Consider the following 144,179-nt stretch of genomic DNA (forward strand, 5'->3'; position numbering starts at 1 on the left):
GTTCTAAATAAATATACTTTATTTTCATAACAACTTGTGTGGTGTCCTTTCACTTGGTGTTCAAGGGGTATATGTGATGGTATAACAGCTGGCTTAACACGCCCTCTAGAGTTTAGCCTAAAGACTGCTCTTGTCCATGCTACTAGGATAGCTGGTCTAACGTTTTGACTTACAACCAATCATCAATAAGGGTCGTTTGGAATGATACACAGTGATCACTAGAATAGTGAGCACTACATATCAGGCCAACTTCTCACATAGAGCAGCTCTACTGACCCGGTCCTATGGCTCTAAAGCAGCTCTGCTGACCTGATTGCTCTGGCTTTACAGCAGCTCTGCTGACCTGGTTCTATGGCTCTAAAGCAGCTCTGCTAACCTGGTTCTCTGGCTCTAGAGCAGCTCTCCTGACATTGTTCTTAGGCTCTAAGCAGCTCTGCTAACCTGGTTCTCTGGCTCTAGAGCAGCTCTGCTGACCTGCTTCTTAGGCTCTAGAGCAGGTCTGCTGACCTGCTTCTTAGGCTCTAGAGCAACTCTGCTGACCTGGTTCTCTGGCTCTAAAGAAGCTCTGCTGACCTGGTTCTATGGCTCTAGATCAGCTCTGCTGACCTGGTTCTCTCATTCTAGAGCAGATCTGCTGCCCTGTTTCTATGGCTCTGAAGCAGCTCTGCTGACCTGGTTCTCTGCCTCTAGAGCAGCTCTGCTGACCTGGTTCTCTGGATCTAAAGCAACTCTGTTGACCTAGTTCTCCAGCTCTAAAGGCTCTGACCATTCAAACATACCTCTGTAGTACAACACTGCCTCACATGAAATATACTCGTCAGCCCATCATAATGTGCAAATGAATGCATGAATAGATTACTTTGAAAAGCTGAACACCAGAGAGATAAGGTGGGTTGATGATGCAGCAGAATTCCATATTTTGCAAGGGTGGGGGCCTGAAGCAGTGGCCGTTACAAGCGTGTGGACGGCGCTGCAAATTAGAAAAAAAAGTGCTTTGAGTTCTTTAAAGGAGTGTAAATCCGCCTGTAAACGATCCAATCCCAATGGGCGTGCCTAAAAGGAGAAAGGGTGGCAACAAGGAATGATTGGCATGCCTTCAGTGCAATCATTGCACTGCTCATGGCATAATTTGTGACGCCAAACGAAGCTCACAAATGAAAGCTGAAGGCAGAGCTGGGACGAGGCTTCTGGAATCGTATTGATTCCAAGAAGTCTCATATGACGAGAGCAGCACATGCGCTGCTGACGTAAGGCCGAGACCTGAAAATTACCCCCCATCTATACATGACGCAGCAATTTAACATAGCCTTCATAAATAATCAAGGACGGAACTTGCCAATGAAAAGTAAGGCGCTTCTAAAATAGCCTCACACTAAAGAGGTAGACATAGGCATGATTCAAGAGACACACCTCCTCTCACCAGACACCAAGAGGCTTTGTTCCTATTAGTTTCCACTCCAATTCAAAGCGACAAGGTCTACCAAGCCCAAAGGAGTAGCCCTCATGTTCACGCTGGTTCTGCCCGTAACCACAGACCAGACATCCATACTAATAATATAAAGAGAGAGCCCAAACCGTTGAGGCGGGTAAGCTCCGGAACCACAGCGCCAACCGGAACACCGCATACAGATTCGGAACGGCGAGTATAAGCAGATGGACATAGGCTATGCACCAGCTCAACATAATTACAAGGGAAAAAGACCGTTAGGGACAAAGTAGTCCGTTGTGGGTGTGGGCGTTGTGCTGTAAAGCGATGGGCGTGTGCTTGAAGTGGGCGTGTCGTGCGGGGGGATAGCGTTCTGGGACGTAGACGTGCTGTGTGGCTTCTAAGTGCACAACGCCGTGTTTGTGGAGTGCGTATTGTGCATGCCAGGGCCGATCAGGGGCGTCAGCAGCAGCGGACACACACGTTCGCCTCCCGCGGCAAGGACACAAAACCGCAGAGCACACGCTCACCTTCAGCGCCTTCAGCGCAAACGATTGACGGATTCTGAGCGCCCACACAGACGGAACTTCTGTGCATTCATCTGCGGGTGCAGAGGCGCTTGAGCATCGCTGGGGCGCTATTAAAAAAGTCACTGACTGTTGGTGACACGCACAGCATCGCGTGACCGCTGTTGGACACTGTGAGGCCAAGGGGCAAAACTGCATCCACACTCGCTAAACGTTGCGCTGCAGAGGCACCTATCACTGTGGCGCTTCCTCACACTGGCTGGACAAGCGGAGGCACATGATCGGCTGCAATGGACACCTAGCGTTACCGTGTATGCACTGCTCGACTACACAGGTAAAAAAGAACTTTCTAGAATTTCATTTTCATCCCCGGACAACGTCGGGACGGGCCGCTAGTACAAATATAAAGAGGGTAGGGTGGTGGGGCTGAAAGTCCGATGAGGTACACATGCTATTACACTCTACTCTATATATGGCCCTAATGACAACAAGGAAGAGTTATATGGCTCACTGCTTACACGGATAGCAGACTTCACCAGCGTTGATCTGATTATTGGAGAGACTTCAATACAGTCCTGAACTCAATGATCGATCACTCAGTAGCACGCTACAGTACATACCCAGTCCCCTCAACACTGACCACAGGGTTAAGCGACCCAAACTTAATAGACATTTGGAGGTAAACGGACTATACATTTTATTCCAACGTTCATTAGCCCCATAAGAGGATCGATTTTTTTCCTAATATCCTGTTCTCTCCAAACACTAATCACAACGGCCTCTGTGTGCACCCCAGATATTATCGGACCATGCCCCGGTGTCTCTCTTGCTCGACAAAAGCCATCTTCATCAGCGCTTTGCCCCTATGTTTTACATTATTGAGATCGCCTTTCAGGATTCAGCTCTACAGGACCTGATATGCGAATCCTTAGAACATTATTTTAAACACAAGGTCACCAGAGACATTTCTTGCGCTACCCTGTGGGATGTGGCCAAGTCCATTCTGAGAGGCGAACTAATAGCGCATTCGTCAACCTACACTAAACTAGCTAAAACCAAGAAGACAGGCCTGACTTGCTCATCTAGAAGCCCAACATCAAGCCACGGACTCGAACAGCGTTTATGGGGAGCTATGACGAGTTAGGGGAGAGCTAGAACAGCTTTATATGACTGATGCAGCACAGAAGCCTCTGTACTTTAACCAACAAGACTATGAGAAAGGAGATAAAGCGAACACACTATTAGCATATCAATTGAGACATTAAGGATGATATGGGTATGTCCTATATGGAGGTGACTGATATCCTCATCAAGGCCTACTACTCCGCATTATATCAGGTGTAACCCGAACTACTGATACCCAAGATCAATACCTACAGGGGTTTGACTTCCCACACATAGATCCCATGCTAATTAGAGAGTTGCAAGACCTCCATCACATCAGATGATGTAAAGTCAGCCACCCAACTAAAAGGCAATAAAATCCCAGGGCCGGATGTGTTCTCTGTGTCTTTTTATAAATCCTATTGTGACCTGCTAGTGGAGCCCCTAACCAAGTTCTTCAACTTGTTTGTGTTTACTAAAACTCTAACTGAGACCATGACAGAGTCTGCAGTCATGTTTTTCATGAAGCCTGGCAAAGACCCCACAGCATGTCCCACATACAGGCCCATAGTACTTCTGAATTTTGATGTAAAAATATTCACTTCCCTCTTAGTCTCCCGCCTTCACTCAATCGGGCCATTGTTGTTGTCCAGCTGCCAATCAGGTTTCATAAAGAATGGACAGGCTCAGGGCAACGTGCAACTGGCGGTGAACGTTGTTGATGTGGGGGAACAAACCAATAAAAAGGACTATCCATCTCTTAATAGATGCAGAGAAAATGCGGAGAAGGCCTTTGATGGGGTGGATTGGAAATCTCCAAGTTGTCTTCTTGAGGATGAACCTAGGTCCCCACGACAGCATACATGTTGGGCAGCGATACTGTAACTTATTTGCGAATCTCTATGTTGCACACATACTGAAGATTGAGTGACCCTCCTCCAAATTGCACACCAACTTTCATGTGGGATCGCCATTTTTAAGTCTCTTTCCGAGTAGACTATATATTTAAGTTTGGCCTGGGTGCACAATTATTGGATGCAACAGTTAATCCAAGTAATGCCCTTGAGGCGTACTTTAATTGCAAAAAGATTTTAGTTGGTTCAGTACCCTATTTCTTTAGTTGCATGGTTGTTGACCCAATGTAATAATATGGTGATTCAGAATTCATATGTTCTGGGTAGAAAACTCTTATTTTGCTGTGGTCAGGAGGAACCCATATTAGGAAAATAATCTCCTAGCACGGGAGGGTGGGGTTTATTCCCTCTATGGAAACCTGGATCTTTTGGAGTTTGTGGTGTTGGATTTGAGTAAGTACTTCTCTTCGCACTACATGCTGCCAGTAATTTAGTAGGGTTAAGGTAGCGTTCAATAATGTGCAGTTTGGGGCTATGATTGGGGAGGAGGGGACAAGGAAGCCACTTGAGAGAGCCCTTTGAACATTCTTGTTCTGCTTGTACCCAGAGATTATTATCCGGGTCATGGTTCCAATCCAGTGCTGGATGTTTCTCACATGCTTTCATGCAGCCATCTACAGCAGGAAAGCCCAACTATCCGTCCCCCGCCAGGTCTCCGAGGGTTATTAAGGCAACCCTATACAGACTGATACAAAAGGGGATGATGGACAGAGCGTTTGAGCAAATAAAACACTCACCCCCAGTCAACTGATCTGGGTTTAATCCATCACCATTCTTTAGCTCACTCAGCCAACCCAATTCCGACATGGCCATATGCAAATCAGTCTGACCTTGTACCTCATGGGAACAGTCCAGCCCGAACTGCCAAGCCATGTCTTCCCTGGACCGGAAACAAGCATCCTGGGACCGGTTTCGGATTCATAATCCTCATCAGCCAGGCTATCTTGAATCCAGTGGCCAAGTGAGCAAGGGACTCACGTCTGAGCTTATCCTGCCAACTTAGGGCGAACAAAGCGATACAAAAGGGGATGATGGACGGAGCGTTTTAGCAAATCAAGCACTCACCCCCAGTCAACTGATCTGGGTTTAATCCAACACCATTCTTTAGCTCACTCAGCCACCCCAGTTCAGACATGGCCATATGCAAATCAGTCTGACCCCGTGCCTCATGGGAACAGTCCAGCCCAAACTGCCAAGCCATGTCTTCCCTGGACCGGAAACAAGCATCCTGGGACCAGTTTCGGATTCATAATCCTCATCAGCCAGGCTATCTTGAATCCAGTGTCCCAGTGAGCAAGGGACTCACGTCTGAGCATACCCTGCCAATTTAGGGCGAACAAAGCAATACAAAAGGGGATGATGGACGGAGCGTTTGAGCGAATCAAACACTCACCCCCAGTCAACTGATCTGGGTTTAATCCATCACCATTCTTTAGCTCACTCAGCCACCCCAGTTCAGACATGGCCATGACCCTATACAGACTGTCTTCCCAGAAGAAGTTCAGCATTGTTTTTTAAATCAGAGAAATGCCTAGGTTAAACACTCTTCGGTGTAGAACCTGGGTCACATATAAGAGACAGGGTATAAAGTTAATTTTGAGGCTTATTATCCTTTCTACCCAGCAAATCTCTAATTTGCCCCAGTGATGCACATTTTTATATAATGTTTGTAGCATAGCAAGGAGGGTATGTTACATTCAAATGAATCTTTTGACATGAAAGGAAGTTTTAAATACGTAACTGAGGATCCACTCCAGATGAAGCCATGCTACCTTAGGGAGTTCTTGTGCTTCATGCTCTGGTTCAGCAACGCCTGTCTTGGGATTTTGCATAGTTTATTTTGAATCCCAAGATCTTTGCGAAAAGATCAAGGTCAGCTTGTAGCGCTTCCAGTGACTGTCTTGGGCTGGTGAGCAAATATCATCTGTACTAGGGCTAGTATGTGTTTCGCACACCTCACAATGATGCCTTTGATATCATGGTGTAAAATAAAGCCGATGGCTAGAATGCTGGAATTAATCTCAGCCACTTGTAATTACATGGGCGGCATCCTAATACACCGTTACTTTGCACACCATGCCACCTCAGTTTGGACCAAGCTATAGCCTATATGCAAATCAGTATTGCTGCAGCTCCAATGGAACAGTCCAGTCTGAACTGCCAAGGCAGGTCCTCCCCGAACCAGAACTCAAGATCAAGGACTGGCTTTGCCATACTTAGGGCTCATCAGCCAGGTGTAGCTTGGTGACAGTGTGCATGGGAGGCCCGTGCATACCTGTCCTACTTAGGGCGACATCCTAAAGTTGATATAATGGTGAGCATAGGTATTAAAAGGGGGCATCCCGGTGGTACTCCCAATGTTATTGGGATGTTAATAGAGTGCTGATCTGGAGTTTGGTGGAGGGATGTTTAGAATGTGTCTGAATACATGTTTTAATTTTTAGGGTCAATTGTATCTTCTCTCATATTTTAATTAGGTATGGCCAATCCACCATGTTGAAGGCTGTCTCTACATCGAGTGAGAGAAGGACAAATTGGTTGTTTAGTTGGCTTCCATTAGGGTGATCGCCAATCTTGTGTTGTCGCCCGCCCGTCTATTTTTAATGAACGCAGATTGCTGCATCATGATTAGCTTAGGCCACAGTGAGTGCAGCCTCCCCACAAAGATGGAAGCAAATAACTTCACAAAACAATGTTATAGTGCGATGAGCAATATGAGCCACAAGACTTCGGGTTCTTGTCTGGTTTTAGTAACAGGTTGAGATGAGACGCAAGCATGGTCTCAGTTACAGTTTTCGGCATGAACGACTATACGGTCAAAATTACCGCTTACGCCGATGACGTTCTAGTGGTTTCTGAAGAGGCTGATAAGGCTATTCCTGCTCTCATGTCCCCAATTGAAAGCTTCTCTAGTGTATCTGGGTATAAGCTAAACAAAGATAAGACTGAAGTAAAACTCCTAAATAACCTCAGTAACAAAGAGATTATGGGAGACTCCGGCCTGTCATAGCAACCAAAATATTTTAACTTTCTAGGGCTTGACTTTGATAAAGACTTGATCTCTACCCTTCACACTAACGAAACTTTAGTCTTCAAAAAGATCTCCACATTACTGGAAGTGTTGGTCTCCTAAATATCTTTCATGGTGGGGTAGAGCCGAAACTCTGAAAATGATGGTGACTCCTTTGGTGAATTATCTAGCTAGCATGCTACCAATGACTTTCTCCTCTGATTTTTTTTTAACAAGATTTATAAACTCTTCAATACATTCCTGTGGCAGGGGAAGAAACCCAGAATATCACTGAATAAGCTACAGCTATCTAAAGATAGCTCCTCCTACGAATAGACCTCATTCATAAATTAAGAGTAAGTAAGTCTAACATAGCCTCTTTATGGCGAAATCACTCTCTGAGAATTGAAGGCAACATGCTCTATTGGGAGCTCTGGTCTCAGAAAGGTATAAACTTACCCGTTACCTTTCTCAACCCTTCAGAGCCAACACAATTTAACCCCCATGGACTTTTACGACTTCTTAAATTTGAAAGCTCTCCTCTCTGCACGTTCCATTAAACCCTATGACCCATCGCTATCTTCTCAATTATCACGAATATTGAAAGCAGGCCACACCGTCTCCAGAATCTACAAACTCCTATTACCTAACCCTAGGAAGGCACATAAACGTAATGAGGCCCAATGGGAATCCGAACTCAACTCCACCAATATCTCGTTTGAATGAAATAAAATATATAGCACAGCCTTCTCGAATAAAATATCCCCTATTCGGTCTCAGACTAAATATATGTTACTCAATAGGTCATACTAGACTCCTGAAAAACTTATTAAACTCCACCTAAAAGATAATCCGACATGCAGGAACTGTACCTCTGCTGTTGGAGACCTCGCTCATATGCTCTTCACCTGCCCCACCTTACAGCTTTATTGGGATAACATTTATAATTGTATAGAACACATCCTCAACATTAACCCTCCAAGGGAATTTTCCTATATTTTATTAGGCATCCTGGACCCAGCACTAGTAAACGATAACAACCGACACCTAATGGACCTCTTGCTCACCTTAACCTGTAAAGTGATACTATGCAAATCGAAGAATGCTAAGGAGGTATCCTTTAGAATTTGGCAAGAGTAGCTGTCCTTCTTAAGTGGTGCGGACAACCCGGCACTCCATACCTCTTCATGGCGTAACTCTAACCGGAAACTCTGGAAATCCCTAGAGGCCTCATCATTCTCATTTGACCCTCTGTGATTCCATCCTATCGTGGTAATATATGTAACTTCGTATAACCTCATTGTATTGTATGTAACACTCTGCTTATATATATGGTCACTTGTAACATATATATATTCGTTCACTGCTGTTTTCTCATCATGTAGCCTTCATGTAGACATTGGATGTATCAATAGGCACTTGAGCACATCAACATGTATGCAATGAATAACTTGTATGTATTATTTGAGTCGGACCCATTACTATTGTCATTTCATTTCATTTCCTTTCTTTTCATTCTTATCTCCTTTATTTCGTGTATGTATGCTTTTTTTTCTTTGTATTAGTGTGTTTTTCAATAAAAATTATTTGAATTAAAAAAAAGAAACCACTGAATACTTTTGTGAGCGTGATCAACAAGCAGATTCATAGAAATTGTACGGAATGAGGCAGTGAATCCTCCAAGCCCAGGGACAATATTTTTAATGGCTTCACAAACCTTATCTGTTACAATATCTTCCCCTAGCTCTTCAAAGTCAAGTCTAAGGTCTAGAGGAGTATAACTAAGGAGGCAATCATTTTGGTGGTGTGAGTTTAGCTCTTGGTGGTGGAAAAGGTACGAATATTAGGCTGTGAATACTGAGATTATTATTGTAGGGGTTAATAAATATTTATTACCTCAGTTGCTTTGATATGGTTACACGTTTAGGCATGCCTTCATTTATACAGAAACATTTGATCAGCCTTATTCCCCTTTTTTGTAATACGATAGCTTCACATAAAGAAGCTTCTTTTAACAATTGTTGATCAAATTTCCATCTTAAACTGTGTTGCTCCTCGAGGATTCTTACAGAACAGTTTTGTTTATGCGGGGCGTTTGCTGGTGAAAGTTATTTTTGCAAGCCTAGTTTTTTTTGGCAACTCAAACTTTCAAAGGTAGCAGTGTGAGAGAAACTAACCCCTGATGACCACCATTGCTGTTCCCAAAGTGTTGATTGGTTTACTTCCCCATGATCAATCTCATTGATATCAGTCTATAGTTTCTCTAACGTCCTCTCAGAAGGCTGGATCTCTTAGACCTTTTACATTTATTAATTTTGGGGGTGGGGGGAGCTTTGTGTTGGGAAGGGGCTCATTTGTAGCCACACAAAGGCATGGTCAGATGGCGTTTTTATGCCAACAGTCTAATCTAGAACTCTAGGTTGTAAACTTCTAAAGACAAGGAAGAAGTACAATTGGGAAGAAGTTTAATGGATATTTGATTAGGATGTACTGTACCGATTGCCTTCGTGCTTGTAATGCCAAATCTTTAACAAGTTAAAATCTTGTAGTCCTTGGGCCACAGAAGTTGGGGGTGGGCCCCAAGTCTATGCATGTGCACATCCAAGCATGTGGGATCATGCAAAACTATATTAAAGTCACATCCAATAAGCAGCTCTCCTGGCGAGTACTGGGCTGCTAGGAGGAAAATGTTGGCATGAAAGTTTTCCCAATTGTCATTGGGCGCATGGATTGAGAATCAGGAGAGGGCCACTTGGCCTACTTTGTCCCCCAATAACTTACCCTGGGCGGTACACTTCGCTCCATTCGCTGAGATTTCTGCACTCCGGAGCTTGCGGAATGCAGGAAACTCCGCTTCACGATGTGCAGCAGAGTTTTTTTCCCAGCTCGCGATCGGTAAGTTTACGAGCTGCTGCTCGGGTAGAATTTCTAGCCGAGAGGCAGGAATACCAGCACAAACTGCAGTTCGCACTGCACTGGTGGAACTTCGCAGAGTTTTTTGGGAACTTCGTGGAGTTCCGCGTACCAAAACTCCACAAACTATGCCCAGGCCTGCCAATAACCATCACCTTTCCCTCTCTATGTGCTTGTTTTCTACCAAAAAAATCAAATCATCATCTAAACAAAATTGCTACGCCTCTCATTTCTGAGGTCGAGGTGGAGTGGAATTGGAGGGAAACCAATAGTAGAGTCTTTTGACATAGTTTGTTAGGAAATTAGTTTCCGGAGGATGATATATCCACCTCCAAGTTTGACCCACAGGAGCAGCACCCACCGGAGAACTAAGACACTGTACATTCAAGGAGACCCAACACTAATGCGGTTATTATGTACTAGTGAACTTTTGCTGATGCTTGACTAGATTTAATGTTATGAATAAACAAAGCTACCCAGAAAAAAATGTATATTCAAACATGATCCCACATGGTGCACCCACCCAAATCATGCCCTCTCACAACTGTGCCTCACCCCACAAGGCCAGACTACGCATGTCTCGTGAAATTGTTTTTCCTGCACCCGGATGTTGGTACTATGTAACCAAAACTCCGTTCTAAGACTATTTGATATAGTACTTTTTTTTAAATATAAGTTTATGAAAATGTCTTATCTTGATAAGCATTTTATATGATTCCATATGATATAAAATGTTATAAATTGCCTTTACACATTCCTTATTTTGCTAGTTTTTCCACTATCAGCTTCAAACCTGGAATATTATTCAGCTCAAAGTTGTTTTCATTTGAAAGCCTTTTAGTAATCAGTGCCAGGGTCTATGATATCAGATTCCTAGATTTATGCCAATAGGACCCAACTTAGAAGGTTTTTTTGAGCTTTCATTTCTATAAGATTTAAATACTGTTGCCTAAAGGAACACAGTCCAGTCTTATTCCCTTACAAGTAAATTTTCTTCTATCCATTATTCGTCTCTATTCTTAAAATAAAAATTGTGGACAAAGCAAGACTTAAGTATGAAAAAGTTGAATTTGTTGTCTCAAATGCCAAACCCAATTTTCAGAAGGAGAATTTGGAGTTTTCCCCCCCAAAAAACACAAATTACATTTTGTTACTGTAGAACATGTGCAAGTAGTGGAGGTTACAGGAGTTTGGGGGTGAGTTGGCCATGCAATATGCTTGGAATATGCACACTTGTAGAATTCTGTGCTAATTCACAAATGTATTGTCCCATCCGACCCTGAAAATGCATGTGCACGTCTTTCTGGGAATCCTGGGGCGTGATTCCAAGGTGGAAAAAAAGTGTGAAACACTAATGTTCCTTTGGTTTGTAGGGTGTGAAGGGATTTCTTTATCTGGAAATATCTTCTATATTCAGAACATAAGAAATAAATTACAAGTGCTAATGTACTTAAATCAAATACCTATCTCTCTGGATGTTCCACCCTACAGTATATACAAACATTTGAGAAACAATAAGCATGGAAATCTGCAATTTGTGCAGATTACCATGAAAACTTTTTTTAAAACTCCTTTAGTGTCACACTTTGTCTGGCTTTTTTTGTGGAATGGTCCCACTAATAAAAGTACCAAAGTCAAAATCATGCATCAGCAGCAGAAAGCTAAAAGACCTAGAGAAGCCCAAGTCTATCAGCCCTCGTAAAGGAAAGCATTAAATAGTAGAGAGGAAGCAAGCTGTGAGGCACAGCAGGAAGCATGTCAAAGTAAGCACAGATCAAAATTAAACATGCTTTTATAATAAGAACCATGTTAGTAAAACAATCAAATAGTGAGGCTATAAATACAAGATGTATACAGGTATTGGAAATTTTAACAACAGATTGTGCTCTTTGGAGCTATTTGTATATCAAAGAACAAGACTTGCATCTTTTCCTTAAAGCATATTTAAATTCACACGCTTATTTTAATATAGAAACTTGTTTTATTAAATATAAGACCACTTTTTCCACCAGGGACATGTCTCCCACATAATAACATTCTATTCCAATTATGGACTACAGCCCGATAGATAATGTATTTCCTCCTCTTACAGAAGGAAAATGAACTATTATGACACAACAAGTTTCAGTTTAATTGGATAAGTGAAACTGAGGGCTAACAGTGGAGTATGTCATCATCAAGCTACAAGCATTTCACAAGTGTAAATGTGGAAAAATAGCTTTTCAGAAAATACAGAAGAAAACATTGAAGATATCGTAAGATAATCTTTAGACTGAGAGAAATAGTTTATTTGAACAACAGTGTTTACTACATAATTAGAGTGTATAGTCTAAGTGAAAAATTGTGTCACACAATAAGTTAGATTCAGCTATACTCTGATAGGTAGTGCAAATATAGACATACATTCTTTGGATTACTGTTTTAAACTCTATCCTCTGACATAAAATCTCTTTGCCAAGTACCAAAATATAATATTAACAAAGTATACATTTTTCTAGTAACAATATTTTGTAATAGAAGTTAAAATGAATAACTTGTCAGCACAGTGTTTAACGTACCTGAAATATTATTTTAACTTCAATAAACTTCATCTGTAGATGATAACCTAGTACATTTATATTTAAATAGTAATTTTTGAAGGCTGAATTAGAAGCTTACATTTTAGTGTGATGAATATTACAATTTACATCACGAGATTACAAATTACAGCACTCCATTTACTAGAAGACATTAAAATACATGATTGTTCTCATACAATACCTGACTGGTACAAACTACCAATCAAAACCAGTACATACATAATGCATAAACTTGCAGCGGGAACTCTTGAACAAAAAAGTATTTCTTTCTGGAGGGCCATGTGATAAAAACAAAGCCTGAAATGAAATCTACAGTAATGGTTTCTCTGAAAATCCATTCACTGCTATCTCATATTACTAGCTGCTTGTATGCGTTTACTTGTTGTGGCTGACAGTACATTCCCACTGGTGCTGTTGGTTGTGTTAGTAGAAGAGCCATTTACAACATAGTCAACTTTGTTTTCCAGTTTCACAAGGCGTAGTAAAATATCATCCAGGAGAACAGCTATTGTTCTTTTCAAATCAGCTGCAATGAGGAAAAAAAGGTTAATTTAATCACTGAAAATAAAACTAAGTCATCGTGGGCACAATTACACTTTCAAAATAAAGAAGGATGTTATACAGTACAATGAAATAAAAGGGGGTAAATGGTCAACTGTCTTGTGTTTAGAGCTCAAGCAAACCTTTAATGTTTTACTTTTCCTATATATCTTTCTCAAACAGTTGCATTGTTGTCTGTTCTAACATGTATGTATTCACACAATACATACAACTTTATTTTGCTATGGAGAGCTACAAAAGGTGTCAAGTCCTCTTGTACAGTGGAACACTTCACAACTAGAAAAAAGAAAATGCCCAGTTGCATGGTAGTTCCACACACAACCTCCCTGGTATTCAGTGACATTCCTGGTAGCACAGTGGAACGTGTGAACTCGAATTGTAATAGGCTATGAAGATAATGTTTAGGCAGTATGCTTCCTTTTTAGAGCTTGGCCTAACAGTTTCTACTTCAGATGTCAAGACTTAATGAGAAGAACACTTTCTCTTGAACTCCTCTCCCTGCCAAGAGCTCTAGAATTTGCTGTGACAATTAGAAATGTGAAAAGTTCTTCTACACACTCTGCAGTCCTTCTCCCCGCTGATATGGTATGCTAAGACATTGACTCTTGTTGCCCCAACTGTATGTGAAACACTAATCAGCAGTCATTGACAGTTTTGGGGGGCATTCACTGTGCAAATTATCCAGCTCCTGCCACAGCTAAACTTAGCTAATAATCTCAAAATAAGCAAAAGATATAGCAGTCTTCCAGAAGCTGTTGACTTCTTTCTAGTCATCCATCCTCTCTTATGCTCTGTGCTCTATCCATTCGTGAGAACTCATTGCTTTCTCGCACACACTTTAAATTCTTCACATACTTTGATAAGAGAGGGTGAAAAGCCAATCCAAACAGGTTTTCAATTGCAACGGTCATACATACCTCTTGTACCTCATCTTTCAGTTTTGTAATAGCTTGCTGGAGGAACAAACAACTTAGTAAAGAATATGCTTTCTTATTCCCTGTAAGCCTCTGGCATGCCAAATTCCAATTCAGATACATTTAGCCACACACCACATGAGTACAAAAAAGTATTGCTGAAGTTCCTTGGGGAAGAGAGGGCTAGAACGTAAACTCTAGCTTGCATTACTTTTCCAACTGGTGTTGTAGTTAGTGCTCCCAATTTGAACTCTATAATTTTCACGTTGCTTGCAAGCTCCCCCCCTCCCATTTTAGCTGCCTGTACCCAGAATCCGTTACTCACTTATGTTATGCTATGTGAAAGTTCTTATAGAGCGCACTAATACCAAACGGTTTCTTGGCGCTATGGGTAAGAGGGAGACAGATGAGGAGAGGTGAGAACAGGGAGGAGAAAAAGGGACGGGGACGGGAGGGAGACCTAGTTATGTGCTTTGCAGAACAAGTGGGATTTCAGGAGAGACCTGAAGTGGGTGTAAGAGGTAGAGAGCCTAAACTCTAAAGGGACTGCGTTCCAAAAAGAAGGGGCAAGAAGAGAGAATCTGAGCCCTCCATGTTTCTTGCGTTTGAAGGTGGATATCTTAAGTAAGGCAAGATGGGAGGTTCGGAGGTTACGAGAAGGGGCATAGTGGTAGAGGACAGAGGAGATGAAGGCTGGGCCGAGGCCGGCCAGCGCTTTAAAGATGGCGCAGCCTAATTTGAAGTTAAAAAGTTCGGCTACAGGGAGCCAGTGAAGGGTTTTTAACAGGGGACGAACATGCTGGTGCCTGGGCTGTTTGAAAATCAATCGTGCAGCCTGGTTCTGAACCAGCTGCAATCGATTCAACTGGTAGGCAGGAATGCCAACATAGAGGGAGTTGGCATAATCTAACCTGGAAATTACCAGTGCCAATAAAGCCAGGGTGAGAGCCTCTGTAGTGAGGAATAGGGATATCTTGCGGATTTTACGTAAGTAAAAAAAAGTAGAGGAGACCATCGTATTAATCTGGGGTTTCATCGAAAGATCTTTACAGATGACCACCCCAAGGCTTTTAGCGGAGTCAGCAGGGCGGGGGGGAGACCCAAGCGAATAGGCCAAAAGTTAGAGCTCCACAGGTTGGAGGCTCCCCCGATAAGAACCAATTCGGTCTTATCGGGGTTGAGTTTCAGATGATTTGCCCCCATCCAATCGCTGATGTGGCACAGAGTGGACTGGAAGTTGTGGATGGATTGGTCCGAGGGGTCGATATCGAGGATCAATTGAATGTCATCTGCATATTTAAATGCAGTGACATTGCTGCCTCGTAAAGACCGGATAAGGGGGGTAAGATACAAGTTGAAAAGGAGGGGGGGGAAGGGAGGAACCCTGCGGGACACCGCATGTCAACCCAACCTTGTCAGCAGAGAACTGGGAGAGACTGACAGCCTGGTGACGGTTACTCACGAATGAGCGAACCTAGTCCAGGGCTAGTCCCCGGATGCCGGCCGACCAGGATATCATGGTCGACCGTGTCGAAGGCAGCCGACAAATCCAGAAGCACCAAAGCCTGACTGAGGTTAAAGTCCGCGCCCCTCCGCAGCTCCTCCACCACTGAGATAATGACCAACTCAGTTGAATGGGCGGGTCGAAAACCGGCCTGTTGAGGGTCGAGGAACTGCGAGTGCTCAATAAATGAGCTCAGGAAGTGGGTGACATGGGCCTCAAGTACTATACTGAGGAAGGGAGTAGGGAAATGGGGCGAAAGTTGTTCATAAGGGACGGGTCAGCATTGGGCTTCTTGAGAATGGGCACAACCGCAGCGGTTTTAAAAGAGCTAGGGACTGATGAAGCGAACTTTTAAAATGAATTGCATTTTTGTTCGCCGATTTGAACTTCCATAATAAATAATAATATTAATGAGTTTTGCATGTTTTTTTATTACTTCAACCTAGAATAATGTGCACTTACATAAACACGCAGGTCTAACATTATGTGCTCTTGTTGCATTTGCCAGTACGTTCAAATAATATATTAACTTTGTCTTTTCGTTTTGTCAATGTTAACTGCGGCTGATTAAATGATAGCATGTGCTTATTTTTAAATGTGCTTTTGTTTATGTCGTGTCTTTAATATGACAAAGGTTTGTGCATTCTTGTGCTCAAAGCAAGGTAACATAAACTAATGGGTTAACATTAGTGAAGGGGGTGGGTAACAGAATGGTTTTCATTACTCAAATTAATTGATGTCTTGTGTTTACTTGCATACTAGAGTTTCGGTAAAGAGGCCTAACTTAAAATGGATGTTTCTGAAGTCCTGTCATGACGAGACGAGCCGTGCACAGCAAAGATTGAATGAAAAAGTTTATTGTTCATAATCTTCGAAAGACAAATACGTGGAACTGATCTGTGCAGGATGTGCCTCGTGTTGTAGAATTTTGCCAAGGACAGGACATGGTGGAAAAGCCTAAGCTGAGGAAGCAACAAACTGTTATTCAATAAAATGTTGCGAAGATCCTCGGAAGCTAATGTCACCCGTAGACAATGGACAAGGCCGCTTTTGAAAAAATATGATTTTGAATGAAAAGGCGATAACTTCATGGACTGACGGCTGTCAGCCTATCAATTCACTGGATGGTTCTCTAAATGTATTCTTTTAGCTAGTTTTAGATAGAGAAAAGGTATAGAACTTGGCCCCTTGGGAGGAGCCTTGTTGGCTCGTTCCTGTGATCGTGAGATGCTGACGGACTTTTGACTCACGTAAGAGAACTCTGAACTTTGCTTTTTCCCTTTAGGTTCCATTTAGTTTAGTCAGAGAAATAGGTATTAGGGAATGAGATTCTTTTGCTTAAATACCGTTCATGCTGATTAGAACTGACAGTCTAATGTGCCTTTACTAAAAATAAATGATGCTTAATAATTGCAAATAAAAGAATTAATATTCTGAAAATGCTCTTTATTTGAAAATAAAGTTAATAAAATAGATTTTGAAATGACAAGCTGGTCTTAGTTATTTTGAGTCTAGTTACCATTAGTTAATCCATTGCTAGGGTGGCTTAATTAAAGTTCATTTATTTAAAATGACAAAGATAAACTGCAGATGTATATAAATATAAATATAAATAGTTTTGTGAATAGTTTGATTAATTAGGTCAAATGATTCAGTTGGTCAATTAAATATAAATAGTTTTGTGAATAGTTTAATTAATTAGGTCACATGATTCAGTTGGTCAATTCTTGTCTCAGTCATTTATGGGCCTGGTGTTGAATTTATGATTAATGGTGAGTATCGTGGTATAGAGTTGTGCCTATGAGACAGAATTTCTTTATGCCCGCTGGATCAGGACCAAGCCCACTTTGAGTGAGTTGTTGAGAAGAGTCAGAGGGGGGGTGGGGCAGGCAGTAAAGGCCTCACGCAGGACATGGGGGAGCAGCAGTCAGTGGGGGAGCCAGAGGTCACCTTATTTAGCAGGGCTAAAAACTTGTCCTCCGAAATAGGGGGTATCTGTGTAATTTGCTGAGAATTATGAGCAGCAGATGTGGTGGCTGGAGTGGATGAGTCGGGGGGGGGGGGCAAGACAAGAAAAACTGTTTTTAATTTTAACGATTTTTTCAATGAAAAACAAATTAAGGGAGTCACAAAGTTCCTGGGAGGGGGAGGTTTAATAGTAATCCTATCTGTGGGCGAGAGTTCTTCCACAATGGAGAAAATGTATTTTGCCTTAGAGGCTGAGTCTACAATTTTCTTGGAGAAATAAGAAGTTTTTGCTTGCAGGATAGCAAGCTTATAGTCTTTGAGCAGGGTCGTGAATACCAACTTCTTGTCAGGGGCATAGTCTCGTCGCCAACAACGCTCAGCCTGTCTAAGTTTAAGTTTCTTTACTTTAAGTTCCTCTGAGAACCATCTTTGCGCGTCATGGGGGCGCTTTAGCCTGACGTATTTGAAGGGGGCTACGATATTACTAGCTGATTCGAGCCAGCGCTGCAGGCCTAACGCTTGAGTGTCTAAAGAATCACACTCAGGTGGGGGAGAGGCTCTAAGTAAAGTGACAAAATTGCCCAAATCAGCCCTATTCCAATTCCTAGCTGGAAGATTGCCCTCAAGGGTAAGACTAGCATGGGTGGTAACGGCAAAGGAGAAGGTAATAATGGAATGGTCCGACCAAGCACAGGGGAGAACAAGGGGAGAGGAAATATCCAGGTTAGAGGTCCAGACCTGGTCGAGGATGTGGCCCTTGACATGAGTCGCTAAGTGAATATGTTGAGAGCAGTTCATGCCGAATAAAAAGTCGGAAAAGATGGTTGACCAGACACTCTCTCTGTCATCAGAGGGCCAGTAGTTGAAGCCCCTAGAATCAGGATTTTTTAGTTATTAATGACCAGCTGGGAGAGCATGTCACCGAACATTTATGGGAAGTTGGGCAAAGGCTGAAGGGGCCGATAAACCAGGACACAGATAAGGGGGGCCACTGGGGATTCCAATCTAAGAATAAGGCAGTCAACCAAAGGGATATTGGCAATAGCTAGTGAAGAAAATCTAATAGGATGTTTAATAATGGCTGCCACCCCGCCACCCGGCTTACCCGAGGATCTATTGGCTTGGAGAATGTGGTAACCCAGCGGGACAGCCGCGAGGATGTCCGGAGAAGACTCCTCATTAAGTCAAGTCTCGGTGACAAAAAGCATGTCAGGTTTATCAGAGTCCAGGAGCTGGAAAATCTCCAGCTGGTGCTGGACCAGCGAGCGGGTGTTTAAGTAGCTCACTGTGAAGTTGGAACGGACAGCTCTTTTGGCGGGAGGGGGAGGGACGGCCAAGGGGGATCTGCATAGCAGGTGGTGGAGCCATGGCCAAAAGGGGATCAAACTCCGGGAAAGCCCTTCCGGGGCAGAACAGTCCCAGTGAGTCTAATCTGGAAAGCATGGTCAGGCGGAGGGGCCACTGGGAGTGCAGGCATGTCAAGTCAGAGGCAGTATAGGTAATAAGTTGGGCAGAATAACATGCCCCTCGCCCCGGCCAGCCGCAGACTGGCTTACCTTAGGCGCACCTTCGGCGCGCCATCAACGCGCCCGCTGCGCGTCCGGTAGGCCATTGCAATTTATGGCCTAACCCCACCCCCAGCTAGACCGCAGCGAGCGGCACCGCCGGGATCCAGGTCCTCACCCAAGATGGCGCCTGCCCCCCACAACAATCGGCACGTCAGCCGCGGTGGACCGGGGCAGGGAGGTACACCCTGGAGAGGAAGCAGGTATTTAATCACCCGCGATGTAACCTGGAATAAGTCAGGCACAATAAGATGAGGGGAATTAATAAGTTGTTAAAAAGGTGCAAAGCGCTGAGAAATTCAATTTAAAACAATCAAGAGATGCAATGGTAAAACAGGTGACAGAGGAGCTCCGCGCTGCTCACAACTCGCAGTCTGTCCCCAAATGCGCAAGCGGACCCTCGTGAGTGCTGCCACCACCCTTCAGGCACCTTACATTCCCATTACTTGCTTGCCTTGTCCTCAATCAACCTTGAGTTACTCCCTCTGTTCCTTGTGCACCTCACACATTTATAGATTAATAACATGAAAATAAGTTGAATACATAGATACAATATAAAGCTTCACTAACAATTTCTGTACACACAAGCATTGCATTATTAGTACATAACTACATTAGCTTTTCCAGTCAATACTATAATATATACTACACAAAGTGTCTGATATCCTAAATAGCTGTAAATTTTTGTCAGAATAGAGTGTAATCTCAACATCTGGAATACCCACAGGGACATATGCCTAAAAAATCTGGCAAATATCCAGGCAAGAGTTCAAAATGTTGATTTATTGCATTTTCAAAAAATTCATTTCCACAGTACGTTATTTATACTTATTTAGATGGGGGCGTTCAGGACGACTTACAGTAACCATTGCCAACAATCCTAGATCATTGGTTTCATTGGCTCAGGTTTCAGTTAGTCCCATCTAAGAATTACAGGTATCACTGAAGTTATTAATGGAAATCCATTTCAACGAACATTTGAAATAAAATGTACGGCATGTTATTTGTGTCTGTTGTGCCTTAGGATTTCAATCTAGGGTTTTTAGGTAAAACCAGTTCAAGGCAGCATGTCTTCATAGTTAAAAAGATGGCAGGGCTTCTTGCGCGAAAACCCGAATTTGTAGTTATGTGCAAGACTAAAATTCACGAACTGTCCATGAAATAAATTAACTAAACGTTAATTACTGAATTAACGCAGCATTTCTCATGTTATTGACTTCTATAAAATCCAAGCTACACAGTGATTTCATCAACCAGGCAGATTCATCACTGGAGGTCTATTACAAATAGAAGTGAAACAATCCTCTACACAGGATATTGCAACATCATGAGATCACAACTGGAGATCAGAGTGGGTTTGACTCTCTTTAAAGACATCCAAGTTATATGCTAGTAACTGTCAAGAGCGAGAGGTATTGGGAAAACAGCCTTACCCGATCCTCCAATTTAACACAACCCCAGTAAACAGTCATTACTGCCAAGTCTGTCTGATGGAGAAGTGTATCAAAGGAATTTTCATCATCCAGGGTCACAAATAGTAAGTTTAAGCTTTGATCAGCTGGATGAAGATTTACAAAACCACTCTACAGATATGAGGTGAACGCCCTTACATAAATCCTCCCTGATCCAGAAGGAGTAGGGAGAAATGAGGGGTAATAAATATTTTACAAAAATTTTAACTCGTACATTTTATCCAGGTTAATGAGCAATAATAGCCTATAAGACAAGTACATGTAAAGCTATTTCCTTGGCTTCAATAGAAGGAAGTTCATTGCTGCCCCTAAACGGTTGGTGGCCAAACTTCCTTGCTGAAAATCCTCATGTACTATCATTAGTTGTCGTACTAAGAAATACAAAATGCTCAATGGAAGTCCTCAGTAAAGCAGTCAGTCACTGTGGCCTTGCTCCAAGCAAGTCTTTCAAGGCACATGCTAATATTTACTCCAGGGTGGGTATAAAGAAATGTATCTCCATTTGCTGGGCTAGCCAGGCCAGAGAGCTTTAGCTCTAATATTGTTTAATTTCCCAAAATGCATATGCTAGCAGAGTGAGCTATTTTGTATTACTCCATAAAGAATACGTTTTAATCTCGATTCACTACATCATCATTCACATAGAACCCTCTGACAGAATGTGATCCTCTCCTCATCACACTACCATCCCCCCTGCAGCAAATTCTTTTTATTGCACCATCTGCAGCTGGTCTGAAAGCATCCAAACTCTCAATTTCATGTGTCAACAGTTAACAAGGAACAACGTTGAGATGGCTCCTACTTATTCTCCATTTCATACAATTGTCTCTCAAGACTGTCTATGTCTTGATGCAAAGTAGTCAAAATGCCGGCCTCTTGTGATCCTCTAAATGATCACTCTAAAGATATGTCTACAAACAACCTAGTACTCTGGAGTTTTGCCCTGTATGGCAAATCAAATGGCAGCACTGAATATGGAGTAATTTTAAAACCCCCATATGATTGGTGTGACTGTTTAGTTGACAGATCTATGCACTGCCACAGTAGCCAGAGCCTTGGCATTACATTAGTATATGCAGCTCATATGTATATACCTTGCAATATGAACAGATTGTCTCCTTCGGACAATGCATTGTGGACAGAAGGGTATTCCGCTCACAGATGTTAAATAATTCTTTAGAAGGATTTGCTGCGGATTTCCAGAAAGTAGCATTTTGTGGCCTTCTTAGATTGTGGCTTACATTCTGTGAATTTTATCATGTATGCTGCTTTTGAATTTGAGGAGTATGCCAGATTTCATGATGCTCAGGTCTTTGAATGTCTAACATGCAGATACTTACTTTGCATGTAACTGGTTTAGTAATAAAATGTGCACACTTCAAAGTTTACCATGGAGCCAATAGAAAATGTTTTCCACCAAGACCGTCATTCAGAGCATATACAAAACCTGGTGGATTTTTACTTTGTATGGGCCTTCATTTAGTTCCAGGTGTACTGTAAGACACTCTTATCAGATGTATTAGGCCTAAATCAATGCCTTGGTCTTTAAGGGTAATGGCCCTAAGATATTCCTTGTACCTGGTGGACGTGACAGACTTTCAGGGATCTGATTTTAGTGCAAGGTGTTCGTCCCTCAAGCAACCACTATGTGACTCTCCCTCTTCCCCTCCCCCTCCCCCTCCCATGGAACAGCAGGTAAGTAATATTTATTTATTTGTATTTATTTTAAAGGTTTTATATAGCACTGGCTAGACCTGGAGGTATCAGCGCGCATTACATGAGCATCAGATCGTAGTTACAGGTTACATAGTTACAAAGGTTACTCAGTTATTAGAGCCTGGCAATATAGTTACTTGTAAGGTAAAGATAAACAATAAGCACAAATACGAAAAGGGAAAAGCAAGCAAGGGGAAAGATTATGGGGAGGGGGGGGGGAAGGAGCTGGGGAAGTAGATAGGTAATGAAGGCGGGAAAGAGGAAGGGAGGGTGAAGGACATCGCAAGGAAAGAGGAGGGGAAGGGCGACGGGGACACAAACCGGTAGACGAGTCAAAGCAACGTCCAAAGTCCAGTAAGCTGTGATCCCAGGGGAAGTGGTATCACTTCCCTATCTCTGTTGCGGGAGGCTCCCTTTACGCAGTGGAATCTCTCAGAGGGGTCTCTGAGACTCCAGGCCTACATACTGGATCCTTCCCCAAAAAGGGGAGAGTGAGTGCTTTGGCAAGGGGTGCCATGCCATACCTCAGCTGTGAGTGGCTCCCTTGGCACAGTGGACTCTCTCAGCGGGTACCCTGAGATTCCAGAGTATAAACATTGGATATTTCCCCAACAAGGGGAGAAGGAGTGCTTAGTCAAAGGGCACAAAGTACAGGGGGCTAGGCAGACTAGCAGGTAAGGTGAGAGATTCAGGGGAGAGAGGATAGGAGCTAGGGAGGTAGACAAAGGGAGAAAGAGTACTAAATATGAACAAATTTAATTAATGAGTTATTATATAGCGTGGCTAGACCCAATGGAATCAGAGCACTTTACACGAGGGACAATAATGGTGCAAATTACATCAGTTAAAAGTTACATAAGTATCAACAAAAGCATTTAAAGAACATAGGGGAACAAGTTGAATGGAGCAGGAAGGGTAAGGGGATAGGGTAAAGGGGTAGGAGGAAGACAGGACGTAGAAACGAGGGAAAAATAGTTACAAAAGATACCAGAAGAACAAGTTACTTACCTTCGGTAACGCTTTTTCTGTCTGGTAGATACTATATCTGCCTGTGGATTCCTCACCTTGTGAATATCCCCCTTGCGTCAGCAACGTTCGGAAATTTTCTTCGTAGCACGCCGTCGTGGGCGACGTCACAGGAGCACGGCATCGCGCGCGACTCCGTCTGACGTCACCGACCCCATATTAGGCCCACGCCGGCGTGATGACGTCAGTTCCGCCCTTTTTTCCGTGCCTTCGAGGCACACGGACGGACCAACGATAGCAAATATGCAAATATACAATGTACACAGTACAAATAGAACCAAATCAATACAACAGTATTATAATCATATATACAGAAAGACCAGGTATAGCAGAGTAGACAAACGGGGAGGCGGGTGGGTCAGTGAGGAATCCACAGGCAGATGTAGTATCTACCAGAAAAAGCGTTACCGAAGGTAAGTAACTTGTTCTTCTGATAGATACATCTGCCGTGTGGATTCCTCACCTTGTGAATAGATTCCCACAGCAGTCCCCACTCCCGGAGGAGGGTGTCCACTCTGCTACACCAGGAAGTCTTGGAGGACAGAACGCGCGAAGTGGCCATCCCTCCTCACCTCGGTATCTAAGCAGTAATGCTTCGCGAAAGTGTGGAGGGAGGCCCAAGTCGCGGCCCTGCAAATATCCTCAACAGGCACACCCCTAGACAAAGCAGATGTTGCAGACTTTGCTCTAGTTGAATGAGCTCTAATACCCTCAGGAGGGTCCTTACCCGCAAGGGAGTAGCAGATCTTGATGCACAGGATTATCCATCTGGAAAGAGTGCGCTTGTGCACCGCTCTGCCCTTCTTGCAGCCAGCAAAGCCAACAAACAGCTGGTCGTCCATCCGGAAGTCCTTAGTCCTGTCCAGATAGAAGGACACCGCCCGCTTAGGGTCCAGGCGATGCAGTCTCTCTTCCTCCTTAGACGGGTGAGGGGGAGGATAGAAGGTAGGAAGGGTAATGGACTGCCCAAGATGGAAAGGAGTCACCACCTTAGGCAGAAAAGCAGCCCTGGTCCTAAGAACCATCCTTTCTGCATGAATGGTCAGGAACGGGGGTTTGGAACTTAGAGCTTGAAGCTCACTTACCCTCCTTGCCGAGGTGATTGCAACGAGGAAAATAGTTTTAAAAGAGAGAAGCCTCAATGGACACTTGTGCAAGGGTTCGAAGGGAGAACCCATTAAAAAGGTCAGCACAAGCTTCAAATCCCAATGAGGAATAATAAAAGGGGTAGGAGGAAACATATTCACAAGACCCCTCAAGAATCTCACAACCACCGGAGACTTAAAGAGAGAAGGCTGATCCGGCAAACATAGAAACGCCGATAAGGCCGAAAGATAGCCCTTGACCGTGGACACAGCCAAACCTTGCCGCGCCAGATAAAGGGCAAACTGTAAAATATTAGACAAATGAGCCCTCAAAGGGTCAATATCCCTCTCCCTGCACCAAGAAACAAATTTTGTCCACCTATAGGAGTAAATGGACTTAGTGGTGTCACGCCTGGCAGAGAGAATGACATCCACCACCTCGTGTGGGAGAGAAAAAGAACTCAAGTTGCCCCGTTCAATCTCCAGGCATGAAGGTGTAATGTCTGGAGGTGGGGGTGTAGAACCTGCCCCTCCAACTGAGAGAGGAGGTCTGCCCTGTGAGGGAGACGGAGCGGCTGGTGAGAGGATAGGTGGAGTAGGTCCGAATACCACACCCTTCTCGGCCAATCCGGGGCGACCAAAATGACTTGGGCCCGGTCTTGACGAATCTTCCTCAGAACCCGAGGAATCAAAGGTATGGGGGGAAACGCGTAAAGGAGTCGATCTCCCCAACTCAACTGAAACGCGTCCCCCAATGCTCCTTGCATCGGATACTGGAGACTGCAGAATGAAGGGCAGTGAGCATTCTCGCGAGTGGCGAAAAGATCCACCCGAGGAGTCCCCCACATCCGAAAGATGTTGCGAACAACCTCCGGGTGAAGCCTCCACTCGTGGTCGGCAGAAAACTGCCGACTGAGACTGTCCGCACGCACGTTCAGAACCCCGGCCAGATGATTTGCCACCAGACAAATCTGATGGTCCTGAACCCAGGACCAGAGACGCAGAGCCTCTCTGCAGAGACACTGCGACCCTACTCCTCCCTGCTTGTTGATGTACCACATCGCGGTCGTGTTGTCCGTTAGGACCTGGACCGAACGACCGCGAAGGGAAGGGAGGAAGGCCTTGAGCGCCAAACGTATCGCCCTCAATTCCAGAAGGTTGATGTGAAACAACCTTTCTTCCGGAGACCAAAGACCCTTGACCTCCAGGTCTCCCAGATGAGCACCCCACCCGAGAGTGGATGCATCCGATATCACTGTGGCCACTGATGGAGGTAGCTGAAAAGGCTTTCCCTGTGACAGATTGCCTTCCACGCCCCACCAGGACAGGTCCGCTGCAGTTTCTCTGGAGATCCTCACAGACTCCCTGAGATCTCCGTTGTGCTGATACCACTGCCTGCGGAGGCACCACTGGAGCGCCCTCATGTGCCAGCGTGCATGACTGACCAACAGAATGCAAGAAGCCATCAGACCGAGCAGACGAAGGACCTTCAGGACTGGAACGACCGCTCCAGGGCAAAACAAAGGAATCATTTCCTGTATGTCGCGAATCCTTTGAGGTGGAGGGAATGCACGACATACAGAAGTGTCCAGTACCGCACCTATGAACAGGTTGCGCTGGGAGGGCACCAGGTGAGATTTGGGTACGTTTATCGAAAAACCCAACCTGTGTAACAACTGAGTTGTCTCCTGCAGATAATGGAGCACCATCTCCGGCGACTCTGCTTTGATCAGCCAGTCGTCTAGATAAGGGAATACAGGAATCCCTGACCTCCTGAGATGCGCCGCCACCACTGCCATCACCTTGGTGAAAACTCGAGGCGCAGTAGTAAGTCCAAACGGGAGGACCGCAAACTGATAGTGCTGCGATCCCACCGTAAAACGGAGATACTTCCTGTGCGACTTCAGGATTGGGATATGAAAATACGCATCCTGCAAGTCGATCGACACCATCCAGTCTTCTTCCATCAGCGCCAGAAGAACCTGAGCAAGGGTGAGCATTTTGAACTTCTCCTGTTTGAGATAGAGGTTCAAAATCCTGAGATCCAGGATAGGCCGAAGCCTGCCATCCTTCTTGGGAATCAAGAAATACCGGGAGTAGCACCCTTGACCCCTCTCCTGCTCTGGAACTACCTCTATCGCTCCCTTTCGAAACAGAGCCAGGACTTCCTCCTGCAGGAGAAGCAGGTGGTCCTCCGAGCAATAACCTTGGCAAGGAGGGTAATTGGGAGGGAACTCCTGAAAAGGAAGTGCATACCCATTCTCTACGAGATTGAGAACCCAAAGATCTGATGTAACCGATTCCCAATCTCGTAGAAAGTGAGTAAGCCGACCCCCTACTGGCCCTACATGATCCAGAATGGTGGATCTAGGGCTGCTTTGCTGATGCGGGTGGGGGTTGGGCATTATTGGAGGAAGTGGAGGAAGAGGAGACTTGACGTCCACGACCACGACCCCTCTGTCTACCTCTATAGGACTTATATAGAGGGTTCTGCTGCTGCTGCTGTTGTTGGCCCTGCTTGAAGGGACGAAAAGAAGATTTACCAAAACCCTTGAATTTTCTAGCTGCAGACCCTCTCATCTGCAGACCCAACGATCTCGCAGTGGCACGGCTGTCTTTAAACCTTTCCAAGGCCACATCTGCCTTCTTACCAAAAAGGCCAGATCCTTCAAAGGGTAAGTCCAACAAAGTAGATTGTACATCCGCTGAGAAATCAGATGACTTTAACCATGCGGCTCTCCTAGTTGCAATGGATGAGCCCATAATTCTGGCAACTGAATCCACAGTGTCCATGCCGCTTTGGATGACCATGCGGGCCGCAGCCTGAGTGTCAGAGATGACTTCATTAAAGTTTTTTCTATCCTCCTCAGGAAGTTTTGGTGACAACTGCTTCACTGAGTCCATCAGCGCGTGCACATATCTACCTAAAAGGCAAGTGGCATTTGACGACTTTAGAGCCATGCTCCCAGAAGAGAAAGTCTTCTTAGCAGCCTGATCCACTTTCTTAGACTCTTTGTCAGCAGGCACTTGAGGGAAGGAGCCTGCCGCCCTATTAGAACAAGCCGCCTGAACCACAAGACTTTCCGGAGACGGATGCGTAGAAAGAAATGCAGGGTCATCAGGAGCCACCCTATAGCGCCTTGCAATAACCCTTGAAACTGCAGGAGCAGACAACGGCCTCTTCCAAATTTCCCTAATTGGATCTGACAAGGCATCAGTAAACGGCAAAGTTGGCTCCACAATTGAGGATGGAGAATGCAGGACTTCCGTGAGAATGTTGGGCTTGTACTCCACTGTGGGCAGCTTTAAGTTAAGAAGCTCAGCAGCCTTCCTAATAACCACGTGATAAGGAGCCACGTCCCTTGATGGTGCATCAGAAGTCGAAGGCAGACCCCACTCGGGAGAGAGTTCCAGACCACTAGCATCCCGAAGCTCTTCGAAGTCATCACCATGATCAGGAAGCTCGCCTTCCTCCACATCTGAACTCTCATCATCCTTTTGCTCGAGAAGACGCTGAGCTCTTCGCCTCGACCACTCCATTCGAATCGAAGTCAACGGATCCGGTAACGACTCCGACGGAGCCGGTTCCGACGTCGCTCGAGGAACCGAAGCAGGAGGACGAGAGTCAAGAACAGGAGTGGCACCTCGATCTCGACTGCGAGGTCGATCCGGAGTCGGCGAAGCCGCATGCGGAGTCGAGGACCTCGGTGGAGCCGTACCGAGCCAAGGTGAAACAGGCGCCGGCATGAAAGGCAAAAATGGAGCAGGGGCATACGACTGAGGAATACCCAGGTTGTACGATAACGGACCCATGGGGCCACCAGGCGCTCCAGCGGGGTACATCGCCCTAGAATAAACTCCAAACATCGCATTGAGAAAATGCGAGGGATCCTGCCCAGGACCAGGGAAGGAAGGGTACGGACCTACCGGATGTTGCAATGGAGGCCGACCCGACACATCCTCACCCTGACCTTCTGGATTCACAGGAGTCTCCGCCGAAGCCGGTTCTTGAGTCACCTCCTCTTCTTCATGCTCCGAGGAAACCGGCTCCGGGTCCGGCTCCGGCTCCGGCGCCGGAGAACCCACTCTTGACAAAGCAGGTGAAGGAGAGACAAAGTCCTTACGGTGTTTGTGAGACTTTCTCTTCGAGTCAGAGGAATCCTTCCCCGAATGATGTCTCGAACTGTGCTTCCTCCTCTTATGTTTTCTCCTCGAAGAGCTTGAAGCATGCCCGGAAGCCGACTTAGATCTAGACCTAGACCTTTCTCTGGACTTCGACTTCGCCTTGGACCTCGAGTCGTCTCCAGACCTCGAACCCGCTCTGGACCTCGACGCCGATCTCGACCGAGACCTTTGCTTCGACTTCGATCTCCGTGACTTAGATCTCGAAAGTCGCCCAGAGTCCTTTTTCACCTTCGCCAAGAGCAACTTTGCTTCACGCTCCCGAAGCGCCTTCGGATTCATCTTGAAACAGGACTCGCAGTTCTTGACGTCGTGGCCCGATCCAAGACACCACAAACAATCCTTATGCGGGTCAGTGATAGACATCATGCGGGCACAAGACCTGCATGGCTTAAAGCCTGTTTTCCTCGACGACATGTCCGGAGAAGAACAAAGTCGCAAGAGAGAAACAGTGACAAATATTAGTCAGAAAGATACTAGGTATCGCTGAAGATCCCGAAAACCGTTAGCGTCGGAGACGCGGAAAAAAGGGAACTGACGTCATCACGCCGGCGTGGGCCTAATATGGGGTCGGTGACGTCAGACGGAGTCGCGCGCGATGCCGTGCTCCTGTGACGTCGCCCACGACGGCGTGCTACGAAGAAAATTTCCGAACGTTGCTGACGCAAGGGGGATATTCACAAGGTGAGGAATCCACACGGCAGATGTATCTATCAGAAAAAACATTTCAGGAGCATAGAAGAAAAGGAAAATGGGGTGAGGAATGGAAAGGGGGAGGGCAAAAGGGGTAGCGTATAGATACAGCGGAGAGACGAAGGGAAAGTTTGTCCAAGGTCCGGCTGGGTAGGTGACGGCCGAGGGGGAATCCTAGGTCCATCTCCTCTTCAGCTATCAGGTATTCAGCTAACAGGGCATCGGTCAAATGGCTAGGTCTCAACAGAAAAACATTAAAGCGGAAGAGGGCGAGAAGAAGGGAGCGTAGAGGGGGAAGGGGGTGGGGTGAAAGGGTAGGAGGGGAAAACGACAGAGAAACGAAGGAAAGTCTACCCAAAATCCGGCTGGGTAGGTGACGGCCGAGTGGGAATCCACAACCCATCTCCCCTTCAGCTAACAGGCAGCTCCACTGGACATCGGACAAATAGCAGGGTCTCTACGGTCGAGGGAAGGTTCACAGTACATGTCCAGGAGGGAGAGCAGGATCAAGGTCAGGTGAGGGATGTGGTTAAGCTCAGGACGCTGACCAGTTCTATTGTACGAGAGCATTAGAGCATCGTGGAGAGACAGACTGAGGCTGCCAACTTGAGGTCAGGCAGGGGGGTTGAGACCTTGGTGTTAAGTTCAGTCGGTCCCCAAAATTCCCAAAGCATAGGAGGTGTAATCTATGCCGTGAAGCGGCAGGAGGACAGGGCTAGTGTCTGCATGTCTTCAGAGGTGGTGAGTCGCAGGACTGGCGTGCCGCCTCCAGAGTCATTCTGCAATAATCAGGGAGCCCTCCCGTTCTGCAGCCCCATCGAGCATACAAGCTCCTCACGTACATAATTACATCAAAGAACAGGCACAGTAGCACATAAGGCAAGAACTCTATTCAGCACCAACCTCATAAGCCTAAATCTAGTAGACCACAACTCCTAAACATTACATTACTTGCATTAAGAAATCAACTTAAACTTGGTAACATAACTTGCAGTGGGGAATAAATCAAACCTAGACCACAGTAAAAAACATAAAGACAGTAGGTAAAACCTAGTAAGCATAAATGCACATCTATAAGCATAAATGTAATGTAATGATATCTTGGGGTATCTCTGTGCTGTAGACCGCTGGGGAACCCGTCCGGGCTTTCCCTGTGAGATGGTCCCTACTGGGTATCTCCAAGGTGAAACCAGGAATCCCCGGCGTATGTGGGGGGCCGTTGTGGAGATGTGGCAAGCTAATGCCCAGAGTTGCCGAGTGTGATCCCTGGTTAGAGTAGGCACTGAGGCGAGAATTATCGAGTCAGCTGACCCTGGTCCACGACCCTGCCGCGTCGGCAATTGAATACTGGTCCCGGGCCGTCCTCTGCTTCCGGGTCTGCCGCCTCTAACCAGTGAGCCACACCACTCCACTCCAAATCAAGTTGCATAAATCACACTACAAACATTACATTTCCTAGCGCCTATAAAAAGTACACTAGGGCCTTGCGTCCTACAAACCTAATAGTCCCCTGGGCCAACTGGCCATCTATAAGGGGCTCAAATGCCCTCTGTCCAAAAAGTCAGGGCGCGCTGCCAATGCAGGGACGGTCACGGGGTGGGGCGCACTTGGTACAAACCTAAACGTGGCAGCTACCCACTACTAGCTGGGCAGCTGGGAATCTTCAAAAACAATAGATCCGTTCAACAAGCCCTGCTTCAGACCATCCAGCCTTACGAAGTGAAACACAGTCCAGACATGTACTGGCCAATCATCTGAGGGTAACAATAACACAGACATCACATCAAATGACCTGGGTACCAACAAATTCCAGTGGGCTCCATCCACCAAGCCCAAAAGGACATTGTACTGTACTAGAACAAGACTATGTGAAGAGGGGCGTACTACTGGAATGTGTAATGCGAGATGATATTTTGTACACAAGATCTCTGGAATGTGCATTGTCTTCACAATTAGAAAACTACATACAGAAAAGTTTATGAAATGTTTACATGGTTTGGGGGGGGGGAGGCTGTAAGGAATAAAAAAGAAATCACAAGACAGTTGTGAACGCAATGTTCCTGCCCCAATATTGAAGGTAAAGTGACAGCAACTTCACAGATGGATTCTTGTATGGTGGATGCCCGGTCAAAATACTATAAAGGACACCAAGACATGTACTAACAGATTCTCACGGGCAAGCTATGATACCTACAAGACCAGTTGGAACCCATGGCTAGGGAGCGGAAGGCCAAGCTGTGAGGGGTGGCTGACTAGGTCCAGAGCAGGGTATGCCTTTTTAGGAAATATCAACTGTGTCATATCAGCAAAAATATGCAGGTGCCTGCTTTTACATATCAATCATAACATCTTTCTTGGATTATTTTCCCTTCCCCGGCTTGCACAAGCACTGGCCTAGGTATAAACCGGCCGTTCTGCTGCTTTTCAAACACCAAATCAGAAGTAACAGAGTGTTGCAGCAGCAGGACTAGTCCAAGGATTCAGTCCTGAAGTCTTTGGGTTTCAGATCCAACACATGCCTCATCTGGTGTGCGTCTATGCTCATCTTGTTTGCATCTCTTTGATAGTCATGGAGGTATCTCATGAATAATAACTAAGTGGACTGCAAAGCACATATAATTGGGATCTGAATAAAAACCAATCTCAGAAACATACGGTAATGGTCTCCAAGGTATCATACTAACAGTGATGGGAAATGTATTAGTCTGTACTTAACTCTTCTTAAGTTTTGTTATGTAGGATCATTTTTACATCACAAGAGGCTCAGACAGAGACATGGTATCTATACAGTAGAATTAATTAAACATATAGTAAAGATCATTCAGAATAAAAAATAACAAGCATTGGCATAGCCAATAGGTCTTGCCTTTGGGACCGTATAAATGTTTAGCCATGCAACAGTTGATGTTGTTGCACAAAGGATATTGTGCTGGGTAACTAAACACTTATAAAGGTCCCAAAGGCGAGACCTATTGGCTATGCCAGTGCTTGTTACCACTTCCCGTTGCCCTTTTCAAAGGGAAGGCAATGTCATGTCCACTACAACTCACATTATGCTGAATTTCAAAGTATGCCATTGTGTTTCGCCGTCTGAGGACATTTTTGTACAGTTTGTAGTCTTCCTCCTTTACTTGCACCTAAGACTTACTTAGCCTCAGATGACTCCATAACTACCCTTCTTCTTTTCTTAATTTTTTTTAGTACTGAAGTGTTTAGAGGCAGTAGGAAAGTGGCATATAGCACTTCCATCAAAGTAGGAACGAATGAATAAATCAGATTAGTATACTTTTGCAAAAGTGTGATGGTAAAGAATATGATCACAAACATTTCAGGATGTATTTGAAATTTTGATCACTTCGACATCTTTACACGTCATACCCTTCTAGTGGTTTAAACTTCCTACTCGAAGCCATGCAAGGTATATAATATGCTTGTAAAGAAAACGCTATTCTCCTTGCTGCAATAAAAGAGATAAAACCAAGAGAGCACAATTTTGTTTATTATGTGGTTATATTTTATTGCATGCATGAATAAAAGTACGGAGAAAAAAAAACATCACCTGGGCTTAGGTGAATAAAGACGCCATTTAGAGTGTGCCTCAAAGTTTTAAGGAAGCAAAACCTGGAATATTATTCACCACAGATACTACCTGCTCAGCGAAGTAGATGACCCATCCTCAGTCCTAGACCGGACTGCACATCGGTGTCTTGGTTGTTGCAACTATGAACCCACCACAGAAGGGGAGCAGAGAGCATGCGCGCTCGCAACGCGTCCACACATTTAGTCCTCACACGTGAAAGACCAGCGCTAGAGTTCGGCAAAAGCCAACCAAGCTGAGCCCCGTGAGAAAAAAAAGTGAAATGTTGTTAGAAGTACACAGTGAGGGATGCAGAAAGAAAAGTGATTTTGCATCAAAGGGCAGAACCCTTATATGAATCAAATGGGGAATTTAGCCAGAACACACGCCTCTCACCTGTTAATTTGTCTGTATGTTAAAAGGGCATGTGGGTTGAATATTAAATAATAACCACACATTCGCATATGATGCCTCGAAAGCTAAAAGGAAGGGGTGTGTGTCACCGTTCGCCACTTTGAGAGGCGGGGTGCATGTCTAGGAGATATGATTTCTCAGAGGGGGCTGACTGCCGAGAAACTGAAGGGCTCCTAGAAAGAGCTCTTCAAAGCAAACTGATGTATTCAGCAACACACTGCATGAGGGCCTGGCAGATCCGGCCATTGTTTCCTCTTATCAGAGATAAGTGACATTTTGAACTCCTCAAGAAGATTAAATAGCAAAGCTCAGTCGGAAGCTTGGAAAACAAGCAGTCTCTGCATGGTAACAGGAACCAGACACAAACAGCGTTTCACTTGCGGGAGCGAGCAGGGACACTATCTGTTTGCAAGATAATTACAAACAGATGTCGCCAAAGCTCACTCCCGCAAGGGAAACGCCAAACATGTACGCGTTGCAATACAAAGCAATGCAAAACATGCCAGTTTTTGCCCAAAAAGCTGATCGATTCCAAAAGGTTCCCTCCTATGCAGCGCATGCAAGACCTAAAAATATTGTGTATTTTAAATATTATGAATACAATAAATATTACTGAACACATCAATCATTTAAATGATTGATAAACAAATTGATTGCCGAATAGGTCTGGGTATTACTGCTGGCCTTTTGGCTTTGCAAACAGTTATTTAGCTATCTGATTTGCTAATGGGGGACTCTTACTGTTGTGCCTCCACCTAGTTTTTGGCCCTGGTTGACTCTTTTGGGTCTTTTTATTTTATTTGTGTCTTTGGAGATGATGCTGCATTGATAAATTAAGGGATTTTTTAAGTTTCACCTAGGCAGCGTTTGTGCTGTCTCTTGGAGACATGCTTTATTCAGTTATGGACTGTAAGCTCCGCCTACTCTTTGCCTATCTAATTGGCTCCTGTCACAGTCCTTTGTAAAGGTTGATCTTTGATTTGTTAATAGGCTTATTAGTACCTCCTTAGTACCTCCCGCTCTTCTGTTGTTAACTTCCATCAGGACACCCCCTTTTACATGTGTTGTTAGTCAGTAGCTTTCAATTACAGCCTCAGAGCACTCTTGTGTTAATGAATGCAGGACACACTCTCCAGCAAAGTATTTTATTTAACTAGCGCGGCCAGCACGAATAATAGCGCTGCTCTTTACTTTTGTTCCTTGGGATCGTTGAACGCAGCTGCATGCCTTTTATAAGGAGCATTTGCAATGCAATAGGTCTTGCATTTACACGAGTTTAAGCTATTGGCATTGTAAATTACAATGCCTTTTATTTATGTTTTAAAAACGAAACAAAAATTAAAGGTAATAGCTCAAACTTGCGTAAATACGAGACCTATTGCATTGCAAATGCTTGTTTAGGTAAATGTGCCTGCCTTTCACCAAAAAAGAATCAAGTCTCAAGTAACGTGCCTGGCTCTAGCTCCACCTGCGCCCCTCATGCATAAGAAAACAGCTAATTAATTAAATAACCAAGCGCGGCCGCTAAATTAAAAGCGAACTGCGCTGCAAATAAAAATAAAATAAAAAATAGTGCTCCTAGCCATGATAAAGCAGACCGTGTATCATGACCAGTAAACGGTCTAGTCCTTATGGGCATTAACAAATGGAGACAAGGCGGTACCAAGTAGGGACTAAAAAGCCTATTTACCAATCAGATAAAGCATTTAAGAAGGACAATGACACAAAGCCAAGGACAAATATGGGCGGAGAGTGGACGAGGCTTCCACAGCATACCCTACTACAGCATGCCTCGAGCAGCGCATGCGCGCTGTCACTAGGTTCGACCTAACAATGTATTTACTGAACTCAGAGACCTAAAGATCCAATATATGCTCCTCTTCCCAGCTAAACTTAATGTAATATATAAGGAAAAGACGCACTTCTTCATGCATCCGGACGACGCATGGCAGTGGCTGGAGGAATGTCTGCCGCCCGGAGACGAGAGGAGGGTGAGCGTAACTCGGCAATGGAGGGCCCCGCCACTGTAAACCTCTGCGTAAGGGTGCAGCCACAGAGGAGACGCAGACCACGGGGAACGAGGAAGACACAAACAACGCCGTACCCCTCGCAGAACAGGCCCCCGAGGAGGCAACAGGACCCTGGCTCCCCCTCAACCCGACAGTCAAGCGGGATCTAGGTTTCGTGCCCTGGCCGTCGAGGAACACACCGAGAGGGAGAGTGAAACAGGAGGTGACACGTCGGGGGTTGAGGAGGGGGAGGAACAGTCACTCCACCCGCTGGTGGCGGCCATCCATGAGTTGGAGTGCGAACCCGCCAAGGACAAGGCCCCAACACAGGGAGAGAGCAGTGCCCTTAAAATCTAAGCAGAAAAGAAGCTGGATGGACGAGATATCGGCTAGACCGCATGACAGCACGCAAGTGACTCACACGCCACCTAATTTTATTTGATATAGTGTTCTTTGTTTGTTCTTGTATATTTATTTTCTTATAACGAACTACCGCACTGCACTGTGGACTCTGTGGAATAAAGCCTCATTGGCTATTGTTTGATTGACACGTTGGGGTAGTTCGGCAGGGAAGAGAGATACCAGGGGGGGGGGGGCAACAGACCTTTTCCTGCCAACAAGTCCTATCATAGAGGGAGGTAGATGATGGGTCTTGATGGGGGAGGAAGGTGGGATGGGGGGGAGCGGGGAATAGTTGGGGCAGTTCACTGAGTTGGAATAGACGGAAAGTATGCAGCAGAGGGGGGGTGGGTAAGGGAGTTGGGGGGAGAGTGGAGGGGGAATCATATCATGGAGGACGCACTCACTAACACCGTAGACACCACCCACACACGAGAGACCGGCGGCACAACCCAAACACTACTGCAAGATGACTGATGATAAGAGGGGACAGGTTCTTGAGAGGGAAGGTTTTACTGTATTAACGTGGAGCGTGAACGGCCTTGGTAGCAAGGTCAAAAGAGGTTTAGTGACTGCATATATGAAAAGGCTGAATCCTGATATCGTACACCTACAAGAGACGCACCTTAACGGCACTCACTGTGCCTTCCTGGCTAGAGGTCAGTACCGTGTGCTGGCCCATGCGGGATACACTATGGACTCACGGGGTGGCCATACTCATCAAGAAGACCACACCGTTCAGCACGGCTCAGACATGGACGTACGTGGGGGTGAAGGGAATGTGGAGGAGACGAGAGCACACAATCATCTCGGTATATGCCTCTCCGAAGCTGCAGGCGGCCACCCTTAGAGGGGTAGCGGCGGTATTGTTAAATACTGCAGACACAATACAGGTACTAGGTGGGGACTTCAATGATGTCATGGACCCGGCGCTTGACAGGACGAGGGTGGGCTCCGGAGACCTGACTCAAACCGCACTATTTAAAACAATGTCCACTATGGGGCTGATAGATGTATGGAGGTGGGTACACCCAGAGCGTAGGGCCTTTTCCTTCTTTTCGGGCGCTCATAAAGTATACTCAAGACTGGACTATCTCTTCCTGCCCAGACAGATCTTGACAGTAGGGAACACAGCCAAATACAAAGCAAGGGGGATATCGGACCACTCTCCACTCCTGGTGAAGGTGGGGGGAGGGAGACACGGCAATAGGGGAACCTGGAGATTGACGGCCTGGGACCTACAGAACACGACCACCTTGAAAGGTATCAGAGCGGACGTAAAAGTCTATATAGCGGACAACGACTGCAGCCCCACACTATGCTAAAGGAGGGAACTTTGAGATCTGCTAATATATAGCAATATCTTGCTTGACTATTGTTCCAGGGCCCACCAGGGTACACTTCCTTCTAAGGTCACCCACATTCTCAAGAATACCCAACAGAGCATTAGGGTAGAACAGTAATTTGGCTGTTTCAGTATTTCAGAAAGGATGGAGAAAACATTGGACCAGTAGTGCCCAATTCACGGATATTCCTGTATCACGTGAAAGAAACCACTGTCATCACTGAAGCAGGCAGGTGAGGATAGTGCGCCCATTCCCCACAAGTGCTCATGAGTAAAATAAGCAAAAGACACACAATTGATGGACAGAATGCAAAACAAATCAAAACATTCACCACCAGTCAAGAGATCTGGGTTAAAGACATCATTATTTTGCTCACCATGCCACCCCAGTTTAGACCTGGCCATATGCAAATCAGTCTTGACCCTGTGCCTCATGGGAACAGTCCAGCCCGAACTACCAAGCCAAGTACTCCCTGGACTGGAAGCAAGCATCCTAGGACCGGTTTCGGGTTTTCACCCCTCATCAGGCAGGATAGCTTGATTCCAGTGGCAAAGTGAGCCCGGGACCCATGTCTGGTCATACCAGGTGCACTTAGGGCGAGGAAGCAAAAGACACATAATTGATGGACGGAATGCAGAACAAATCAAAACATTAACCCCTAAGTCAAGAAATCTGGGTTAAATCCATCATTCTTTTGCTCACCATGCCCCCCCAGTTTAGACCTGGCCGTATGCAAATCAGTGGGTCCCTTGCTCACGGTGCCACTGGATTCAAGCTAGCCTGGCTGATGAAGGGTGATATACCCTGAAACCGGTCCCAGGATGCTTGTTTCCGGTCCAGGGAGGACCTGGCTTGGCAGTTCAGTCTTGACTGTTCCCATGAGGAACAGGGTCAAGACTGATTTGCATATGGCTGGGGCCAAACTGGGGTGGCATGGTGAGCAAAAGAATGATGGCTTTAACCCAGATCTCTTGATTGGGGTGAATGTTTTGATTTGTTCTGCATTCTGTTCATCAATTGTGTTTATTTTACTCGTGACCGCCTGTGGGGAATGGGCGCACTACCCTCATGTCCTGATAGTGAAATACAGTGGAAGCCTTTCAATAGTGAATAACGAATATCGGTCCCATAGGATAGAATGGGGAATACTTTGTACACATCTTAGAAGTATAATTTTCCATGGGGACTGGATAGAAAGATGGAGTTTAGTATGACTGAACTCAGAATATAAAAATGCATCTTTTAGTAAAGACAATTTTTGTAATGTGTGTGTTTGAAAATAGCACTTTTAGAAAGTGGATATTTTCTTGCTTAGCCATCCTGTGGGCCTCTGCTTGGTTTTGGGTTGACCGTCTGTCATTGGAGAGACAGGGGCCTGGAGATGGGCATTCTCTTCAGACAGCCAGTGGGGGGGGGGGTTGAGATGTGTCCTGCCGTTCCTGGATGAGTCAGAGCTGAGCTGAATAGACCCGAGCCACATTTAGAATAATGTGAGGAGATTTCCTTGCACCTGAATGGGACTGGTCTTCCTTGGACAATGCTGTCGCCACCTCCGGCCAGAAGCTGGGCCAGAGAGGACCAATCTGCTTTGGACTGAGCACAGACACACTCTGCCCAAGAGAACAAAGTGAAATGCAGTATAAATATGGGGGGGTGCGGACCCCAGTATTTTAGAACTCGCTTTGATCAAGGAACCTGCCAAGAACAACACCTGGAAGAAGTGCCAGAAGGAGTTCTGCCCCGTTGCTGTGTTATTGCTTTGTGGGTTGGCCTGCTGTTGCTGCTTCTGCCTTGGGCAGTGAAAGGACTGGGCTGAACTTTCTTCACTGAGTTTCTCCAAGGGCTTGAAATAGAGTTTGCCTCCTGTTCACAAAGTCTCAGGGACAGCAAGACTTCACTTACCTCTGGAACTGTGGGTTTCAGTTGCCACAGAGGGGGAAAGCAGCAGACACCATCACCGACACCACAGCTGGCTCAGTGTCCTGAAGGCACCGCAGAAGGCACTGCTGCACTTCGCACCACAATCCTTGTCTCACAGATGATGACCGCCACCACAACCAAGCTGCAGCTTGCACTGCGACCTATGGGCACTGGACTCTGCACACCGCCTTGCTTCACGTCGCCAACCTCAACACCCATGACTGCACCGTGGTTTGGGGGCAGGGCTCATAAGTCACACAACGCACCTCCCCAAACCGCAGCCGACCGACGCAAGCTCCCATCAACCGGCACAGTCACTTCCACTGTGACCCGTCAGCACCGACACAAGCACCGCTTCACCCTGCATTTTAGCTCTGGTCTCACCAATGCTGCTGGATGACCATCACCGAGCCACTGCCTGCACCGTAACTTGAGGGCACTGCACTGCTTTAAATCGCAACCGCAACAGTTGCCACGACCGGCCCGCACAGACACAGTTAGCCAAAACCAAAGGTACTGTTTAAGAGTCTGCTGATCCAAACACCTGTCCACACAGACGCAGTCGGCCGGAACGGTTGGATTCTGTTTTCAGCATCGTGGTAGCCCCGAACGGAGCTACCCACTGCATTTTAAAGTAATTCCTGCAAAGTTCATATTTTTGATCACTGTATGTTGGTCTTTTATGGCTTTAGTCTTGTTTGCACAGATAACTATTGGTTATTTTTCTAAAAACTGGTGTGGTGTTCTTTTGTGGTATTTTCACTGTATTACTGTTGGTTATGCAATTGCTTTACAACCTGCTTTGAGATAAGCCGGACTGCTCGTGCCAAGCTACTAAAGGGGTGAAGCAGGGGTTATTTCAATAGTGTATCCCCCCCCCCCCCCCCTTATTCTGACTAGAAGGAAGGGTCCCTATTTGGACAAAGGTGCAAACCATTGCCAACTAGAGACCCCCATTTCAAACATAAGGTGACTCATAATTGAAGGATTTTTTTTTTAAGTTGCAGTAGATGATCTTGACAATGGGGATTAAACTGTAAACAATCATAACAGCAGCCTCTGATTTTACTTTAAAATACAGATTTTCTATATTAATCTAAAATAAGGTTGCTGTTCTATTTAAGGCAGAATAACTTATTTTCTTTTAACATAACAAAACACTTGGTGAACTGAATGTTTTGAAACTGCTTCCCGGCTGTTACTTTTTCACGTTTGTCTTTGCGAAGTAGGACCCTTTTCTTGATTCACATACATAGTTGGATTACCCAATCACAGTGACTAAAGAGAAGTGTGGCTTTGCACTCAGCGTGGAAAGGTAAAGGCACATTTTGTTTGCAAGTTACCAGGTTATGGTTGGAATATTCTGAGGTTTTGGTAGATAGCAATGTTCACATCAAAAACAGATTAGGAGCCTTGCCATGAAGTGGACAATCAAAGAAGGGACAAGTCTGGAATTGGGCAATAAAAACAACATTTTTGTTGGGACTATTTTTCTGTGTACAGTTTTTGAAAATTAAAGATGAAAGTTAAGTTGTTGATAAAGACTTGGTTTGCTACAGAGGTTTTCACAATAAGGGAAGAGAACAATAACATCTGTTTCCATGTCTTTATAGAATTGCTAATTTTATATCGGTAAAGACAACTGGGATTTTGAATAAATTACTGGGAACTTAATGGTTGCATGTGGGTCACAATATCCTACTGTAAAAAATGATTGCTAGGTAAGCACATTCCACTACCGGACAGGTTTTGAATGGGAGTGAAAGAAAACATGCTAGTGTGAAGAAAGGTAAGGTACTTTTGCAGGTCCAATTCTAGACACTTTTCTAAGTATACATAATCAGTTAGCTTCTCTGGCAAGGAAGTTCATATCTAACTGGTACTACAGTAACGTTACCATTTCATATCAGCAATTCAGTGCACGTAGGGCGATAACTATACAGAAAGTGTGTAAAACAGGATGATTGGCCACAATTATTGGCCAAGTAAGTGGACTTGAAATTTTCCAATAATCTCAAGCAACATAGTGATAAACATTATCAACGCATTAGGAAATGAAGGTTATATAGTGTGGGCATCACCTGTGTGTTCTTGCACATACACTGCAATTAAGCTACCTTTTAGAGTGTACACCTGAGAACACTTTAAGAAGTATGATCTTCTGGTCAGCATGGCCTCAAAATTAAACTCAACAATGTCAAGTGGGAGAGTTGCATCCAACTGACACCATTCTCTGCAACGAAATTATAATATTTAGTAAACATTTTCATCATAGAAGGCAAAGTTAAGTCTACTACGTTATACAAAAACTCAAAAGATCAATGAGAAAAGGTAAGTAGAGACCCATATAAATGTTGATGAATCCAACAATCAAAAATAGCCTAAAAATAGTCAGGGTTAAGACTAAACCACTTAAATGGTTTTTAGGTGAATGGATCTTAAAAGTTCTAGACAGTCCAGTTTTGCATTCAACCTAAAACACGTAAAATATTGTATGTAAAAGGTTTTACCATATCCTGCCATGGAGCCTCCATTTCCACCATCTACCATGTCCTTATTCTCCTCTGCAAGTGCTCGCACGTACTTCTTACTCAAGTCCAGTATTTGTTCACGCAACTCTGAACTGCTTTGCTGCCTTGGATGCTGAAATGTATATCGCAGTAACAGGACACCCCACATTAATCCAAAAGCAAGCAACAAAAGACTCAGTTTCTGAGACATGTTTTTTCTAGAAAACGATAGAAACATTGTAGTTCAGGAGAAGTCGCCTGTAAGATTGTTCATCAGGGACCTGAAAGGATGTTCTGGTCACTACATGGTAGTTAAATAAAGAGACCTACTGCCATCCGGATTCTTCATGTAATATCACGTTGATATTCAAGAAGCAGTGGTGAAATACTGCAAAATATAAAATAGATAGAAACAATTAGTGTCGATTTCAAAATGAACACAGAAAATTAAATTATTAGTATTGGATTGTAATGGGTTAGTTATAATACATGAAATGGATATATATTGATATTAGTCAGTTCTGATTATTCTAATCTGGCTACTTAATCTACAGAGCAATATTTCATTGATGGGTCGCTTAGCAATATAATGATGTGACCTATTCATTGCATTTCATTTTCTGTGTTGAAATATTTGAACAAATGTTAAATAAAATAAATTGTAACTGCTTGTTAACCTAATAATGTGCAAACAGGAGAGCGCATATACCAACATATTTCGGAGTGATGTTACACTCCTATGCACCTGTTCAAACAAGCATTGGCAAAGCTAATATGTCTTGCCTTTGAAAGCAGTTAGCGGACCTTTCAGCTTTACCAATGCTGCCATCAGCAAATAAGGAAAAAAAGACAAAATAGCGGTCTACAGTGTGATGACCTACGTGTGCACCACTACTCAAGCTCAGGAATGCGTCATGACACTGTTGTAGTCATTTTTGTCTTTTCACATTAAATTTACTGTTCCAAGATGGCGAACACCAATCTTGGAGTGGACAGTTAACAAGCATTGGCAAGGCAATAGGTCTCACATTTACGCAAGTTTAAGCTATTAGCATTGTAAATAACAATGCCTTTTATTTAGGTTTTAAAAACCAAAACATAAATAAAAGGCATTGTCATTTACAATGTCAATAGCTCAAACCCGCGTAAATGCTAGACCCACTGAATTGCAAATGCATTTTGCTGCTGGGAAAGAACCAAACTGTGATGTTAAATGTGGATATTCAGACAAAAGATGGGTTAATTTAAACATGGAAAGCAAAGAAACGTGGAGAGCAGATGGAGCCCTGAGATGCTGTGTGCTTCCAAGCTGTCATGGGATGCCACAGCAGGGTCAATGCTAGATTGGAAGGCATTTCATCTCAGAGTTTGTGAGGGCTGAAGGTGACTGCTTCAGCAGTGCAGAATTTAAGAAGTGTCTTTAAACCCAAACTGTATCCCAGCTTGGTCACAGGCTTCAGTGAGGCCAAATACTTTGGTGGAGCATCGTAGCTCAGGAATTTTATCTACCTCTAAAGGATGAACCGCTAAATCGGTCTGCAGGGATTAAAATCAGGGAGTTTATAGGTTGCTCAAACAGATCTACAGTAAGCACCTTAACCCACTAACCTATATCAACTGCATACACGTATTGGGAGTGTGTTTCCAAATAGATGGAACATCGGCTTGAAGTACTGCATGTATATTTTTTTCCTCATTTCAGTGTTTGTGTCAGATAGGATGTGCACCTAACAACTAAAAGGGGAGAGGGTGTGGCCACACGGCTAGACTGCCAACTTAGGAGCTGGAAAACCAAGGTTCGAGCCTCAGGGAGGACTATGCATCCTGTGTTTCTGGGCGAACCACCTAATCTCCCTGTGCCTACCTAAAAAATGAATGTGTCCTTGTGTAACTTAACTGGTGCTCATGTAAAGAGACCAATACCTGCTGCGGGTCGAGAGCGCACTATATAAATCTGCAAAAAACTAAAACTAAAAGACGTGTACTGCAATAACATTTTCCCCATCTAAACAGCTTCCCACTCCCTGTCTTCCCCCTCTTAAATACTCCACGCCCCTGCCAATCTGTCTGTGAACAAATAAATAGTGTTTGCCACACAGAAGTCAAATGATTGGCTTTGCCACTGTTGGTTTGGCTGGAGGAGACAGCCGAGCACTGCACTGTCAACCCAAGACACAGTGCATACAAAGCAGTCACTCCAAGACACAGTGGACACACTGCACTACTCTCACTGCCCCCCACAAACAACGTGGACTTGCCTGACTCCTACAAGGCACCTCTATTCCTGAACTTAAACTAACCCGCTGGGGTTCGATTATTATCAGAACTTTACAGAAGAAGGGATGTTGTGAGGTATGGACATGTTTCATGTGTGGGGCCGTCCAGGAGTGTGGCCCAGGGCAGGTGGCCCCCGCTACACCCTCTACTGGCGGGGCTGTTGGAACCGAGGGATCTCTCCCAGCGCCACTGAGAGGGCATTATGAGCACATTCTTTAATATCTCATCCAGGAATAGATGCTCACAGATTTCAGTGGGGGGGCATGTGTGTGTGTGCGAGCAGAGGGAAATCAACTGGGAAAAAACTGCAGAAAAAAGGTCCTTCAGTTGGTAGTTCCACAAACGCCGCATTTCGTATGTGATACCCTGAGAAAACACGGACTGGAAAGTCAGAAGCACTGTGCATTCTGGGACTTGAAGTTCCACACTCTGAAAAGCACCAAAACTAGCATTCTATCCATACACAGACTAAAAAGGCAGAACCAGTGGATAAATTCACACTTTACACCAGTCAATCGGCAGCTGTGGACAGGAGTCGTCATTACAACGGGCCTTTTCAATAATCGTTCAGCTATTTTTGGTATTCTTTCGCCACCTTAACAAATGACTAGATTCTGCTTGCATTTCTTTTTTGTTGCTGAAAGGTGGTGCTTTTTCAGAGAGTTGTTGGGACATCCGAAGAAGCAGGTGGGGGGTCGGGGACAAAGAGCGGCGTTAAAGGGATTAAACCGGGCCCAAAACAGATGGCAGCCTGCGTGCCGCTGCTGCCTCCAGAGAGCAAAAAGCTCAGGGAGTAAACTTTTTCCAAAAAGCTGGGACATCCACACACCTTTGGCCAATTCTGTGCTTTCAATTTTGAAAGCCAGACGCAGAGGCCAATAGCATGTGAGCACCACACACACGAGCTTGAAGAAAAGCTGAAGAGTTTCCAAAAGGCCTTTTCCTAGAGCAGCGCATGCGCGCTGCGCTAGGCTCGACCTAAAAAGTGAGTGTAAGCTTTTTATAAAGAAAACAAAACATAGCAAATTGCTACTAGGCCTTTCAAAAAAAGAAAACAAAGGAAAACGGGACAGAGAGGGGTAGGGTAACAACAGAGAAGCAGGTGGATGGTGGACAAGCAAAACAGTGGAGAGGACGGTAGAGAATGCTGAGCAACACAACAGTGAGCAGGAACAAGAAAGCAACATAAGGGGGATTTTTTAACAAATGAGAAAAAAGCAGCGAAAAATGGGGAGCGGTTGAGGAAGCAATGGATGAGCTGGGAAGATCACAGGGAAGCAAACAGGGGAAAGAGAGCAAGGAAACACACACTCATGGAGTGCTGAAAGAAAAACAAGAAAGGAGTACGCTAAATGTAAGCAATGCAAGGATACCGCTCATCCAATCAAAACACAGAGACTGGAATGATACTAGGTGGGACAAATACAAGCCTAGGGAGGAAAGACATCAAATCTGGAGCAGGGGTATGAGATATACAATCACAAGTAAGGATCCGACACAAAATCTACACCATGGACTGTTCACAACAGGACTTTCATAATACTCTGCTAATGCAGTCTATTGGTGGGATCTAAAAAAAAACAATGTTCCGTAAAGTGAATAGTCAACAAACTAGACCAAATGAACTTCGAGGCAGGGAAAGTGGAAGATGCAGGAGGCTCACAACAAGCCACAGGAATGTTCCCTAACAGAGGTCTACAATTAAAGTGACCAATATAGAACAACTCCGAACTCTGTTGATCTGAATACACTACTATAAAGACCCGTCCACCACTTGGAGTGTGCAACACTGTAGTTATTCCAGGATTACTTTTAAAAAAAGGCAATAGAGTCCTAATATATATTGCACACGGATAATGCCAACTGCATCTTTTGCATCGATAATTGTTTCATGCTGAAGCAGATGCACATTTATGCTGCAGTCTGCGTTGCTTTTCAAGTTTCTATTCGAAGTGTGGAACTATTTGTACTCGACTTACATGCATTAAACTTTTTAATTCTAAAATTGGTGCTAAGATGAGTCTTATTTTCCTCTCAAGTCTAATGCAATTGTTCACCTACTTTATACTTGGAGAAAATGATGTCAGTGTTGTGCCTTTTGGTGCTATTTACATTAGGACATTACACTAAATCAGACCTTCAGTATTAATCTAAATGACCTTCAAATTAAAATCACCATCGAAGTCTGTTATTTTATTTTAAAACATTTGTATCCCAAGTGCCAGTTTACAATAATCCAATTATTAGTATTAGAAAAATCAGATAAAGAACCACCCTCCCTTTCGAATAAGGTTCCAATGTATCATATGTAAAAACTATTGTGCCACTTATGTATTCATTCTTTATTGATAGACTTCTTTTAAAGCAAGGATTAGCTCTTAAGGCGATGGGGCACCAATAAGACATAAAGCCATTGAGCCAAATCATACAGCTCTATGAACACTGTTTTCAACCGAGCGATTCCGATGTCCGAGTCCGACAGCCATTCCAAATCGGTCTAACCGACATGAAATGGCTGTCGAAGTCTGACTTTGGGGGCCCATAGATGGTCCCCCTTCACCCGTAGTCAGGACCCCTCTTTCCAACCATGCACAGTGTGACAGGCACAATGGGGTGCCCGCCACACGATTTTCCTCAATCGCCCCTTTTTTCAATGGGAGCCTGTGTTCGCGTTTGGAACACAGGCTCCCATTGAAGTCAATACTAGTCCGACTGAACGATGTTCGGAAGCATCATAATCATTTGGTTGGACTCGCAGAACCTGTTTCGGTCAAAAACTATTCCGAAACCGATTTTGTTGGAAGAGTTCCCGACCAAAATTGTTATCAGCCTCTTAGTAGAGAATTTGTGACAAAAAAAAAAAGTCAAAACCACTTTGAATCATATCAGTCGGCACTGGGGGACTTTTTTGGGGGATGGGTCAACAAACAATCCTTGGAACTTCAGCAATGTCAGTGGGTGTCTTCAAGAGCCTACAGTTAAAGGGTGGATTAGCTATTTATTTTACAACTTGTACCTAGTGGTTGGTGATTTATTGACTAGTTAAAGATTCTATCATCCAGCTATCCTAGACTCCTCTTCTCCAGCTCAGTCAAAGAAACAAAGGCATGAAATCTGGAGGCTAAGGAAGGTTGCCAGAGTGCTGGTCTTCGTGAGTCCAGCTCATGTGCAATTCAGGTTTACGTAACAGGGACATAGTTCTCAACTGCTTGGGTAGTCACAGTGAGCCTCAAAGGGGCAAACTGGGTGGAACAGGCTACAGCTGGATTGATAAAAAAACAATTTCTCAAATTCTCGTGTTCAAACCATAATCAATCAAGTGAGGTAGGGCTATCAGATCGTACTGTTACACCATTAGGTCAAGCCAACCTCCTCTTTTGCTGGGTGCTGTATGTTCATCGGAGTTCTGTGGAAGTTTCATTCACTATCTGAACTGCGAGAGCCAGGACTGTAGACTGTGGACTTCAGAGAAGCATTCGACCTAGTTGATCAGACCATTCTCTGAGGTAAATTGAGTAAGATGAACATCTCCAGCTCCCTACTGGCAGTCTTAAAGGCACAGCATAAAAAGAATTTGTCATGGGTAGTGTTAGATGAGAATGGCACGCTCTCTCGTAGTATCCCCATTAATAATGGTCTCCACGAATCTCGCAACTGCGTGACTTATGGGACAAAAATCATGTTAAAACATTCGCCACCCTACAGCAGCAGTTTGACTGAGCAAATTCAGAATTTTTCCAATACACACAGGTCAAACATGCCTTGCGTTCCCATATGCAGAGCGGTAGTTCCCCTCCAGAATCATCTCCCCTGGAGGACAGAGTTTTAGATGGTCTTGTCCCGGATAATACTATATCCCTAATGTACAAGAAACTAATAAACAATACACCGGACCCCCTCCAGTCACTTCGTGAGAAGTGGTCTAGAGATGGAATTAAGATGGAGGATGAGAACTGGCGGGAGGCCGTCTCTTTGCCAAGAGTCGTGGCGATACCGGCGTGCCTCCGGCTAGTTCAGCTCTAAATCCTCCACAGGGTATACGTGACCGGCCCCCAACTGGTGCAAATGGGAAAAATAGATGAGGGGAACTGCAGGCATGGGTGTGACCAAACGAGCACCTTCACACATATCATCTGGGAATGTGCCAGTATCCAATCTTACTGGCACAGCGTGCACAGTGTCATTAACGCTGTCCTGTCCACGCAATTCACCCCGAATGCTCTTAGATGTTTGTTGAATATCTGGGAACCAAATGATTTGAATGACTGCCAGCTACAATGGGCCACTCTGGGGCTTATGCTTGCTAAAAGAAACATTGCTCAGAAGTGGGCGGCGTCCCGGCCTCCGGAGGTGGGTGATTAGGTGAAGGACCTGGACTGGTCGATGTTCAGAGAGAAAACTGTGTATGTAGCCCTTGGCTGTCTTAAGAAGTGGGCACGTGTGTGGGGCCTGTAGAATTCATATTGTGGGGATATTTGTCAGCCTCCCCCCCCCCCCCCATTGAAGAAGAACCCCCCCCCCTCGCCCTAGACGTTCCATGCAACTTGTATTTTTGCACTCTTTGATGTACCCAACTTGTGACCTTCTCATCTTGCCTCTGTAATGTGATTGATGTGCTGGTGCTGATTAATAAAAAGTTTTACACAACAACAACAAAAATAATAATAATGGTCTCCACCAGGGGTGTGTTCTAGCACCAATCTGGGTTGCTCTGTTCCATGCTGATCTGCTATCAGTCTTACAATCAACCCACTAATCCTCTCCTCAAATGAGTGGACAACATATACCCTGTCTTCTCTATGTTGATGATCTTGTTCTCTTAAATGTAACATAATTTTGGTTTCAGGGGAAACTAGATGCTTTTGACAAATATTGCCAGGAGAACAAACTCAAAATTAATTTTGAAGCAACTAATACCCTGGTTATAGGGGAGGATAAGCATTTCTTTTGGAAAATTGGTCATGATTTGGTAAAGGAGGTTTTGTCCTACAATTTGGGGGTACTGTTAAATAGTAAGTTACAGTGGAAGACGGATCTTGGTGCGCTGAAAAATAGGGCATCAAGCCATGGTAGGAGGGCTGAAGAAATTTAAAAAAAAAAAAGAGTTTGGTGGAATCTCGTAAGTACGAGTTATCACACTGTGTAAGGAAATGCCACCGTGCCCCACACCCCCAATTGCTGTATGGAGCAGAGCTTTTCGGCCTCTGTTCTGGGAATGATTGGGAGAAATTGGAAGGAGTGTTTTTAAAAACTCCTTGATCTCCCCTTGTGCTCCATGATCCAGGCTATCTGATTTGAAATTAAGATGACTTCTTGGAACACTGTTGCCTAGACCGTATGCCTAAGATTCTTGGCATAAACGGATGGGAACAAACCCACAAGTGTTGTCACTGTGTGCGTATGACATATGCATCACAGAGCTAAGCTGGGCAAGTAAGAGACCAGGTGGTAAACCTCGCAGGCTTGTTTAAAATACAGAGCTACTCTCTCTTTTTGTGCGATCCGACCTAAGTAAGGCCACGATGGATAGACGTTGGCAATTATGTAAACTTATCAATCCATTTAAATCTCTGGGGGGGGGGGCAAGTGTTTTTACAGGAGCCTGCCCGCCTTAAAGTTTTCAAGGGGGGGTCCCACATACTTTATCACCGACGAAAGGGAAGCTGAGATAGCACTTTCCTAATTTGACCAGCCATTAGTTATGTAAAGTTAGAGAGGCTTAGTTGAAAGATCTCTGATGTTTAGTCCAACCTTTCAAAGGGCCGGATTTGTCCCCTATAATGTGCTCATTCTCTACTTTTTTTTTTTATTAGCTATTTTTCTTATAGTTTTTCTCCCTTTTTTTCTCTTTCTCTTTATTGTGCAAGGCAGTAGGTTAGAGCCCTAGGCTGCTCCTCTTCATGGCTGCCCAACCAGCGGCAGCAGAACATAGAGGGGTATTCCCCCTTGGGGGATAAGGGGAAGGGGGGGGAGAGGGAGGAGGGTCCACCAGGGATTTTTTTCTTTATGGGGGGTGGTGTGTAAGGAGGGTAAAATGTTCTATAAAAGCAACATGAGAAAGATTGGTTCGAATAGACGTAAGGGAAATAACTATTTGTTCTCAAGAGCAGTTTGGAAAGATTATATATATTTTTGAATGTCTCGGCTAAGATGTTTGGCATGGAATGTTGCAGGTCTCAATAGTAAAAATAAAAGACGACTTGTCCAAGCAGAGTTAAAAATGTATGATCTGCACTTAGTTTTCTTATCAGAGACACATATTGCTTATAAGGACAGGAAACTGTTGGGGCAGCTTGGTTATAATGTTATTATTGGTTCTGCGTTAAATGTTTCAATTAGGGGGGTTGCCATTCTTAAAAACAGAAGATTTAGAGCAGAAACTCTTAAAACAGCAGTAGATAAAAATGGAAGATGGGCTATCGTACAAATGTCTATTGAAGATTACAAATATGTGTTTTGTGTGATTTATGGGCCTAATTCAGACGATTCTGTTGTTTTTGATCAATTAAATATAGAGCTTTTTGGGTTGGGAAGGAGAACTTCTTATTATGGGCGATTTTAAATTGTATAATGGATTACGCAAAGGATAGTACTAGGCCCAGTGCTTTTCAGCGTATGCGTAAATCACGTGCTGCTATTCTAGAAATTGGCCGCATCCACAATATCAGGGACATTTGGAGTAGTATTTTCCCTAATACTGCGGGGTATACCTACTATTCTGCGCCCCATAGACTATGCTCCCGCATTGATATGGCCTGGGCTACAAATAATATTCTGAGTACTAGTCTTATTGAAATATGCCCACGGGTCACCTCAGACCATAATCCTATTCTGCTTACATTTAATACTTCACAAAGTTATAAAGGCCCTCGGATGTTTTCTTTCCCTAGGCACTTATTGTCAGACACGCTGTTTATCTCAGCTCAAAGCACATCTTACTGAATTTATTGAAATTAACCTTAATTCTACTGTCTGTACCACCGTGTGGGATGCATGTAAGGCTAGCATACGGGGGTTTACCCAACAATTCGTCTATAGACAGAACTCCGAGCGGCGTAAGGCAAATAAAGAAAGGACTACAAATATTCTATTGCAAGAACAATTATTAGCTGAAGCCGTACATCTAGGCTCCTCTAATGCAGTGGAATTGGGTTTAAAAGTGGTGCATCTAAGATCAGCTATGAAGACAATATTAAGGGAAAAGAGCAGTGCTAAGCTACACAAATTTCGAGTTTCTCAATATGAGAGTGGAGACAAAATCGGAAAAATTCTTGCCTATAAAGTTGCTGATGCTAAAGCTAGCACTTGTATTAAAAGCTTAGAAGGGGCTAATAACATCATGTATGACCAGCCGGCACAGATATTGGAACAATTTGTGAAATTTTATAGCACTTTATATACTCCAGAAAACTGCTCTAATCTGGCTAGAATACAAGACTATTTAGATAGAAACATTATAGAAAATAGAAGTATACCCGGATTAGATCAATTGTCGGACCAGATCAATTTGTTAGAAATCAGACAAGCTATTTTTTCCCTACCATCAGGTAAAGCTGCAGGGGAAGATACTCTACCATTAGAGGTATACAAAGTGTGTATTGATGAACTACTACCTCTCTTCCACCTGGTAATCAGCTCTATCGGTGATACGGGGAATGCTCCGGGCTCTTGGAATATGGCTAAAATGGTCTTTTTTTTTATTTTAAAAAAAAGGTAAACCGGCCGAGGAGTGTGGGTCTTACAGACCCATTTCACTCATAAATACAGATGCTACGGTATTTGCTAAAATCTTGGCTACTCGACTGGCTCCACTTATCCCGAGAATAGTTAACCCACAACAACAGGTGTTGGTCACCGGCAGGGACACCACTGCTCATATTAATATGGCCATAACGGCCTTTGACGTGGTAGAGACAGATTCCACCCCACTCGGCATGATAATGTTGGACGCTGAGAAGGCTTTTGACTGAGTGGGGTGGGATTATCTCTGGTCGGTGTTGGCTGGTTTCGGTTTTAATTGCCAATTTGTAAGATGGATCAAAGCTCTATATCATAATCCTATAGCTAGAGTTAGCTATGCAGGATTAATGTCTTCCATCTTTCCTATATCCCGGGGTACGCAGCAGGAGTGCCCATTGTCCCCCCTGCTCTTTGCGCTTTCAATGGAACCATTTCTTTACGCTTTACAGAAGCATCCCCGAATTACTCCTTTCAGCTTTGGCTCTCAATCCCTGAAAATAACAGCATATGCTGATGATATAGCCATTTAGTCAACAGATGTTGCGGAGGCATTAAAAGGGATAACTAATGAGGCTGGCAATTTCGGCTTAGTTTCTGGATATAAAGTAAACATAAATAAAACACAAATAGTTATGAACTATAAATCTGTGGTACCGATAACAGGGATTTGCAGCTCTGCTACTTATTTGGGTGTTAAAATTTCACCCAAAATTAGCGAGGTGATTACAATTAATTATGATGCGTTACTAAAATCTACTGCTCTGTCATTAAAAAAATGGCATAAGCTCCCCTTAAATATCATTGGCAGGATCAATCTGATCAAAATGAAGGTACTGCCTAAATTTCTTTATTTATTTCGGTCTATTCCATTACTACTTAATATCTTTTTTTTTTAAAGATTTGATGGGATACTAAGTAGTTTTATTTGGGGTTACCGTAAAGCTCGTAGGTCCATCGCATTACATAAGGGCTCTCTAGATAATGGAGGGCTCACTTTTCCCGATTTCAAGCTATATTTTTGGTCAACTTTTCTTGGCTGTTCAATGAGATTTAAATACATGCAAATTCACGACTTTTTGGTACGCCAGATGAAGGTGCGGGAACTTATAGATACCGATATATAGGATTGCCTTTACTCATCTAAGAATAAATCTCTATTTAGTGAAGCCTAGAAGTGTTTTAATACTTACAAAATTTGTGATTGCTCTAAATTAGCAGCAAAATGGAGCACTAAGCTGGGAATTAATATAACTTCAAACAAGATCGCTGCCTCTTTGTGTAATATCAATAACTGTGTTCAATCATCAAGTTTAAGATTACAGCAATTTAAAACAACATGTATGCTATATCATATACCTGAAAGAATTTCTAAATGGTCTATGAATGCTTCCTTTAGTGACTGTACTAAATGTCCTAAATGTGATCTTGTTGCGGCAAATCTGGAGCATATGCTGTTTTCTTGCCTGAGTTTTGGTCAGCTCTGGATAAAATATTGAAACTAAAACTAGTTAGTCCGCCCTTACTGTCTTCATCAGTAGTATTATTCGATATTCATACCGTCACCATCCCGTAACAAGCTCTGGTAACTATTTTATTTTCATCTGCCACGCTAACCATTGCTAGAGCTTGGATTTCCCCGAATCCCCCTAACATCATGGAATGGTGGTCATTGGTCAATGATATTCACTCTATGGAGTATGTTATGGCAAAACTAAGAGGGGTTAGATCTGTAGTGAAATGTGATAACATTTGGGATACTTTCATATAAACATCGATTGACATATTATACCAATGTTGAATAATTAGGTAAATGCTCTATTCTCTATTTTCCCTTTTCTCATAAAGTGATCATTAAGTATGATTGTGCTATGTTCCATGTCTTTCCCTTTTCTTCTCTCTTTATCTTTTGTTCTATGTTATAATCTGTATAATATAGCTTGGTAATGAAATTATTTCCACTCTGCTTTACTGCTTATTTTTCCCATGTTGGTATTTATGTCTTGTTTTGTTAAAACGGTAATTTTTCTCTGTTCTTGTGTTGCTAATAAAAATATTTTTTTTAAAAGAAAATACAGAGCTATAAAGTGGAGGTACCACTGCCCCTTTCGAAAAGGGATTTAAAGGAAAGGGGCAGTTTCGTATCTAGGGACAGGGATTTGGAGTACTTACATGCTAAGAAATCACACGATTATTTGGGAGACTCTTGGGTTCTATAATCTGCCTTTCCTTACCCATCTAACTAACCCGGTTATGCGCTTTGCACTTTTAAAATTTCAGGAGGTGTTAAATCCCGTTTACTTCGGACATATGAGAGAGTTAAGATTATGGGCAGAGGAAGGGATTTGTAACTGTTGGCTAGAGAGAAGCTGTTCTACTGTTCATATTTAAATTGACTGTGTACATGTTTCTATCTTTAAGACGCATTTTAAAACTTTTTTTATAGAAAATATGGGACTGTGACAGAGGCAGAGGCAACAGGTCTTGTATATAACATGAATTATTGGGATTTAATGTGTGCTGTGCATAGACGTTTATTGGTTATGTGACGGGGTGAAGGCTTTTAAGTGGTATTTTTTTGGTAATTTATTGTATGTACAGTATACTTTAACAAATCATTTTTTAATTAAACAATGTTACTACTACTTCACTATCTGAACAGACCTGCAGGTACCTGAACTCATTTTCAGGGACAAAAGAGGGTTTGGAAGAAATAAAGTATCCTTGTGAGAATTATCATTCTCACTTCTGTAAACCCCTTTACTTTACCATTGATTAACTGAGTAGCATAAATAAATGTTAGACAGCTTTGTAAAGTTGACCGACATTGTTGGTCAGTTTAGAAGCCAAGTACTTAAACCCCCCTTCTGCCAAACAAAGGGTGTAGTCTATCTGATGGCCTTCTGGTCAATTATAGATTATGTCAGTTTGAGGTTTTCATATGTGGTCATGGTCACTTCAATTCCACAGAGTCCTGAAATTTGCAAAGAGTTCTGAGAAAGTCCACGGGATCTGAGGTGTACCAGTGTGGGAACAGAGGTCTGTGCCCTCCAGTACAGCTGTGTCATCCCTGTCGGTTTTCCTATGTTCATTGAGCGCAAATGCCTGCTTGCTATTGGGAACTATTTGCAAGGACTCGACCTTGGGTATGGAAACATGATGTGGTCCTTATTGACGAACACCTTTGGTGTGCCCAAAGTGGACAGATCCTCTTTTGATCTTCCATAATCATAGTCTAGAATTGATAAGTCACCTCAACCCACCATCACGGCACAGGGTCTGGTTGGTGGGGAAGATTATAGGCTTTTGGGGTGCATCTGTTGCACAAAGGGCAGATGCCTACTGGCCTCTCCATGTAATTTAAAGCCAGTGCTTAGAGGCAGATGGGGCCTCTGTCTTGCTTACTGTGGGTATATGTTTCAAATATTTGTGACGATTATAAATGCATATTCTGCAACAGTGATGGTGATTACTGAAATACTGTATGGTGTGCAAATATATTTGTTGGATACTAGCGGTACACCTTTCATTATTGTTTCGCTGACTGCTAACATTTGTATGTTTGTAGGTGTTGTGATTGCAAAATGGAGGATGGATCCTGCCCACAAGGGACTACTAAGCCCTTCTCATCCTTCCTTTTCTCTTCCTCTCCAAGACCTTTTTAAAGGGAAATAACTTAGTTTCCATTAAAGAAGACAATATAGTTCTACTTTGGCCTTAGTATGGCCAACTGCATATAGGCAGTGAACATCACAAAGCAATTTTCAGAGATGGGAAAATGTGTTCTTGTCACTAACCACTATGAACAGAGAAACTCTGCTTCAACTTAGTTGACTGAATGTATGAACAGTGAGGAATTCCCAGACAGAGTGGCAGTGGCGCCCAAGTACTAGGATGAGGAAATATAAGGTGGAGCTTTTCTCCAGCTAATCAGAGATCTTCTTAGGTACAAACATGCACATAGCTGCTTGTGCTTTCCGAACATAAGGCAGAGTGCAACCCTTTTCTCTGGCTGGGAACAAGCCTAATAGCTATGCTGAAGCTTTTGTGACCTGCTTCTAATCATCCTTTTGTGGAAAACCTCAGCCTGTCTAAGGAGCCAAAGAAGTGGACAAAGCACCTGAAGACCATTCTACCCCTTAGCAGAGATTGAAAGAGGACTGCGTCAAGAAACTGCTTCTGTAAGTGCAGGTGAACTGGGTGGTGACTCTGCTCGGCAAGCACACTCCCTTTAATTACCACATTTTGTTACCATGTTAATCAGTGTCTACAGGGTGGAGGTGAAGAACTGGTCAACTTATGTGCAAGCTGATAAAGAAGGAACTGCTAAGTCCTGTTGGAACGGTATGTAGGATACATTAAGGTTTGATCCTCCTTTAGCATCAAGGTTTGACCTTCAGGTTTCCAAAGCCACAGGTCCAGATCCTCGTATTAAAAAGGGACCAACATCAACTAACTCTGGAGATAGGATTTACTCCCTGGACACTGCTTCCCACTTTACTTGCAGGTTACCACTACACTGCATTCAGCCACTATATTTCGGTTTTCAACACGTGTTCATAATAACCAGGACTGCGTAATGTAACAAAGTAACTCCGTTTTGGTGGGAGATCTGCTGTAGGAAATTCCCTTTGCACATGGTCTTCCTAGTTTTTTTACAAAGATGTAGGCTGGCTTATGATTATGTTATCTGGACACGGTCAGGATATAGGGGCGGAGGTCTGTCCGTCTTAAAACATAGTAGAAAATTGGCTTGTTCAACTATTAACTAGGCCTTTATAATGCGGAATAAGAACTACACCAGTTGCATAAAAGTTAATTGTCACATGTGGACTGTGGTGTCGATTTAAAACATTCACAACGTTGTGGCCAAGAAGGCAAATGGGTAGGAAGCAATATGCTGCCCTCTATCGGTCACCGACCGAGCTTAGGTATTAAAGGGGCTCGTGGCCCCTGTACTGGTGTGGTTTCGATGCATATTGCTGAGGGGTCTGAATTAGGGGCCCAGCATGCGCCGATGGCCCGGTTGCAGCAAGAAAAGACAACGGAGCTGGCCTTCAAAATAGTGGTCGGCAAGTGATTTCAGGCCGTGTAAGTCGACAAGCAATAAGGAAGCTGAGAGACCTACTGTGATACCGGGGATGGTACATACATGCGATGGACACTGTGGGAGTGTACAGCCTAGCCCCCTCCGGAGGACAGCAGTCCTGTTAATATGTTATGTTATGTTATAGGTATTTATTGTGCGCACATCTGCTCCAGCTAAGGAGCGTCCTGGCGCCTTAACAAGGTAGAACATAGCACAACTCAAGACCAAAACAGATGGGGACAGCTAAAAGGGGAAACTAAAACAGAAAGGTTTTAATGGCTTTCCGAAAAAGCATAAGATCCTCCAGCAGACGAATTTCCACCGGGAGGGAGTTCCAGATTGCTGCAGCTTTAACACAGAAAGATCGGCCACCGGCACGACAAAGCCTGAACCGAGGGACCACGCGAGAGCCTGGCCCAAGGAACGAAGAGAGCGTGTCGGGACATAGAAGGACAGCAAATTGGACAGAATCTGAGGGCCTATGCCCTTCAGAATTTTAAAAGTCAAACAAAGGACCTTAAAATGAATCCTCTTCCTTACTGGTAACCAGTGCAGGGAGCGAAGAACATTGGAAACAGGGCAGAATCTGGGCAGACCGACTATCGCTCTGGCTGCGGCATTTTGTACCCGCTGTAGGCGGGTAATTTCTGCCTGATTGGCCCCCACCAGGAGGGAGCTGGCGTAATCCAGGCGAGAAACAACTGTAGCCTGAATCACCAACTGCCTAGTTGGGGCATCGAAAAATTTAAGAACGGGTCTTAAACCCCGAAGAATGCCAAAACAGCAGGCTGCAGTTTTCTTGGTATGGCCAACGAAGGTGAGGCCAGCGTCCAGCCATACTCCCAGGTTTCTCAGTTCCGCGACCCGAGTCGGAGCTGGTCCCAGTTCAGAGGGCCACCACCTGTCACCCCAAAGCTCCACTCTCTTACCGACAATCATAATCTCTGTCTTAGTGGCATTAAGCTGGAGACAGTTCGCCGTCAACCAGTTGGCCACCGCCTTTAGTCCATTCTGAAACCTGGGGGCGTCTTGTTCCGCATCCCCGCTGAGAGTAACCGCCAGCTGAGTGTCATCGGCATACGAGATCAAAGTCAGGCCCCACTGTCTAGCGACCTCAGCCAGCGGTCTCACGTACAGATTGAATAACGTGGGACTCAGCGAGGATCCCTGCGGAACCCCCATGGCCAGAGGCTGGAATTTGGACTGAAAGGGTGGAATAGCCACACAGAAAGAACGATTGTCGAGGAAGGAGCGAAACCACTGTAGAGCCTGTCCCCCAACGCCAATCTCCTCTAGGCGGTGCAGCAGAATGCTGTGGGAAACAGTGTTAAGGCGGCGCTGAGGTCTAATAATACCAGCGCCGCCGTCTGACCAGCATCCAAACACCGCACGAAGGTGCTCTACCATGGCGAGAAGGGCCGTTTCCGTGCTGTGCCCAGCACGAAAGCCATTCTGCGTGGGGTCTAAGGCATTAGTCCGGGCAAGATGTTCTGACAGGGCCAGATTAACATGAGCCTCCGCAATCTTCGCCGGCCAGGGTAGTAATGAAATAGGGCGATAGCTTTCAGGTTTCGAGGGGTCCAACGAGGGCTTCTTGATGATTGGAGAAACCACCGCCTGCTTCCATTTGGTTGGAACCACACCTGAGGCCAGTGAAAGATTAATTAGGGAACATACTGCAGAGCGCCCCAGAAAGGACTGGTCTCTAAAAAGAGCGGGTCTTACTGGATCCGACGGAGAGCCAGATTTAATCTGCGAAGCAAATTTATTAAACACCTCCGAGAGTAATGAGCACCATCTAGGACTCCCAGAACTGTCCCCGTACTTGGGAAGGCTCGGTAAATAACCTGGACCTTCTCCAAGAAGAAGGAAGCCAAGGACTCACAGTGGGAAATGGACCCCACTGCCAAAGGGGACGTCCTTTTCGCCAAAAGATCTTTAACGGCTTTAAATATGGTCTTGGACGGATTCGAGCTGTTGCGGAATTCCATAGCATAGAATGCCGCACGAGCTCTGCAAATAGCTCGATGGTAGATTTTGACGGAAGCAACGTATGCGGCTTTTAAGTCAGCCCCATAAGACTTCCGCCACGCTCTTTCCGCCCGCCTACATATACCCTTCAAAGCACGTAGCGCACTATCATACCAGGGACTCGACTCTCTAGGGCTTAATTTGCTCGAAACGATGGGAATCAGAGAGTCCAATGCCTTGGAGATCCATGTACAAAACTGGTCAAACCTCAGACTAATCGAAAAGGAGAGTCTCTTCAGGAAACTCCTGAAGACATGGGTGTATCAACAATCAGACACCTCTGTACTGGCAGCTATCTAGATTCTCACCACGTATCACTTACACGCATGCTCAGCGCCAAGATGCTCCTTCCGGAGCGAAAGTTCGCGCTTTACAAATACCCATAAATATCAAAATATCAAATAGCCCGTTTCCACATTATCCAGAGGGCCTAGCGGCTCCTCCACTAGGAGACGGTGCAGGTCTTCCAGCCTAAGTTTATTGCAGTGCCGCCTGGGAACCCTTCTAACCGATGGAGTGGGAGGGGACTCAGGCAGAGGGTACCGAATGGTCACAAGAAAATGATCCGTCCACCCTAACGGGGAGATGGACAGGACCCTAGCCTCATCCAAGTTGGTAAAGAAGGGGTCCAGAATATGGCCCCCTGCATGGGTGGGCTGTGATACCTGTTGGAAGAGCTGGAGAGCCTCTAAATCAGCTAGAATACTGCTCACCGCCGGGATGGTCTGAATATCAAAATGCAGGTTCAGATCACCCAAGATGGAAAAGTTAGCACATCCCATGACTAGCGTACTAACAGCATCTGGAAATGCATTTCTGAACATTACATCGCTACCAGGAGGTCGGTAGACAACCATCCCAGAGAGCGTAAACTGAGGGCTGATTAGGATCTTAAAAGAGGCGCTTTCACAGCCAGCGATGTGGAGGCCACTCCAATTACAGGTGAAACAGGACCTGACTATGAGGGCAATGCCACCACCTCTAGTAGGTCGATTCAGAGTGTACATAGAGTACTCAGGGGGGCAGGCTAAGTTGATAATGGCCGCGTCCGCATCCTGAAGCCAGGTTTCTGTAATGGCGAAAACGTCAGGGGACTCATCCTCAATAAGGTCATAAATGGCTTGATGATGTTTTACCACAGATCTAGCATTCAGATTCAGCACCCGCAAAATGGGCAGAGAGCCATTAGCCCGGGGGACAGATTAAGTGTCCCTCTGGTGGATAGCCACCGGGGGGTCAAGCATCCACCTATTGCAGGGGCATTGATAAGGACCACAAAGAGGATGGACAGGTGGTAGCACACATTTTTGAACGGCCTGACCAATAGACCATAAAGTCTCTCTAGAGTAAGTGAGCATTGCGACTCACATAGAAGTATCTTACCTCACACAGGTTCTCTTGCCCGCAGCGCCCCGCACGACCTTAGCGCAGACGGGCGCAGACGGGCAGGACTCTGGCACGACTCAGGCTAAGCGAAAGGCGACCCCGCTGCGCTGGGGGAGGAGCTTTAAGTAGAAGAACCTAGCTGGCTCCTGCACAGTAGAGCGCACGTGAGTACTGGCGCCTGCGCTGACCCCACACCACTCCAAGATGGCGCCGGAAATGGGCTCCCACCCCAGGAACCGGACCCGCTGAAGTAGCGGTGCAGGACACGCTTTAAGGTGCAAGTGAGAGGGTTTAAAAACAGGGAATAACAACAAAAGAAAAGCAAATAGATAATAGGAAGTTATTTTAAAAAGCAAATCTCAGCGCTGAAAGCGCGACGCGCTACTGCAGCTAAACGCTACCTTATCAAGGCTGAGCCTCTAAAGGACTCCCCTTAAGTAGAAGAACCTAATACAGTTTGAGACACCCACATCCTCATTGCGCCTAACAAGAAGTTGTTACCCCACATAAGCATCAGCATTGGTCTTGTGACCCCTCACACATCCAACGTGGCGTCTGTAAAATCCATGAAGGACCTTCGTGTACAAGACTTAATAACCAGCTTGGCAGTGTACAAGTCCAATTCACTCTGCAAGAATGGGTCTCCTCACGGTTCACCCAGGGGCCCACTGACTCTTCAGCAGACTGAGAACCCCTCACTAAAGCCGCCCTTCGGGGATTCCTCTTTTTGTGCCCTTTGAGTGGACCTACTGAATGTAAACCAGGACCTCACAAAGTAACTCCACGAAGTAAAACAAGACGGTACAGATATCGACGATGGGGTGTCTGCCCTAGAAGACTCTTGTGTAGCAAGCAAGGAGGATGTAGAGGTGTTGAAGCAAACAATCATCCTCCTAAAGGACAAATGGTTAGACTTAAAGGCATATGCAAAAAGATTTAGAGTATCAATACTGGCGAAAAACCCTACGAATAAGAAGGGTACCACAGAAAGAAGGCGGCTCCAACATGGCCCAGTATATACGGAGACTTTTTCAACACATCTTGTCCGCCGATGACCCCTGTGAAATTAAGTGACAGGATGCATAGAGTGAGCCGCCCCGGCACAAGAGCTCTGGACAGCCTAGTGTGCCTCTACCATTTTACAATAAGAGAGAAGATCCTCCGAGCAGCGAGGAAACACTGCCTTATCGAATTTAGGGGCCACAGGATCTCTATGTTTTAGGACCTCTGTCATCACACTCCAGGAACACAGGGTCTTCAAGTCTGTTACAGGCTTCCTCAGAGAAAAGAAAATATAGTTGAGGCATCCATTTTGCATTATTTTCAGCCACCTTGAGGAGCTGGCCAAGACGGCGAACCGCTGTGTCCCGTGGCTCTGCTTGGAATTCTGGGAGATGCATTTGGGCTCTATGCTCTCAAAAAATAATTTTTGGCATGTTCTAGCATTATGGTTCCAGTTTACAGATCTATGTGTTAGTTCCGAAAGGGTTTAAGTATAGACTCGGACTTGCTGTCACTTTCTAATCCAAACGCTCACATCTTCTTACTTCCACGCAAGACCCTCCTTGTTGATCATACACACTGAGGAGGCCATTTGCATAACATTTTGTTGTCATTTACAATCTGGGTCAAAGTGGTAAGCTTTAATGTTAGCAAGCTGAATAACCCAGCAAAGCGGCTGGCAGTGCTATCTACCATCCATAAGTCTGAATGTGATATCTGCCTTATCCAGGAGACTCAACTAATCCCCAAGGGCTGGTACAGACTCAAATCCCACTGGTTAACTGAACATTTACCCTTGCCTCCCCCCACCCTCCAATTGAGGTCTGCTAATAAGTAGGGAGTGGGTATTCGGTTGTCCTGCAGGCTGTCAGGGGTGGTTGGGGCCAGGGTCACAGAGCAAAAGGGAAGGGTCTTGGTCTTCCAGTTTGAGTTGGGGAGGAGGTGGCAAACATATATACGCCAAGCAAGGGTCAGAATTCATACCTACAAAAGCAGACATCCTACAGTCACCAGATAGCAAGGTACTGATTGGTGGAGACCTCAACATTGTTATGAATAACGAAATGAACAGATCAGGCCAGAGATATGGCAAGGCTGGGGCCCTCTCTATTAAAAAGAGAAGATGGCCGAGGGAGACTGCAGTGGAGGATGTGTGGAGAAGACTTGGTTGGGATTATTTCCTATACACACCTTGATGATCTCCTAGGCATGCTCTTGATGCTGGAGCGGATCTTGGGAGTCCTGGAATGTCACAATGTCATCCACAGGAGACACTCTCGTAGGAGGAGAGTAAGATAAAGTGGGAAAATACCTCCTGTCACTGGATGAGTTCGTGTATCGGGACTGTGACCTTTCCCTCCGACTACGCCGTCGTGACCTCGTCGAGGATCTACGCTCACTGCGAGAGCGATGCCTCCCTCTGGATCTTGACCTTGGCTTTCTGGGCCTCGCAGGAGCTGCCGGCCCCGGAGGCTGCGGAAGCGGAGGAGGCTGAGCCGGAATCCCAGGTTGTGGCTGTGGAGGCCGGGGAGGCGGTGGAGGAGGAGGCGGAGGTGGAGGAGGAGGAGGAGTTGGTTTCCGAGGAGGAAGCGGAGGAGGCGTAGGTGTCCTGGGCCTTGAGGGCGAATAGGTCAGTGAATAATCAGAATCTGGCGACTCACGCACTCTCCTCTTCTTACGAGCAGGCCTCAGGGAGGATGCTCTGGAGGCAGACCTCTCTGCAGACGAGTGCCGGCGTCGCTGCGACCTGGAACTCGCAGAAGAAGATGAAACACTAACCACAGAGGCACTAGACACAGTCCTGGGCCTCGACTTCCTCTTGAATTTTAGAAACAAAAGGTTCTTAGCTTATTTGGAAATATAGCAATACTGTATAGAACACAATAGGCTACTATACGTTTAAACTTCCTTGCCCAGCCGGACAAGGAATTTATTTAACAACAAATATCAAATATAGTTATAATACATTTTTACAGCAGTAGCGTGACACAATCCTGTGCCGTAGTAGGAGAAAAAAGGAAATAGAGAAGAGTGAAAGAGGTGTTTTCAGGCAAGAGAAAGGAGCAGGCAGGGCACTGTTAAAAGTAAAGAATAATGACAGTGTCGCCTGGAGTAGCATATACAAAACCACATATGAATTATTTTCATGTATGCCCACTCATGGGTGTCGACGTTTCGATCCCTTTGCTCAGTTAGGAACGGAAAGAACAGCAAAAACTGTTCGTCACCATGCCTTAACGGGGAATACAAGAAAACTTTCAGCACCCACCGCACTATCAGTGCAACTGTTCGATTGTCTAAGGAACGTTTTTTCGGCTGTCTTGCTGCAAACCAGCCCTGGCGTCATCACCATTATCTAATAACCAAGTTTACCATCCCTCACCTCTCATTAAGAGGTGTTCTCAAATTCAGGCAAACTCTATTAAAAAAGTCCTGATGATGATCCCCTTTATGTAACTGAGCAAAGGGATCGAAACGTCGACACCCATGAGTGGGCATACATGAAAATAATTCATATGTGGTTTTGTATGTGCTACTCCAGGCGACACTGTCACTATTCTTTACTTTTAACAGTGCCCTGCCTGCTCCTTTCTCTTGCCTGAAAACACCCCTTTCACTCTTCTCTATTTCCTTTTTTCTCCTAGTACGGCACAGGATTGTGTCACGCTACTGCTGTAGAAATGTATTATAACTATATTTGATATTTGTTGTTAAATAAATTCCTTGTCCGGCTGGGCAAGGAAGTTTAAACGTATAGTAGCCTATTGTGTTCTATACAGTATTGCTATATTTCCAAATAAGCTAAGAACCTTTGTTTCTAAAATTCAGTTGATACCCATGGTTCGTAGCTACCCGCTGGGTCCCCCTTGTTTCTCTAAAAATCGACTTCCTCTTGGACGTCAATTTTTCCTTCCTCGAAGTCGACCTCTTCGACTTCTCATCCCTCGACGTCGATCTTCTAGACGTCAACGAACTCCTCGATGTCAAATATCTATGCCTCGATGACTATTTACCTTTCCTTAACGTCGATCTTCGGTTCGACGTCGACGGCGAACGGCGGCGTCGCCTCGCCGGCGAGCGCCTTCCGCTTCGGGACACATCACGACGTCGATGGTGTGTCGACGCCGGTGAAGTCCTCGACGTCGACCTCGTCTGAGGTCTCGACGTCCTACCCCTGGACATTGAATGTCGACGTCGCTTCGACCCAGAGCCCTGGGTCGACGGGGAACATATGGTGGTCATACCTCTTGACGCCGATTGATCTACTGGGAGGGTTTGAGGTATTCCAGAATTGGAAAGGCGCGCAACCGAGTAACTGCAGAGTATTGTAGTGTTATAAGGTATCAGATTCCAGGCAAAAGGGCGGGCGGTAATCCTTCGTAACCGCTCAAAGGTGGATCACAAATCCACACAAATTGCACAAAAACAACAAAAGCCCCTGCACTAGGAAATTCACAATCAAGCCTGAGTGATTTCTAGTTATGGTAACATCAGTAAAACGTGCACATCGACAGTGTTTCAAAGTCAATAGATTGCAAAGTGCCGAGAAAGGAATTTCAATGAAGTAGAATCCTTGGTATAAAAAACCAGTTTATTGTTCCTCTTGTTCTGGCCAACACGTGTTTCATCGCAGGGAAACAGACTGCGAATCTTCAGGGCCTCTTGAAAGAAAAAGCCGGAAGTGGTGATGTGGCCAACGCCCGAGGGGGCGAAATATGGGTGATGAATTTAATTCGCGTAGTTTGATGGTTCCTTAGTGTGGTCATAAGGAGGCCATAACCGGGAGGAGAAGAGATTGAAGCTGTGGCGCTCAAATTCGGGTTGACAGGCGGATACACCTGACTAGATTTGTTCCCCCTCCTGTGGTTCCCGGCGCCGTTTTTCAAAGACGGTCTTTGGTCAAACACGTGTTGGCCAGAACAAGAGGAACAATAAACCATACCTAGAAATCACTCAGGCTTGATTGTGAATTTCCTAGTGCAGGGGCTTTTGTTGTTTTTGTGCCTCTTGACGCCGACGTCGAAGCCATCAACGTCGACCGGGACCTTTTCTTGACTGGGGAGCCCCCCAAAGGCCAATGCACAGGCAGAAGACAATGACAAGAGTCCCTCCATGCCCAGATGTCCCACCTGTCTCTTGATGTCTCCTCTGGTCCAGGGCTTCAAGACAAATCTTCTCCCTGTCACGCAGGGTCCTCCTGGAGAAAGAGTGACAGAAATCACAGGAGTCAGGGACATGGGTGGAAGAGAGGCCGAGTATACATTTTCTTTGGGGGTTATACTTAGCCTTCTTCCTACCACACTCATGGCACTTGTCGAATAAAGCTGGCGTTTCGACAAGAAAGAGGTGGCAAAACTGGTTAAAAAACACAGCAACTGGAAGAGGAAGACCCTAGACGTAGAGTGAAACACTCAAAACTCTGGAAAAATGTCAAAAATTGAAGTAATACCCAAAAGGGTAGAGCTCAATGCTCCAGGGTCCTGCTGGCATGAGCCGGAAAAAAGAACTGAAAGTAAAAGGCCTTTGGCTGTGCATCTTGGAATACCGAGGGTCTCTGGAGAGTTCCTTAAAGGCATGGTATCCCTTTTCCAGACACATAATGGCAGCCTATGGGGCTTGTCTGTCCAACCCTTCCTCTCTATCATTACAAAAAAAAAATTGTGAAGGGGAGTTTCTCCGAGTGCGAAACTTAACAAAGTGTGTTCAATTTAATATTATTTGGCTATCTTTTTCACTTCAAGATGAAGTGCTGGCCAATGTAGCCTTGTAGTTTTAGGTTGCATTATTTGTCTTTGATTTTCTCTTAAGTGTCTATGCAGGACTGCAGAAGAAGACAACTTAAGAGACTATTTCGATTGCTCCGGGGTCCACGCACATGGGCGGGACTTTTCACAAGATTATGACTATAACAGAGATACCCCTACTACAGAACTGGAGTTACAGGTAAGAAACTACTCCTTCAAGGTAAAGTAGTTGCTGTTGGAATCATGCAGCCCCTAATGCTTGTTGACCTTAGCATCCTCCATTCATTTGTGGATTGCTTCTAGTGTCTTTGCTATGTTTTCTAGTCATCCAACCCCTATCTCCCTTCTAGCCTTATCATTGGGTTAAATGGTTATTATTTGACCCCTAATGACTGCCTATAGGGTATCCCATAATGTACTGCGATTGATCTCCCCTGGGTCGCTTTCAGTTAAGAACTTGGGGATGGCTGCCTGATTAAACAATTTATTGATTTCGGATTAGATGGTGGCATCGCAGAGACTCCAAGGGCCCAGGGCCCAGAGATCCTCAGCCCTCTAGAAATGCAAATATCTTTTTCACTTCGAGAGGAAGTGCTGGCCAATGTTGCCTTGTTGTTTTAGGCTGCATTATTAGTCTTTGATTTTCTCTTAAGTGTCTAGGCAGGACTGCAGAAGAAGACAACTTAAGACACTATTTCGATTCCTCCGGGGTCCACGCACATGGGCGGGACTATTCACAAGATTATGACTATACACAGATATCCCCTACTACAGAAGGGTGGAATATGCCCTTCTGCGGCTTAAACACAAGTACATTCTAGGCAGCAACAAAAGCAGCAAGCTACTAGCCCATAGAAGTCTGGTGAAAGTAAACAAGGAGAGGGTGGAACACCTGACCAATAAACAGGGAAATATCATAACAGGGGAAAAGCGGATTGTGGCAGAATTCCGGAACTTCGATAAAACTGTGTACACCACACAGGAGCTGCCCACAAATAATATTAAAGCCCATCTTGTGCAGGCTAGTTTACCCAAACGGACAACCTTGCAAGCTGAGCTTCTGGTCAGGCCCATTGCACTGACCAAGGTCTTGCTTCCATTGCTAAATTAAAATTTAACAGAGGGCAGGGTGAATGTGGTCCACCCCCAGCTTTTTTAAGACCTTCTGCCAAAGTCTGTCCCCTGTACTAACCGACCTGTTCAACTCGTTTGCAGAGGCTTTCTTACTCCATCCTTGCTCCGCAAATCTATAGCAAATCTTTCCAAAGGGGGCAAGGTCAAAGCTCAGTGCAGCTCTTACATGCTCATCTCACTTATCAATTTCCATGCCAAGGGCATGCTGGGCCTAATCATTCAGGAGCACGGTGACTTCATTCTCAAAATAAGGTGTGCAGGCAACACTTCAAGGTTACTCTATTTCATAGACAAGGTTCAGAGGTTCAACAAAACTGCCTGACTATACCCTACAGATGCAGAGAAGGTGTTCAATAGTATTCACTTACCTTACTTAAAGGAGACCAGCAAACATTTCGTGTTTTGGAAGACATTTGCCAGTGGATACCATGTGGCTATACATCCCCAGAAGTCCACACATGGGTGAACGGGTTTCTGTCCATCCCTTTTTCCATCCAGAAATGGATACAACAGGAGTCCCTCTGTCACCGCTCTTATGTGCCCTGTACAGGGAGCCCTTAGCACAAAGAATCAGAGCTGACATGAACATTGCAGCTATCAAGGTTTGAATATCTTTATTCGGCAATTTATCACCATAAAAGAATACATATACATGACATTTCAAATACCTATAAAAGATTATAAAATACAGTAGAAGCATGGACACCTCATTCGTCAATTTCCTGGCAGTAAAATCGTCCTAACTAATGGAACCTCCAAATTGTAGTTTCAGTAAGCGGGAACGTGTCATCCACGCACTTCCCAAAAATTTAGCCACTCCACAGATCATGCTGGCAGATGAAGAATCTGTAGAGAGGACACGTAGTGCCTGGCTATGGCACCTCAGCCCTAATTCCCTACAGACGGGTTTCAACCAGAATTTCCGCGCCCCTTTATAAGCTGGGCAGGCGAAAAACAAGTGAGCCACCGATTCCTTAGGGGCCGCACAGCCCGGGCATACACGCGAGCGAGCATCTGTATTCAACCATCTCACCGTAAAATCATGAACCGGGAGCGTCCCATATCGCAGTTTTAGGTACAGCGCTCGATCCAATGGTTTGGTTATTAGGTCGAGAAAGGGTTCCAATTTACGCACACACTTAATTGACAAAAATTGGTCAGTAAGAGTGCCCAAATTCGTAGACCTCGTAGCGTTACTCTCTACCCAGTCCCAGTATAGTTTTTTTATAACATCTTTGGGTGGTGGTGATTGCAACTCCCATGCCTCTTTTAGACCAAAGTTGAAAGCCAATTCCTTCATTTTATTTAACCATCCTATTTTTTTACAAGTGTCCAGTAGTAGTAGTTCATCCAGCCCTTCTGCGTACTTTGCGAGCTCCTCGGTTCTTCTTAGTCGGGACCAGAATAACAGTGGGCGTAGCCTCACCAAGTCCTTTACTGTTTTTCTGCCCAGATCTAATCTTAGAGGGATCATTGGGGTGGAAGTGGGAAGAGCTACCACTTTCCTAAAAAAGTTGTTTTCCGCTCTCATCAAGTCAGAAACCCCTTCAAACCCCCACAGTTCGGAGCCATAAAGTGCTGCAGGAAGAATCTGACCCTCATAGATGGTCATAGCTGGGGAGACCGGTTTACTAGTTGATTCACGGATCTCCTTCAGCGTCACCCCGGATACTCTTCGATGGTTTAATAACATTTTGGAAAGATGATCCTTCCAGGACATGCGGCTGTTAATCCGGACACCAAGATAGTCAAAAGACTCGACCAGCTCGAGGGGGGCGTTGTTAAGCACAAAATTATTTTTAAATCTTTTTGAGGGTGCAAAAGCCATCAATTTGGTTTTCGATGTATTGATAGTTAAGCCTCGGGTAGTGCAGAAGGAGCTAAACCGATTCAAGAGTTTTTGTAAGCCCACCGGGGATTTAGAAATTAATAGGGTGTCGTCAGCGAAGAGAAGTGTGGGGATTCTCTCCCCCGCCAGGGATGGGGCATCCGACTCCTCCCCCTTTAGATGGTCAACCACTCCGTTTACGAATAGGGAGAAGAGGGTCGGAGCCATGACACAGCCCTGACGTACTCCTCTCCGCACTGGGATCCTGTCTGTAAGTTGTCCCTGGGAACCCCATCTAACCCTCGCATAATTCCCCTCGTGCAGCTTTACGATTAGGCTCAGAAGACCACTGGGGATACCCATCTCTCCTAGAATTTCCCAAAGTTTTGTACGAGGGACCAGGTCGAATGCAGTTTTAAGATCGATGAAGGCCATATACAAACTGCCCTTCATGATAGTAACCGCCTTCCAATAGATGGCAAAGAGACGAAAGACCTGGTCCATTGTACCAACTTTCCTTCTGAACCCCGCCTGTAAGTGGGAGAGGATACTAGCCTCCTCTATCCAATCGCCTACTCTTGAAATGATGACCCTGCCGACCACTTTCTGGATTATATCTATCAAACTGATGGGTCTGTAGTTCGCAGGGTCATCTCTAGCCCCCTTCTTGTACACAGTAACTACCTCAGCCCCTTTCCAGGAGTCTGGAACCTGGTGTCCCCTCGTGATCAGATTCATTATAATCGCAATTAGTTTAGCCCAGGCCTCTGGCTCCGCCATCAACAGATCCCCAGGGATCCCATCCTGCCCAGCGGCTTTCCTAGGGGTTAGGTGTCTAATCGCCAACACTACTTCTCCTGTTGAAAATAAAGGGACATTATCATCTACGGGATCCCCTTCACCCAGGCTATTCTCCCCAGGACTAGTTGTTTCTTCCGAGTCTCCATATAGGGATGAGAAATGTGTAGACCATTGCTGACAAGTTATATGATCAGCCAATGGTTGCGATTTTCTCTGCCTAGATCTATTGACCAGTTCCCAAAAAAGGTTTGGGTTCCTACTACTCACAGCATTGGAAAGATCCTGCCAATGCTGATCCTCCCACTCCCGTTTGGCCAATGATAATGCTTTCAGATAATCCTTCCTGGCCGCTCTAACCAGTGAAGGGTCCCCCGAAAGCAGAGCATTTGTCAATTTTTTCCTTTTGCTCTTACAATGATCATTATACCATGATTTGCTAAGAGTAGAGAGTATAGCAGGAGCCCTATTACTTTTTCCCTTCGAGATAAAAAATTGGCCAACTTGATCTATTGTGGTTTTATAGGCAGAGTCAAGGGAGGGGTGTTGGCGATTGGCGGTCCGATTTTCACCAACCCAGATTTCTAAGTTGGAAGACAAACCCTCAACCATCGCTTTGATGCTTCCTATATCGTCCTCATTAAGCTTAGCCTTATCCCATTTCAGTTTACGGTTATTATTAAATGGGATAACTTCTTTAGTTGTTTTTAAGGTGGCAATTGCTCGCCTATCGTTCAGAACACCCCAATTGAACTTGCAACACAGGGGATTGTGGTCACTATCCTGGCTTGGGACGACCTCCATATCAATCAGGTCCGGCCAAAATCCAACATCCATTAGGATGTAATCGATTCGGGACGGCCCTGAAAGTCTATTAAAGGTCAATGCCCCTGACTGATCAGATATAGTCCTACCATTAAGGGCTCTTAATTTATGGTCCCTTGTCAGTGCATTAATTTGTATGGCCCTAGGTGACCACTTCCTAACAGGGGGCAGGGAAAGAGTTGGAATGGACCATTTTGAATCCTCCTCTTCGATTCCTAAGGGGTCGTCTCCGAGAAGGGGTTCAAATGTACAATTGAAATCACCCCCCACAAGAATTTTAGCTGAGCAGGGGCAAGTAGCTAAGGCCGAATCCAGGGCTATTAAAGTCAAAGAGGGAGAGTCACCCTGTGTCCCTCTTGCGTAAACATTAAAAAGGTCAAGCCTTACGACATCCTCCCCTCCTTTTGCCGAAAGGTGGAGTATATCGTTACACTCCACAATATGGCTTGTGACCACCCAGTTCAGATCTATTTTTATCCAAACTATGAGACCTCCCGATGGTCTGCCCTTTCCCTTACTTACTGCGGGCACAAAGTGGGTAGTATACCCCGATTTATGTAGCGGAACAAGACTCCATGACTCCTGAAACAGGCAGACATCAAACTGCTCAATGAGCGTGTGCCACTCCGGGATTTCTAACTTCCTCTTTAGCCCGGCAATATTCCAAGAAAGGAGGTTTATTATCCGCCTTCCTCTAGGCATAGAAGTGTAACCCACCTTGGGCAACCTCTCATTAACCACCCTAGTCAAAGGGCTCCCCCCCTCCTGGGCCAATGAAATGGGGGATGCGAAGCAACCAACCATGCTCGTCACGGGCCCAGCTGACCTAGAATCCTTAGTTATGTCATTGATGGTCACCATTTGGTCTCTAGATAGACTAACTTCATCAGTACCAATGCTACCCCAAGGTGGACGAGGAACCTCATCCCCAGGAAGTTCATTATCATTTCCCCCCCCCCCCCCTTGCCCCCAACTTCAATCGCAGTCTTCCAGCCCTGACAGCTGGGAAAACCGATTGTAGGTATCCAACGGGGTAAAGGGTCTCAGGTGGTTCATACTGGAACCCTGGTTCAGCATATGTCTATGGGGGACCATTGACCAGGCAGAGTGTAAATCAGGCACCCTAGTGAACTGATGCCCATACTGGGGATGATTATTAATGTAGGGTGGTATATCACTATCAGCTGCAAACTCACACAATGAGCATGGGCACAGATGATGCAATTTGTGTCATCACAGGCCCATTACACTCCCTTTCAGATACAGTGGAGGAGATACACAACTTTGGAGAGGTTTCCGGTTTTAACTTAAATCCGCAGATGCTGCAGATCCACAGCCACTCAATCCCATCCTAAAACAAGCATTTACAATGCAATGGTCTCGGCATTATTAAAGGTAGAACTATTGGCAAGTCAAGTCAAGTCAAGATAGCTTTATTCTGTATTATTAAAAGACCATAAAAGCACATAAAAAAGTCATACCACAATACAGTTAAGTATATCTATATTACAAAAGAGGAAAACATTAAAAAATATTACAAACATTTATCTTCACCTTATAAAAAAGGCAATCAGAGGAAATCAGTTAAGTATGTTATTAGCTATATATATATAAATTCCAACTCTTACATTAAATCATAGAGCCTCTAGTTCTAACCACATATTTCAGATAATTAGCAGCTGTATTCACAGTAAGTTCATTGTGTAACATATACAGTCTAATTAGAGCAGGTCTGCATTGACGCAAACCCCACAGCCTTAATAGTGGTAACAAAATTCTCTTTCTCCCCCACTCGTAATATTTACAGAAAAAAATGCTGTGGATGTTTGACTGAATCAAAACGTCATCACATGGACATTTTATCAATAGCACCGACCAGTCATTTGGAGTAGGGAATGTTACCATCCTAAAAAAGCAGTCAGTTCTCATCCTAGTTAAAAGCATTCTTGTGTAACTGGGGATTTCCGGAGCCAGATACGGATGTAAACCTGGACCATATAAAATGCGGCGATGGGAAATGATTGTTGACTTGTTACCATCCAGGTACCACCGTCTATCTTCCAGCAGTTCGAGACAAGTGTCTTTTAAAAGTTTTTTCGAAATTAAAGAACATGTACTCGGGGTTGCGAAGAATTCGTGGTGCCCAATGGAGTTCATAAAGCTTTTTATGTATTGCAGCCAAATAATCTTCTTAGCCGCTGATTGATTCATGCAGTCCTGGATCACGTCCCTGCTGAAGGCGATCTCATCTGAGGACCAAGTCTTATGCCACAGCATAACTGGTGTGACCTTTATCAGATCTGTAATATGCACACAATTTAATTCTTTGTGACAGATGGTGGTGGGAACAGACCTTGGAACAGCTAACAAATATCTGAAAAAGGCATTTTCTGTTAGTTGGATTTGTGAGCAAATCGGCCGTCCCCCATATGCCGGCGCCATAGGTTGCAGTCGATACGCATTTAGCTGCATAGATTTTAATCAAAGTGTCAATGGGTTTCCCACCCAGGCGTTTGGCAAATTGTTTTACCGCTCCATTGGTACAGGAGAAGGCCAAGTTACGTGTAGCTATCGCTGTTGTCCAGGTTCCTCTATTGTTGAATGTGATGCCTAAATATGAAAAAGTTTTAGTTAAGCTTATCTTGGACTGATTAACAAAGGTTCTGCAGGCTATTTTAGAATTTCTTTTAGAGGTACAGCACATGGTAAAAGTTTTACCCACGTTGATCTTCAAACCTCTGGACCTCATAAAAGTTGAGAAACCAGTTAGTGCCTTTTGAAGGCCCATCTGGGTTCGAGATATTATTGCGGCATCGTCGGCATATAAAAGTATTGGAACCGACGAGCCATCTATTTTGGGGTAATCAACTTCTAAGTTGGTTAAAAAGTCTGCCACTTCGTTAATGTAAAGATTAAAAAGAAAGGGTGCAAGGATACATCCTTGCCTAACCCCCTTTTCTATGGGGAATTTCCTGGTGCATTCACCATTTCTGCCGTAGCGAACCATTGCTCCTGCACCTCTATATAGTTCCTTAATAAAATTCAAAATGGGGGGGGGGGATCTAGACCTAACTTCGTTAGAGTTGACCATAGCAGTTTGTGATCTAGGCAATCAAAAGCCGAGCTTAGATCGACAAATGTCATAAACAAATTGCCTTTTTTAGCCATCGTATATTTGCTGGTTATTAGGGCCAGATTCAGGCCCTGCTCAACTGTGCCCAGACCTCTCTTGAATCCATACTGAAATTTTGAAAGAACCCTCTCTTCATTAGCCCAGGTTTGTAATCTAGTCAATAATACTCTCCCTGCTTCTTTCATCAAAGAGTCGAGCAGGGGGATGGGCCTATAGCATTTAGGATCCTGTCTATCACCTTTTTTAAAGATTGGAATTACGATGGCTTCTTGCCACGTAACAGGAAAACCTACTTGGCTGTAGGCATTTAGGACATTTGTGAGAAGCGGAGCCCAGAGGTCCAGACTGTCTTTAAATATATCGATGGGAATACCATCTGAGCCCGGAGCTTTTAAATTTGCGCCTTCACAAATGGCCTGCTCGACTTCTGCAGACGTGAAGACTATATTCAAAGGGAACTTGTCTAAGTGATAAGTTGCCTCAGGCTGTGGGTCAATAGAATTGTTTGCAGGGATTTCAAGGTGATTAATCTCCAATAAATCATCTTTTTTATATAAGACCGTGAAATAATTGACCCAAACGTCCTCGGGTATCGCGATTTCGAGAGAGTCTGTCCTGCTTTCTACAAAGAACGGGGCATTAACTTCTCTCCAGAAGGAAATATTATCACGAAGGGCGCTAGCTCTAATTAGTGCTTCCCATGCATGCTGTTTGAGATCATTTTTCCTGTTAAGTAGGGCCTGTTTGTACGCTGACCTCGCTTCTCTAACTAGCTTAACATCCCTCGGGAGTGTCTTTACAGCCTGCAATAAAGAAGTATGGGCTTTAGTGGAGGCAGAATTGAACCAACAGTTCAGTTTGGTCGTTTCCCCTCTCTTTGCGTTTCCTAATCAGTTTTTCCTTTATGGTAACCGCTATCTTACTGTAGGCCAGCTTAACCTTCTCGGGAGAGGGATCTTGTTCCAAGCACATCATAAAGTGTTCCTGATCTTTTATGATTATTTCTTTTAGAAAGTTACTAGGGTCAACTTTCGCCCACTTCACAGTGTAACCATTTCATTTGGAAAGAGAAATAGAGTGACAGTATAATTTATCGGGAAGGCTCAAGGGGTGACCGTCATGCCAAGCTTTGTGCAAACTGATACTAATTGGGAAATGATCACTAATTGCTAGATTTTCAATATTAAAGCCCTGAACATGTCCCTGTCTATTGTTCGATATCAGCATGAAGTCAATAATAGTCCCAGACCCATGCCCATGGAAAGTTGTTTGAAAATCAACCACAGGCTCGCAAAGTTCATTCGCAAATCCTAGGTCCCATTCATGCATGAGGTGATTTAACATGTTACCAAAAGTGGAGTGGACAAAGTGAGTGGTCGGTTCACCCTTAATATCAGTTATGCCACAAATGTCCAACCCACTATGGGGGCATAAATGGCAATTGAAATCGCCCATGATAAGGATGCAATCCGCCTTTCCTGATCCCAAATTTAGAAAGTTGGTAAGGTCCTCTATGGTAACTTTTGGTTCTTCTTTCCAGATGTTATTATAAAAGTTAATTAGAAGGAGATTCATCCCCTCACCAACAACAGAAAGGCCTTGCAGGGATCTACACACTATCATTTTCCCCTTCCCAAACTATTTTCTTCACTGTAACTTTCATCAGGTTGGAGACGTAAGTACAAAGCCCACCAGATCACCTGCCTCGATTACCCTGTGTAGATGGTGTAAAGATGGTGGTGGTATAGCCCTCTATGTGCGACTCCTCCTGGTCCCAACACTCTTGAAGGCAAACGATGTCGTATTTCCTTACGAAGGATAGAAATGACTGATCATTCAGTTTCTTGTGAAGGCCTGCGACGTTCCATGAGGTTAAGGCCAAATTAGCTTTCCTCAATGTTGGTAGCGGTACTATTTCAGAGTGTTGTGGGCTCAAACTATTATCTTCGTTGTGCCCTATCGGGTCTAAAGGACCTTTGTTTATTTTTTCTTGTATTGAAGTATCAGATGGTTCAATGGGTGATGTGCAGAAAGGATCAAAGTTCGTAGTAGTCGGGGTTGAACTGTTAATGGGCTGTTTTGAATTACACAACTCAGGTTTATTGCCTAAGATTGAAGTAGTGGACAAGGTACTACACTCCTTATTAACCCTTAGTAAGTACCCTAATGGTCAATCAACCATATCCAGGCAATCATACCTATTTCTCAGGGGAATGCCCCTCCATCCATCCAGGTTGTACTGATTTCTCCTTGGCAGCCAGGGCCTAGGTTCCCAGTCTCTCGATCTATGTCTATTTCCATTCCAGTGACCTACTTGGTTCCAAGACCAATCCGCGCCCTCCTCCCAGTATTGGAAATCTGCGTTATTGTACGAGTTCGTTGGAGGGTAGAAGAAGGAGAGACGATAGGCATTAATTCCCCCACTTTTTTCCCAGATCAGGCTAGGAGCAAATATAATCCACCGTGGCGGAATCACCACAGCTGACTAGAATGCAGTCGCCCTGTATATTTTTTCTAGAATCCCCAATCCATACTACTCTTCGGACTGATGTAATTCTACTAGTATATGGAGATTGGAGAGGTCTGTTTGTACCTAACCACTGAAGGACCATATTGCGAAGAGACCAAGGAGGTTCATCCGTGTTTTCCATCAGCTCAGGTACCCCCGTAAGAATAACTGTATAGGGCGTCGCCTCGGGGGAAGATGGACAGGCCACCTAAACCTTGCTCCCTTCTTGTTCTCTTCTCCCTTAGGTTGTGTAGCCGGCACTTTAGAAGAAGGGTGTAATGTAGGATTTTGCTTGGCTAATCCCGCAGGGTCCTTGGTTATGCCTGGAGTGGACTTAGAGATGTCTTGGATAGTGTTGGACTTTTCCTTTACTAGCCCAGCAGTAGAATCGGCAATGTCTTGTGCAGTTTTCCGCACAGTTTGTACGTCTGCAGGTTTTATAGGTTCTGTAACTGGGATTCGAGAAACAGTTTGGGCTAATTTAGGAGGAATACCCGGGGCTTTAGATTTAGCCCCCCCTGAGAGCGTAGAGGCCAAGGTTTTCTGGTTAAAGGGTAATGTATTTAGCTTCGCTAACTGTTTTTCAATATGCATTAAGTATTTTTCAATTGGTTGCAGATAACGTTTAAAAAGCTCCCCCACACTATTTAATAGGTGGGCATTAGAGGCACATGTGTCACAGGTACCCCCCGACTATTTGCATGCTATCAGGAATTTCCTGAATATTAATCACAGGAATGTTGTTATCATTTTGTGAACACTGTACAGAGTGATTTACATCCGGGGCCTGAGAGTTTGCTGAAAGTATTGGTTGAATAGGGTTAGATTTAGTCCCCTTAGTCTTCTTTGTCTTCTTTTTCTGTTTAGCTATTGCGCCTTCCCTCTTCCCTTTATCCTTTATTTCCGATGACACGACGTGAGTTTGACATTGGGATAGGTCTGGTGTTTTTTCTAAGTCATCGGATAAGAGTGAATCAAGCGACAGCTGGGAGGCAGATAAATCAACCGTGCTAGGGACGGTAAAGATCTCTGCCACAGTTTCATTTTGGCTTGCAAGAGAGGTAGTTGGCCTTAACTGTGTTGGAGTTTGGGCGGAGGCTAGAGGCCCTAAAGAGGACCTCCTTGCTATTTCCAACTCTTGCGATACCCTCCGCTCCAACAGAGATATGCTTTGATTAATCAACTCATTAGTTCTAGTGATGAATAAATCTATAGGGCCTGTTATTTGGGCTATATTCTGCACAGTTTTACTTCTTGATCCTCTTGTGGAAGACATTTCCTAACAGAAAAGATAGGAAAAACCTCGTGCAAAATGAGGTTGTCGATGTCAAACAGTGTGGGAGGCAGTAGAGTGGAGCTAATTACACAATGAAATTAAAAGGTACAATTAGAATAACAATTGCACATAACATGGCCCAGTCCAGTCTTACCCGGTCTTGAACGGGCCCGCCCTTGGCCCGGGCTTCGCCGGGCGTCCCGCAAGACGGTGCTGTTGTCCTTTTTAAGCGCCTCCTGGCGCTTAGAGGTGACGCGGAACCCCAGTAGGGCTTCTGGGTAACGTAGTCCTGCCCCTCGCCGGTCTCCTCTCAGCGGCCCCCGCTCCAGTTGGTCAGAGAGTGGCGGAGCAGCGGGAGACTCGCGGGCGGGTCCGCGAGGAACTCTGTCAGTTAATGGTAGGTCGTGGGCTCAGCAAAACTACAGCAGCAAAACACTAAGAAAGGTTTCCTGTAAACTTGCAAGTCTCACGTCCATTCCTTAGGTTTGTATTTCTCCTTGTGGAGCCCGACCCGCCTGGTGGCTATTGGCATTGCTCATGACATTTTTTTTTTTTAAATCATAAATAAATGGCATTGTCATTTACATTGCCAATAGCTTAATCGCTTGCAAATGCATGACCTATTGCATTTACACCCACACAAAGCCACACACAGTCATTCACATAGAGCCACCCACACACACAGAGCCACCCTCACACAGGCAGAGCCACCCTCACATAGAGCCACCTACAAAAAAAGCTATCCACACAGAGCCACACACAAACACAGCTACACAGTGGTGGCTGGTGACATTTGAAAGTAGTGAGGCGTAAAAGATCGAGTGAGCGCCTGGTGGCAAGCGAGCACACCATCATAAAGGGATTTTGGGGGTGGGTTCTTCCCCTGAGAAAAGTTTGAAAACATAGCGGGCAAATGGTGCATTTTCAAGCATATTTGAGAAAGCAAGAAACAGTTGTTAAAGTGTCTGCATCCAGATATATAACCCAGCAACTGACATACATTTTAAACCAGACAGGACTTTTGGCTTTGTCACTGGAGAGTAACCATTAATTTGTTATAAATAATATCGAAAATATGTTTCAGTTCTGAAATTGTGAGTCTGCAAATTAAAAATGACGGGGGCCATGGAAGGGGTAGTGGTCTTCAAAGTGTCTCAGTCATGCCTGTTCAATTCATTCCATGTTAGGCATGTGCACTCTTATCTCGTCCACATGCATATCTCATCTTCCACAGCTTCTTTTCACTGACTCCCGAATGTGCTTCCTTAACAATTAAGTCGGATGGAGTGTGTGAGCCACTATATGTGGGCGTGGAAAGAAGTGCGCCTGAGTGACTAGTGGGCGAGTGCGTAACTTGACATTGAGAATAAAACAGCAGGCTCTGAACTTATGCTTAGCTGTTTACACGAAGTCCCATGACGCCAGTTCATACCAACAGGCTATATTAAATGGATTGTAACTTGTGTCACAGTAGGGTTTGTTTATGCAACATAGGCCGTAACCCTCCGAGCTACCTGAATAAAATGCTCATCTATGTAGCACCTGTTACAACCTGTGCTTCGCAGCAGGCACAATAGCCTGGCTAACCTCCCCACACTCTTGAACGTCAAGGGGAAAGTGCAGAAAGTGTGAGCGTGCCAACTAAAAAAACACTAATAAATATATTTAGCTACCCTTGAACTAGACGCCAATAGCAACACAATGAACAGAAAACTACGGTGCAAGCTGATTCATTGCAGCCCAAGTTGTAAATAAATAGAGAGTTTGCTCAACGACAAATATCGTACGCTAAACCCGACCCTTTTCTCAATAAATAAATTTATATTTTAAAAGTGGGACACAAACAGGCACCCCCTTGCCTCTTAATAAGTATGTTGTTGTCTCCAGAAGCTGTGCGTTTTCCAAATTCAAGTCAAAACAGGATCAGAAAAAAGAAGCGGAAACACCCCGTTAATAAATTATATTAAAAAACTATGCCTGCCTACCAATCCTGCCCCTCGCCTGTGCCCGGTTCCCGCAGGGTCGCAGCCTGCACACTGCAGGCCTCCGTATATATACACATGTTCTTCCCCCCTCTTTCCCTTTCACATAAGAGGTTTATTTTTGATCACTATTCTCTGCGCGGCTCCCAGATCAATTGAATTAAACGGGCGGAAGCGCAAATGTCCCCTTCTGACCTGTGCTCAGAAATGAAGATAGCCTGGCTTTGCCTGCTCAAGCCTCAGGAGCCAGGCCCAAGGTTGGCCAGTGCCCTCAATAACGCCCACCCTCCCCCCCCCCCGTAGGTGAAAACGCCTAATCACGAACGCGCGTCACCCAGTGAGGTTTTCAGCTCCATTTAAATACCTAACAGCGCCAAGAAGCCAGGTCTTCAGGAATGCCGCATAACATAACGCCATGTAGCAATCTAGTATAGCATAACATGCCAACACATAACACAGAGAAGTAATAAATAACATGCCATGCCACAGCACAACACAGTTTGCATAAAATAGTCCAGCATTCTCAACCATAGCACAGCAGAACAGTTGCTGCTTTGCAACCTGTGCTCTGAGGGGACGCGGCGCCTCTGTAATCGAGACCACATTTCCCACAGCCCCCCAGGCAACCCTATCTATTAACCGCCACTGAAGTGTTAATAAGCAAATAGCTTTTTCTTTTTTAGCAAGAGGGAAATGATATATTGTTGATAAGTAAATTCAAATTCAAGAAGGCTTTATTCAATTTTAGGTTTAAAATCATAAAAGTATACAGACAAAAAATACATTACATTTTAAAATAAACCTCATATTGGCTTTATATTACACTGTTAAAAGATTAAAAAAGGACTTTAGCCCTCCCTTTAAGCTTAACAAACATTGGTAGTGACATGCTTCACACAACCTTTAGGCAACATTGGAGGTAACAGTGTTCTAAGAGATTTAGTAGTTACAATACATAAAACTGTTGTACGACGGTTTGAGACAACTAAAAGCCACAGAAAAACTACTGCCATTACTTAAATGGGTTCCTCTACCCACTGGATTGTGGTCAATGCCCCGGGGTCTAGGGGAAAGCATGTAGGACGTATTAGGGTAAAAGTCATGTAGATTCCAGGTAGAAATAAGTCCATCGCCGTTTTGAGATAGCCATGTCTGCATGTATATCAAAAAATGGGGAATGCCAGTGCTCGAATTCAAGTCACAACAGCTTATTTATTCAGCTGGTGTGTGCCTTCTATAAGTTACTTCAAGAAGGTATTGTATATACATTTATCATTTTTTAGAATTTTCAAATCATATTTACATTTCATGCAGACTTCAGAGGATTAAGCATTCCTTTTACTGTGGAAACAATACATACAATGTTTCATGCGTTATGCAATATTTACAAACAGAACAAATAAGAAAACATTCATGTGTGGTTACACTTTCACCGTTTGAATACAAAACAAACATTAAATCATATACACCTAGGTTAATTCAGGTACTGATCCTTATACACTAGTCCTAACTGTTACATGGATCAGACACATTGGGCAATATGATTTTGGTTGCCTCGCCCTATGCTTGTGTGTCAACCCCTAACATTTGGGTTGTATCATCTTTAAAACAGCCGTATAGCCGACGCGTTTCCAAACCCTTCTTTCTGTCAATAGGGTTCTTCCTCAGGGCTGAGCTGTAAACCTGTGGTGTAAAGGTAAGGGACATTTAGTATCTCCTGTTCTCTGAACTGTTTAACTGTCTTCTAACATGGGTGAAACCTATGAGGGATTATTACCTTTGGTCACGTTTGCTGTAGGCTGTGATTTTCAAAGGCTGGGCATCAAGTAATCCATATTATTTCACCATTGCCTAAACGGAATTAAAGGATGGTGGGTTTGTCAGTTTGTAACTTTCTAGCACGTTTTTACACATTTTGAGTCAAAGTTCACGATGCGCTGACACTTACTTGTAGTGTATGTTCATAATCACTCGCAGAGTTGGAATGACTGTTTGTGGAAATCTAGATGTGGTCCCGCGGTGTTGGCGTTCTGTTTAAATGCAAATTGTAAAATGTGTTTTAAACCTAATCGTGGAGAAGAAAGTTTCAATCTCATGCACACACTTTAGCGCTAGCGTGCTTACTTGCGTTTGGGTGCCGAGGGACTCAGGCACTGCTACGTGGTACATTCGAGCGGTTAGCTGTTCTGTGGATTAAATAAAAGGGTGCCGATCGTTACTCGACAATCCTATTTAAGTTAGAGCTGCGCTTCAGTCTGTTCCTTATGCATATCTTACCTCTATCTGTTGAAGCAGTGCTCGAGGCTCCGGGGGGCCGCGTGACTCTCACTTCTAACGCTGCTGCAAACTCAGATTTCCAACACTCGGTGGGAGTCGGTTTCCTGTTATTATATGCTGCTAGGCATTCTGGGACTTGTAGTTTTCCACAGTATGCCGTTTTATACACTCGCTTTTCTATTTTATGTGTCTTAAGAGAAAGGTGGATAATGCAGTGATTAGCGCAATGACTGACATATTCCAGAAATTGTGTTTGTTGATGAGGGGTGGGTAAGCAGAGGGCTCAATAATTGGATCTTTGCAGTTCTGATATTTCATTCAACCCGTCCATCACACAATTAAATTTAAGAATTAGGTAAGCTTCTTTTTTGAGCAACATGGTATCGACATTTCCTCCCCTAGGAGGGACTTTCATAGCTTGCAGCACCGTCCATTTAAAATCTGATTCGGTGTGTTGATGTTCCACAAAGTGCTGTACCATGGGCGCGGACATCACTTTGTGTCTAATCCTGGACCTGTGTTGAGCCATTCGTTGATTTACTTTTTGGGTGGTTTTCCCAATGTACAACTTTGGACAAGGGCACATAATTGCGTATATTACGTTATTTGTTTTGCAATTTGAGAATCCTTTGTGTGTCCATTTTATTGCGTTGAATTGAAATTCCTCCCCTTCGATTGTGTTGGGGCAGGATGCACACGTGCCACATTTATGATGGCCTGTTATGGGTGGTAGTTTCCACAACGTGCGTAAGTCCGTTTTGGCTTGGCTAACTCCCAGGTCAGCTCTCACAATGTATTGTGAGATGCTCCTATTTTTCTTCAGAGCGAACAACGGCTTCTCCATTGGAACTTCCGAGTTCGTGATCAGGTGCCAATTTTTTAGGATGATGGACTTAAATTTATTGGTGTATGGCCCGAATGTGGTGACACATACCGGCCGGTCAAGGGGTTTAGTCTCTTTTTTTCTCAGTAGTTCTTCACGTGGGGTATGCCATGCCCGTGTGGTTGAATGTTTCAATAGTTTACGGGGGTAGCCTCTTTGATGGAGTTGATCACTGAGTATTTGAGAATGAGTTATGAAATCTTCCTTCCTTGAACAGTTGCGTCGGATTCTCAACATTTGTCCATAGGGCAAATTGGCTTTCAAACTTTTGGGGTGGTAGCTTGCAAAGTGCAAAATTGTGTTCTTGTCAGTATTTTTTCGATGTAAGGTAGTTGTTAATTTGTTATCGTGGGGAACCACCACCACGTCTAAGAAGATAAGGGATGTTCTGCTGTGTGTCATCGTGAACTTTATATCTGGGTGTCTGGTGTTCAGCCACTGGTGGAAATCGGTCAGCATTTCTTCAGACCCTTTCCATTGGCACCAGATATCATCAATATAACGATACCATGTTGTTATATTTTGGAGAAATGGGTTGTTGTGGTAAATGAAGCGCTCCTCATACAGGGCCATGAAGAGAACCGCCATTTCTGGGGCGTAAGGACACCCCATGGCGGTCCCCTTCACCTGTACGTAGAACGCATCCATGAACCGGAAATAGTTCCTTTTGAGAGCTATTCTAGCTAAGTCGATGATGAAGTCTGTGGGGACTCTTTGTGGTCGTGGTCGTGTATTTAAGTAATACTCCATTGCTTCCAGTCCCTCCTCCTGAGGGATCTGGGTGTATAGAGATGTGACATCGAAGGATACCAGCAGCTCTTGCATTCCATCAAATGGGACTCCTTCTACCTTATTGATAAAGTCCGTAGTATCTTTAAGGTGTGATGTTACTTCAGACAGAAAGGGTTTTATGAACACATCTACGTATTTGGCCAGTGGTTCTAATAATGAATCACACCCGGAGACTATGGGTCTTCCGGGTGGTTCAGTTGTGCTCTTATGAATTTTCGGAAGAAAATAAATGACTGGAATACGTGGACTCTTTTTGTTGAGATATTGGAACTCTTTCGCTCCTAATATCCCCTTGTCACGGCCCTCTGTAAGTTTCGTCTGAATCTCTGCTTGTATTTGTGGAGTTGGGTCTTCTTTGACTTCTCTATACCAATCAGTGTTCTTAATTTGACTGTTGGCTTCAGCTATATATTTGTCTCTTGCCCAGACCACCAGTGCGCCCCCCTTGTCAGCGGGTTTTAACACTATGGAATCATCATTGCGTAGATTGTTCAAAGCCGTTTGTTGATCTCTACTGATGTTCCTTTTCAAAAATATTTTTTGTTTGTTTAACTGTGTGATGGAGGATAGAACGGTCTGTTCAAAGGCTATTATTTCCTTTGGAATTGTATACGTTGGGGGAACAAATGTAGATTTGTTAGACAAGTTAGAGGGTTCTGTTACTCGGGTGTCTTCTTTATTGTGAAAAAATGCCTTGAGTCTAAGTTTACGGCAAAACTCTAACGCTTCTATTTTCTAATAGTCTCCCGCCTCTGAAGTCTGCATGAAATGTAAATATGATTTGAAAATTCTAAAAAATGATAAATGAATATACAATACCTTCTTGAAGTAACTTATAGAAGGCACACACCAGCTGAATAAATAAGCTGTTGTGACTTGAATTCGAGCACTGGCATTCCCCTTTTTTTGATATAGTATGTTGTCCAGCCAGGACTCGTAGGACAAAACCCCTCCAGTGATAAACATGTCTGCATGTATGGCACAATGTGTCTGCTCCTAAATCGTATCAGGATCAGATCGCCCAAGATGTCTTTTTTGAGGGCTCCAAGACAGCCCACCCTCCGGACGCTTATTATTCGCCCATCAAGGTGGTAGGGCAGAGGTCTGTTTTTTAGATAGCCAGAACTTGACCTTGTTCATAAGGTCATGTTGTCTCTCAGCTTTACCTTGTATTAGTTCAGGGACTCCCGAGAGGACAATTACAAAAGGCGCTGCTTCTGGAGGTAAGTGTATGTGGGTAGTGCGCACATGTTTTGATGAAATGTGACGCGCTGTTGTCGGTTTCGGTTGGGCTTTGGGAATGATAGGCAGCAAGGAGGTGGGGGTTGGTAATTGAGTAAGCACCGCTTCATAAGGTGTAGTCAGTTTGGGTAGGTTTGAAGAAGTGGTTGTCGGCAGGCATTGAGTTGTTGCAACGTGGGTTGAGGATTTCAGGAGAGATTCAATTGAGTTCTCCAACCCAGTCAGCCTCTCCCCCAACGTAGTGATTTTGTCGATCAAGGGGTGTATTAGGGATTTGATCAGATGTTCGATCATAGGTAAAAGCGCCTGATGGGAGGATGGGGATAAGTCATCCCGGTTATCAACAGGTGGCGGGATAAAGGCCAAATTAAATACAGGTGGTATAGGACTTAGAGATGGTTTATCAAGTTTTTGTGTTTTAGAAAGACTCCCATTTTCTTTGTCCCCATCGTGCTTCCTTTTGGCAGGTGTAGCCCTGGGAGGTATTACGCTAAGGATGTTGGTTTTATGGGTTTCAGGAAAGGATTTCGGCTCCCTTGGACATGGTGATAAGCTGCTGCATTTTAATGTGGGGGACAGTTCTGCTGGAACGTACTTAGCCTTACACAGGCTATTTAAGTCATCCAGCCAAGAAAGGCTAGATGGTGGATGTGCAATTAGATCATCCCTGGGAGACCCAACCGAGGATAGACGAGGTGCATTTTTACCCACGTCTCTGAACAGGGGGAACAGTTGGCTAGTTATGGTAAGGTGGGTTTTGTCGAACATATCCCCTGTTTGGGGCTTAGGCATAGTTAGGGAAAGTACAAGTCAGGAATTTACCTCCAGTGTTGGTGCAGAACAAACAAAGGGGGTGGCCCGTCCCCGTCCTCCTCAGTCCGATGAGGGCCGTAGAGGGCCCGCTCTTTGCCCGGCCTTAGCCCCGGGCGCTTCCGCGACGCTGGGTCCGACTGTGGTTTTGTGGACGCCTCCTGGCGCTCCGCCGTCCCTTCCGGTCCTGGGGCAGCTGGGATATGGAGTCTCCCTCCGCTCGGCGGCCGCGTTGGACTCTGCAGCGGCGGCGGGAGGGAGACAGGATGAAGAGCAGCAGCCCTGCTGCTATGCCAATGCTGGTAAGATAATGTTAGAGTGACCCCCGTGTCAGCAGCGGCCCCCGCTCCTCCGGGGCCGACTGTGGTTTTGTGGACGCCTCCTGGCGCTCCGCCGTCCCTTCCGGTCCTGGGGCAGCTGGGATATGGCGTCTCCCTCCGCTCGGCGGCCGCGTTGGACTCTGCAGCGGTGGCGGGAGGGAGACAGGATGAAGAGCAGCAGCCCTGCTGCTATGCCAATGCTGGTAAGATAATGTTAGAGTGACCCCCGCTCCTCCGGGGCCGACTGTGGTTTTGTGGACGCCTCCTGGCGCTCCGCCGTCCCTTCCGGTCCTGGGACGGCTGCGATATGGAGTCTCCCGCCGCTTGGCGGCCGAGTTGGACTCTGCAGCGGCGGCGGGAGGGAGACAGGATGAAGAGCAGCAGCCCTGCTGCTATGCCAATGCTGATAAGATAATGTTAGAGTGACCCCCGTGTCAGCAGCGGCCCCCTGATAAGTGATTACTCGGAGAGCTGTACTCCCAGTCCCACATCCACCTTCGGAAGTCAACCTGAAATGTAAAAAAAACTGCCCATTTAAAAGCCCGGTCCTCTGCAGCGCAGCTGGAGCAAAAACCGCACATCTTATTTTGCGTGCAGGCTGGCCGAGCCTCTTCTTCCCCCTTTCTGGCTCTCTCAGAAGCAAGTTTAAGATTCCGCACACGTTTCGGGCAGTATTAAGTGTTGCCTTAGTGAAAGATATGAACCCGACGGAATGCGAGTTTAAGATCCTGCACACGTTTCGGGCAGGATTACGTGTTGCCTTAGTGAAAGATATGAACCAGATGGAATGTGTCCTCAAACACAGCCAGGGTCCGCGAACTTTGGAACCTGCTTCTCGTGCTGTGAAGGGACCGTCAGGCCACAGGGTTGCACCAAACAGCTTCAGATTAAGCTCGGATTCGGGGCGTGTTTTTTCCGGAGTGACGGATGACGTCACAGATAGAAAGAACGCAAAAACACACCCCCAAATCTGAAAAAGATGGGGCTTGAACCGAGTGGCGCCCCTCTCCTCCAATGGCTGGCCTCTGTTTAGGAAGCCAGCCTATGGAGAAGAGGGCGGGTTCCAACCCCCTCTAAGAAACATAAAATCTTCGGCTCCGTCCACTGCTACGCAGTGAGACGGTCCTCGACCTAAAGGACATGCTGCGTTCCTTGTTCCCAATAATGTGGGAGCTTAAACGTTTTAACTAACTGGGAACACAGCTGGCTAATGCATTACATGCAACATAAAAAATAAAACAGTGGGCCTTTCTTCAACAGTTTTAGGGGGGAGGGGGCGGGCTATGGGTTTGGGCAGGACACGCGCCCAACTGGTTGGGCAGGATCGCTGCTGTGAAAATTAGCACCCTCCCCAAGATTTTATTCATGTTCGAGTCCCTTCCAATGTAACCACCTCCAAACATTCTGAAAGCATTACAATGAGAACTAAAGGTGCTAGGTATGTAAGTAAAGCGCCTAAAAGCACCTAAAAGCGCCTAAAAGCACAATGCGTCACTCACGGTCATCTGGTTGTGCTAGAAAGCCACAATTTCTCGCCAACCGCGTTGGAAAGTGGTCCAGATAGAGGCACCAGGTTAGTGCTCCTGAAAAAGTTACCTTCCAAGTCCTGTGCAAAGTTCTGTACCTTCCAAGTCCATTTTGCGGTGGAGGAGTCCAGGCATTGCGGACGGTTGTCACTGTAGTGAGAAGAACCAGTCGGGCATCATGGACAGTCAATGCAGGAGCTTTGCATTGGCAGTCACAGCTGGCTGTCGGTGCTATAGCAGGATGTGCAAATATCGAGTCACTGGCGGTTGCTTTAATGCACAGAGTCTGGTTCACTGGTGCTTCATGTTGCCACTCAAAAGCAAAAAGAACAAATGATGGATGGAATGCTGAACAATGCAAACATTCATCTCAAGCCACAAAGATCTGGATTTAATTCATCGTTTTTTTGCTCACCCTGCCAACCCAGTTTGGACCCAGCCATATGAAAATCCGTCTTGACCCTGCTGAGTGGAAACAAGCATCCTGGGACTGGTTCCAGGTAATCACCCGTTATCAGCCATGCTAGCTTGAATCCAGTGGGGCAGTGAGCCCGGGACCCACGTCTGGACATACTCTTCCCACTTAGGGCGACAAAAGTAAAAAGAACAAATAATGGACGGAATGCTGAACAATGAAAGCATTCACCTCCTGTCACAAAGATCTGGGTTTAATCCATTGTTTTGTTTTGCTCACCATGCCATACCATGTTGCCGCTCGTCGCGGACAGGAGAGTCTAGGTGCAAACGGGCCGGTCACATAGAACCAAGAACTTGGATTTGACTTTTCTTGGCAGAGGAGTGCACTCTGTTGCCTGACAGAGGCCCAGGACCTGGGGACGCACCGCTTGGGGATTAGGGACTCACTCTTGCAGATGTCAGCAGGGTTCAGGCAGGTTTAATTACAAGCCAGCTGGGCAATTGCAGGGCGGCCTCTGGAGCTTCATTTGTCCCTGTAGAGCAGAACAGGAGGCCAGTCAGCTAGTCCTTGGAGTCAATCTTCTTCGGAGTCTCAGACAGGCCCACAAGTTATCTGATGAGTGGTTCAAGAACCCCAATATTTATACCTGGTGCCAGCCTTTGCAGTGGGGGGCTCCCTATACTACCCCCACATCTAGTTCTGGGAAGTTACGCCATTCAAGGCTCCAAGCAGTCTGTGCTGCAAAAAGGCTATTGTCAAGTTACTTTTGCGTGCTGGGGGCATCCCTTTCATATGTTAAGTGGGGCAGAGAACAGATCCGTCCCAACCATCTTGGCAGGATGGCTAATTCTGCCAACATCTAGTCCCCTTTTGTTTTACTGTCTGCGAAGAATACATAAAAGCTAACTGCCAGCTATTCAGAGTGCTGTGTCCCAGGACAAAAGCAGCAGGCACCAAATGGTCAGGGCAAGAAAATACCAACTTTCTAAACACAGCATTTTCAGAACTTGAAATCAGACTTTACCATTAAAGATGGTTTTAAATCACATTTCTTTTGAGTGTAAACATCCATTTCCTAACTGCTCCAAAACATGAGTTAGCACTTACTACATGTAACTCCAATGGGGTAGATAGGTTTGGAAATAGTGAAAAACGACATGAGGAGTTTTTCACTAACAGGACATGTAAAACCTAAACCCACATGTCTAACTTTATAAATACAATGCATCCTGTCCGATGAGCTTTTATGACCTCCATTAGGGATGTTGTGTATTTAAAAGGCAGGTTTAGGCCTGGCAGAAGGTTCATTTTGCCAGGTCAAAATGAAATGGCAGATTAAAACTGCACTACAAGCTGCAGTAGCAGGCCTGAAACATGTTTGAAAAGGCTTCTTTGGTGGGTGGCAAAAACGGTGCTGCGGGCCCACTAGTAGCTTTTAATATACAGGCCCTGGGTACGTGCAGTACCACTACTAGGGACTTGCAGGTACGTTAAAAGGTGCCAATTTAGTTTTGGACAAACGTACCATGTTTAAAGGAGAGAGCACAAGCACTTTGGCACTGGTTAGCAGTGGTAAAGAGTGCAGAGTCCTACACAAACAAATCCAGAAAACAGGATGAGCAAAGGCAAAGTTTTTTTGGGGGGATGATCCTGCAGAGAAGGCAAGGCCCAACAATACCATATACTTTCAGAAATGTTTGAGAACAAAATAATCATGCTGGAGATTGGTAACTTTCTGGACTGTCAGTAAAACCAGGGATATTTTTGCAGTGTGCCAGAAGTTGTACAATTGTGCTTCCCCAAGTCTATCTCTTCAGACCATGACTGTGGTTTGGGTCGAATTGTGGGTTTTTCTCGGATTTGGTGCCTCATTTTGCTGCTGTCGCCTGTCTAAACACCACAGCCTGGAACAGTAAAAGGCAGGTGGGGACCTAGAAAGTGGCTTATTGCTTCCAGACCAGAGCCCACACTGAAAACAGTAGAAAGATTAAAATGGGACAGTTCCTCATTCAACAACCAACAAACAAGGAGACCAACTTGTAACAATGTACGGTTGCTAAGCTCCGCCAAGAATGAAAGTCTGCTTTCATATACCCGTATTTAGCAACAAATCATGATCTTTTAGAAATCACATAAAAGACAGGGTATCATCATGAGCCTTTATATAAGAAAATGAAGGAATGAAAAGGCTGTAAAGAAGTGTCAAATCATTTTTTTTAATGCATCAATGAATGACTATTAGAATTACAACCGAGTACACTCAGATGAAAGCTGTGTACATGGTTGCAGGCATTACATAAAATTAAATTTCCTCAAAGCAGATGCTTATAGTTATTGGAACCGCTTTCTGCATTCTAATATTTAATGTGCAGTGTTACTGCTCAGAGGCAATTAAAAACATTTTGAGAAATTAATCCTTATTCATGGTGCAAGCAAGGGAGTCCCAACACACACCCGCCTCTCCTCCATTCTGATGCACAACAAGTAAATTCTGCGCTGGGCACACGCATCAGGAAACCACAGTCAGTGAACAACCAACAAGAGTTTCCCTAGCCAATTTCAAGTTATGGAACTATGAGGCCTCTTAGCCAATGAGCAGCAAGAATTTCCCTAGCTAACGCAAACCAATCTAGAGGTATTATGTTTTCCTACAGTGCATTTTCTCCTATCAGATTATATTTTTAGGTTGAGCCTGGGCAGTATATGAGCTGCTCTGCGAGGCATGCTCTATTGAAGTATGGACAGAGTCCAGCCCACTCTCTGCCCATATTTGTCAATGGCTTGTGTCATTGTCCTTAGTAAATAATAGCTTCTGATTCATTAATAGACTGGTTAGTCCCTCCTTAGTACCGCCTTATCTTCATTTGTCCCCTCCCATGAGGACTGGAGAAGTGTGGCTCACTGGTTAGAGCGGCAGACTCTGAAGCAGAGATCGGGCCCGGGACCAGGGTTCAAGTTCCGACGCGGCAGGGTCTTGGGCTCAATGTCTGCGAACTCGATAATTCTCGCCTCTTCGCCTACTCTAATCATGGGTCCCACGCTGCAACTCTGGGCAATAGCTTGCTTAACCTCCACAACGGCCCCTACAACACTGGGATGCCCGGCTTCACCATGGGGGTGCCCAGGAGGGTCATCTCACAGAGAGAGCCAGGAAGGGTTCACAGCGTTATACAGCGCCGGGACGCCCTGTTGGGGCAGCTGTGCGCTTTACAAAATACACTACTACTACTACTACGACTGGCCCTTTTACTTCGGTTGTTACATGGTACTTCTTATTTAGTCTGCAAGTAGTTTTTTAATGAGTTTCCCCTACTACAGGCACAACATGCTTTTGTGCAAAATTCAGTGTGCCACGCGCGCTTTCACGGGGGCTATTAGAAAATAAAGAATTTGTTTGTCAACATAGTTAAAGCACCCCATACTGTGCTTTCCCTTTAATAGTGGCCGCAGGCCTTTCTTTAGACACGGCTCGTCTAAAGAATGGGGTGTGGCCTCTATTAACGTGAAAGCACAGCATGGGGCGCTTGTAAACAACAAGCTTTTACAATGCAATAGGTCTCGTATTTTAGAAATGTCGACCTAGTGGCATTGTAAATAAAAAAAACTGCAATAATAAAGGCATTGTTAACACATGAATAAATGGCATTGTCATTCACAATGCCAATAGCTCAAAATCTCGAAAATGCTAGACCTATTGCATTGCAAATGCTTGTTGGATTAGTTACAACTCTCCCACCCTCCTCACCAGTCACTCAAATTGCTCAAGCACTTACCCGTCTCACCCCTGAACTCTGGGGGACTGTGGTCCCGCTCAATCTAAAACTTTGGACATACTCATCATGGGAAAGTTAAGACATGTGCAGCAAGCTGCCACGCATCTAAACAGATCACACGTGATGGGCACTGAGGGTTTGAATTCCTCTAGAGAGAGACATACTTCGCACATACGTACACACACACATACACACTTATCTGACAAACTTGCAAAAAGTATTGGAAAGGGATAGATCATAAATACCAATCATAACACTGACATGGCACTTAAGTGTAACCTCTCAAATAGGTCTCTTGAACAACGGTTAGGATCTTCATGTGATAAGGTACGATGATCGCCCTTTTTTTGGATTCACTGTCACCAGAACTATCATATGTAATACATGCAAAAGTTTCATGAACTTTTCTTTTTTTGTCACACATTAACCCACAATAAAGACGTTACATTGAGCATCTTTTCTAGATACGCTATGCAAAGCTAATAGAAATAATTTGAAACCACCGCATGAAAGCATTTTTGTGATTGCAATACATTGCTTTTCCTTAGCGAGGGGCACTGTCCCTTATTACATGTAGACATGTTGCACAACTCCTCCAAGAGATCACTACTCTGTACGAGAGGAATAAGTCCAGTTTGCTGAGAAAATGTTTAAAGTGAAGAGGGAAAATCAGCTCTCTAAGCAGCAAAAAATGGTGCCTGTTCTTAAAGAAGCCACATTACATTTCTAGTCAAAGTAATAAAGCTAAAGCTGGGGGGCCTAGGCAATCTTGAGTGAAATGCCACCCTAATCTATTCGCATTCTTTGACCATTTCCATAGGAATCCCAATAACTGACCATGCCATTTTTTAGAGGGGGTACGGTGGGGGGGCTTTCATAGTTCCTTATTTATGCGTTTTTTAAAAATATATTTTTATTTACAATTTTGTTTCAATAAGGCACAGAAAAAGTGGGCACCAGCAAGTTACATAAGCATTTCCCCAGAAATAACCGCAACATATTTCAGTCAAATCCGAGAAGGGTGTGACCATGGTGACCATGGTTCGAGGGATCAGTGTAATGTAGTAGATTATCCATCTCAACCAACAATATACCCAATCATGCACTATCATTGCAAATTCGAGAGCATGAGTCCATAATGTCGAAGCCAGGGTGTCCATATTCTCCAAAACGTTTTGGGACAGTCCCGAGCTGCGTATGTCATCTTCTCCCCTAACATGTACATGTCCATGCTTTTCTTCCATTCGACAAGGGATGGTCCTATCGTGGCCCCCCCACAACCTTGCTATGTCTCGTTTCGCAACCACCAGCCCCAGTTGCACCAATACCAATCCGGGTTTAGGGAGGTCTATATCTGTAGCGACCTTTAAAAAAAACAAACGAGGGAGTAAGTGGGATCTCAACCTCCCATCTCCCCCAGCAGGGTCGTCCAGTACTTTTGAATCACGGGGCATTCCCATACTGTATGATAGAAGGTACCCTCCATCCTTGAACAACGTTTAAATGTAGGTGTTTCAGCCCTTCCAATGCAGTGAAGTCGTGCCCGATCATAATATGCCCTATGTAATAACTTATATTGGAAAAGCCTGTGGCGCAATCTGATGGCGACCTCACGAGGATGCATTAGGGCCATCTTCCAGTCTAGGTCCTCCATCTCCCACCGCTCCGATTCCCACTTAGCTCTCAGTTTCCGAAGCGTGTCAGGTTTATTATTTAGGAGTGTCCTGTAGGTTCACGAGACCGCCTTTTCAGCTATCTCCCCCATCAGGAGCCTCCCTTCCAAGGGTGCGTATTCAGGAAGGTCAACCGTGGCTAGGCCTTGTGCCCGCCATGCATGTTGCGACTGCAAATACTCGTACTGCTGGGTCGGGTTCATATTGTATATCTCTTGCAAACATGCAAAAGTAATCAATTCTTTGCGATACAATATATCTTTGAGTTGTGAGATTCCCAGCAGATCCCAGCCCCTAAAGCCTCTCAATTTCCTAAGTTCTGGCAAACGATTTCCCACCCATAGTGGGGTTTCCCCTGTAACTTGGCTATCCCAGTGCATCTGCTGCTCCGCTTGTTTCCATGCAGTCAACACGATCTGCGTCACAGTGAGTAATTGGTGGACTCCCTTCCCCCCGTATATGTAGTGCGTTTACGGGAGGTCACTGAATTGTGCCAGCTCCAGTTCATATGTGGGAGGGTCTCTCTCTACATGTCCCCAGTCATTTACCACTATCAAATGAGCTGCCCAATAGTACGCCTGCAGGTCTGGCAGGGAGATTCCGCCGTTATACTGGTTTCGCTGCAGCGTTGCCAATGCAATTCTTGGGGGTCTACCGTCCCAGAGAAAGGTTCGCAACACCTCCTCAATTCTTTTAAACACTTCTGCAGGTATGACATGGTACGTGTTTTGTAGTACATAGAGGAATTTGGGGAGCACTGTCATCTTGTATAGCGCTGCCCTGCCTAGAAAGGTCAGCGGTAGGGATTTCCACCATCCCACATCCTCGCGGAAGTCTCGCAGTCCCCTGTAGAGATTGCGATTCAACGCCAAAGTCGTATTAGTCCTTACGTAAATGCCGAGGTATGCAAATCCCTCCCGCGTCACCTGGAGTTGGCTGGGGTAGGTAGCGTGGTCATCACTCATGCCTGTCTGATACAGGCAAGATTTCCCCCAGTTAATCTTATATCCGGCCTGTGTGCCATATAGTTCACAGCACCGCATAATATTTGGAATCATGATATCTGGGTTGTTCACGTATAATAGTATATCGTCTGCATATAATGATATGTGTTCGTCGAGGCTAGCACTCCCTCCCTCTTAAAACCCGTTATGTCCGTGTGCTGTGAGATTGCTCTGGTGCTCGAGCCACTGGCGTGCGCAAAGAGCAGCGGAGACAGCGGGCAGCCCTGGCGGGTACCCCTTCCTACGGGAAAATCTCTTGATAGCACCCCATTGACACAGACTTTCGCCATGGGCCTGTCATACTAAACGGTGATCCATTGTCGGAACACCGTCCCGAAGCCAAATACCTCCAGAGCGGACATAAGAAAGGGCCAGTGGACAGTGTCAAACGCCTTCTTGGCGTCGAGGAACAAGATATAGTGTGGATCATGTCGCCTGTTCACCACTTCTAACCAATTGTGTAGCTGTCTCAGATTAAGCCTTGTAGATCGTCGGGCATGAAGCCTGACTGGTCTCTATGAATAAGGCCGGAGATGACCTCAGCAAGTCTGTTCGCCAGCACCGTGGCCAGTATTTTGGTCTCTAAATTTATTAGGGCGATGGGGTGATAGGAAAAACAGCACTCTGGAGGTCGATCTTTCTTGGGAATTGCCGCTATCGTGGCTGCCCTCAAATCCGTGGGGAGGCTCCCAGTATCGTGTATCTCTAGATACAAAAATGCACTGCTCCACCTCCAAAAAAAGAGGAAAACTCAATTTAAGGACCAGGGAGCTAATAGTCATAAGCGTAGGTCTACAACTAAAGCGCAAAATAAAAAACCATCTTCTCCTACTATTATTCTCCCGACAACAGAAAAACCTCCAACAATTCTAGTAAAAGAGCTGTTGCCAAATATAGAAAAACTGGTAAGATCCTTAATCCTGCCCCTACTTGAAAGGATAAAGAGAATAAGTGAACAGTTAGACTCAGTGGAAAAGGAGGTAGCTAAGACCACTTTGGTGCTAAGTAAGCAACACTTCTATACTGGGTCAAAAAACACTGGAGATGCTAAAAAGTTACCATTAGAATCCCTTGCAAAGGGTCAGAACTCTGCCCCTAAACAGAAACCAACAGTTTCCAAAGTACCACAAGCTCCAAAACCGAGTGTTCCAAATAAAAAAGATAGTGTAGCAACATCCACTAAATCACAGTTAGATGGGAAAGAGGGCAATGGGCTGGTTGAGCCAAAAAATGTATTTAGCTCAAACAAAAGAAGAGTAAATTTACCTCCGGAATAGGCTCCTTTTGTTGTGATCATGGCAGGAGTTCCAGTTCTACCTGCAGAAGTAAGGGAAGACCAACGAGCACTCAAAAATAAAGTAATATTTTGGCTGCACAAAAATAGACCTCTGCCAGCTCATATTAATGGAGAAATTCTAAATGTTAGGCGAGTTAACTGGATTGGCACCAGACCCAAAGATAGATCAGGAGACATTATGATCATCAATTTTAAGGATACAAGAGCAGTCAGGCATATTGGCGACTGGTGGGATATAGGAGGTGGTGAATCCATTTCCACTCACCACTTAAGCTATTTTTATCCCCAAACTTCCCTTACTAATTTTCAAGTCCCCCTTTCAGGCCCTAAGGCACTAAATCACCATAATACAGGATTTAATGGTTATACTCTTCGAACCTTTAACTACCCACAAAATCCATCTTGGGGAAATCAAGTGGCAAATAGGTATAACACCGATCATTTTGGTTTTAACATTCCAACATCTAACCATTTCTCCCTGCTTTATGGGTTGGAAGATGTAGATTGACTTCCATGTTTAGATAGTGAGAAGTTGTCCTTACCCGACAGTCATGAACTCCTTAATACTGATTTTAATTTAACTATTATGGACAGGGAATTGGAACTTTCTTGTATTCATGAGTGTGGCCATCCTGGTGAAATCGTAAACATTAATGAACATAGCAGTCCTAGTATAGTAGAAGAAGGTGCATTGATATCAGCTAATGTAAAAGACAGGGAATCAGATGCACACTTTAATTCTATTAGTCTTCTTTCTTGGAATATAGCTGGTTTACAAAAAAAAATGGGTATTCCAGAATGGAATGACTTTATAGACTCATTTAATGTTTGCATGTTCCAAGAGACCTGGAGCATGATTCCGCTCCATAAAAGTGGATATGCTACTTATTTCATCCCAGCAATCACATCAGGACGAGGAAGGCCATCGGGTGGACTTCACATATGGATTAGCATAGCATTAAACTTGTCTATTATTACCCACGATTTGCCTTCAGATGATTTATTACATCTATCTCTGAAGGATCTGAGGGGTGGAACCACATTAGAATTATTTTGTATATACGCTAGAGGTTCTAAAGGGGGGCAAACATCTACAACAATAACCCTACTTGATGAAACTCTGGCATCCATTCCACCAACGGCTAAAGTGTTGATAGGAGGCGATTTTAATTGTACCTTCGAACCCTTAGACGATGAAGAGTCAGTGGGACTTAACGTAGACGACTGGAAGCAATTGATCCCTCTGGTCAATGTAAAACCCATTAAAAATGGACTGCTAGAGCTATACAGATGAATGCTCTTACCCTTTAGCATAACTTACGGGCATTAAATGGGAGAACTGTATCTGATCCGGAGGGGGCTATGACATATAATAGACAGGGATGTCCATCGGGCATTGATTACATATTGATGGATATGAAATCTTGGGATAGTGTGGTTGATATGATGGTAAAACCAACCCAAGATAGTGATCATAATCCACTTTGTATGAGTTTTCTTTGGGGTAATAAGACTAAAGCAACAAATACTGCGAGGTTGGTTACTAAAGAAGTTATTCCCTCGAATTGTAACCGAAAAGTAAAATGGAGTAGGGTCAGCTGTGAGGAATGGAAATTAAATAGTATTAAAGACCTGGTAGATGCGGAGACCAAGAAATTAATAGTTAACAGCCTAATAACATCTACCCCAAAAGATTATAATCCAATGGACTCAGTTAAGATCCTAGTAGACAAAATAGGAGTCTTTTTCACTATTGTGTTGAAAAAGAGTTTTAGTAAATCCAGAGTCCAAAATAGTACCCCGTGGTATACTGTTGAATGTAAGGAAAAGCGAAAGGCTATAACAGCTGCCATCAGAAATAATGACCCTCCAGCAGTAAGGATGGCTAGAAAGGAGTATACCAGGATCATTAAAGTATCAAAGAGGAACTGGGAAGAGGACCATTGGCAGCAACTTAAAGAAGCTGCCTATGCAAAAGATTCAACCCAGTTTTGGAACTTGATTAATAAAATGGGAAGAAGAGGGACTGAGGTCATGTCAAACCATATAAACAGAACAACAGTGGCATGCCCATTTTTTAAAATTATATTGTGGGACAGCAGATCAGGAGGACCCTATGGGTATCAATAATATTAATAATGTGGAAAAACAAACCCAGCTAGTAAATGTTGCTCCCGGGGAGGGTCAGGAAGCTATAACCAATATAATACCAGGTAAGGCTGCAGGACCGGACAGACTGCCGGGTGATTTATTCCTACATGATCCTAAACTATGGTCGGACCTCATTGCACGCTTAATGAATCTTGTAATGCTAGGACATCTGGTCCCAGATTCCTGGAAAGGTGCTGAGGTCGTTACCATCTATAAACAAGCACTGGCGTTGCCAATAGGTTTCGCATTTGGAAAGTTGGAGCTATTGGTTTTGTAAATGACATTTTATATTTATATATTGTTATTGACAATGCCAATAACGATATATAAATATAAAATGTCATTTACAAAACCAATAGCTCCAACTTTCCAAATGCGAAACCTATTGGCAACGGCAGTGCTACAGAAAGTAGCAAGACAAATACAGGCAGCAGCAGGGTGCACACAGACAGCAGCAGAGGACATAAAGACAGTAACACAACAAAAGAAAGGTAGCAGCAGGACTCACAGAGACAGCAACACAACAACTACATTCAGCAGGGCACATAAAGTCAGCAACAGCGAACATACAAACAAAAAATATAGACAGCTGCAGGGAACAAACAGAGTAGCACAGCAAAAATATGTGGCAGCAAGGCAAATGCAGACAACATTAGGGCACATACAGAGAGCAACACAACAGATTCAGATAGCAGCTAGACACATACAGACAGGTGTCATGCACACACAAAGAACAACATAACAAATACAGGCAACAGCAGGGCACATGCAGACACCAGCAGGACACAGAGATAGCAACACAACAAATATACATAGCAGCAGGTCACACACAGAGAGCAATACAACAAATACAGGCAACTCATACACAGAGAGTAACACAACAAATACATTTATCAGCACGTCGCACGCAGAGAGCAACACAGCAAATACAGACAGCAGCAAGGCACATACAGACAGCTGCAGGGCACACACAGAGAGCAACACAACAAATAGCGGCAGTAGGGAACAAACAGACAGCTGCACAGCTAAGGCCTAGGAGTCCCGGTATCCGAATGACCGAGGTATGTACTGTTAGAAAACAAATGATATGGACTGCAACACAACATGCAGCAGCACAGAGAGCAGTGCGGTGCAGCCCATAGTAGGTGGCAGAATTCTTACCTTTTTACAATCACACTCAGCTACGGTGACATACACCACAGAGCTTATAACAGTGCTGCTACCTAGTTACAGCCAACACCACGACCTGATACTACGGGCTGCCCCCTAAAACTGGTGCTGTCTCCTGAGCCGCCTCTGGAAGCGGCGCTGGTGCATCCTGCAGAGGAGTGTGCGCCTCATGCAGTGATTGGTGCGAGCACCTATGCTGGTCCTGTGCCTCCCGCTGTGGTAGCGCGTGCATGCCCCCGGAAGAGTGATGCTCAGCTTTATGGCATTTGCCTATGTACTCTACCAATCCCCAACCTAGAAACACAGTTGCCACTTTACCTTTTCCAATGAGCTTCCATGCTGGCAATGGCCAGGCAAAACCTTTTTGAACAAACAAACATTTAACTTTGGGTTGTTCCATGCTTTTTCCATAGGCACCTCGATGTGTTTCCCTTTCCGCTCTTAACCCTAAATATACAACAATGAAAGGCGGATATCCTGGGAGATTTTCCACTATCGTAAGTGCAAATATAAAAGATCACTCATTCCAATGTTTTGAATTGCAATATAAAATTTAAAAGATGTGGCCTAATGGCTTGAGCATGACCTCAAAGCTGGGGAACCGTGTCTGCGTTTCAGCAGGGACGCTGAACGTCCTGTGATTCTGGGCAAATCACGTATCTCCCTATGTCTAACTAAATGAATGAGTCTGTCTGTAACGCGACTGGTGCTCATGTGAAGCGCTCGGATACCTTAGAGTTTGTGCTATATAAAACTCCCCAAAAATAAAATCCTTTTGCTCATATAAAGTTAAACTCAGGGTGAGTGAGCTGTGCGATTCTGAAGCCACAGCATTTTTTACATGATTATGTAGTTAGCACCTTACCGCATAACTGATAATCTCAAGCATAATTTCCAGATTTACACACAAAAAAATTCTAACTCAACAAATAGTATGGCACATGGTACAGTGCAGTGGCAGACTCTTTTGTATGTCTTAGTTGGTCACCTTGCAGTAAAGGATTGTTGTATTCAGGTATTAAACTACTTTTGCTCAGTCTATACATGTGCTAAAATGACAAAACAGTGAAATAATACTGCCACAGTATGTCATTAGACCCAACCACCAACACCAAGAACGCCTTCAAAAACGCCACTCGCATACACCACCAACTAATCCGAAAGGCCAAGAAAACCGCCTTCAAGGATCGACTAGATAACAACGCCCACAACAGCAAGGAACTTTTCAACATCGTCAAGGAATTTACCAATCCCTCGGCCAACTCCAACGACATCACCCCCTCTCAAGCCCTCTGCGACTCCCTAGCTTCATTCTTCCACAACAAAATCGCAGACATCCACAACAGCTTCGACAACCAACCCGGAGACCAACCCACCCAACCATTTGCTGAACATTCACCCCCCTTGAACATCCTTAACGACTGGAGCCCAATCTCCAATGAGGACACCATCCGCCTGATGAACTCCATCCACTCAGGATCCCCCACAGACCCATGCCCTCACCACATCTTCAACAAAGCAGACTCCATCATAGCACCGCACCTCCGAGACGTCATCAACTGCTCCTTCAACTCCGCCACCTTCCCGGAAAGCTGGAAACACGCTGAACTCAGCGCCCTTCTGAAAAAACCCACAGTGGACCCCACCGAACTCAAAAATTACCGCCCCATCTCGCTCCTTCCATTCCCAGCCAAAGTCATCGAGAAAGCTGTCAACAACCAGCTCGCCACCTTCCTCGAAGCCAACAAATCCCTCGACTCCTCACAGTCCGGCTTCCGAGCAAAACACAGCACTGAGACCGCCCTCATCGCAGCAACAGACGACATTCGAACGCTACTGGACAATGGAGACACAGTCGCCCTCATCCTCCTCGACCTCTCCGCAGCCTTCGACACAGTCTGCCATAGCACCCTTCTACAGCGCCTCAGAAACATCGGAATCCAAGGAAAAGCACTTGAATGGATCACCTCGTTCCTCACCGGAAGAACCCAGAGAGTCCGCCTTCCACCATTCAAGTCAGAGGCCACTGAAGTCATCTGCGGTGTACCACAAGGATCTTCACTCAGCCCCACCCTCTTCAACGTATACATGAGCCCCCTCGCGGCCATCGCCCGCCAACACAACCTCAACATCATCTCCTACGCGGATGACACTCAACTGATCCTATCACTCACCAATGACCCTAGCACCGCCAAAAATAACCTACACGAAGGAATGAAAGAAGTTGCCGAATGGATGAAACACAGCCGTCTGAAACTGAACTCAGATAAAACAGAAGTCCTCATCTTAGGTACATCCCCCTCCGCATGGGACGACTCTTGGTGGCCAGAAGCCCTTGGAAAAGCACCCATCCCGACAGACCACGCACGGAACCTAGGCGTCATCCTGGATTCCTCACTCTCAATGAACAGACAAGTCAACGCCGTCTCCTCATCCTGCTTCAACATTCTGCGCATGCTCAAAAAAACATTTCGCTGGATCCCCACCGAAACTAGGAAAACGGTCACCCACGCTCTGGTCACGAGCCGACTGGACTACGGAAACACCCTCTACGCAGGTACCACCGCTAAACTCCAGAAAAAACTCCAACGAATCCAAAACGCCTCAGCCAGGATCATATTACACATCCCGCGTAAAGAACACATATCTGGCCACCTGAAAAACCTCCACTGGCTTCCCGTCAATAAGAGGATCACTTTCCGGCTCCTAACCCACGCACACAAAGCACTCTACGAAATCGGACCAGAATGCCTCAACACACGACTGTCCTTCTACACCCCCTCCCGCCAACTACGATCTTCCAACCAAGCCCTCGCCACTGTATCTCGCATCAACAAAACCACCATGGGAGGTAGATCCTTCTCCTACCTGGCAGCTAAAACATGGAACTCACTTCCCACTTACCTTCGCCTTACCCAGAACCACCTAGCATTCAGAAAGCAACTTAAAACGTGGATATTTGACAAGTAATCCCCCACCCCTCCCTAAGCGCCTTGGGACCCTCTGGGTATGTAGTGCGCTATATAAATTCTCTGACTTGACTTGACTCATTTCCACATCCTGCCCCCAAGCCTGGGTTCACTAAGGAGCGCAAAAATATTTAGTAAACAAGCTTCCAGAGCGGAAAGTGGCTGCCCTACACATGGCCATTCTATCGATACACAGGGGAATTACACAACTGGAACTTACGTCAATAACTAAATTGAACATTCCAGTCAGGTGGTACAAATACAAGAGTACTGTGAGAAGTCAGAAAATGGCAGAGAGCACAGAAAAGTGAGAGATAGAAGTGAACGTGGGTGGAGAGGGAGAACAGAAAGGACAGAAGACTGTGGGTAGACAGGGTGGAAGCAATATAGGAGCACAGCAGGTTTATATTTAGTTGCTTCTAATTTTAGAACTTGTGCCATTTGTTGCCTGTTGGGCTTTGCGACAGACCGATAACAGCCTTTTTACTTTTATCACTGCAGAAGTGTTTCCAAATAGTAATTTGCATACCTTCTGCAAATAATAAGTAATAATAAGTTATATAAGTAATTAAAAACTGATCTCACACGTCTTTGTATTACCAACTGGAATTATGTAATTAATTGATTAGGATTAAGTGATTCATCCAGAATCCCAGGATGATTGAGCCTCCCACCAGACTTGAACCTGCTTCCCCAGCTTCAGAGTCGGCGGCCCTAGCTGTTAAGCCACACCCTGCATGTAGATATGGCCCGTACAATATGAGAAGTTAGCCAATGCTCCTCTTTTGCACAGAATAGTCGGATAAACAATGTGCTTGGTCACGGCATGGCACATCGTTTTTAAGAAATTGTCTCACCACAGCTATATAATTGAGCACTGAGTGCAGCGTGTAATTGCAGCTATGTCAACAGAAGCATGTTTTTTGTGTAAACAAGCAACATGAGGCAATGGTGGTGGAGGGCAATGGTGGTGGAGGGCACTGCATGGAGTAGGGCACTGCACATAGTGCAGCACGTAGCTGCATTTCTGTTGAGAAAAGCATGTAAAAAATACAATATGCGAGAAGAGGACAGCACGGAGTGCTGTGAATGGCGGCGGGTCGAAAAAAATGCTTTTCTGGACATACATGCAGCTACGCGCTGCACTTCGTGATGTGCCTTAAAGCACGAATTGCAGCGTGTAGCTGCATGTATGTTGAGAAAAGCATTTTTTTTTAAACAGCAACATGAGGTAATCCCTGGGGGGGTGAGCCCCGCACAGAGTAGGGCACCGCACGGAGTGCATCGTGTAGCAATAAGTAATAATAAGTTATATAAGTAATTAAAAACTGATCTCACACGTCTTTGTATTACCAACTGGAATTATGTAATTAATTGATTAGGATTATGATTGAGCCTCCCACCAGACTTGAACCCGCTTCCCCAGCTTCAGAGTCGGCGGCCCTAGCTGTTAAGCCACACCCTGCATGTAGATATGGCCCGTACAATATGAGAAGTTAGCCAATATAACAGTGCTCCTCTTTTGCACAGAATAGTCGGATAAACAATGTGCTTGGTCACGGCATGGCACATCGTTTTTAAGAAATTGTCTCACCACAGCTATATAATTGAGCACTGAGTGCAGCGTGTAATTGCAGCTATGTCAACAGAAGCATGTTTTTTGTGTAAACAAGCAACATGAGGCAATGGTGGTGGAGGGCACTGCATGGAGTAGGGAACTGCACATAGTGCAGCACGTAGCTGCATTTCTGTTGAGAAAAGCATGTAAAAAATACAATATGACGAGATGTGCGAGAAGAGGACAGCACGGAGTGCTGTGAATGGCGGCGGGTCGAAAAAAATGCTTTTCTGGACATACATGCAGCTACGCGGTGCACTTCGTGATGTGCCTTACAGCACGAATTGCAGCGTGTAGCTGCATGTATGTTGAGAAAAGCATTTTTTTTTAAACAGCAACATGAGGTAATCCCTGGGGGAGGGAGCCCCGCACGGAGTAGGGCACCGCACGGAGTGCATCGTGTAGCTCCAGCTATGTAGATAGAAGCATTTAAACATAAAAACAAGCAGTGACGGGCGGAAGGTGGCGGTTGGACGTCACAGTAGAGGGAGAGACGAGCACAGCACGGAGTAAGGCATAGCACGAAGTGCAGAGCGTAGCAGCATGTATGTTGAGAAAAGCATTTTTTTTTTAAAACAGCAACATGAAGTAATACCTTGGGGAGGGCCCCGCACGGAGTAGGCCACCACAGGGAGTGCAGCGTGTAGCTGCATGCATGTTGATAGAAGCATTGAACCAGGTGTGGTCTGTGGTGGTGCTACATAATGGGTGTATTCTTCTGGGACGCTATGCGTGCAGGCCAATCGGGTACTGGTTGTGGGTAACAACATATGGGTCTGGTGTGCGATTACACCACACTGAGTGTGCAGTCTGCGGCTAAGCGGCTAGTATGATCTTAAAAAGTAGTTTTGACCTTTGTGTGGGGTGTTCCCTAGTGGGTAGTTATTGGAAGTTCCCCATTCTGGGTGTGGTCTGCTGGGGGCGGGGGCGGCATACTTATATTGCTGTGCCAGGACAGATCCCTCAGTTGGTAAAATTTCCGCGAGCACTGTGCGCGGCAATCTTAGTGCGTGTTTTTGAAATGCCATGCTGTATATGGTGAAGGCATGAGTGCGGTACTGGGGATGCCGGAGACACTAGGCTGGCCTGCTCTAGGAAATGTCTGCTTGTGCTCTGAGGGGTGCGAGAGGTGGGGCCGTTCCACTGCATAATACACAATCACTTAAAGCCGCACCACCTGAGACTGCCCGCGCATAAACAGAGGCGGCCAGTAGACCCACCTTCATGAAGAGCTCGATGTGTACGTCTTTGTCCTCCTCGCGCAGCCCATTATACAATAATGCGAAAAACTTCATCTCCACAGCGAAGTAGAGCTACGGAAAAGCCGAAAACAGGAAGTGAATTGCTTGATATAATCTTCACGACTTAATGAGCCGGATGGGGGCGGGAGAGCCTGTTGGGTGGGCGGGAATGCGTGAGGGGAGGCAGGCGGATTAGGAGGGAAGCCTGATGGGGGCGGGGAGAGCCTGGGGCGGGAATGCAAGCGAGGGGAGGCAGGCAGATTAGGAGGGAAGCTGATGGGGGCGGGAGAGCCTGGTGGGGGGGCGTGAATGCGCGAGGGGAGGCAGGCGGATTAGGAGGGAAGCCTGATGGGGGCAGGAGAGCCTGGTGGGGGGGCGTGAATGCGAACGAGGGGAGGCAGGCGGATTAGGGAGATGCTCGTGCTTGTGTGGTCACGTGACCCGCTTTTGTGGTCACGTGACCTCACATGCACTGTGTAGAAACCGCAGTGGTTTCACTACTCGATCAAGCCCTTGAATTTTCGCCTATTCCATTCGCAAGCGAATGGTAATAGGCGAAATCTAAAAAGGTAACAAAGAGGACCCTGCCAACTACAGACCAAAAAGTTTAATTGATACAATGCAGAAGGTAGTCGGCAGGGTCATAGTTAATAGAATGGAGACATGGCTCTACGACTGTAATATTCTATCCCATTTCCAGGCGGGTTTTAGGAAAAATGTAGGCACGATGGACCAGGTTTTCCGATTTTGTGCAATATATTGGAAATCTGTGACCATCGCAAAGGGTAGTCTATATCTGGCCTTCATCGATCTAAAAACAGCATTCAATGTAATTCCCCGTGCCAAACTCTGGAAAGTCCTGTTGGCTATGGGATTTACGTGTTACCTTTTGCAGCTTGTTGTAAGGCTCCATGAAGACACTTATGCTAGAATCCGTTGGGGTAGTCAGGGTCAACTTAAAAAGAGGGTGCCAGTCAGCAGAGGGGTTCGTCAGGGCTGTGTTATGGCTCCGACATTGTTCTCCCTCTTTATTAATGGGGTGGTAGACCATTTGAGGGAGGACTCTGCGGATGCCCCAGTCCTGACAGGAGAAAAAACACAGACCCTCCTCTTTGCTGACGACACCCTCCTGATGTCGAAAACCCCATCAGGTTTACAGAAACTTCTTGATCGGTTTAGTGTGTTCTGTGACGAGCAAGGGCTAACAATTAATACTCTTAAAACAAAGCTGATGGTGTTAGCTAAAAGAAAGGTTAGGAAACCAAATATTACCCTGAATGGGTCTGTTTTGGAAATAGTTGAAGAATTCGATTATTTGGGAGTCAGACTATGTAATAATATGAAATGGGATCCTCATTTAGCAAAAATGCTCCTGAACCTCAAAAGGGTTTCCGGAGCAATATTGAGGAATCAGCGTTTATCAATTAGCAGACCGATACGCCCAGTCCTCACAGCTTATGAAGGGAAGGCACTGGCTGCAGCAGTCTATGGCTCTGAACTGTGGGGAGGAGAAAATACAATGGACCTGGTAAAAGCTGAGAATAAGTTTGAAAGAGACTTAGTCTCACTCCCTAGTTCAACCCCCTTTAGACCCTTGTATGCCGATTTGGGTAAGAGATCAATTGGGGATATAGTACGCCTTCGCCCCTTGCTGTTTTAGGAGCGTCTAAGAAGAACACCCGATCTGGCTAAATATGCCTTGGTGTTAGACGAACTAATCACTCTGAATGTCTCCAATAAAATATAATGGCTTAAACTGAAACAGTTGGTGATGAATCTAGGAATGAAAGAATTCTGGGCTTCACAATTACCACCTCATAAACAAATTGTCAAAAAAAATCTATTGGGAGTGGGTAGAGGCCGAGGAATTAAAAAGTACAAAGCACGGTTCATTGACCAACCAATTTCTGGAGTTCAAAACAACCAGGAAATTAGAGCCGCTTTTGGATTATATCCAAGTCCCTAGAGACAGATCACTCTTTCTCCAAATGAGATATGGAATCCTACCATTGAAAAAGTTTACAGCAGGATGGAAAGGTGTGAGCAATTATGATGTCAACTGCCCAGGCTGTTCATGTAAGATGGAGACCTTCCCACATTTTTTGTTTGCTTGCATGGCCTACAAGTTACCTCGAGCTAGGTGGTTAAAACCTGTGTGTAGAGAGATGGGTGTTAGAGATTTTAGGATCGCATTACGTATTATACTAACCGGCACATCCTCTACGTTTATAGTTTGTGGAATTGCCAAGTATATCTCTAATGCTTGGTTTATAAGATCTAGGTTGCTAGACTCCTAAAAGTAGAAATTTTAATCTCCTCTCAAATGATTTCTTTTGCTGAAAATTTATTCTAGACTCTTTTAACCATTTATATGTAAAAAGTGTCTTTTTATTAACTGATTTTAGATAATTTGTAATAGTGATACTTTTTATATATTGATTGTATAATTAATGTATGTTTTGCACTTTTATGATATATGAAATATCGAATAAAGTATTACAACAAGTATCTCCAAATAGAGTTGAAAGAGATGTGGGCAAAAAAGAGTGCCGCATGTTGCTTAAAGAATTCTGGGGGGGGGAGACCGTTTGGTCCGGGAGCTTTCCCAGTCATCAGCTGGCTTATGGCCAGCATGACATCCTCCTTCGTGATCGCATTGTCCAGGGACAGGCTATCCTCATCATCTAATCTGGGGAGCTGTATCGTCTGTAAATAGGCTTGTATGCGAGTTGAATCAGCTAGAGGTTGTGCTGCATAGAAGGCCTCGTAATAATCTGCAAAGGCGTTCGCTATCGCAACTTAAGTATTATGTACCCGCCCTTTCTCATCCTTTATCTGCGTCACCCACTTGCTGTCCAACTCTTTCCTGCTAAGCTAGGCGAGCAATTTACCCGTCTTATCGCCTGTGTCATACAGTCTTCTATGTAGTGCCTGTATAGAGTGTTGTGCGTCCTTCCTAGCCAATGCAAGATACTCCTGCCTGAGAAGCTGCATCTGTCGCACTAGAGATGGGTCTTCTCCCCCCGAAGCTTCCTTTTCTAACTGCCGGAGTCTGGATTCAATGTCAGTTACCTCCACGACATCTTTTCGGCGTTTGTGGGCAATGATGTTTTGCACCTGATCCCGAAGTACAGGTTTAGGTGCCTCCCAGAGCGTAACCGCCGAATCTACCGTACCAACATTTTCTTTAAAATAAAGTTCAGTGTCTGTATGGAGTTCCTGTGCAATCTGTGGGTCTTACAGGTCCCACGCGTTAAGCCTCCAGTCCCCATTTCTGTCGTGTGCACGGGTACCCACAGTGAGTCGCAGAGGAGAGTGGTCTGAAAGACGTCTGGCCAGGAGTTCAACCTCGTACCCCTCCCTCAGAAATATACGTCTATTCTAGAGAATACTGCATGTGCCCCGGAATAAAATGAGTAAACCTTGACGTATGGGTGTCACCTACGCCATAAATCTGTCAGCTCTAGAGTGTCTGCGAAGCGTCGCAACGGGGTCTCTCCAGGGTCTATTGACTGGATGGATGTGTGGTCAGCCGCCAAATCCATCACGTCATGGAAGTCGCCCCCAATAATATGTATGTCAGAAACAGCCTCCAGCAAGACAGCAGCAAGTTTGTCTAGTGTTTGGCGTTGAGGTTTGGGCGGCGCATAGACACTAACAAACGTAACATGACGTCTGTTCCACATATCCCGGACCGCAACATAAGTAGCATTGGGATCTATCCAGGTGCATTCCAGGTGGAACTTTTCCTAAGTAGGATTGCCACACCCCGTGCTCCGGTGGAGAACCCTGCATGAGCCAATGTTTTGTACGCACCCCTACCCAGGAAACCACATTTGGTCCCTTTCAGGTGAGTCTCCTGTAGGAGGATATCATCTGGTTTCAGTCTCTTAAAGTAGGCAGCCACCAATCCCCTCTTAATCTTGTTCCCCATTCCATTCCCCTTCCAGGAAAGGACGGAGTATTGTCCCATGTTAGGTGTGGCCATCAGTATGATAAGAACATGGCAGTCTGCCGTCAAACCCCGCACCCCTCCTCCTCCACGGCTCCCTGCGATGGTCGCAAATGTCTACTGGAGTGCCCGTGTGCCATGTCGTATCAACAAACCCCCAACTTCTCACAACCCCTCCCCCCTCCCAAACATCCCCCAACATCCATCCGACTAACCAAAGGGTCAACTGGACCAAATGTGTTGTGATCGTACTGGCAAGGTCTGTCGCCCACCCCCTCCACCCCATAACTCAACTTGTGTTCAGCCCCCCAATCTGTGTACACAAACTAACAAATCCTCACTGCGTAGCCTCGGTGATCAAACCCAAAGCCCACAGCCCCAGGGCCCATCAAGGCAAAGAAGAGAGGGAGTGGGAGAACAAAACATCATAGAAAATAAAAAAAGGATAAAACACAATAATCAACAAATACCACTTCCAGAAAGAGAAAAGGAGGAGAAGAACGGGAAAATAGAAAAAGGAGGAGGGAGGAGAGGGTGGAGGAAAGAAATAGACCAGAGAAAATCAAGGAAAATCAACCAGGGGGGGGGGGGGAAGGGGGGGGAGAGATATAGGGAGACCACAAGAGGGGAAAAGAAACCAGAAAACCAAATATAGAAAAAGTCTGGGAGAAGTATTTGGGGCGGCATGTAGAGCAAGGTCCAAGTCCAGGTCGCCTGGAGCTCCTACAGGCCAATCTCTATTCTGTCGCATCATTGGCCACGGACGGTGTCTGTGTGTTCAGAGTCGTTTCACCCCCATAGATTCTATCATCGTAATATTTAGCAGTAAAGGATGTTCGCCGTCAGAAACTGTGGTGAGGTCTTGATCTGTGCCGTCTACCAAGCATTGAACAACAAGATCTGCGGGTGGTGACTGGCTCACGGCAGTGCCTCGCCTCATGTTGCCGTCAGGACGCGGTGTCCCTGTCTCTGTCAACCTTCCGCTCCGATACAGCATCGATCTGAGCGCCATGTTGGGTGTCGCATTCTTTTTCTTCTGGGTCCGCATCGATCTGAGCGCCATGTTGGGTGTCGCATTCTTTTTCTTCCGGGTCCGCTTGCATGGTCCAAGGGCTGCGGCAGTCTACGACAGTGTTCCCCTGTGTCGTTGCGTCTCTTCAGGGGGTACTCTGGGCAGGGGACGTTCCTCTCGCCAGTGCCAGGCCTCTTCCGGGGTGTAGAAAAAGAAAGTTTTGTTCTGAAAGATTATTTTAAGTTTAGCCGGGAAGAGGAGCATATATTGGATCTGCAGTTGGCGCAGCTTCACCTTAACAGAATCAAACGTCTTCCGCTGCTTCTGGACCTCCCTAGAGTAGTCTGGGAATACCAGGATACGTGCATTGTCCACTCAAACTTCACCTTTTTGTCGGAACAGTCGGAGAACAGTGTCTATCTTGGTAGTTGAGGAACCGAGCAATCAAGGGACGGGGAGGTGGCCCAGGAAGAGGTCTTGCTCCAGGGATTCTGTGTGCCCTCTCAATGACAAAACAGGGCAAGAAACGGGCCTCTGGGAAGGCATCGAGCAGCCACCCATGCAGGTAGGCACCCGCATCTGTCCCCTCCAATGCCTCCGGAAATCCTATGAAGCGCAGGTTGTTTCTTCGTGCCCAATTTTCTGCGTCGTCCACCCTTCACAGGACCTCTTTCAGCGTTGATTTAAGGGTGGAAATTTCCCCTTGCATAGAATGGGTCAAGTCCTCGACCTCGGAGATGCGTTGTTCCGCTTGTTGGACCTTGTCAGAGACACTGCGAAGATCTTGACGGAGCAGATTGACATCAATCTCAATTTCGTCTACCTTGCCCTCTAGCGCCTCCCTGGAAGATTGAATCACCTGAAGGAGGACTGTGTTGTCCGGCCGGTCAGTCAATGACATCCCAGCGGGACCAGAAGCCGGCAGAGGTTTCGTGAATTTGTCCAACTTTACCTGCTTCTGGGTTTTAGGGTCTTTGTCTTTCACCATTGTATGGTCAGCTCCGGACAGGACAGCCAGCCGATCCCTGCAAGACCCCAGGCGTTCCGTTATCCTATGACTTATGCAGCCCACAACTCTAGGTCGGCGCAGCTCGGACGATCCGGGGCGCACGTCGCACTCTTGTCGGGCTCCGTATCCTTGGTGTATGGGGGGTGGACTAAGCAGCCTGCCAATCGTCTCACCAACCGATTAACCCCTAACTCCCCCAGCTCCAGTTCACACAGGTCCTCGGGCCCCTGCCCACTATGGCGAGCGGCAAAGATAGCGTTCTCCAATGGTCCACACTTTGTGTCTACAGCGGGGCGGGTCACACACTGGGAGGCGGGCTGCCAAGGATCTCATCCAGTCTAGCCTGAGTAGCATGCCCGTCACCCTCGCCGCACCTCCCGCAACACGCGGTCCGCCTCCCTGTGCCACTCCTGTGTGTCTGTGCGAGGACACCTCCCGCCCTCTGCACCAATCTATGGGTGGGGTCCCTGCAATTGGTGGCCTCCGCAGCGCGCGGGGTCCGGCAGGAGTCCCAGGCAGGTCACCAGCATCGCCACATAGTCTCACCTGCTCTGCTGGCCTTCGTCACCACTCTGCCACCGCAAGCTAGTGGCAATAGGTGTGAGGCAAATGGGGTAGGCCGCCTGGTCCCTCCACACAGTGTTGCCGTCGCCCCCAGGAGCTTTATTTAGCTGGGAGATGTGAGGAAGGAGTACCCCCCCCGCACCCAGGCGCCGCTTTGCACTCTCCTGGGGACCCCCTCTCCTCCGGGGGCGAGGGCCGTGCAGGCAGTGTCTCCAGCCTGCAGCGACACGCTCCCGCCTCTCCTCCAAACAGGGCCAGCAATGTCCCGGGGCGATGTAATCGTCCTTACTGCCTCACTCCGTGTCTGTGAGCGGGGGAAGGAGGAGAAATTCGGCACCCCACCTGGCTGCCCGCAACGACCTTCGTAGGCCCGCCTCCGGTACCGCTGGTCCACCGGGTGCAAACCGCCACCATGCGGCGAGGCGTCCACGGTCTCCGGGGCAGATTCGATGTCCCTGCTCTCCTGCCTCTTCCACTGTCCCGCACCGCAGCCGCTGACAACACAGGCACCCTCTAGCTCGGACGCCGTTGTGACCAGTTTGCCAGGCAGGGAATTGCGGTTGCGTCTCGGCCGCCATTTTGTTTAACCCTCGGCTCCACAAACTTTTGCCCGTTACTGGCGTTGGAAGGACTTGCACACCTCGCAGTGGACACCGAAGCCGGCAGCCTAGGCTCAGACACGCTGTCCATGGTTTGCAGGTGTAAATTGCAGCGCTGTGACCAGATTAGCGCAGAATCAGTAACCGGCCAGCAGAGCTCCGATCAGACATGTCTAGTCCACTATGCTCCTGGCCATGCCCCCCTATTTATGTGTTTTTAAGAGTTCATTTCTAATTAGTTATTGTTATAATTAAATATAATTGCAGTTAAGAGCCTTTGCAATTCTACATGGATGCAATTCAGCAAGATTAAATTGTCAGCACAAATTAGAGATACTTCTCCGTCCCCCACCTAATTTATAAGGAAAGCACGTTGTCTTTTTGTTTAATCTCTATCCTTGTTATCTTAAAATCAACAACGTGCAAATATTCAGCCTTTTTAGGACTGTTTATTGTGAGAATCGTCTGAGAGAGCTAGCCTTCAATAAAACTCTAACCAAAATAAGAGTGCAAAAATACATATTTAAGCATAGTGGATTAAGTTCAAGCTTCAGGCTAAATAATACAGTCCAAATATAATATAGTCCAAAGCTTAAACTTGCCAATCATGTAACTTTAGTTCAGAAAACAGCATTAAATATTTGCAGATTTTTTAAGACAGGCCTTAGATGATGATAGAAGTGGCAGCAAGGTTACCAGTTGTTCCACACTTCGCTCTAAACCCTGCTTTACCATTTAGTAAAATATTGTTCGGAAACACAATTTGTCTTAAATACTTATCAAGTAATTTCCTCAAGTGTCTAACAAAATAATTATGTGATAAATATTAGTATTTTCTATTACATTTTGTATAAATGGAAACTAAACGGCTGCCACATTAAGAACCATAAATTAACTTGGTAGTAGGACACTGCGAAAGTCTGGGAAGAGTACCATAGCATGTTTCGGGCTATCAATTTTAAAGATCGTGTTAGGATCAGGAAGTCTCTTGTAGATGAAACTTTTTTCCCCTTCGTCAAGAGTTGTAATAAAGCTACTGGCGTTCAAAAAAATTTACACATAGGTCATCACAATTTTTCTTGCCATAAAGACCATTTAAATAAGACTAAGTCAAAATAATTAAACAGTAACATTTTGATCAAAATAGTTTTAAAAAATCAGATACCGAGGACACAAAGAGGAGTGGGAGTTGGGTTGTTAAACTGCAAAGAATTGCAGTTGGTGGGGCTAAACTGTAGCACAGAATAGATTATATTAATGAAGACATGCATTCCGCTAGGATAATTACATTTCTACAAGTAATCATCGTTGTGATTTAATACACATTTATCACTGGATAATAGAAATAGAACTACAAGTTCCAGAATGGGTAATGCCGTGGATCTGAGAGCCTAAGCTAGCTGGATAAGTCACCTCGGACTTGAGGTAATATGAGAAGATGAGCCGACCTTCAAACCTCCCAAAAATGTTAGAATTAAAGGAAAGCTTGTTAAAGAAATGATCAGATCCCTGAAGGTATCCTGATCTGAAGGACACAAATCACAGAAACTGCCCTCCACATATTAAAAATAAATAAATAAACCATAGTCCACACCACAAGCAGAACGGGATCACTTGTGCTCATACATGCAAATAGATGCAGTCTGGGTTGACTATATTGTGAAAGTAAGCGATATAGCTCTCTTCCTTTCTGCTCAATCTTGTGACGAGAATGAACCCCATCTGGAATCATTTTCCATTGCCACAAATGCCTCAGCTCAACAAGCCAAATGTTTCCAGTTAGACTGGTCAGCCTTAGGGTGGTCTTTCCCCACAAGTTTTGCCTGCCTCCTCCAATTTTTGCTGCTCTTATTTTTGCTGGCTTTAAGGCTGTGCACTATTTACCACCACTAACCAGTGCTAATGTGCATGTGCTCACACCTTAAAACAAGTTAATATTGTCATATTTAATTTACTTATAAGTCCCTGGTAAAGTGTTACTACATGTACCCAGGGCATATAAATTAAATGCTACTATTGGGCCAGCAGCACTGATTGTACCATCCACTCGGGTAGCCCTTTAAACATGTCTCAGTCTTCTCATTGACGCATGCATGTGCAGTTTAAAGCGGTCATTTCGACCTGGCATAATACAATTTTTGCTCAGCCACACTTTCCTTTTAAATACATATGTCACCCCTAGAGTATGCCCTGAACAGCCTAGAGGGCAGGGTGCAATGTATTTAAAAAGTAGGACAAGTAATTTCAAGTTTGACATGTCCTAGTAGTGACAAACTCTTATATTTGTTTTTCTTTAGTGCAAGGCTTACCTCTCCCATAGGCTAAAGTTGGAGTTGTTACCTTATTACCTCTAATAAGTGATAACTTCCAAATGGGGGCAGGTAACCAGTTCATGGTTGCCGTCTTTGGAACTCTAACAAAACATCCTCTCTCATGGTGAAGTCGGATTTTAAATTACAATTTTGAAAATGCCACTTTAAGAAAATTTGTATTTTCATGCCTCAGCTATTTAGTGCATGCAGCCTGTTCCTGGGTCCCATGCCTAAGTATCCCTCCTAGACAGCCACACACAATAGGGAGCTTAAGTGTGTCTGCATGGGCCATCCCTGGCAGGATGGGAGAACGGAGCTTGGCACAGACCTACTTGCACTTGTATAGGCAGTGTTCCATCTCCACACAAAGGGCTGCATACCCACCTGTAGTTAGTCTGAAGCCAGGACCGGGAAGGCAGGATGCCTGGGGACTTCAAAGGGAAACCTCTAAAAGCTACTCTCACTTCAAATGTTAAACTTGGTATAAATATTGACCTCAGACACCAACTCTTAAGTACACTTCTGGATCTGTGAATACTCTGTCAGGAAAGACTGCTGTGCTGCTGAAAGGACTGCCACACTGCTATTATTAAGGACTGCTGCCTTGCTATGCTTACCTTCTGCCCTCTTGCTTGGGTGAGAAAGACTGGACTTGCATCTGTTGAACCCAGGACACCAAAGTGACTCTGAGCACTAGTTGGCTGGCCTCCTGACTAGAGTCTCAAGGACAAGGAGGCTTCAACAACCTTGAATACAGCACCTGGACTTTGCCATCTGTGAGTTTACCCTGCCAAGTGGTGTCACCCCTGGACCCCTGGAAGTGGGCCTGAAGGTGCTCTGCCAGCCCATCTGTTGATTCAGCAGAATCGATGCATCTTTTGCTCCATGGTGCAACCCTGAGTAGAACCAACGCCTCTGGTGCAAGGGTTCTCCTGACGCAAGGCCTCCACATAGATTTTGCAGACTGTATCGGAACCATCACTAGTGCAAAGCGTTTCTGAAGCAGGCCCTTGCATCACAAATTTCTTGTCGAGGGCAGCCTCGACGACAATGCAGGTTCTCGCATCGGAGCCTCACAGCTTTTCAGAACTCATGACGCATTCTCAATGCAGACTTCACATTGAGAGTGTTCACTGCCCAAATCGGAGAGCATGAGCATAGGGGTTGTGCTCCCTGGGAACAGGGACCTTGTTGGGAACTTCAGACTGCCAAATTGTGCCCACTGATAATCACCCATTCAGAGTGGATAAAAAGCGAGGACGCCCTGTGAGATCGAGCCACCTTGGAGATGATGGTCTAGACTGGAAGAGCACTGGGGTTTGACTAGATGAGAGAGGAAGTAGTGGGCCTACGACCGGAACCTGGATGCAAATCAGGATGAAGCAACCAGTAGATGCATGAAGAGAGCATACGGTAAAACGCTCATCTGCAAGAGCAAGCGTGGCTGGGGAATTTGCCCACAGTCTTTCCTTTTTTCCTGAAGTGGTGTAGGGTTATCCACTTCCCTCAATACCACAGTATTTTAGAGGACAGACCGGAACAATAGGCCTAAATACTGCATGACTCGTCTCTTTTACAGATATAAACCCATTTATTTTTTTCTCGTGGCTCATCACATGCTGAAACCATAGGCATCACGTCCTGTTGAGCCCTTGATCCACCGATGGTTGAAGGCAAGCCTCAGGGGACGCCTTGATGTCACAATGGACTTGGGGTAGAAGAGGGCAGAGGGCCCCTCTTCCCGCATGGTTTGGAGATACTGCCAGATGATCAGCTGTGGACATATTATGAGTGGTGGGAGAAAGAGACCTCACATCTGGTGCCACAACTTATAGGGCTCCAGAGTCCAAGGACAATGTACTCTCAGTAAGTTCTATTTTCCTTTTGCCCGTCAGGTATAATGTCAAAAGACAAGAGCAGGAAAAATGACAACAACTCAATAGGAAAGCTGGGAGTTTGACAGCCATTATAAATTCAACATGACCCAAAAAATAAAATTGTCACTTAATTGTCCAGTGCAGGAAAGCCCAAGGTGTTACAAATAGCGAAATAATTCAACCACACAGCAAATCGTGCAAAGCTATGAGTACTAGCCCCAGGGCAGGAGCGGAGGAGAAGAGGAAAAAGCTCATTAATAATAAACACACCCCCACGATAGAAATGGAAATGCGCAGGCAGGAAAGCTTGGTGAGAGATATACCCTGAAAGCTACTGACTGATGGGAACTTGTAACTTTCTTATGTTATCTGCAATGTGTCGTTCAATCATGTACTGTATTAATGCGATTTTCTTAATAACCAATAAAAAAATAAAAATAATAAACACACCACATTTGTTCTTTTGCTCTCTATGCCACCCCAGCCATATGCTAATCAGCCTTGACAATGCTCCTCATGAGAACAGTGCAGCCCAAACTGCCAGGCCACTGGATTCAAGCTTCCCTGGCTGATGAGGTGTGATACCACGAAACCTGTCCCACGATGCTTATTTCCGCTCCAGGCAGGACCTGGCCTGGCGGTTCTGGCTGGACTGTTTCGTGAGGAGTAAGTTCAAGGCTGATTTGCATATGGCTGGGTCCAAACTGGGGCATCATAGTGAGAAAAAGAACAATGGATTCAACCCAGATCTGTGACTGGGCGAAAGTGGTTTAAAAGTTATCCCACTCCGTCCATCATGTTGTTGTGCTTGCTATGTTCGCTTTATGTGGCCATGGGTATGCCCAGGCGTGGATCCCATGCTCACTGTGCCACTGTATTCACGCTAGTCTGGCTGATAAATGATGAGGGGAAGATACCTCGAAACCAGTCCCAGCGGTCCAGGGAGGACCAGGCCTAGCAGACCGGGCTGGACTGTTCCCATGAGGGGAAGGGTCCAAACTGGTGTGGCATAGGGGGAAGGGTCCAAACTGGGGTGGCATAGTGAGCAAAAGAGTGATGGATTCAACCCAAATCTGTGACTGGGGGTGAGTAGTTGAAAAGTTTCAGCACTCCGTCCATCGTCTTGTTGTGTTTGCTTTGCTCCTTATGAAACGCCAAATAAAAAGAATTGATTAAACAAAAAAGAAAGAAGTGGTGTTTAACTGCGATGCCATGTTCATGAGATACCTGCAGCTCTCTTTTGGGATGCTGTTAAAAGTATAAATACTGTCTTCATTTAACAAATGTTGGGACCACGAATGTACTGTAATAGTTCTGTGCAACCTAGTGCAATGCAAAACTGAAAGAAACACGAATTTTAAAGGTAATTCTGCTTGCCTTAGAAGTCCATTAAATTATTGTAATTAACGAATGAATGCAAACACAGGGTAACTTAAATGAAAATGAGAGTCAATCAGAATACATTAATTTACATTGTAGCGTATTGTAAGTGCATTTACATAGCGCTACCACTGATTACAGCAAGTTAGCTTTTTTCATCCCTGCTGTTGCAAAATTAGAAACACATTTAATGTCTTTGAAATGATGGCAGTCTAAGAAAGCGGGACTGTAACCATCATAAACACCAAATGCATTTTTGTGGAAAAATCAACATGGTACGGTTATTGCATGCACACTGTGGTGCAGATATGGTTACCAGCGCCCGAAACACCATGTATCTAGTCCTGGGCTTTACTTAAGCACACATGCGCGTTCTGTAAGTTGTGTTTTTTGATTGCTTTCAATTCTCTGAGCGGTTTAACACAAATGTCTTTAATTGCAGTACTTCATATACATGAATAGGCCAATGAGGTAACCGATTAATTGAGCTTGGGGAGAGCAACAGTGTAATGTACGGCTCGTCAATCCAAAGAGAACAAGTATGAGATAAATCGGAGGACTCAAGTACTCCATGACCAAGCAGGAATTAGTTACCCACTGGCAGGCTAAGCACCAAGTATGCCTGTGGGTTGCATTCGTGAAACGTTATTTCCCTAGTAGAATGGCTTAAGTATAAGGGCCTCATTTAGTGTTTGCGCGAGCTAGTACATTCGCAAAAAGATGGTAAATGTCCTGTGCATCTTATTTATAAAATATTGTCATCTATACATTCTAAATAGAACGGAGGGAAACATCAGACAAGCTCTGAACCAAGCGTAAGCCAGTGCTTCTCTAACTCCGATTAAGCATTCACCCATCCCAACTCCAATGTTTGCATCACTGCACCCAGCTGTTACTTACCAGGACCATCCGTGAATTCAACCTCATGTCAGTCGGCTGTAATGAACTTTAAACGGATGTTTTTGTCCCGCAACTGTTGTACTTCCGGGTCTCATAACAACCAATCTAAGGGCTGAACACTTGATGAGAGTTCAGTGGGATGTACGGTACTAGTATCGAAGATGACCTAGGATTGGTGGTAACTCCCACCGCTCCTCAAACACATCCTATGCGCTACAGGAATTCTGAAGTGGTGATTGGTTGTGGAGTCGTTTGTTTGATCCCGCCTCTTACAGTTGGCGGGTACTGTTTCTCGAGACGAGACGAGGGCAGTCTGTGACCCGTTGTAGTTAGATTGGTGTAGGCTGCTAAACTAGTGTACCGGTCTCTGTAGGGCGGAGGTTGGGGAGCAGAGTGGAGTAGAGACTCCCAGGTGAAGAGAGTAATAGTTAGAACAAACCCTGTAACGAACAGTCTTTTCGTTGCTGACAGCCAGGCAAACCCATTTGTTCTTTGTTTCTGGGCGGCAGTTGTGTAAAGCAATGTTATGTTCCCTTTGCCCTTCCTACCCTGCTTCCTTCCCTTTTACCCACGCGCTCTCCTTCCCCTGCGCGCCACGGTGATGTCACCAGCTGGAATGTTGACAGCTCGGTGTTCTTCTGTGACAGTTTACATGACAGTTGCATCTGACAGTTATTCAGTTCTTATTGCTTCTCTTGCTTAGCACACCTGCTTATGGTGTGTTGTCTTAATAACCTAATAAATAACTTATTCTTATGAACTGGTTCCAGCATATTACTTTACAAGCATATGTGGCATTTCCTGTGGTTGAAGTGGACGGGATCGGAGGGGCAGGACGTGCCCATACTTTGTTAATTTACGTAAAAAGCTGCTGTCTGTGAAAAGATAACCGTACCGGGACGGTTAATTTCGAAAGCTGAAATGCTTATGGTGAAATGTAAGGCAGGGAGTCAAAGGTGCTGTGAAACAGTGGGAGTGAAAGAGAGCTAAACAAGACTTCTTGCCAGGATGCATGCTGTCGGAAAGAAACTTAAATGTGTGCAACTGGTTAATATGCAAATGTAAGGGTGCCTGAAAGCATGTATTGACTTTACCGGAATCACTTAAAGCTTCCTGATGACACACATTTATTATTTTTGAGAGGTATTGTAAAAGCAGCTACCTGCTGAGCTGTGAAGTGTGTGCTTTTAAAAGGAGCGTAACACAGGCCCCTGCACAGAGGGGGCCTTGTTACCCCCTAACTATTCTCCTCTGCTCCAAACAGGTTTCAGTTCCGTGGCTGTCTGATTACAGACACAGACCTCTGCAGTGCATTAACTAATAGAGGTTTCATAAAGTGTGATAGTGCATTTTCCACTGATTAACATAACTTGCAATACGCTGTTATATTTTATATGTATGTATCTGAAGGAGAAAGACCGAAAAAATTAAAGTACATTTTTTTTTAGCCTTGGCTTTGATCCAGCTCCCATGCTTACTAGCTCTGCACTATTGTGCACAGCATCACCGTTCCCTTACTTTTTTAATGCACTATGACCACTGTTTTTCTAGCTTTTGCAGACTCTGGATTATCTGATTGTTATGCGACAGTGGTTCCTTTTGAGCCCTGCTACAACTGTGGTAGTTCCCTGGCGTGTCTGACCACTTATGAAACATTTGTCTTGGCAGCTGCCTTTCCCCATCACCCATCATGTGGCTTGCTGCATGTCACCAATACACGTCATAATCTGCAAGCCACACATATCCTATAGAGGCCTTGATGTTGCCCCAACTAGGATAGATCTGTAATTTAGCTCTTCTGTGATTGCAAGTAAGGGTGTATTGCAGATACAAGATTTTCTGTAGATTTAATTCAGCTGTTCTTAATTTCTTCCAGGTAATGATACAGCTGTTCAAATATGTATTGTAGACAACTTTCTTACAGTAGCTGAACCTAGACTACTAATGTCCTTTTTTTCTTTAGTAGCAGTCTTTGCTGCTTTGTTTTGTTGTTGCGGTACCTCAACGTTTTTTTTTTGTAATTATATATTATATAGCAATTACTACCCCTGAAAAGGCGTTGAAGCGTTTATACAGCGAGTAGCATGCTACTCTGAAACCTAAGGTTATCGGTTAAATCAATTGTTATTGTGATTAGTCATGTGCGCTCAAGAAAAAAAAATGATTAGTTTTTCCCAGTTACTTTGCGTTAGATCATATTAATTCCAGTTGGGGGTGATCATTAGTGGGTGCTATGTGGCTTCAGGTGAATGGTTGGTGAGATAGATAGGCTAGCATTGAGTAGGTAATGTTAGGTTAGAGCAGAGGCAGAGCCCGCCACTGTAAAACCTTTTTTTATGCATCAAGCCCAGCACCACCTGACAAAAATGTCTGGAAGCTCGTACTGTACATCATCAATAGCCATCCCTACCTGCAGAGACCAGATCATATATGGCAAATAATATTATACAAATTAAAAGTGTTTAGTATACTGAATGTTTGGGAGCACCTGTGGCTAGGTGACAGCCGCTTATTACAGTTAAAATGAAAAGTCTCCAAGAAAAGTTTTGCACAAAACCAATTTACAACAGTGCTTTATTTTCCACATTTAACATTTAATTTGACATAGATTGATCAAAACACTTTCAAAACTGTGATGTGTGTGCCGGTTTTTCGCCACAGAGACACTGACTTTGTGGATGGATTTTTGCTACTCCCATCTTGAGGTTGTGCTCCCCTTCCAGCCTTGAGCTGTATTTAGTCTTCAATACTGCAAGTGCAGAGAAACCCAGTCTCACATAAATATGACATGCTCAAAGGCAAGAGCGTTTTAACAGCAATTTCCTCAAAGATGAATGTTCTGCAGACCTCTTCAGCCTAAATTTCTCAATGAGAGTTTGCTAAATTGCATCTGCAGTGTGTGGTCACTCTGGAGCTCAATTAGTTGTTCCTGCATGCAAATGGGAGATGGACACCCGCATCGACCAGAAGTGATTAAAAGAACCAGTCATTGATATGATTGTTTCCTCAGGGAAATACTTTTGAAAATTGTTCCTGAGAGATGGCAGGTGATTTTTTATTTACTCAGCAAAATTTGGAAGTTCATATTCCATTTCCTCAAGAGTATCTGCTAAACATGAGAATGACTCAAACAGGCAAGCATCAGTTATTCTTCTCCATAACTCCAGCTTCTTCTTGAAAGCAGATAGTCTTTTGTACATGGTAAAATAAGTGATTTCAGGTCCTTGCAAAGAGAGATTCAGGGAATGTAATTTTTCAAAGATGTCACAAGTCATGAAAAAAACACAAGACAGTGGGGTTTGCATAGTTGTTTTGCAGGAGTCCAAATCTAGAAGAAACTGCTGTACTTCATTCCTTAATTCAAAAATGCAATTCAGCACTTTTCCCCGGGAAAGCCACTAGGCTTCTGAGTGAAGCAGCAAGTTATCCTGTTCAGCTCCCATATCTGCGCGTAAAACTGCAAATGGACGAGCTCTTGTTGGGTGGGTCTTAATGAAATTAACTATTTTAACAGCTGAATTCAGTACATCCTGAAGTTCACCATCCAAGTTTCGGGCAGCAAGGGCTTCCCGGTGTGTCATACAGTGGGTCCACAGAATATGTGGAGCCACTGTCAACACTTTAGCTTTTAAGCCAGCCCTAGCACAAGCCCTGGAAGGAGCACCATCTGTGCAGATTTCTCACAGTTTTCCGATTTTAAGCCATGATGATCTAGGACATTATTGACAATGTCAAACAAATCAGATGCTGTTGCTTACCCCTTGATTGGGTTGCAGAATAAAAAAAATCTTCCGATATGGCTGTTCCATAACAGTATCTGACTTAAGCAATTAAATGTGCTTCCTTTGAAAAGTCAGTTGCTTCATTGAACTGCAAAGCATACAAACTCAATTTCAACCGGGCTATGAGCTGTCTGTGGATATCTTCGGACATTTCACAGATGCGGCGGCAAACTGTTGTGTCCGAGACGGGTGTAGTTTTGAACTTCTCTGCTGCTTTTTCACCAAGCATTGTCTTAGCCACATCAAGAATTGCTAGGAAAATCACTTTCTCCATCTGTAAATTACCTTTTGCTTTTGGCAATATGGTATGCCACTTGATATGATGCTTTCAATGCTTTTGATGTGATGGATGTCACATTTTTCAGTGTTTCCTTCTGTTGAGTCCCCTCTTCCAACTTCCTGGCAACCAACTCTCTACACTTTCCTGCTACACACCCATGCTTTGTTTCCAGGTGGTGCCTTAGTTTTTTTAGTTGCACGCTGTCGTTGTCTAAGGTCACACCACAAACCACACACTATGACCGAATTTCGCCACTAACAACAATGTAGGTGAAACCAAAGTTTAAATAGGAGACATCATACTTCCTTATTTTCGCTGCTTTTCTCTCTCCATCTGTTTCAGCCTTTCGCTTGAGAACCTTGTTGTCTTTTGACAGCAGGAAATGATCCATGTCAGACGTGTGATTTACCTAAGATACAAAATGCTTAAGCTGCACGTTAATGAATAGCACATGGCTGCAATTTTACAGCTGCATGAGGTAGAGTAGGTTTTTAAACTGCTGAATCAAGCAGTCTTCACAAAAATATCTTCTTATATGTAAAATAAAATATGGCTAAACGATTAGTTCCATAGTACATGGATAAACAGTAATTCCTGCTGGTTCAGGCTTTTGGTGAATGCTCCCAAAAACTGCTGAAGTATGTATATACCACAGATGAGGCTCTGCAAGTTACTCTTTTTAAAATAGTGAAAGAAGACTTCAGCACTACCCCTTCACCCATCACTCAAAAACGTACTGTCTTATTGCAATGCCTTAGGTAAATTGGATTTCATTCCTGATGATCCTGCTGTTCGATAGCAGTCCTCTGTCTAGCGATAAAGTGGCCTTTTCCCTTTCAACGAAGAGACACATTTTAAGAAATATTACTTGCATGTTCTTACATGAGGCATCATGAAAGCTCCCCCCTGAGATCCCAATGTTAGTGATGGGTAAGGGAGTGATTATCATGCCAACAAATTAGCTGCTGCCTGGTCCTAAGGGACAATAAAATATGCTGTGATCTGTAACTAATGAATTTGAAGTCCTGAGTGCAGATAAGATATGTAACGACCTGTAAGTTAAGACTTTAGAATAGTCTTCCATTCTTTCAAGTTTGATACATTTATCTTGCATATACTTCCTAGCAACTCCTTCACTTCATTATCTCCCACATACACTCATTTAAGCACTGAATTTGCTTTATTTTTACTTTGTCAATATTTCAACATAATTGTATTTCCTTCACACATTTTCGCACAGTCATAATTACAATTGGCATACCTGACTACTGTAATGAGCACTCTGCAGAGAAGCCAACAATTGAATTAAGCATATACGCGGAACAACTTTATGGCCCACTGACGGGCACTGTGAGAAACTTTCACTACCTTAGAGTCTTAACTACAGGGGTCTCAGTCTTGGTCCATTATTGACAAAAATGTAAATGTAAATGTAAATGTAAGGAGTTATTTATACCGCGCAACTATCGCTCCAAGGAGCATCTTGGCGCCCACTTGTATGGCTGATCAGATAGAATTCTTACACTAGGGATCTGGCAGTAGTGTCAGGTAGGGTAAAGATCCAGGTTTTTAATTGTTTCCTGAATTCAGTTTCTCTGTCCAGAGCTCTTATGTGAGGTGGGAGGGTGTTCCACGCTTTTGCACCTAATACCGCGAGGGACTTGCCTCCGCGGGTCTTAAGCCTGAATGATTGAACTGCCAGAAGATTGGCGGTGGTCGAGCGGAGAATTCGGGTTGGATGATATCTGGTGAATTTTTTCCGCAGATACAGTGGTCCTCGTTTATGAAATGCTCTGAAGGTGATGAGCAATATTTTAAATAGAATTCTTTTAATGATAGGTAGCCAATGTAAAGTTTTAAGGGCTTCTGTCGCTGATGATCTTCTGGGCCACTTTACTATGAGTTTGGCCGCCGAATTCTGCACCATTTGGAGCCTATGGGTGACCTCCTTATTGGTGCCTGCATATAGTCCATTACAGTAATCAAGGTGAGATGTAACCAGTGCGACCACTACTGTTTTCCTGGCCTCCAAAGGAAGGAGATCGAAGAACTTTCTCAGACTCTTTATAACACCAAAGCACGTACCTGCCACTTTCAGTGCCTGCTGTTTAAAGGACAAATTCCTATCAAAGGTCACTCCCAGATTGCGGGCCGTGATAGCAGTATTGGGTGGAATTTCTGCTTTCTCAGGCCACCACAGTCTGGGTATGAATTCATTGTTTGGGCCCATCGGTATTATCTCCGTCTTTCCGGTGTTACATTTCAGATGATTAGTTAGCATCCATTCAAAGGTCGCCGTAAGGCAGCCCTTGAGTTTCTCTTCCCAGTCCTGGTTGTCTTTATCCATGGTCAGGATCAGTTGCGTGTCGTCGGCATAGGCTATAGCTTCTATGCCAAACGAAGCAATCAAGCTGATTAGGGGTGCGGTGTAGACATTAAACAATGTCGGGCTAAGACTAGAGCCCTGAGGTACTCCTGTCGTGAGTCTTCTCTCCCCAGATTGAAATTCTCCTAGCGTCACTACCTGTCTCCTTCCACTCAGGAAGTTCTTGAGCCATTCAAGTACCACGCCAGTGATGCCAAAGGATTTCAGACGGTCTATCAGAATGATATGTGAGACCGTATCGAAGGCCGCCGATAGGTCTAATAGAATCAGGACGGCCTTCTTCCCTTGGTCTAGGGCTGTACGGATGGTATCTGCAGTATGTAGGAGAGCAGACTCCGTTGAGTGCTGTGCTCTAAAACCAGCCTGGTTAGGGTGCCATACTTCACTCTCTTCTAAGAACCTGGTCAGTTGTTGGTTGACCATAGATTCTGTGATTTTGCATAGAGCAGGAAGTAAAGAAATGGGACGCAGATTAGATAATGTGGTGGGATCAGGGAGCTGTTTTTTTTGTAGGGGTCTCACTGCTGCAATTTTCCACTCTGAGGGGACATTGGCTGTGGCCAGGGAACTATTTACAATGTCGTTAATGACAGGGTTGGCAACCTCCACAATAAGGTGCAGAAGTTTAATAGGGCAGGGGTCAAATGGAGAACCAGATTTGGTGCGGAGTATAGTCCGCCGAGATTCCTCTAAGCTGACAGGTTGGAAGCTCGCCAATTGTTTCTCTACCGATCTCTCCTTTCCATTAGCTTCATCACTGGTCAGGCTAGAGATTACGAAATCCTTTGTCAGGCCCTGTACTTTAGCTTCAAAGTACTCGGCGATGGCCTCGCACAGGGTCTCTGAAGGGGAGATTTCTTGTGTTAGGAAGTCAGGTTTATTAAATCCCCTAACGATGTTGAAGATGGCTTTCTGTTTGTTATTTGCAGCCTCAACTGCCTTACAGTAATAGGTTTTTTTTGCCAACTTAATATGTTCATGGTATTTTTTCTTAGTAGCGTTATATTTGGTGCGTTCTAACATGCAGTAGTTCTTACGCCATCTGCGCTCTGCTCTGCGCAGTTCTCCTTGTCTTGTTTTAAGATCTTGGTTAAACCATGGGGCTGACTGCTTCTTTTTTTTGCCTTTGGTCTTCCTTATGTTTCCCTGCCCACCCATTCTTTTTAGTACATTCATCCATTCCTTGAACGTATTAGGGTCCGTATTCAGGGATCCTATCTTATTAGGTCTACATTCCATTGCCAATCTGGCAAGGTCTGGGTGGGTTATTAGTTCCTTCCATTCTTCATGGGTGGACTGAAATTGCTGATCGCGATTTTTACATTTCATGTTATGTTCAAGCATGAGAGTAAACGGTATGAGCGCATGATCTGTCCATACCTGAGGTTTTGGATGTTCACATCTTAGAGTGCTTATGTTAGTCGCGATACAGTCGAGCATGTGTCCTGCATCGTGAGTGGACTGGTTACCATTGATAACTAAGCCAAGAACTTCCATGGTCTCCCTAAATGATACAGCCGCATTGTCTGATCTGTTTTCTAGGTGAATATTTACATCCCCCATGACCGTGAAGTTAGAGTACTTTAGTACCAAAGGGCTGAGTGCTCCTCCTACTGTTTCCAAGAAACCTTTACAAGGTCCTGATGGTCTATATATTACTGCACCAGCAAAAGTGAAGGTGTCATTGATTTTTATGCAAAAATCCATTCCTTCTGCTTCTTTAAGTTCCTGCAACTCTAACACTGAGCATGAAAGAGTGTCCCTGTAAATGACTGCCACTCCCCCTCCCCGTTTATCTTCTCCTCTGTCTTTCCTAAGAATGGTATAACCCGGAGGCAGAGCTTGTACCACATCTGGGGTGCAGCCTGGTTTCAGCCATGTCTCAGTAATACAGAGTAGGTCCAAATTTTCATCAAGTATTAGATCATATATATCCTGAGCGTGTCTAGGCATTGATCTAGCATTTATTAGGCCTCCAGATAGGAGTTTCACTCTAGGTGTCATATCAGTAATTTGCATCCAGGAGAAAGTGTTACCACAGCTCTGACAAATGGCAGGGCCGGACCACACAGATGGATCCAATTTATGTCTATCACATACAGGCTCGTATTGTAGGGAAAGTAGCTCCTGTCTTGTGTAAACCTTACGTATGGCTTTTGGATAAGCATACCTCGCCGTTGGCCCGTCCGAGGCGCGGACGGGCGCAGACGGGCCGGACTCTGGCTCGACTCCGGCTCTCCTACGGCGCTCCCGCTGCGCGTTACCGCTGCGCGTGATCATGGCAGCTTTTTATGCACACCTCGTGCGCCGGCCTGAGCACTAGAGCGCTCGGCAAATGGCGGCGCCACAAGTGTCTACCTCCCACCCAAGATGTCTGCCGGGTATGTGGTGGTAGACCTAGTGTCCCGCTAAGCAGCGGTGAAGTTGTGGTAAATTTTAAAATGCAAGTCAATCTAAGCAATATCGATTACTTAGCATTTGCATAGTCCAAGCAGGATGGAGACCCTTATTCCTGCGGCACAGTAAGCCATGTTCCATATGTCATTTTATGCAATCAGAAATTCAGTTTTTAATGGCCTCAATTTAAGAAGACCATCTATTAGTCGATGCTGATTATGACAACAGTTAATCCAACATGCAACGGGGCTGAAGTTGGAAAGAGACCCTGCTTACGGAGCTGTTAGATTAAACAACAGTTTTGTTTCTTCATTGAAGATGTAACACTGTACTCCTTTACCATACAACAACCAGGTTAATGGTAACATCTAATATTTAAAAGAAGAGGCAAGAGTACAGAACCACGAAGCACTACACTTGGCACTGAATTGAAATGTGGCAGAAAACAGGGCACAATCTGTCAAATTACTGAGGTCATTTTAACGCAAAAGTATTGAGGCTTAGCTCTCAAGGTCTAATTGATATATTATACTAGTTCATGCAGTGTGTGATTCGAATTTTATTGTATCCAAGATTCAGTTAGGCAACATAGGTCAATATAATGAGATTCGCTTACATAAGAAAGCTGATGCAATGTTTTATAACTGATCCCACATTACATAGCATAGTCCTCAGATTGTACATGGAAGATGAGTTAAGTAGGATGAGGTTTTTTACAGAGGAACATTGTTGTATCTAGTATCAGATTTTAGAGACAATATCCTAAAAAATGTCATATAGGGAAAACAGTATGCATAGTTAATTGGTGCTACAGATAAGATGAACCAAAAAGTTTTCTGGTTCTTGCAAAAACGTGGTATGTGGGTGCAGTATCTTGGAAGGCGGGTGGGTGAGAATAGGAAAGTTATGCGTAGCTCAGGAAAAAAAGGACTTGACCGTCTAGCAGGAAAGGTAAAGAAAGCAGTGAATGAGCATTTCATAAAAATAAATTGCATAAAATTAAATTTAGCTAGAAATCACCTTTGAAGCTACAAGCGAGTGATGTACACCCAACCCACCTAAATGATTCAATACCTAGCTAATTTGATTTTGCAACTGACCATTTTCGAAACAGACTGTGGTGAGAAGTCATGACTAAAAATTTACCACTGGCTCAACATGTTGGGGGCCACAATGTGACACACGGAGAGCACAAACACCCACCCTTATAGGGCTAGCATAGAGAACAGGAAGATCAGCACAGCTCGGGGAAGTGACCACCCAACCAGCGGAAGGAAAAAAAAAGAGTTTACATTTTGCCTACTCCCCTTGGCTTCTTCAAGGCCTATTCGTGCCGCTTCATAGCCCTCCCAGATTCTGAATCCTGGAACCATGCCTGCTCACCCCTTGTATGACTATGGCACTACATGGTAAAGGTGAACAGAATTGCTTCCAGTGTACGACAGTACATGTACCCTCAATGACAGGGCTACAAAAGAGTGCATGCTATACATTCAACTTGTTCTTGGTTATTTAGATAACAGCATGTGCGAGCCTTGGCTGCACAAAACAAGAGAGCTGAGGCACAAGAATCAAAGTTAGCCACTCTGATTCCGGTCACCAACTTCAGTTCTGCTACATATGCTAGGGTGCTTCCAAGGGTTGCTGTTTGTCCATGGTCAGTTTTGCTGCAGTCATTCACTCCTAAAACTACAATGTAGGCAGGCCCACTGGAATTACACAATTGTGCTGTGATTTTTGCAGTTATAGATGTGCTGCATTTGCTACATAACCTATCACCTACTGCAAAATGTGCAGATTTAAACAAAAACAAGTGTTTGTTTCTAGCTCAAACGGTTCAAAAGTTATAAAAAATGCAGCAACACGTGTCACCGTGCCCTGGAAAGCCCTTTGCAAAACTGGACTGATCACTTTTCTGTTGCTTATTGCTATTTTTCAGTATTAAACTGGTACTAATGAGGTGCAACCAATGCCCAGTGTTACCAACTTTAAAAATGATTAAATAATGAAGTAATACTATTACAAAATGTGCCACATTATGCCACATAATTTGCCTTTTCTTGCTACATACTTTAATCAACCTTGCTGCATAATTTGTCTCTCTCCTGCCCGCATAATTCCCGTTTCCCTGAATGTGGATGAAGAAATGGAGTGTCCCGGTTTGCGCAATACATTCAAATGGGACTAGAACTGAGACAGAACCAGATACTTAGTTCGAGTCAACTACTCTGCGCTGGCTCACCTACTTATAGATCCCAGCCCACCAGGAGCCCTCTGTACATACAGGATGCGTAATACAAGAAACAAGCATTTGCAATGCAATAGGTCACGCATTACGAAAGTTTGAGCTATTGGTCTTGTAAATGACACATTTTTTATTTATGTGTTGGTTTTGAAAATAGTGAAATTAATAGCTCTGTCATTTACAATGCCAATACTTTTAACTTTTGCAAATGTGACACCTATAGCATTTGTATTGCAACATGTTTTGTATTTACGTGACTTAGATGTATTGATATTACAATTTTTTTTAAATAATTCATACTTAAATAAAAGTTATTTTAATTTATAATGGCAATAGCTTAAACTTAAGTAAATAACTTTTGTGAAGATTATGTTCAGTGTATTTTATTGTGACAAAAATCCAAGAACAGAAGTGAAATATTAACATCTTTTTGTGACATTTGTAATAAAGCTTGAAACATTGAGAGAACATATTTGAACCAGTTGTTGTTGAATAGTTTCACAGATTGATGCTGTGGTGGCGCTGAGTGATGTTGTGGTGGCGACGAGTGATGCTGTGGCGTTCAGTAATGCTGTAGTAGCGCATAGTGATGTTGTGGTGCCCTTGAGTGATGCTGTGGTGCCCCTGAGTGATGCTATGGTGGGGCGATAGATAGATAGTGAGGACGATAGATAGATAGATAGAGTGAGGGCGATAGATAGAGTGAGGGCGATAGATAGATAGAGAGATGGCGATAGATAGAGGGCGATAGATAGAGTGAGGGCGATAGATAGATAGAGTGAGTGAGGGCGATAGATAGATAAAGTGAGGGCAATAGATAGATAGAGGGCGATAGATAGAGTGAGGGCGATAGATAGAGGGCGATAGATAGATAGAGTGAGGGCGTTAGATAGAGTGAGGACAATAGATAAATCGAGTGAGGGCGATAGAGTGAGGGCGATAGATATATAGAGTGAGGCAGATAGATTGATAGATAGATAGAGTGAGGGCGATAGATAGATAGAGTGAGGGCGATAGATAGATGTGTGTGTGTGTGTGTGGTTTGTGTGTGGTTGTATGTGTGTGTGGTTGTATGTGGGTGTGGTTGTGTGTGTGGTTGTGTGTGTGTGTGTGCGTTGTATGTATGTGTGTGCGGTTAGAGAAGGATGTATGTGGAAGAGCGCAGCAGATCAGTACAGCAGAAGAGAACATGGAGTTAAAGAAGGAGGTGGGTGGAAGTGAGCAGCAGATCAGCACGGGAGAAGAAAACAGGGAGTTAGAGAAGGAGGCGGTGGAAGGGAACAGCAGATCAGCAGAAGAGAAGAGAAGAGAACAGGGAGTTAGAGATGGGGCAGGGTGGAAGAGAGCAGCAGATCAGCACGAGAGAAGAGAACAGGGAGTTAGAGGAGGTGGGTGGAAGAGAGGAACAGATCAGCACAGCAGAAGTGAACAGGGAGTTAAAGAAGGAGGTGGGGTGGAAGAGAGCAGCAGATCAGCAGAAGTTAACAGGGAGTTCAAGAAGTAGGCGGGTGGAAGAGAGCAGCAGATCAGCACAGGAGAAGAGAACAGGGAGTTAAAGAAGGAGGTGAGGTGGAAGAGAGCAGCAGATTAGCACAGCAGAAGAGAACAGGGAGTTAAAGAAGGAGGAGGGTGGAAGAGAGCAGCAGATCAGCACAGGAGAAGAGAACAGGGAGTTAAAGAAGGAGGCGGGGTGGAAGAGAGCAGCAGATCAGCAGAAGAGAACAGGGAGTTAAAGAAGGAGGTGGGGTGGAAGAGAGCAGCAGATCAGCAGAAGAGAACAGGGAGTTAAAGAAGGAGGCGGGTGGAAGAGAGCAGCAGATCAGCACAGGAGAAGAGAACAGGGAGTTAAAGAAAGAGGCGGTGGAAGAGAACAGCAGATCGGCACAGGAGAAGAGAACAGGGAGTTAGAGAAGGAGGCGTGGAAGAGAACAGATCGGCACAGGAGAAGAGAACAGGGAGTTAGAGAAGGAGGCGGGTGGAAGAGAGATGCAGATCAGCATAGCAAAAGAGAACAGGGAGTTAAAGAAGGAGGTGGGTGGAAGAGAGGAACAGATCAGCACAGCAGAAGTGAACAGGGAGTTAAAGAAGGAGGTGGGGTGGAAGAGAGCAGCAGATCAGAAGAAGTTAACAGGGAGTTAGAGAAGGAGGCAGGTAGAAGAGAGCAGCAGATCAGCACAGAAGAAGAGAACAGGGAGTTAAAGAAGGAGGTGGGGTGGAAGAGAGTAGCGGAACAGCACGGGAGAAGAGAACAGGGAGGTAGAGAAGGAGGTGGGGTGGGAGAGAACAGCAGATCAGCACCGGAGAAGAGAAAAGGGAGTTGGAGAAGGAGGCGGATGGAAGAGAAAAGCAGATCGGCACAGGAGAAGAGAAGAGAACAGGGAGCTAGAGAAGGTGGCGGGGGAAGAGAGCAGCAGATCAGTACGGGAGAAGAGAAGAGAACAGCAAATTAGAGAAGGAGGTGGGTGGAAGAGAGCAGCAGATTAACACAGCAAAAGAGAACAGGGAGTTAAAGAAGGAGGAGGGTTGAAGAGAGCATCAGATCAGCACAGGAGAAGAGAACAGGGAGTTAAAAAAGGAGGTGGGTGGATGAGGGCAGCAGATCAGCACTTGAGAGGAGAACAGGGAGTTAATGAAGGAGGCGGGGTGGAAGAGAACAGCTGATCGGCACAGGAGAAGAGAACCGGGAGTCACAGAAGGAGGCGGTGGAAAAGAACAGCAGATCAGTACAGGAGAAGAGAACAGGGAGTTTGAGAAGGAGACGGGTGAGAGAGAACAGCAGATCAGCACAGGAGATGAGAACAGGGAGTTAGAGAAGGGGGCAGGTGGAAGAGAGCAGCAGATCAGCAGTGGAGAACAGAACAGGGAGATAAAGAAGGAGGCGGGGTGGAAGAGAGAAGCAGAGCAGCACAGTAGAAGAGAACAGAGAGTTAAGGAAGGAAGCGGATGGAAGAGAACAGCATATTAGCACAGGAGAAGAGAACAGGGAGCTAGAGAAGGAGGCGGGTGGAAGAGAGCAGCAGATCAGCACAGGAGAAGAGAACAGGGAGTTAAACAAGGAGGCGGATGTAAGAGAACAGCAGATCAGCACAGGAGAAAAGAATAGAGTTAAAGAAGGAGGTGGGGTGGAAGAGAACAGCAGATCAGCACAGGAGAAGAGAACAGGGAGTTAAGGAAGGAAGCGGGTGGAAGAGAACAGCATAATAGCACAGGATAAGAGAACAGGGAGTTAGAGAAGGAGGCGGGGTGAAAGAGAACAGCAGATCAGCACAGGAGAAGAGAAAAGGGAGTTAGATAAGGAGGCGGGGTGAAAGAACAGCTGATCAGCACAGGAGAAGAGAACCGGGAGTTAGAGAAGGAGGCAGATGGAAGATAGAAAGATCATCACAGGAGAAGAGAACAGGGAGTTAAAGAATGAGGCGGGAGGAAGAGAACAGCAGATCAGCATGGGAGAAGAGAACAGGGAGTTAGAGAAGGAGGTGGTGGAAGGGAACAGCAGATCAGAACAGGAGAAAAAACAGTTAAAGAAGGAGGCGGGGTGGAAGAGAGCAGCAGATCAGCACAGGTGAAGAGAACATGGAGTTAAAGAAGGAGGTGGGGTGGAAGAGAGCAGCAGATCAGCACAGGAGAAGAGAACAGGGAGTTAAGGAAGGAAGCGGGTGGACGAGAACAACATGTTAGCACAGGAGAAGAGAACAGGGAGTTAGAGAAGGAGGCGGGGTGAAAGAGAACAGCAGATCAGCACAGGAGAAGAGAAGAGAAGTGAACAGGGAGTTAAAGAAAGAGTTGGGGTGGATGAGAGCAGCAGACCAGCACAGGAGAATATAACAGAGAGTTAAAGAAGGAGGCGGGTGGAAGAGAACAGCAGTTCAGCACAGGAGAAGAGAAGAGACCAGGGAGTTAAAGAAGGAGATGGGGTGGATGAGAGCAGCAGATCAGCACTGGAGAAGAGACCAGGGAGTTAAAGAAGGAGGCGGGGTTGAAGAGAGCAGCTGATTAGCACAGGAGAAGAGAACAGGGTGTTAAAGAAGGAAGCCCCTCCGCTCACTTTCCTTAACAATTCCCTTGCCCATGGTATTGTTCCTCAGTCTCATAAATCGGCAATCATCATTCCCATTTTAAAAAAGCCTGGTGCTGACCCATCTTCTCTTGCTAACTATCGCCCTATCTCCCTCCTCCCATTCCTTGGCAAAATTCTGGAGCGTCACATTACTGGAGTACTCAGCGTCTTTGTGGAGGAGAATCGCTGCTTTGCTTCCCGCCAGGCTGGTTTTCGCCCAGTGCACTCCACGGAGTCCGTTGTCCTCTCTGTGATGGACAACCTCAGAGAGGGCATGGATGCTAGTCGGCCCAAGGCTTTGGTTCTCCTTGATCTGTCCGCCGCCTTCGACACGGTGGACCATTCCATCCTTCTTTCCCGTGTCGAGGCGGCTGGCATCAGGGGGACTGCCTTGGTCTGGCTGACATCCTTTCTGAGGGATCGCACTCAGGCCGTCCACCTGGCCAATTTTTCTGCCCCCTCTCAACTGGTACACTGTGGAGTGCCACAAGGATCTTCTCTGTCTCCCTTGTTGTTTAATTGGTATATCTCCCCTCTCATTTTTGCACTTCAGCAGATGGATGTTTCCATCTACAACTATGCTGATGATCTTCAACTGGTTTTTAATTTATCCTCCTCTCCCGATTCCATCCACAACTTTCATTCCATCATGCTTTTTATCAGGGACTGGATGAGCCTCAACCATCTGAAGCTTAACCCCGACAAAACCGAGTTGGTTTTGACAGGTTGCTCCTCCAGTCCCTGGACCCCCTTTTTTTGGCCTTCTTCTCTGGGTTCTTCTCCCACTCCCTCTTTCTCGGTTAAAACCCTAGGGATTAAACTTAATGCGCACCTCACCTTGCACTCCCAGATTAGTTCAGTTGTTTCCTCGTGTTTTCTCACTCTTCGCACTATTCGTAAGGTGTCCCGTTTTTTCTCTTTCTGTGCGCTCAAACTTATTCTGTCTGCGATGGTGATTTCCCGTTTAGACTACGGCAACGTCTTGTATAACGGCGTCCCCGCTTACAATCTTCGGAGACTTCAACTGGTGCAGAACCAGGCAGCCCGACTTGTGTACAATCTGTACAAGTCCCATCATGTCACCCCGCTGCTCAAAGCTCTGCACTAGTTGCCCATCCGGGAACGTGCCTTGTTCAAGATGGGATGCATCACCTTCCAGGCTAGGGCAGGGACAGCCCCATACTTTATTTCTTCTGAGATTAAGGCATACTGCCCCAGCAGAGAGCTGCGTTCTTCCTCTCAATCTCTCTTGGCTGTCCCACGTTTCAAGAAGAAGAGATCAGGTGGCGCAAAATTCTCTACGCTTGCGCCCACCTTTTGGAACACCCTTCCCTTTTCCCTTAGGTCCTCTCCCCATTATTCTGAATTCCGAAAAACCCTGAAAACATTTATTTTTGTTCAAGCTTTCTGTAGATTTAATTCAGCTGTTCTTAATTTCTTCCAGGTAATGATACAGCTGTTCAAATATGTATTGTAGACAACTTTCTTACAGTAGCTGAACCTAGACTACTAATGTCCTTTTTTTCTTTAGTAGCAGTCTTTGCTGCTTTGTTTTGTTGTTGCGGTACCTCAACGTTTTTTTTGTTGTAATTATATATTATATAGCAATTACTACCCCTGAAAAGGCGTTGAAGCGTTTATACAGCGAGTAGCATGCTACTCTGAAACCTAAGGTTATCGGTTAAATCAATTGTTATTGTGATTAGTCATGTGCGCTCAAGAAAAAAAAAATGATTAGTTTTTCCCAGTTACTTTGCGTTAGATCATATTAATTCCAGTTGGGGGTGATCATTAGTGGGTGCTATGTGGCTTCAGGTGAATGGTTGGTGAGATAGATAGGCTAGCATTGAGTAGGTAATGTTAGGTTAGAGCAGAGGCAGAGCCCGCCACTGTAAAACCTTTTTTTATGCATCAAGCCCAGCACCACCTGACAAAAATGTCTGGAAGCTCGTACTGTACATCATCAATAGCCATCCCTACCTGCAGAGACCAGATCATATATGGCAAATAATATTATACAAATTAAAAGTGTTTAGTATACTGAATGTTTGGGAGCACCTGTGGCTAGGTGACAGCCGCTTATTACACAGTTAAAATGAAAAGTCTCCAAGAAAAGTTTTGCACAAAACCAATTTACAACAGTGCTTTATTTTCCACATTTAACATTTAATTTGACATAGATTGATCAAAACACTTTCAAAACTGTGATGTGTGTGCCGGTTTTTCGCCACAGAGACACTGACTTTGTGGATGGATTTTTGCTACTCCCATCTTGAGGTTGTGCTCCCCTTCCAGCCTTGAGCTGTATTTAGTCTTCAATACTGCAAGTGCAGAGAAACCCAGTCTCACATAAATATGACATGCTCAAAGGCAAGAGCGTTTTAACAGCAATTTCCTCAAAGATGAATGTTCTGCAGACCTCTTCAGCCTAAATTTCTCAATGAGAGTTTGCTAAATTGCATCTGCAGTGTGTGGTCACTCTGGAGCTCAATTAGTTGTTCCTGCATGCAAATGGGAGATGGACACCCGCATCGACCAGAAGTGATTAAAAGAACCAGTCATTGATAGGATTGTTTCCTCAGGGAAATACTTTTGAAAATTGTTCCTGAGAGATGGCAGGTGCTTTTTTATTTACTCAGCAAAATTTGGAAGTTCATATTCCATTTCCTCAAGAGTATCTGCTAAACATGAGAATGACTCAAACAGGCAAGCATCAGTTATTCTTCTCCATAACTCCAGCTTCTTCTTGAAAGCAGATAGTCTTTTGTACATGGTAAAATAAGTGATTTCAGGTCCTTGCAAAGAGAGATTCAGGGAATGTAATTTTTCAAAGATGTCACAAGTCATGAAAAAAACACAAGACAGTGGGGTTTGCATAGTTGTTTTGCAGGAGTCCAAATCTAGAAGAAACTGCTGTACTTCATTCCTTAATTCAAAAATGCAATTCAGCACTTTTCCCCGGGAAAGCCACTAGGCTTCTGAGTGAAGCAGCAAGTTATCCTGTTCAGCTCCCATATCTGCGCGTAAAACTGCAAATGGACGAGCTCTTGTTGGGTGGGTCTTAATGAAATTAACTATTTTAACAGCTGAATTCAGTACATCCTGAAGTTCACCATCCAAGTTTCGGGCAGCAAGGGCTTCCCGGTGTGTCATACAGTGGGTCCACAGAGTATGTGGAGCCACTGTCAACACTTTAGCTTTTAAGCCAGCCCTAGCACAAGCCCTGGAAGGAGCACCATCTGTGCAGATTTCTCACAGTTTTCCGATTTTAAGCCATGCTGATCTAGGACATTATTGACAATGTCAAACAAATCAGATGCTGTTGCTTACCCCTTGATTGGGTTGCAGAATAAAAAAAATCTTCCGATATGGCTGTTCCATAACAGTATCTGACTTAAGCAATTAAATGTGCTTCCTTTGAAAAGTCAGTTGCTTCATTGAACTGCAAAGCATACTAACTCAATTTCAACCGGGCTATGAGCTGTCTGTGGATATCTTCGGACATTTCACAGATGCGGCGGCAAACTGTTGTGTCCGAGACGGGTGTAGTTTTGAACTTCTCTGCTGCTTTTTCACCAAGCATTGTCTTAGCCACATCAAGAATTGCTAGGAAAATCACTTTCTCCATCTGTAAATTACCTTTTGCTTTTGGCAATATGGAATGCCACTTGATATGATGCTTTCAATGCTTTTGATGTGATGGATGTCACATTTTTCAGTGTTTCCTTCTGTTGAGTCCCCTCTTCCAACTTCCTGGCAACCAACTCTCTACACTTTCCTGCTACACACCCATGCTTTGTTTCCAGGTGGTGCCTTAGTTTTTTTAGTTGCACGCTGTCGTTGTCTAAGGTCACACCACAAACCACACACTATGACCGAATTTCGCCACTAACAACAATGTAGGTGAAACCAAAGTTTAAATAGGAGACATCATACTTCCTTATTTTCGCTGCTTTTCTCTCTCCATCTGTTTCAGCCTTTCGCTTGAGAACCTTGTTGTCTTTTGACAGCAGGAAATGATCCATGTCAGACGTGTGATTTACCTAAGATACAAAATGCTTAAGCTGCACGTTAATGAATAGCACATGGCTGCAATTTTACAGCTGCATGAGGTAGAGTAGGTTTTTAAACTGCTGAATCAAGCAGTCTTCACAAAAATATCTTCTTATATGTAAAATAAAATATGGCTAAACGATTAGTTCCATGGTACATGGATAAACAGTCATTCCTGCTGGTTCAGGCTTTTGGTGAATGCTCCCAAAAACTGCTGAAGTATGTATATACCACAGATGAGGCTCTGCAAGTTACTCTTTTTAAAATAGTGAAAGAAGACTTCAGCACTACCCCTTCACCCATCACTCAAAAACGTACTGTCTTATTGCAATGCCTTAGGTAAATTGGATTTCATTCCTGATGATCCTGCTGTTCGATAGCAGTCCTCTGTCTAGCGATAAAGTGGCCTTTTCCCTTTCAACGAAGAGACACATTTTAAGAAATATTACTTGCATGTTCTTACATGAGGCATCATGAAAGCTCCCCCCTGAGATCCCAATGTTAGTGATGGGTAAGGGAGTGATTATCATGCCAACAAATTAGCTGCTGCCTGGTCCTAAGGGACAATAAAATATGCTGTGATCTGTAACTAATGAATTTGAAGTCCTGAGTGCAGATAAGATATGTAACGACCTGTAAGTTAAGACTTTAGAATAGTCTTCCATTCTTTCAAGTTTGATACATTTATCTTGCATATACTTCCTAGCAACTCCTTCACTTCATTATCTCCCACATACACTCATTTAAGCACTGAATTTGCTTTATTTTTACTTTGTCAATATTTCAACATAATTGTATTTCCTTCACACATTTTCGCACAGTCATAATTACAATTGGCATACCTGACTACTGTAATGAGCACTCTGCAGAGAAGCCAACAATTGAATTAAGCATATACGCGGAACAACTTTATGACCCACTGACGGGCACTGTGAGAAACTTTCACTACCTTAGAGTCTTAACTACAGGGGTCTCAGTCTTGGTCCATTATTGACAAAAATGTAAATGTAAATGTAAATGTAAGGAGTTATTTATACCGCGCAACTATCGCTCCAAGGAGCATCTTGGCGCCCACTTGTATGGCTGATCAGATAGAATTCTTACACTAGGGATCTGGCAGTAGTGTCAGGTAGGGTAAACATCCAGGTTTTTAATTGTTTCCTGAATTCAGTTTCTCTGTCCAGAGCTCTTATGTGAGGTGGGAGGGTGTTCCACGCTTTTGCACCTAATACCGCGAGGGACTTGCCTCCGCGGGTCTTAAGCCTGAATGATTGAACTGCCAGAAGATTGGCGTTGGTCGAGCGGAGAATTCGGGTTGGATGATATCTGGTGAATTTTTTCCGCAGATACAGTGGTCCTCGTTTATGAAATGCTCTGAAGGTGATGAGCAATATTTTAAATAGAATTCTTTTAATGATAGGTAGCCAATGTAAAGTTTTAAGGGCTTCTGTCGCTGATGATCTTCTGGGCCACTTTACTATGAGTTTGGCCGCCGAATTCTGCACCATTTGGAGCCTATGGGTGACCTCCTTATTGGTGCCTGCATATAGTCCATTACAGTAATCAAGGTGAGATGTAACCAGTGCGACCACTACTGTTTTCCTGGCCTCCAAAGGAAGGAGATCGAAGAACTTTCTCAGACTCTTTATAACACCAAAGCACGTACCTGCCACTTTCAGTGCCTGCTGTTTAAAGGACAAATTCCTATCAAAGGTCACTCCCAGATTGCGGGCCGTGATAGCAGTATTGGGTGGAATTTCTGCTTTCTCAGGCCACCACAGTCTGGGTATGAATTCATTGTTTGGGCCCATCGACATTTCAGATGATTAGTTAGCATCCATTCAAAGGTCGCCGTAAGGCAGCCCTTGAGTTTCTCTTCCCAGTCCTGGTTGTCTTTATCCATGGTCAGGATCAGTTGCGTGTCGTCGGCATAGGCTATAGCTTCTATGCCAAACGAAGCAATCAAGCTGATTAGGGGTGCGGTGTAGACATTAAACAATGTCGGGCTAAGACTAGAGCCCTGAGGTACTCCTGTCGTGAGTCTTCTCTCCCCAGATTGAAATTCTCCTAGCGTCACTACCTGTCTCCTTCCACTCAGGAAGTTCTTGAGCCATTCAAGTACCACGCCAGTGATGCCAAAGGATTTCAGACGGTCTATCAGAATGATATGTGAGACCGTATCGAAGGCCGCCGATAGGTCTAATAGAATCAGGACGGCCTTCTTCCCTTGGTCTAGGGCTGTACGGATGGTATCTGCAGTATGTAGGAGAGCAGACTCCGTTGAGTGCTGTGCTCTAAAACCAGCCTGGTTAGGGTGCCATACTTCACTCTCTTCTAAGAACCTGGTCAGTTGTTGGTTGACCATAGATTCTGTGATTTTGCATAGAGCAGGAAGTAAAGAAATGGGACGCAGATTAGATAATGTGGTGGGATCAGGGAGCTGTTTTTTTTGTAGGGGTCTCACTGCTGCAATTTTCCACTCTGAGGGGACATTGGCTGTGGCCAGGGAACTATTTACAATGTCGTTAATGACAGGGTTGGCAACCTCCACAATAAGGTGCAGAAGTTTAATAGGGCAGGGGTCAAATGGAGAACCAGATTTGGTGCGGAGTATAGTCCGCCGAGATTCCTCTAAGCTGACAGGTTGGAAGCTCGCCAATTGTTTCTCTACCGATCTCTCCTTTCCATTAGCTTCATCACTGGTCAGGCTAGGGATTACGAAATCCTTTGTCAGGCCCTGTACTTTAGCTTCAAAGTACTCGGCGATGGCCTCGCACAGGGTCTCTGAAGGGGGGATTTCTTGTGTTAGGAAGTCAGGTTTATTAAATCCCCTAACGATGTTGAAGATGGCTTTCTGTTTGTTATTTGCAGCCTCAACTGCCTTACAGTAATAGGTTTTTTTTGCCAACTTAATATGTTCATGGTATTTTTTCTTAGTAGCGTTATATTTGGTGGGTTCTAACATGCAGTAGTTCTTACGCCATCTGCGCTCTGCTCTGCGCAGTTCTCCTTGTCTTGTTTTAAGATCTTGGTTAAACCATGGGGCTGACTGCTTCTTTTTTTTGCCTTTGGTCTTCCTTATGTTTCCCTGCCCACCCATTCTTTTTAGTACATTCATCCATTCCTTGAACGTATTAGGGTCCGTATTCAGGGATCCTATCTTATTAGGTCTACATTCCATTGCCAATCTGGCAAGGTCTGGGTGGGTTATTAGTTCCTTCCATTCTTCATGGGTGGACTGAAATTGCTGATCGCGATTTTTACATTTCATGTTATGTTCAAGCATGAGAGTAAACGGTATGAGCGCATGATCTGTCCATACCTGAGGTTTTGGATGTTCACATCTTAGAGTGCTTATGTTAGTCGCGATACAGTCGAGCATGTGTCCTGCATCGTGAGTGGACTGGTTACCATTGATAACTAAGCCAAGAACTTCCATGGTCTCCCTAAATGATACAGCCGCATTGTCTGATCTGTTTTCTAGGTGAATATTTACATCCCCCATGACCGTGAAGTTAGAGTACTTTAGTACCAAAGGGCTGAGTGCTCCTCCTACTGTTTCCAAGAAACCTTTACAAGGTCCTGATGGTCTATATATTACTGCACCAGCAAAAGTGAAGGTGTCATTGATTTTTATGCAAAAACCCATTCCTTCTGCTTCTTTAAGTTCCTGCAACTCTAACACTGAGCATGAAAGAGTGTCCCTGTAAATGACTGCCACTCCCCCTCCCCGTTTATCTTCTCCTCTGTCTTTCCTAAGAATGGTATAACCCGGAGGCAGAGCTTGTACCACATCTGGGGTGCAGCCTGGTTTCAGCCATGTCTCAGTAATACAGAGTAGGTCCAAATTTTCATCAAGTATTAGATCATATATATCCTGAGCGTGTCTAGGCATTGATCTAGCATTTATTAGGCCTCCAGATAGGAGTTTCACTCTAGGTGTCATATCAGTAATTTGCATCCAGGAGAAAGTGTTACCACAGCTCTGACAAATGGCAGGGCCGGACCACACAGATGGATCCAATTTATGTCTATCACATACAGGCTCGTATTGTAGGGAAAGTAGCTCCTGTCTTGTGTAAACCTTACGTATGGCTTTTGGATAAGCATACCTCGCCGTTGGCCCGTCCGAGGCGCGGACGGGCGCAGACGGGCCGGACTCTGGCTCGACTCCGGCTCTCCTACGGCGCTCCCGCTGCGAGTTACCGCTGCGCGTGATCATGGCAGCTTTTTATGCACACCTCGTGCGCCGGCCTGAGCACTAGAGCGCTCGGCAAATGGCGGCGCCACAAGTGTCTACCTCCCACCCAAGATGTCTGCCGGGTATGTGGTGGTAGAGCTAGTGTCTCGCTAAGCAGCGGTGAAGTTGTGGTAAATTTTAAAATGCAAGTCAATCTAAGCAATATCGATTACTTAGCATTTGCATAGTCCAAGCAGGATGGAGACCCTTATTCCTGCGGCACAGTAAGCCATGTTCCATATGTCATTTTATGCAATCAGAAATTCAGTTTTTAATGGCCTCAATTTAAGAAGACCATCTATTAGTCGATGCTGATTATGACAACAGTTAATCCAACATGCAACGGGGCTGAAGTTGGAAAGAGACCCTGCTTACGGAGCTGTTAGATTAAACAACAGTTTTGTTTCTTCATTGAAGATGTAACACTGTACTCCTTTACCATACAACAACCAGGTTAATGGTAACATCTAATATTTAAAAGAAGAGGCAAGAGTACAGAACCACGAAGCACTACACTTGGCACTGAATTGAAATGTGGCAGAAAACAGGGCACAATCTGTCAAATTACTGAGGTCATTTTAACGCAAAAGTATTGAGGCTTGGCTCTCAAGGTCTAATTGATATATTATACTAGTTCATGCAGTGTGTGATTCGAATTTTATTGTATCCAAGATTCAGTTAGGCAACATAGGTCAATATAATGAGATTCGCTTACATAAGAAAGCTGATGCAATGTTTTATAACTGATCCCACATTACATAGCATAGTCCTCAGATTGTACATGGAAGATGAGTTAAGTAGGATGAGGTTTTTTACAGAGGAACATTGTTGTATCTAGTATCAGATTTTAGAGACAATATCCTAAAAAATGTCATATAGGGAAAACAGTATGCATAGTTAATTGGTGCTACAGATAAGATGAACCAAAAAGTTTTCTGGTTCTTGCAAAAACGTGGTATGTGGGTGCAGTATCTTGGAAGGCGGGTGGGTGAGAATAGGAAAGTTATGCGTAGCTCAGGAAAAAAAGGACTTGACCGTCTAGCAGGAAAGGTAAAGAAAGCAGTGAATGAGCATTTCATAAAAATAAATTGCATAAAATTAAATTTAGCTAGAAATCACCTTTGAAGCTACAAGCGAGTGGTGTACACCCAACCCACCTAAATGATTCAATACCTAGCTAATTTGATTTCACAACTGACCATTTTCGAAACAGACTGTGGTGAGAAGTCATGACTAAAAATTTACCACTGGCTCAACATGTTGGGGGCCACAATGTGACACACGGAGAGCACAAACACCCACCCTTATAGGGCTAGCATAGAGAACAGGAAGATCAGCACAGCTCGGGGAAGTGACCACCCAACCAGCGGAAGGAAAAAAAAAGAGTTTACATTTTGCCTACTCCCCTTGGCTTCTTCAAGGCCTATTCGTGCCGCTTCATAGCCCTCCCAGATTCTGAATCCTGGAACCATGCCTGCTCACCCCTTGTATGACTATGGCACTACATGGTAAAGGTGAACAGAATTGCTTCCAGTGTACGACAGTACATGTACCCTCAATGACAGGGCTACAAAAGAGTGCATGCTATACATTCAACTTGTTCTTGGTTATTTAGATAACAGCATGTGCGAGCCTTGGCTGCACAAAACAAGAGAGCTGAGGCACAAGAATCAAAGTTAGCCACTCTGATTCCGGTCACCAACTTCAGTTCTGCTACATATGCTAGGGTGCTTCCAAGGGTTGCTGTTTGTCCATGGTCAGTTTTGCTGCAGTCATTCACTCCTAAAACTACAATGTAGGCAGGCCCACTGGAATTACACAATTGTGCTGTGATTTTTGCAGTTATAGATGTGCTGCATTTGCTACATAACCTATCACCTACTGCAAAATGTGCAGATTTAAACAAAAACAAGTGTTTGTTTCTAGCTCAAACGGTTCAAAAGTTATAAAAAATGCAGCAACACGTGTCACCGTGCCCTGGAAAGCCCTTTGCAAAACTGGACTGATCACTTTTCTGTTGCTTATTGCTATTTTTCAGTATTAAACTGGTACTAATGAGGTGCAACCAATGCCCAGTGTTACCAACTTTAAAAATGATTAAATAATGAAGTAATACTATTACAAAATGTGCCACATTATGCCACATAATTTGCCTTTTCTTGCTACATACTTTAATCAACCTTGCTGCATAATTTGTCTCTCTCCTGCCCGCATAATTCCCGTTTCCCTGAATGTGGATGAAGAAATGGAGTGTCCCGGTTTGCGCAACACATTCAAATGGGACTAGAACTGAGACAGAACCAGATACTTAGTTCGAGTCAACTACTCTGCGCTGGCTCACCTACTTATAGATCCCAGCCCACCAGGAGCCCTCTGTACATACAGGATGCGTAATACAAGAAACAAGCATTTGCAATGCAATAGGTCACGCATTACGAAAGTTTGAGCTATTGGTCTTGTAAATGACACATTTTTTATTTATGTGTTGGTTTTGAAAATAGTGAAATTAATAGCTCTGTCATTTACAATGCCAATACTTTTAACTTTTACAAATGTGACACCTATAGCATTTGTATTGCAACATGTTTTGTATTTACGTGACTTAGATGTATTGATATTACAAATAACAATGGCTTTTAATTTTTTTAAATAATTCATACTTAAATAAAAGTTATTTTAATTTATAATGGCAATAGCTTAAACTTAAGTAAATAACTTTTGTGAAGATTATGTTCAGTGTATTTTATTGTGACAAAAATCCAAGAACAGAAGTGAAATATTAACATCTTTTTGTGACATTTGTAATAAAGCTTGAAACATTGAGAGAACATATTTGAACCAGTTGTTGTTGAATAGTTTCACAGATTGATGCTGTGGTGGCGCT

At 44.8% G+C, this 144,179-nt stretch overlaps 1 protein-coding gene across 1 annotated transcript; it reads right to left on the reverse strand.

Annotated features, from left to right (window-relative positions):
* Positions 1-11,855: 11,855 nt before the first annotated feature.
* On the reverse strand, positions 11,856-117,953 carry CCDC126 (coiled-coil domain containing 126). Its single transcript, XM_086941759.1, has 3 exons — positions 117,856-117,953; positions 41,335-41,722; positions 11,856-12,999 (listed from the first exon to the last, which is right to left on the reverse strand). Exons 2-3 carry the CDS (start codon positions 41,570-41,572, stop codon positions 12,818-12,820), a joined length of 420 nt encoding a protein of 139 aa, XP_086797885.1. The 5' UTR covers positions 41,573-41,722; positions 117,856-117,953; the 3' UTR covers positions 11,856-12,817.
* Positions 117,954-144,179: the final 26,226 nt, after the last annotated feature.

The sequence above is a fragment of the Lissotriton vulgaris genome, chromosome 10, assembly GCF_964263255.1.
Source record: "Lissotriton vulgaris chromosome 10, aLisVul1.2, whole genome shotgun sequence".
NCBI classification, from domain to species: Eukaryota; Metazoa; Chordata; class Amphibia; order Caudata; family Salamandridae; genus Lissotriton; species Lissotriton vulgaris.

Coding starts and splice junctions, on each gene's coding strand:
- CCDC126 (XM_086941759.1), bottom strand. CDS start 41,572: ATGTTTCTATCGTTTTCTAGAAAAAACATGTCTCAGAAACTGAGTCTT. Junction 13,000..41,334: donor AGGCTCCATGGCAGGATATG/GTAAAACCTTTT, acceptor TCCTCATTGCAG/CTGATTTGAAAAGAACAATA.